General features: G+C 38.1%; 8 protein-coding genes and 1 long non-coding RNA gene across 18 annotated transcripts; 4 read left to right on the top strand and 5 right to left on the bottom strand.

Annotated features, from left to right (window-relative positions):
* Positions 1 to 17937: 17937 nt before the first annotated feature.
* vegfd (vascular endothelial growth factor D) lies at positions 17938 to 36133 on the bottom strand. Of its 2 annotated transcripts, none has more exons than XM_060859750.1 (7): positions 35346 to 36133; positions 28966 to 29185; positions 28038 to 28228; positions 25591 to 25718; positions 25092 to 25198; positions 18925 to 19072; positions 17938 to 18711 (listed from the first exon to the last, which is right to left on the bottom strand). In XM_060859750.1, exons 1-7 carry the CDS (start codon positions 35436 to 35438, stop codon positions 18696 to 18698), a joined length of 903 nt encoding a protein of 300 aa, XP_060715733.1. In that variant the 5' UTR covers positions 35439 to 36133; the 3' UTR covers positions 17938 to 18695. The 2 variants fall into 2 exon arrangements, with proteins under 2 accessions (XP_060715733.1, XP_060715734.1); XM_060859751.1 differs by having other exon boundaries at positions 18925 to 19069; positions 35346 to 36131.
* Positions 36134 to 36300: 167 nt separating this feature from the next.
* On the bottom strand, positions 36301 to 49662 carry pir (pirin). The gene is made up of 9 exons (XM_060859129.1): positions 49287 to 49662; positions 49097 to 49189; positions 45682 to 45762; positions 44619 to 44825; positions 43851 to 43935; positions 39122 to 39166; positions 37803 to 37885; positions 37601 to 37667; positions 36301 to 36786 (listed from the first exon to the last, which is right to left on the bottom strand). The coding sequence occupies exons 1-9, from the start codon at positions 49380 to 49382 to the stop codon at positions 36668 to 36670; spliced, it is 876 nt and encodes a 291-aa protein (XP_060715112.1). The 5' UTR covers positions 49383 to 49662; the 3' UTR covers positions 36301 to 36667.
* Positions 49663 to 50006: 344 nt separating this feature from the next.
* zgc:113276 (uncharacterized protein LOC553748 homolog) lies at positions 50007 to 57288 on the bottom strand. Of its 3 annotated transcripts, none has more exons than XM_060859788.1 (10): positions 57156 to 57288; positions 56663 to 56834; positions 55826 to 55998; positions 55189 to 55404; positions 54549 to 54843; positions 54317 to 54450; positions 52468 to 52707; positions 51783 to 51947; positions 50693 to 50782; positions 50007 to 50592 (listed from the first exon to the last, which is right to left on the bottom strand). In XM_060859788.1, the coding sequence occupies exons 2-10, from the start codon at positions 56832 to 56834 to the stop codon at positions 50422 to 50424; spliced, it is 1656 nt and encodes a 551-aa protein (XP_060715771.1). In that variant the 5' UTR covers positions 57156 to 57288; the 3' UTR covers positions 50007 to 50421. The 3 variants fall into 3 exon arrangements, with proteins under 3 accessions (XP_060715771.1, XP_060715772.1, XP_060715773.1); XM_060859789.1 differs by having other exon boundaries at positions 52561 to 52707; XM_060859790.1 differs by lacking the exon at positions 57156 to 57288 and having other exon boundaries at positions 56667 to 56787.
* Positions 57289 to 60666: 3378 nt separating this feature from the next.
* On the top strand, positions 60667 to 71976 carry LOC132838477 (cytoplasmic tyrosine-protein kinase BMX-like). 6 transcript variants are annotated; one of them, XM_060858800.1, is made up of 19 exons: positions 60667 to 60732; positions 61513 to 61675; positions 61930 to 62049; positions 62453 to 62534; positions 62639 to 62758; positions 63018 to 63049; positions 63133 to 63314; positions 63991 to 64044; positions 64769 to 64807; positions 65008 to 65062; positions 65659 to 65738; positions 65856 to 65983; positions 66244 to 66306; positions 67537 to 67708; positions 68698 to 68914; positions 69532 to 69596; positions 69716 to 69834; positions 71007 to 71164; positions 71427 to 71976. In XM_060858800.1, the coding sequence occupies exons 2-19, from the start codon at positions 61535 to 61537 to the stop codon at positions 71490 to 71492; spliced, it is 1893 nt and encodes a 630-aa protein (XP_060714783.1). In that variant the 5' UTR covers positions 60667 to 60732; positions 61513 to 61534; the 3' UTR covers positions 71493 to 71976. The 6 variants fall into 6 exon arrangements, 5 of the variants coding, with proteins under 5 accessions (XP_060714783.1, XP_060714786.1, XP_060714784.1 ...); XM_060858803.1 differs by lacking the exon at positions 60667 to 60732 and having other exon boundaries at positions 61511 to 61675; positions 61945 to 62049; XR_009647644.1 differs by lacking the exon at positions 60667 to 60732 and having other exon boundaries at positions 61512 to 61675; positions 69716 to 69823.
* Positions 71977 to 72135: 159 nt separating this feature from the next.
* LOC132838478 (uncharacterized) lies at positions 72136 to 79178 on the top strand. Of its 2 annotated transcripts, none has more exons than XM_060858805.1 (7): positions 72136 to 72280; positions 72499 to 72605; positions 72702 to 72798; positions 76069 to 76246; positions 76981 to 77100; positions 77591 to 77730; positions 78539 to 79178. In XM_060858805.1, the coding sequence occupies exons 1-7, from the start codon at positions 72272 to 72274 to the stop codon at positions 78761 to 78763; spliced, it is 876 nt and encodes a 291-aa protein (XP_060714788.1). In that variant the 5' UTR covers positions 72136 to 72271; the 3' UTR covers positions 78764 to 79178. The 2 variants fall into 2 exon arrangements, with proteins under 2 accessions (XP_060714788.1, XP_060714787.1); XM_060858804.1 differs by having other exon boundaries at positions 76069 to 76432.
* Positions 79179 to 84119: 4941 nt separating this feature from the next.
* LOC132838480 (uncharacterized) lies at positions 84120 to 89060 on the top strand. Its single transcript, XM_060858806.1, has 5 exons — positions 84120 to 84327; positions 85312 to 85555; positions 87350 to 87439; positions 88414 to 88547; positions 88663 to 89060. Exons 1-5 carry the CDS (start codon positions 84319 to 84321, stop codon positions 88876 to 88878), a joined length of 693 nt encoding a protein of 230 aa, XP_060714789.1. The 5' UTR covers positions 84120 to 84318; the 3' UTR covers positions 88879 to 89060.
* A 9569-nt stretch (positions 89061 to 98629) lies between these two features.
* Positions 98630 to 106998, top strand: LOC132838481 (uncharacterized). Its single transcript, XM_060858807.1, has 5 exons — positions 98630 to 98674; positions 100685 to 100844; positions 101468 to 101593; positions 106332 to 106468; positions 106742 to 106998. Exons 1-5 carry the CDS (start codon positions 98666 to 98668, stop codon positions 106982 to 106984), a joined length of 675 nt encoding a protein of 224 aa, XP_060714790.1. The 5' UTR covers positions 98630 to 98665; the 3' UTR covers positions 106985 to 106998.
* On the bottom strand, positions 100823 to 106998 carry LOC132838482 (uncharacterized). The gene is made up of 3 exons (XR_009647645.1): positions 106792 to 106998; positions 101269 to 101319; positions 100823 to 101184 (listed from the first exon to the last, which is right to left on the bottom strand). It is a non-coding gene; the product is annotated as an uncharacterized LOC132838482 (long non-coding RNA).
* Positions 106999 to 107856: 858 nt separating this feature from the next.
* Positions 107857 to 122268, bottom strand: ace2 (angiotensin I converting enzyme 2). Its single transcript, XM_060859283.1, has 18 exons — positions 122032 to 122268; positions 121530 to 121688; positions 121209 to 121302; positions 119799 to 119942; positions 119500 to 119612; positions 119219 to 119324; positions 118005 to 118102; positions 117695 to 117867; positions 117198 to 117424; positions 115835 to 115979; positions 112792 to 112890; positions 112491 to 112613; positions 111708 to 111886; positions 110192 to 110250; positions 109303 to 109403; positions 109090 to 109206; positions 108595 to 108789; positions 107857 to 108225 (listed from the first exon to the last, which is right to left on the bottom strand). The coding sequence occupies exons 1-18, from the start codon at positions 122215 to 122217 to the stop codon at positions 108123 to 108125; spliced, it is 2421 nt and encodes an 806-aa protein (XP_060715266.1). The 5' UTR covers positions 122218 to 122268; the 3' UTR covers positions 107857 to 108122.
* Positions 122269 to 123251: the final 983 nt, after the last annotated feature.

Here is a 123251-nt window from a genome sequence, read left to right as displayed (position 1 = left end):
TTATCCTTTTAGTGGCCCTTTTGCAGCAATTACCGATGTGGGTTAGTCTCGAATGAGTCTATATGAGCTTTCCATATATTAATTTTTCAATTTCTTCCATTCCTCAATACCAATTTCCTCCAACCCTCCAAATTAGATGGAGAAATTCGGCAGACGGCAATTTCCCGGTTCTTGATTATAAATGGGATTTAAGTCCCAGCTTTGACAAGGCCATTTCAATCCTTTTTTTTTCTTTAAGCCATTTCTTTGTAGATTCTGTCCTGTGCTTTTCTCTTTCAATAAAACAGGACTGAACTGCCATTTTAACGGAGACATTCCAAAATAAGATATATTTATTATGCAAGCTTATAGTTAAATGCTAGAGGATTTTAAATGAAGCCAGGTGTAGCATGTTTAACATATTCACATGTTAAATTCTAATAAATTAAAAGCCTAATTTGAATTGCTAAAAGACAGAGAGTGAATATCAATTGATTACAATTACAACTGCAATTATTTTGCCTCATCTGGAAGGTATGATCAAAAAATCAACTTGAGCAGCTGCATAATTCATCACTGAGTCAAGAAAACACCCCCAGTGTAAATAATCATGTACTCGTCCTACGTCACCAACTACTTCAAATCAGGAATTAAACATATTACTCTCGGTGCCTTCATGCCCCATCACCTTCAGTTTCTCGCCTACTTTATGTTCTCATGAGATATTACCTTAATCTACTCCTTCACCTTCAACCTTCATAATATAACTTCCTCATCACCGTCAGGTTCTCATGACCTTTGTGCCCCTATCGCCTTCATGTCCCCATCACTTTCATGCTCCAGTGCCTTCATCCCCTTATCAGCTTCTAACATGTTCCCATAATCTTCATTACCTTTCAACTGATTCACTCTTACTTTAATGTTCTCATCTCCTACAAGCTGCATAACCTTCTTGTCCTCATCTCCTTCATGTACTTACATCCTTCATACTCTCATCATCTTCATGTTCTTATTTTCTTCATGTATTCAACACCTTCATGCCCACATCACCTTTATGCCTCTATCGCCTTCATACCCCTTCATATCTTGTATTTAGACATAATGAATTTAGTGTGAGGAACTCTTATCATCCATTATCAGTGCCCAAATTCATTCCCACAGACACTCTCCAATGTCTTCCCACAAGCATGGAAGCTGTTACAGAAGCTTGTTAAGCTGTTACATAAGACGTTCAGGCCAACTATACTGTATACGAACGGCTATTGTTTTTCAATAAGACTAAAGATGGATATGAAGTAGGCTACAGTGTTAAGAGAGTTATAATTTTATGTTAAAATTTAAGCAGCCATGTATTTCTGTTCTTCTGTCTGTCTTTTTTCTGTTCTTCTGTCTGTTTTTTTTTTTTTTTTTTTTTTTAGTAAAGCAGTATTTCCTTCAGACCCATGCTTCCCTGGGTATGAGAAATGAGTTGTGCATTTCCTGTAAAATATCACACTAACATCAAAGTATCATGGGAACATTAAAAAGCAGCTGAAACAGAGCATAAACAATATGTACATATCCAAAGACTGTATGTTTCCTTTTATACATTTGGTATTTTACCTGGACATTTCAAATACATAAATACTCTAGTCTTCTAAACACTGTGTGACTGAGAATGTGATCATAATGATCATAATGGCTATGTAAAGAACCAATCTTCAGCAAATTGCTTTTAACAAAGGAATGAAAAGAACTATAATTTACAAACATAAGAACAGTTTGGGGATCTCATATAATCTTCATAAAAGCTCTATTAAAGTATTTTTCTAATTCAACAGAGATTACAGTCAAAGCTTTAATGTAAATGTTTCATTTCATTGCTTGATGTTATCAGTACAATAATTACATACAAGTACTGAAAACCATTTGCTTTCTCAGTCTCAAGCACGGAGCATAACATAATATGTAAAAAATGCTCCTCTGCTGTTTTTATATGTGCTTAGCTTGAGTAAGGTGGACTGCTTGAGATGTATTAAGTTTATTTTGCCAAAGTACTGTATATGTTTCAAAAGCAACACTCCAGCAACTTTACTTCAGAAGTTGCTAAGGAGACTTTGCAATTGTATACATAACCAATATTACCCAAAGATGAGTGCTGTTGGAGTGGTGCTATTGTTGGCTTTATGGTTGTGGGTTGAATTTGCACCAGTGCCTTGTGTGCCCAAAGGTTGCATGTTCTCTATGTGCTTCAGGGTTTTTTTTCTGGATATTTTGGTTTCCTCCACAGTCCAAAGGCAAATGTGGTAAACTGTCATTGCTGTAAGTGTGTGTGCACATGGTTGTATCCATGTCCAAGGTTTCCCTTGGGATAGACTCCCCATAAAACTGTGTAGTTTAAGCAGTTCAGAAAATGGTTACAGTAGATGGATGAATGGATGATTAGGTGGATGAATGGATGAATAAATTAATGAATTTCAGACATGACCAATTTTTTTTGCATTTTAAATTAAATTAGTTTCCAAAGAAGCCACAGATCAGACTTACCAATAGCCCATAATACATTTAGCAACAGTCTTAATGTCTCAAGGTCTCAACAACTTTAATTTAATTCTGTAAGACGGGATATCACAATAATCCAGCAGCCTTTGTTGAGCTCTTTCTTGAGCAGCAATTGGTCAGTTGTAGCAGTTGTATCTGGTTTTCTCCTCACTCCTCATATCTATCCTTCTCCCTTCTTCTCTTTCTTTCCCTCCTTTTCCATGGGTCAGTCCCCCCAAGCCTGAGTGTAGGCATAAGTCCATTGAGGGGGTGGGAGCATTGGTCTGGGTCCCTGATGCTGAGCAGGAATCCCCTGGTCACCTGAACAGAGACATATCAAATACTCAAGCATCCAAGTAATTAAGCAACTATCAAAGGGAGTACAAATCAGTCCATGGTGGATTTAGGCTGTAATCAGACTTTAATCAACCAATATCTAATTCAAGGTGGGTTACATCTCGCAGCTGTGTGCATTGGCATGTTCATGAACGCTGGTTCCTCTTCAATTATTTGGCCAGAATTTCAGATGTTGTTAGGGAAATGTGGTGGCTCAAATGGTTAAGCTTGTTGATTGGAAAGTTAGGACTGGCAAGCTGCTACTTACTGTTAAGCAAGAACCTTAACGCTGTATCATGACAGACGATACGCACTGAACCCAATTTTCTGACCTGTAAAGAAAAGCATTTTACTGTAATGTAATATATATGTGACAAAAATATTGCATTTTACTGTAATGCAATATATATGTGACAAAAATAAAGGTTTCTTCTTCTTCTGAGCTTTAAAAGAATTGATATAGACCTAATTGGGCCAGAATGAACAGAATGTACAGAAGCATTGCTTTGTAATAGTTCTATCTGGATAATACAACATAAGCAGTGCCTCTTCACAACCTCTCACAATGACATGAAATTCCAATATGTTCTTGAACTGATAGAAAAACACTACACATAGACATAGACTATGGAGTCAAGTGACAAAAACAGGGTTTGTAAATATATCACTATCATCTCCTAAACTCATGGATATAGGTGGCCCCTTTAGATTTCAAAGAAATAAGCTTAGTTTCACAAGTCAAAAATCTGAAACATGTGGCTTAGGCATCTGAGGCCCATGGTGGAGACCAAAGACTGTCCCAAAGAGCAAAGATGCAGACAGTTTTCTGATGTGTTTTTGCCTCTATCTGGTCTCCCCAGATAGACTCCCCTGGGGGTGATTGTGTACAGCCAATCCTAAAGTTTGCCAAAACATAAAAAAAACAGATGGTTCATGAGAAACTCCAGACCATACTCGATATGGGCATCAAAGGAGCTCCACAGTGACTGGTCCATCCCCATAAGCCTGGCTCCCAAGAAAGGATGGTTGGTCCAGTTCTTTTTGAACTAGAAATGTCAACACTGTCTATCCAACATGCATGATGATTGCAAATGGTTGTATTATTGGATTATTGAATGAAAGAGATAAAAGTGGTGAGTGGTATTTGAAAGCTTCTTGTGGGGTAGGCAGACATTGAAAATGCATTGGTTTTGCCTTTCTACACAGTCAAATCAGACATCAATTCTGCAAAGAATGCAACAGAATAGGGTTTACTCAAATGTCTCAAGTATCAACTGTTTCCATAGAAATAATCTGAAAAAATGTAGATATGGTTTATGTGTGTAGTTTGCTGTACCTATGGAAAATATATTACAGACACATGTATAGTATGCTATTGGAATGTACTTTACAGCTGGTTCATTTTTACTTTTACTATTTTCAAGCATTTTTACCTTTAGCCTATTATTCTTTCAAGATAAATGTTAAATTATGAGCAAGTGTAACAAATTGTAATTGTTTATCTAATGAATTAAATTCTTATGTATATTGCTTAGAATCGCTATACTATTTTATTCAAATAAAATTGTTATTTATTTGAATAACAATGTCTGAAAATATTAAAACAATTTGTCAAAACCTACAAATGTAAATCAGATCGTTAATTACATACTACACCATGTATGAGCACATGACATATGCTTTCATGCAAAAAAAACAAAAACAAAAAAATCTTCTCTATTCTAAAGATCTCTATTCATTTTCCTGGAAGGACAATCATGAAAAACAATCTTCAAGGAGCTATTCAAACTGGAGTAATCTCAGCAGTTCAAGTTAATATATGCAGGATTATTCAAATTCACTTGAGGCTCCTAACAAAATCCAGTACTGATTGTTAAGAGTGTTGAGTGCTGGATAGATATGTGGATCCTTTATTAGGAAAGGAGTAAGAAAAATCTAAAATGACATGGTAAACAAAAACAAAATCCTTTTTAAGTGTGTACCTTCTTATATGGTAAAGTTTCCTCTGAATTCATTTGTTTTTGCTGTGGACCGAAGATGTTTGGGTTTGAGATCAAAACGTGAACATAAAAAATTTAGCTTATATTCCTAAGCTTAAGTGAAGAGGTGAAAGAAACTGCATTAAAATCTGTAGTTCATAGATTTAAAACCGGGAACAGCGTTAACAATATTAAAAAAAAGGAGTTGATTAAATATCTGTTTATGGCATTTATATTAAATCCAAGGAGTAAACGAGGAGTTGAGCTAATTCATCTGACAAGATCCTCGTGAAACGGAATTTCCATTTCCATAGATTTAAATAGATGATGCTGTGATTTATACTTCCTGTAAATATGTTGAAAAATGTGAATAAAGTGCTTCAAAGGTGTTCATGTGAGTTCGTTAACTTCGAGTTTAATGTGTATAAAGTAGCTCACGTGAGTGTTCAACTAACCTGAGGTATCGTCTGCTACAAGCTATAAGCTAATCGAGACCATATTCATCAAATGAGGAAGTTATTCTTTATTATAATAGTTATCATATTATCCTATTATAGTTAAGAGCTTTATTTTGTTAAATGGTTATTTGAAATATTAAACTAATAGTAATTAATTGTGATTTTTGCCTTCTTATTGCAAGGCTGTTTCTTTTCTCCTCCTTTCCTATTTTGTTTTGTTTGCTGTCCCATGATACTGTATCTCCCTTTGAATCTTGGACGTGGAGTTTTCTTTAAAGAGTCCTGAATAAGCTGTTTCTGGGTTTCCCTGAACTTGGACAACAATTCAGAAATCATTGAAGTGGTAGGACCATACATATGCATTTTTTCCTGGATATTGTTGCAGTAGTGAATGAGAACTATGTACTTTTCCCCTTCTCATAGTTGTGGATCTGCATTTTTTAATAAAAGTGTTGAAACAGGAGTATAACGGATACTGAACTGAGTTATATTCCTGTTTACTTTGTGGTGTTTTCTTTTTCTTTCTTTTCATTATCTCTCTGTCTCTCTCTCTCGTTCTTTTTTTTTTTTTTTTGGTTGAAAGTGTCCCGAAAGGAAATAATACAAAGGTTATTGGATTCAATTACTGTAATTTTGGTAATGAATGTAAATTGGGTATGCAATCTATGTGATAAATAAAAGGAAACAATGCCAAAAGTTAAAAGTAAATAACTATATACTAAACCAAACTAGAAACTAATGTTTGTCACTCTTGTCACTAATTGCTCTGCACCTTGCTCCCTCAGATCTACCAACACTGCTCGACTGGTCCCACCATCTCTCGGGGTAAGAGGTAGGTACAGTATGCATCTAGACTCTTTTCTGTTCTTGCACCGAGGTGGTGGAATGAACTTCCCCTAGATGTCCGAACAGCTGAGTCACTGGCTATCTTCAAACCATGGGTGAAGACCTACCTCTTCCTGAGACACGTAAACTAGCACACCCCCACACCAAAAGATCAAAGCATATTCATGTGTTAGAATGGCCCAGTCAAAGTCCAGACTTAATCCAATTGAAGAAAATAGGGAAGAATTTCATCATGTTGCAAAACAATGGACCAAAACATAGTGCCGACTCAAAATGAATGTCAGGTCTCAGCCCGGACGTGTGGCCATGTGCTTTTGTTTATGTTGTGTTCACGTGACTGCCCCGCCCTTGTTTACTCCTCCCCGCCTTTGCACACCTGTTCCCGATTGTTAATTGTCTTAATTGTGTTAATTGTGTGTTTAACCGGTCGCGTTGCTGATGGTGGTGCGGAATCCTTGTCTCGTGTCAAGTCTGGTCATTTCTATGTCGTCTTGTGTCTAGTCTGTGTTCCTGTTTTGTGTTTTTTAGTCATCAAACCTGTTTATTTTTTACGCTATCCTGCATTTGGGTCTGTTTTTATCCCCGCGCCCCTGACAGAAGGATTCCGCAAGACCAAGACCCAGCAGGATAGCGTGAACCTGGGCCGGCTCTGTGGGAGAATTTTTTTTTTCGGACTGTTTTTTTCCCCTGGACTTTTTTTTTTGTGTGTGTGTGTGTTGGACCCTTCAGCTCGGCTGTGGACGTTGCTCGGCCCTTCAGGTCGGCTGTGGACATTAATCGCCCCTTCTGCTCGGCTGTGGATGTCACTCAGCACTCTCTGGCTGCACTGCTATGTGCCTTGTTCCCCCCACCTGCCTCGCCATGTGCCTTGTTCCCCCACCTGCCTCGTCATGTGCCTTGCTCCCCCCACCTGCCTCACCATGTTACCTTGCTCTTCCCCACCTGCCTCACCATGTGCCTTACTCCCCCCACCTGCCTAGTCGTGTGCCTCGCTCCCCCTCCTGGACATCATCGGGATTGTCATTAAGACAGGATTGGCGCGTCTCGAGGGGGGTACTGTCAGGTCTCAGCCCGGACATGTGGCCGTGTGCTTTTGTTTATGTTGTGTTCACGTGTCTGCCCCGCCCTTGTTTACTCCTCCCCGCCTCGGCACACCTGTTCCCTATTGCCTTGTGTATTTAACCGTGCCACGTTGCCGATGGCGGCGTGGAATCCTTGTCTCGTGTCAAGTCTGGTCATGGCGTCCTATGTCGTCTTGTGTCTAATCTGTGTTCCTTTTTTGTGTTTTTTAGTCATTATACCTGTTTATTTTTATGCTAAACTGGATTTGGGTCTGTTTTTATCCCAACGTCCCTGACAGTGAAAGATAGTTTAAACTGTTAATCAAACAGTGAAGAGGAGACTGAACGGGGAAAACACACAAATACTTAAAGTGACTGCGGTAAAAACCTGTTAAAACATCACATATAAAGAACCTAACAGTTTGATATCAGACAGTCATAAGCTTAATGCAGTTATTGCAAGCATTGAATGAATAGCTTTAATTTACCTTAAGTCTTATTTGTTTATACACTATTGCTCACCTAACAATTGAGTAGTTTAGTTGTTAAAAGAACTGAAGATTTAAATAATCTTGATTAAAAGAAATAATAGTTGAAATCCTTTTTAACCCAAACCCTAATGTATTTGCAGTATAGCAAAAAAAATGAATTTGTCTTATTTTTCCAGTAGTTTAAGAGGGGACTGTATAAGTTACTAGTCATTATATTTAACAGCAGAGAATACCATGGGTGAAATTTCCATCTTTGTGCCCTATTCAGCTGAAACCATGGCAACTCCATGCAAGCATGTCTGCCTGTATTATTTTTGCATGTGTGAAGCTAAGACTCTAAGCTTCTAAAACTCTGAAGCTAAGTGTCTGTCCCAATGGTATTCTATGACACTTATACCCAGTTCTTATACTATAAATAAAAATCCTCAACACTTGTGATTATATGACTTACCAGGAAATCAGATACAGAGGAAGAAAAGAAAAGGACCCAGCATTAAACCTTATGGGACACCACTTCAAATCATGTGGATCCTGATTTGTCACCTGATTTGATTTAATTCCGAGCCTCACAAGGATGAATAGGAAAGTCTTGTTATTAACTGTGGTCAAAGCTGCTGAAAGGTCAAGGAGAATGAGCATTGATGACACTTTGGTTGATCAAGCAACATTAAGCTTCTAAGTAAAGGGCAACAAGGGCTGTTTCTGTGGAGTGTGCCACTTTAAAGCCATAAGGGAGCTTGGAAAAGATTCTGGGTAAGACAGAGAAACAACTGATAAAAAAAGTGATACTAGTCAATTGTTGTTGATGACTGAGGTATCTAGTGTGGACTGTACTGAAGGCAGTTGGTACATGACCACATAAAGGAAGTAGTGGAGCATTGTTGCAGTGCATCCTTGTATAAATGTAAGCCGCATTTTAAGCCTTCAAAACTAGCTAGAAAATGCATTTGTGATAGAATTTTTAGAATTTTATACTGTATATATCCAGCTGAGATACTCATTCTTGCAAACCGATATCTCACAATATCTTGAGTACAAGTGTTACTAGGATTTATATGGACTTATCATTGTAACCAACAAATATTACTGATTCAATTTTGGAATTGATCCAAAAAGGGTCAAGGTCAAAGCAAGGTCAAATGTCTCAAAGGACCTTTGATGTAACTGTTGTTCATGTTCTTCTAGATTCTGGTGTCTCTTTGAACAGTGTAATCCATCCATAGCTTTTCACTAATCACATACATTTGATAGTTCTTATCTCACCACCTAAATGGTTTAATGTTGTAATTGACAGAGACTTTTCTGGGAAATTTTCTCTCTGCCCTTTTCTCGAAAAGCCCTCTATTAATGGCAGCATCTACTGAATGTGGAACTGAGTATAGTAAAATATTTAGATATCTTCAGAATTATTTGAAAAATAAAAAATATTTATAACTTTTCCCAACTATTCACCCCTTTTCATTTAGCTGTAATAACAGAGCTCTTAGCTGTTTTTAAAGAGCTCATTGGCTAAAATAGAAGAACCCATGCAGACCTCAACCTTATCATCAGATCTTTACAAATCTGATTTGATAGGAAAGCAGCCAGAAGGAGGCCACTTCTAAGAAAGTCTAGCTATTTGGTCCCAAAAGGCAAAGCATAATGTTTGGTTCACATTCAAATACAACGCTCAGATTACTTTAACCCCATTACTTTTTATCCTCTTTGGTGGTAGCATCATGTTGTATGGTTGCTGTAACAGCATCAGTGACTATGCCCACTACATGCCGTCAGAAGAAGCGGTCACTATAATTCTGAACACTTCTGGGCCCCATGCAAAGTACTGTATTGTTATTTGTTACTATTTACCATGCCATTCTATTGTTTTATTTGTTTTCCTGTGTGTGGATTGTTTTCTGCTTCTCTGGATTATCTTTGTTTGGATCTGTGATTTAGATTGGTTTGCTCTGCAAACTGTTATTTCTGTGTTTTGATTTACTCTGCCTGTTTTCTGAGCACAATTTTTTATGTGGTTCGTAAATTACTATCAGAGATTTATCAGGAACTACAGCTCAGTGGCTGCTCCCTTAACATCACTATTATGAGATAAACCTAAGAAACCATCCTTCCCAACTTGTTATCACTCCCATTTGATGGGAATTAATGGAGGAATTCCAAAGACAACTTGCCACAATTTCAAATTCCAAATACAACTTGCCATAATTATGGGTACCTGAAGTTTTGGTGGACCTTCTTCAAACACCTGGAGGTCGATGGGAATTTAGCATCAGGATATCACACCCATATAGGGGTCAGGTGGAAAGTTTCACCCAAGATCTGGGACATTACTTGAGAACATACTGTAGTAGGGAACAACTTAGATTTCAAGTGAGTTCCTCTGTGGATTATGGCCAAAATTCTTTAACCCCCTAATCTACAGGCCTTGCGCAGATTCAGTGCATGCTGGGGTTCCAGTCACCATTTGTTTCCATGATCCGGGTGACCACAGGTGTACCTGCAGTGGACGAGTATTTCCAATGTATTGGAGCAGTATGGGAAGAAACAGTATGTAAGAAACTTAGTCCACGTTTCATCGGTCTTTTCATGGTGATCTGGCATATCAATCCCATCACATACTACCTCCAATTTCTCTGCCTACTGAAACTAGCGCACACCCCACAAACCTCAGTAAGCACTCACTGAACTCAAACCACCACTGATAGAAGTCGACAGCACCCAGTACCTCTTAGTCAATTGGAAGGGCTGCGGAACTGAGAAGAGATCTTTTGTCCCCATTAACGACACATTGGACCCCTCTCTAATTGAAGAATTTAATCGGACTGGCACTGTAGGAGAACACCAGGTGGTGAACAATATGGAAACTTCTGAATTTAAAGCAATGATCAGAATCATTTTATTCATTATATATATTTACACAAGTCACTATCCTAATATGCAAATATGGCACCTTATGGAGAAATTCACAGATGCATTTGTAGTTTTACATGTTCATTTAATGTGTGATTTTTTTTTTTTATATTTTTATGTTTGGTAGTTCTAGGATAAAGAAATTGAAGCTGCCTGAATACTGTTTGTCTTTCTCACTCAAACAAACCTGTACAGATTTTCACGGGTATTTGACACATCTGTTGTTCTTGTGCACTCTAATCACATCATTTCAAGTAATACAGAAAAATATAGCACAAAGGCTCTTTTGTTTCTGGATGAATGCCACTTATACTTCAAATAACAACTTGTGAAAAAAAGGCTTTCTGGTTCACTTAACATTTGACATAAAGGAAGAACAAAAAGAAAGCTATTGTTTGTGACATGAGCTTGTGTGCATTTGATCTGTTTGAGACTGCGTGATGAGTCACAATACGTGGCATGATGCATGAATACAGCAGAATAAAATAAAAATAAGTTTCAAATCATTCACAATACTGAACACAGGTTGAACTAAAATCTCCGAAGGTCCAGATAAGCAGCTTAAAATGCGCAAATATAGTCTACAAAATAGAATAACAAGACAATTTCAAGCTTGAAAGAAATTTCTTCTCCTTTCAAATGTTTTCCAATATGTTTATTAGATTTCACAGAATCTTATAAAACTGTAGCCTTAGAAAATACTATACAAATTTCGCTATATTCACGATAACTTCACCTGATATAATTTTTGCAGTGCACAGGTTTTGTACAGGACACAACCTACTGTATAAATAAATGCTTTGTGATTTATCATCATCATGAACCATTCTGCTTTTGTTATCAATTTTGATTTTGTTCTATGTTGTTGTTGATGTTGGCATTGTGAGGAGCCAATGTCACCTCACTAATCAGAACAGAGAGGATAAATGAATTGAATTGAGCATGTGATTGCTTTTGGGGATCAACTATTCAAATTCAATTCAGTTTTGTTTGTATCGCACGTTAAACCAACGGACATGTTCGCAACGCCGACTTGGGGAAAAATATCAATTCAGGATTAAACTGTATACTTTAAATTATAATGTGTTTCTTTTGACAAGCAGGAAGAAGGAAAAAACCTTGAGAGAATCCAGACTCAAACAGAAACAGCACTATTTTACATTTGTTTTTTTATTTATTCATTGGTTTGTCTACAATAATTTTCATTCTTGGTTTAGTCCTGTGACATACTTTGTTGGGACCTCTTTGTTAATGACCTCTGCAAGATTGCATTTAATTTTTAGGTTGCATTATTATTTATTTTCATACATTTCTTCCTCCATACATTGGTACCTCACCAGACATGCAAATTGTCAATATACCATAAATAAAATAATAATAATAAACTTCAGTTTATTTGTATAGCACTTTAAACAATGGACATTTTCTCAAAGCAGCTTTACAGTAATATAGAAACATAGAATAAAATTATAAAGTTTAAAAATAATAAATATTTATCCCTAACATGTATCTCTAATGAGCAAGCCTGGGGTGTCAGTGACCAGGAAATCTCCCTGAGAAGATATATGGAAGAAACCTTGAGAGGAACCAGACTCGACGGTAATTTGTCCTTATTTGGGTGACACTAAACAGTAAATAACTTAAACATACAGTAAGTCCTTTCTACAACTGTTTATAGCCAAGTGTAATTGTGCATCCATGAGCTCCTGAGCAACTAATAGGTCAGCGTAATTTCTAAATTCATTATAGACTTAACACTAATTCCTTCCTGCAGGAGTCTTGCTTTAGACACAAATGATTTAGACTCTTATCAAACATTAATTCCCCTCTTAAAGACTACTTAAAGGAACTCCAGGATGTAATGCAGGTAAATTCCTAAGTGAAAGCACAAAACCTAACCATCACCCTAACAATAACCATTCACGACATAAGATCCAAGTCATTATGTGACACACTCACACATCCTGAAGTTTGGGAAGTGCACTGAAGCAGACTGAAGAATAAAAGGACGGTGGAGCCAGGCACTTGGGCAGACACAGAGGGTCTGACCTTTTCTCTTTTGGTTTGCTGATTCGAGCTGAAGAGTGTACAAAATATCAGCAAGTGCTGCCTAAAGTCACACACACACACACACACACACACACACACACACACACACACACATATGTGCAAGAGTGTGTTGCTATCCTCTGCCTCTACCCTCTGTTCCCAGCAGACAAGTAAATTGACTCAAATAAAAAACCTCTAAGGGAGAAAACATTCAAGGAGAAATAACAAGATGCTGGCAGAAATAAAATAAAATAAATGTTTCGACAATTCTGTCTCTCTAACATTTCTAACAAAGGATAAAGGCAAACCGAGCGGCCTTGACTAATCTTTATCCGTGTTCTGTTTATACTCTGACAGCAAAGAATAGGTAACAACACAGCACAGACAAAGTCGAGCAGAGTGTAGTTCTGCTCCAACCAACGAGGTGCAGCCAAGTTTGAGAGTAATTCGTGGATGCAAACTATAAATTTAAAATTTATCTCTAATGAGCAAGCCAGAGTCGACCATGGTTAGAAAAATCTCCGAGATGCGATACCTTGATAGGAAACAGACTCGAAAGGGAACTCATCTCATGATAATATATTATTTTCCCTTCTATAACTGTGTTAGTTGTATTAGTATTTTATTAGGTATTGATTGAGATTTAGTGAATAACAAGAAAAATCTGCTAGAAATATCGGAGGATGTCACACAATAATAAGATTCTGTCTTTGTAGCTCTATGTATTATAATTATGGAGTTATGAGTTGTTTTAAATTTGCAAATAAATAGATTATGTTTCACAAATATACATTAGGAGTTTCATGAAATTAATTCAATTCAAGATATAAATGAGATTTTAAAATGTTTTTATGCCACAAATACAGCTCATGGCATTCATGTGGATTTTAATATTTCTATTGTCAAGAAGTGCACTCAAGTCCACAAATAGCTGGACTCCACCCACTGTTCACTCCAGCCAATCAGATAACGGCCACATTGTGCTGACCAATCAGGTTTTGATTTACAGTTTACAGAATTTACTAGACTCGTATATTCTTAGATCTCATTTTATTTGTTTGCAGATTGTGGATCTACTTATTTGGAAATATTCAATTCAGTTCAATTTAATTTTATTTGTATAGCAGTTTATTTTATATTTGCTGTTTAACAATAGACACTGTCGCAATTGAAAGAAAAATAACATGAATGAAAAACTTATTCTGCGTTCTGTTCTGCATTGTAATATTTTACTAATATACATTAATGTAAGTTTTTGAACTGCAAATTTTTTAGAAGTTTTAAATCTTTGATATCATATAACACTGAGCATCTTTTCAGCCAGATAGAACATTCTAATGGGGATTAACGAATATCTAAAATATAGAAATAAAAGAGAAGTCAAACTCTATATCTGCCAAGGAGCATAAGTATCGTCATACTGTATCTCCCCTATTTGCTGGAATAATTCAGTCTCACTACTAGTTACATTGACGAGTAAATGTCATGATGTCATGGTCTCATGGTATCTCCCGATGGATTCAATCGACAGCGATGGTGCACCAATCCTTTGGACAATGTCTTCTAAAAAGCAAAGAGCTCCAAGATGAAGCAATGATGAGCAACTCGGTCTCATCAGAGAAAGGTCAGCCCCTGCATGATAGCTGATTTCCAATCACAGCAGAAGAATAAAAGAAAGCCCTGGCAGGGAACAAGCTCACCTGAACATGTCACACAACAATCAGAATCAATTCAGTCACAAAAGGAAGAAACAAAGCACTTGATTGACCTGAGCGATTCGGAAAAAAAAAAAGAAAAGGGGAGGGGGGGGGGAATCAGGCAGATTGTTTGGTGAATGCAAAAATGAGTATGGTTGAATTAAATTTAATGCATTTTTTTTTTTTTGGTTTTTCAAATAGTAAGGAGATTATAACTCTTAATCTACATCCCCAAAGTTGATATGTGTCCCACAATTCATCCAGAAGCCAGAAGTAAAAAAAGTAAAAACAAAAACAAAAAAAAAAACCTTGGGGTTGTGTAGCAGCTTGTTCAAATGGAATAACTCACATACTGTATATTCTATCATTTCCTCAAGATATAAATGTGACACAGATGTATACAGCCAGTGTCACAAAAAAGGGGGGGGTTAGGTTTTTTGTCTTCATCTTCCCTGAGAGACAATCAATCAAGTCTTGGGATAGTGATGGATCTAATACAACGCTTCCTTTATCCAAAAACATGTCGAGTGTTAACCTTAATATAGTCATTTTCAGACACTTTTTTTTCCCTGACTGTCAGAACAACTATAAAGATACCTTGAGACGAACCAGACTCAAAAGAGAATCTTCATTTCTAGACTCCAGGAATCCTCATCCTCGTCTGGGTGACACTGGAGAGTGTGATTAATTTAATGTCTACAACTGTATATAGTTAAGCGGAGTTGTGTGACCAGTAGCTTTTAAAAAATAACTAAGCCTGTTAGAAAACTTGAGTTTTTTTATTTTATTTGTATGTAAGGAATGACTCCTAAGGTGCCCTCCTGGTTGGCCAGCAGCAGGATTCTGTGCTCTCTTTGCCATGGCCCAGGGAGTTAACCAGCTAACTCTCAGTGCTGGTCCAAAGCCTGAAAAAAATGAGATGGTTTTGTCAGGAAAGGCATTCCTGTGTAAAAGATATGTCAATTCAAATATGTGGTGGTGACACTGTGGTGACCCTGAACGTAGAGCAGCTGAAAGAACAACAACCAGAAGTACTTTTGAGATAATGCTGTCTGGAACATCATTTTCTAACTCAAAAAACTTTATCAGGTTTGTGGTAATTTCCAAAATCTGAAATCTATTAACAACTGATGCCTGGTAGTGCTGTCTTAGTGAGGCAAAAGGTCCGTTTCCAGAACATTTGAACTGACTGTCCAGCAAGTGTTGAAATGTACATCCTCAATTTGTACAGCAGAATCTCCTCTAGCGCTCAGTTAAGAATCTTATGGTAGCATAACTTGCATTGTCCTGAGCTTTACTTGTATTTCCTCTTTTGTAAGTCACTATAAATTGAAATATAAAGTGTCTGCTATATGAATAATTACCACAAACTTCACATTGCTAGAACAGACACTGATTAATGCTGTATATGTGAAGCACAGAGATTATGTTCTCTAAAATAGCAGGTGCAAATCTTACGCCTTTCTGCCTCTAAGAACATGTTTATGTTGCTTTTTACAGGGAAATTGTTAAGCAATATACTTTATTTGGTCTAAAACAGGAAATTAAAGCATTCTACCTGAGCATATATCTGAGGACTGAGTCCTCAGGATCAAGGTGCTATGTTCTAATAGTGAATCTTCAGTTCACGAGACGGAAACTTCACTCTTTGGGTCAGACAATATTGAGAGGTAAACTGCACTCTGATCAGACAGTATTGGAGACCAGAATGCTGTTGTTGCCATGACAGTAGGATGAGCTGGCGGGCTTTAAGTAAATCTGACTATAATGGAAGAAATGGAGGTATGTCCTAACAATATGAACTGATTAATTCAAAGATGGGATTAACAATTACTTTTGGAGGGGGATCTGGGTTAAGAAATACCAGAAGAAGCTTGGTTGGAAGTTTTGTAACAGTATTGTACTAAAGCAAGGCTTTCTAAGACTTATGGCGATGTTTCCCCAACATGTGATAGGTGTCAACAGTCTCTTGTAGACCTCTTAGAAATGTTCTGGCTATGTTTATGTTTTTGATGGGAGTCTTTGACACCTTATCATAACTAATTAGGGGAAGATAGAATTACCTTTCTTATTGAATTGTTTGGGGTCTTTTCCTTATTGACCTTTTGCTGTTCTACTTGCTAGAAGTCTAATAATCATAAATTGGTAATCAACAAGATCACCCTCTCTTTCACATTGAATTGGAGATACAATTTTTTTACATATAAAAAGATTAGATATACAATAAGCGGTTCTTCTAATGCATTTGGGAAAAAACATTCTAACATCTCATTCCCATCATAATCATTCTTTGTATTGCATCACATTTAAATGCATACATTTAGATTGTCCCACATGTTATTTTGTCCCACATGCTAATAGAAAAAGGTCGCTTGTGATTCTGATTTTGTGATGTTTTATTTTAATATATATTACATGCATAATTGGTGTGTTTGTATACTGTATGTACTTCATTTTCCGTGTGGCGTATTCCAGTCTCTTGCTGCAAAATAATTTCATAATTTAAAAATTCAAATAAAATAATTTAAAGTTCATGTAAAATAAAAAAATAGAAAAACAACTTTTATTAGAGGAGGAGGTTAATTGAGTATAGTGTATTACACATCAGCAGTTTTTGTGCAATCTTATTTTCAGCCCAAACACTGAGGATTGACCACAAATTGTCAATGGGATTAAGGCCTGGGGAGATTCCTGGCCCTGGACCCAAAATTCTGATGTTTTGTTTCCCAAATCAGTTAGTTATTATGTATTATGGTAACTCTGACCTTCTCTTCTCCAGACAAGACTTTAGCCCAGCAATCAGAAGTCCAGTCCCTCTACCTTTTGCAGAATATCATTCTGTCCCTGATGTTTTTCATGGAGAGAAGTGATTTCTTTGCTGCCCTTCTTGACACCAGGCCACCCTGCAAATTTCTTTACCTCACTGTGTATGCAGATGTACTCACAGCTGCCTGCTGCCACTCCTGAGCAAGCTCTGCACTGGTGGTGTCCCTGATGCTTTCTGGACTTTCTTGGGTGCCCTGAAGACTTCTTCACAACAATTGAACCACCTTGAAGTTCTTGATGATCCGATAAAAGGGTGATTTAGGTTCAATCTTACTGGCAGCAATATCCTTGCCTGTGAATCCCCTTTTTGTGCGAAGCAATGATGAGCAATACATTTCATTAAGGATGAATAATAATTTCAAGCACCACCCTCCTTTTAAAGCTTTTAATGTGTTATTCTAACTTAATCAGCATGACAGGGCGATCTCCATCCTTGTCCTTGTCAACACTCTCACCTGTTTTAACGATAGAATCACTGACATGATGTCAGCTGGTGCTTTGTTAGTATGGCTGAAATACAGTGGAAGTAATATATATATATATTATATAAAATAATATAAATATATATATGTGTGTGTGGGGTGTGTGTGTGTGGGTGTGTATATTTGGTATTAAGTTTATTTTTTATGGCAAAGAGGGACTTCAGATAATTCTTCAAAATGATTCATCTGAACCTTTGGCCACGGATGTAGATATATTTAACTTTAAGTAGCTGTAAGGTATACTACTGAATACTGAAGCCTACTGCTACTTCAGTGCTGGATTCTTTGGGTAAGTAAACACCAGTGTCACTTTTCTAGCTTTATTAATTGAATTAAAAGTTGGGCTAAAAATACAGAGTGAACTATGTAAGCAGAAACAGTAAAATATATGTACATGAAGATCTTTATTATTCTGAAAAATCCACCAAGAAACATCAACATTAAACATAAAACCTCTACACATCTGTCACCGACAAATGCCGGTCCGTAACTCCCGAATCTTTCAGTCATAAATACGTCATTAAAAACAGATCAATAAAAATATTTTAATTTCATTGGGCTAGGGTGATACATTGTTGTGTATTCTATGGTCATTTAATAATACAATATTCCATTTAGGTCTTTAATTACACTGAATAACATTTTCTGAATCGCATTCAATACATAAATGTATTAAATATACAAAATAAGCATCACATTTTGTGCGACTCGATATGAAAATGCTCACTGGTTACAGTACTGAAAAGGTCAATAGTGTAATGAATGATTTTTAAATATCATATACTGCACCACAAGTCCAGAGTTTGCTTCTCATGCATGGAACGAACCAATTTCAATCAATTTCAATATATTCAGTGCTCAGAAAACCAGTATATTATTTATATATTGTAACTGGAATTGCTCTGATTTAACACAGACGTGTGAAAAGTGAGGTTAAATGTTCCACTCGTGTGTATAAAGCTGTGTTATAAATAAAGATGTAAATAAATTATTGTGCATCTTCGACCGCAGCTACGGCAGAAGCAGGTTGTCCGAGGCTTCGTGCCTGCTTTGAGTGAATGCATTTACTTTCTCTTGCAGCTGGAAAGAGGAAAATCGATTAAAGGCTACATTCATTTGTCAGTTACTTAAAGAAATCAATATTTCGAGCAGTTAATAAACCTAAATGATGTCCTTTGGACATGGTTTGTTACAGCAATTATTAGCAGTCTCTTCACTTTGAGGTTTACATGAATGTACAGCTTTTTCTTCATGAATAGAAAAATAGACATGAGGAAATGACTGCCACAGTACCTGCATGACGTATGGTTGAATTGCCTCCTCCTGGTTGAGCAGGGGCATGAAGGATATTTCCGGGTGGATGTCACCTCTTTGGGAATACATTCACATTTCTCAACATCAATCTCACAATCCTGTGCCTTGGTTTTGGAAGGAAATTCTGCTAAAAGAGAAGTGGAACAGAGTGTTAAATCTTCAACTAGGTCCCTTTGACATTGACCACCTCCTACTGATGTTAAAAAGAAAACAGGAGCACTTTAAAAAAAAAAAACTTTCATACCTTCTATCGCCATTGAGAGTTTAGTGTATTTCATTTAAAAGAAAATGCATTAAAAAAAAAACACTTGAATCCTAGCTGTGGGGCTCCATGTTATGAGCTTTCTTGAAGGATTTACAAAGAATGAATCAAATAAGGTCTCAAACTACTGTATATGCGCATAATCAAAAGCAATAGTAAAAACCAGAGACAAGGATTGGTTTGAAAAACCAAAACCTAATCGTAACAATGATCACCAAATAAATGCTCCTTCAAGATTTTCCCCTAATTTATAATTCACTATTTTTCATTTGCATCTTAAATGGTGTCTATAATACTGAAATTTACTTCAAGTCAAGTCAAGTCAAGAAGCTTTTATTGTCACTTCAACCATATATAGCTGTTGCAGTACATAGTGAAATGAGACAACGTTTCTCCAGGATCATGGTGCTACATAAAACTAGGTTTTATACAGTAAATACGGTCACTTATTTAACTCCATTGTCATATTTACATGATCGTTATTTGCACTTCTGTTCAGAAGTTAAGTGCATTTCCCTGCAGAATGATAATGAAGTAAAGCGTTAACCATCATAATGAGTAAACAAAAGTTCAATAAGTACACAACACTTTCACTTGCCCTTAAGTTTAGAGTCACACATAATCCATATTGCTCAAAAGCTCCTGGCTTTTTACATAACTCAACTATATACAGTTGTAGAAACAACATTATTTCCTTCTCAAGGTTTCTTCATCATGTTGTCTCAGAAATGTTTTCTCACCACGGCAGAATTGTATTGGCACCACGGAAATTGTTAAAATGCACTATACGAATAAAATAGAATTGAACTGAATGTAGAATAAGTCAAGCTTACAAAGTTTATCTTCTGTGCTTTTGAAACCTCCAATGAAATGATAGATGGATTAATGGATGGACTGATGATTTCAAAGCCTTGAGCTGAGCATGGTATGCATAACTAATTGCAACCTGCAATAGGAAACATTCTTGTTGCTTTACCTTGACAAATTGATTGCTGAAATCCGATTTGAGTGGCTGAGTGCATTGGACTGTTGTGTCCATTGAGCAGGTCTGTAGGTAGATAAGAAGCCAAACCATGGAGAGAACAGAGTGTGGGGAGTGTCTGTGGTTACTATCGACACAAGTTTGTCTGGTCAGTGAGGCTTATAAATAGACAGTCCGAACATGTGCATCATTCTAAAACTGCCGTAACAAACAGGAACTCATTTTTTCCAAGATTTCCTTTTTTAGAGTGCTCCCTATGACCATATGGCTCCGACGCAATTCTCTGAAGCATATACAGCCACTATACATGGTAATGAGGCGTACAGGGGTTTTTGAACGAGGGCCCACGAGGGTAAATTGCTTCCTGAAGAGGCAGAAAGTGCTCTTTGCTTATTTGTTACACTTCAAGACTTTAGATTTGCCCCAGTAACAGAGAGTTGAGTGAGAAATCTGTAAAGTGAAAAATGAAACTGGATCAGTAATTCAAAACCCAGCTCTGTGCATGATTTATGGATGCAGTGGTTAGAATGGAGCTGAAGAAGGTTATGGGTTAGGTTTAAGGCTCAGGAAAAGTTAAGATCTGACCTGAGAAAGATGATTTGTTGCCTTGCTATGAAGCTAGTATGGTTCATATAGGACCACAGTGTAGGCTAAAATGAAGCACATTTCCCTCAAAAGCTGCAACTAGTTTGATTCCCACCTCCGTCTTATATGGCCCATGTGTGCGTGGAGTTTTCTCAGGTAACCCCAGTGTCCTCCCCAGTCCAAAGACATGCACTGTAGGCTGACTGGCATCTCTAGATTGTCTGTAGTGTGTGAACGGTATGTGTGTGTGTGTGTGTGTGTGTGATAGTGTCCTGCAATAGACTGGCATCCTGTCCAGGGTCTACACTGCTTTGTGCTCCGAGTCACTTGGGTTAGACGCCAGGTTGCCTGCAACATAGTAAAAGCAGTGTAGAGGATGGATGGAAAGTAAGCTGTGGCTGCTATTTGCATAACACATGAGGTGTCTGTGAGTGTACACAGCATGTGATATTAGGCACAGACTTATAAATATCTGACTGGAAGTCTGATGCAAAGTATCTAGCCGTGCCATTCTAACACAGAATCGTTACACACTGGAGACATCTGGCGAACTGCAAAAGCACTGTTAACCCTGCTTCTAAATTACAAGCGTAAAACATTCCTCTACCCAGGATTAAAAGAAGGGTTTAAAGAGTAAAGGGGGCTTAATACAGATTCTCGATACTATAATTAGTCGTCTCAATCCTAGAGCGTTGTAAAACGTGCTTTATTCCAGCTTTAGGAATAAACAGATTTCTTCTGTGTTGAGGTCATTATAGTGCCCTGGCCATAGTCCACCCTGGTTTTATTTTTATATGTTTTTATATGTTTTCTATATTATTTATTTTTCTATATGTTGAACAAATACACTGCCTGGCCAAAAAAATCACACACATATGTTGCTAAACCGCCTTTTTTGCACTGAAGCAGTCCCAGATATTATTGCCATCACAGGCTTGTTCGGTAGGCACTAGGTGCATGATTTTATCTGCCTCGTTTGTTACCCTGATGCACACATCACTGGAACAGTGTAAATTTGGACTCAACAGACCATAAAGCCTTTTTCTATTGCTCCAGAGTCCAATCTTTATGCTTTTTAGCAAACTGAAGCCTTTTCCCCAATAAGTCTTCCTGATAAGTGGTTTTCTTAAGTCTACACAGATAGATAGATAGATAGATAGATAGATAGATAGATAGATAGATAGATAGATAGATAGATAGATAGATAGATAGATAGTCAGACAGACATGCAGACAGACATGCAGACAGACATGCAGACAGACAGACAGACAGACAGACAGACAGACAGTGGTTTAGTCCGAATCCCTTGGGGTCTCTTCACATTGTGTGTGGAAATGCTTTAACTTTGATTATTAAACAGAGCTGTGAGTTTTAATGTTGATTTGAGCTCAAGTGATCTAAACCCATGATCGTTCAATATCATCAAAGATGATGGTTCACAACGATCCTTCCATGTTTTGCTAATGCTGCAGTTCTACCTAATTTTAGTAGTTTCAGCGATCTCCTTAGCTGATTTCTTTGCTTCCCTGCATCAGTTAGGGTTAAATAACTTGCTGCCAGCTGAAACATATTGATTAATGTAGTAATTACTACAAAATGCATAGAAGGTATAAGGGTCCAATATGTTGAGTGCATAGAAGGTATAAAGGTCTCAAATGCAAAATCTAAAATGCATAGAAGGTATAAGGGTCTAAAATGTTGAGCATACATCATGTTATAAATTGTAAAACAAAATGCATAGAACGTATAATGGTCTTACATGTTGAGTGCATAGAAGGCATAAGGGTCTAAAATGTTGCACATATCATGTTATAAATAGTAACACAGAATGAGGTACATGTAGTTTTACTCTAATGGCTTCCTGGCTGTTCAGACACCCTGTGAATTCCCGTGGTGAGCAACATTATTTTATATTCAATGACTTGAGGTCATTAAGCGCTGCTGCCATAGACTATAGTCTTTTTTCCCCTTTCTATAAAAAATAAAAAAAATAAATAAAAAGCAGAAGATGGCTATAAAGTACCCTGACTAGCAGTGCTTCATTTTTCTATTTCCCCAGTGGATAATATCTTGCAATCAGTACACCAATCAATATAGTGTTCTGTATTTAAGATCAGATTAGATCCAGATATCTAGATTCCTTTGTTGCCAGCCTTTTCTGAGCGAGACAGAGGGAAGTGGTGTGGAACGGCACGGGGCATAATCCTACTTCTGATGAGAATATAACTCTGCAGATTTGGCTGCATTAAATACCTCAGCATGGTTATCATGAACAGATGATTTTTTAATTATCAGGAATGTGACTAGTTAGTGTGACATTGATGGCTTATGTACATTTTTGTAATGCTTTACGAAATACTGGGGGTTATTGTGGGGTTCACCGTGGAAGACCTACATGATCGGGGGTATGATGTATGATCGGGGGATTGTGTTACTAGAACAAAGACTGATTTTTTAGGTAGCACAAATGTGTCATGTTCAGTGAATTGGTGTTTTCTGATGAGTGGTGTTGGAGGAATTTTTATTTGCTTTGCCAATTTCTTAGCCAGGTGATCAATGGCCAGAAACTGATGAAGCATCAGCTGCAATCAATGGAGTTAATAAGAGCTGGAAAACAGAAGGACAAAGACAAAAAGATGGCCACAGCATGTTAATTTTCAACAAGGGTCTGGATGCCATCTTGTTCTACATGTGACATAATCTGTTGGATAAATGAGAAATTAAAGGAAAGTAATTCGACAAATCTCAGAAACATTCTCCTTGCTGTGATTCAGAGAGGTGGTCATTTTTGTCAGACAGATCATAAGAGCGGGTTCATTTCATCTGAGCTCCAGTCTGGTGTGGTAATTGGCTTGTTTTACAATTTGACATGATATATTTGGCTGTTATGTTGGACTCATGTTCAAGCTGAAATTGCTCAGCAGCCGGCTTACTCAGGATAAACAAGGTCAGACTGAGCGTTTTAGTTTAGCAGTTAATTAAATCATATTTGTAGGAAGATCACTGCACAAATATTTTATCAGTGTTTCTGGGGATTGTTGAAAAGTAGATTCGAAAAGAACTTAATTACATTTTACATTGCAATTTTTTTCTTTGAGGAAACTAAAGGTAACTGTTTATAATTGTATTAAAATGCACATTTGAACTTGAACTGAATATAAATGAGTAATTAAATTTGCATTATGACACCCTTACATTACGTTAAGACACTTACATTACTCTAACCCCATCTAGCTATTCTAATCTAGAATGATCATGACGAGTAAATATGCGGAATTTGTTTTGGATTTGTTTAGGGTATTAAATGTATGATGTCAAGGAACAAATCTCTACAGTAATAGGAATGATGTAGATGCATGATCAAATACATCACTTCATGTACCTAAAGGAAGGTTGCTGAATAATCACCGTCATGTGATGTCAGGTGAGAGACATAAAAAGAGATAAGTGCAGGAGAAACAATAAATAAAACTCATATTTTTTTGGGTAGTGCTAGCCAATTGGTTCCATTCAGATGTCTTAGACACAGTCCCATAATCTCCCATTAGGAAGCTGTATTTATTATTTAGGATGATGTATATTCCACATGGTTTTGGTAAGGGGTCATGTGGCATCAGATTTACACCGGTTTCATAGTCCAGAGAGAAAAAAACAGAACTTCCCCAGTACTACTGGAAATGCATATAAAGCAACTGAAACCTTCTATAACTTCTATAAATGGTGATCATTAATTTTACAAAGAGACAGAATGATTTCATAGTTGGTACATAAACGTTGGTCGCAGATAAATAAAGAAGGGATAATGACGATGGTAATGGAAAAGCAAAGAATCAGCAAAAAATGGCAACCAATAACATTATTAAAACATTTCTGCTGAGGAAATAGTTTAGAACATATTGAAACCTCTGTAAAAATGTATCAGAAAGGTGTATACTAGATAACTAGGTGTGACATGGACATGCAAATTTCTCTATTTGGATTAAAATGATCTGAACACATTCATTCATTCATTTATTGTCAGTCACCGAACTCTGGATGAGATTTCAGTCTATCACAGAGCATCATACACACCCCTATTCACAGCCAGTCTGCCTACAGGTACAGTATGTTTTCAGATGGTGGCACAGAACATAATCTTTATAATAAATACTAATTTATTAATTGTATTAATTAAAAAAAATTGCATTTTCTAACCCAAAAGTGAGTGAGAGTATTTACTAAAGCAAGCTATAAACTGAATGTCTTTTAACCAACACCTAGTGAAATTCCTGCTGAATATAAAAACGCAAATAAAAATAAGCTGGATGTTTTTCTGACCTTGTTTGCTAGAGGGATACGGTACACACCGATCCTCCATACAGTCCCATATGAGCCCTCGGTCACACAGTCGTCTGGAGTCTTCTGACTGGCGTATTGGAAAACACCTGTAGGTTGATTTGTGCACACACACCACATACACATACACACACAAATGAGTTCAGTGAGTGATGAAGCTTGGCAGACCACACATGTGACTTTGCTGACGATAAAGGGCTGGGTTGTGGATGTTCACAGCCTTTATTGGTCTAGGAGACATTTAGAAGATGTCTTCCAGAAACAGACTGTCTTTATGAGATTACTCTATCCATTTACTATTACTTTGGCATGTGTATTTGTCAAATTAAGATATGAATGTTAGGCCAAATATCAGACCATAGACCTATGTAAAATCTCTAGAATCTCTTGTTGGACATTTATAATAAAAATCAAACTCAAACAATGACACCACTGATATAATGTGACACTGTTAATTTGAGATAATGAAGCCGGCACTAACCCGCTCTTCCTGTGGGTCAGAGCATGTCTGCGAATCATCTGCGGTTCCTGGCATTTGCACTCTGTATGGTTAGCTACTTTGATCAGCATCGGCTCAGGACCGTATTTAAACGGAACCACACTCAAAAGCTAAAAGGAACAAATTCAGCAACAATTATACAATCATACAATTATCCAATTAATTACCAATGACAACAGTACTATTGCTTAAAATGCCAAGCTGGTCATAACATAAGAACGTTTTATCAGTTTGAAAAATCTAAATATGCTGGTCACGAAGGATTTTCTCCGTTCACACCTTATGAGAAATTTAGAATGGCCAATTCATCTACTGGCAGGTGTCAGGGAGGAAATCGAGGAACCACAAGGGAACGTATAGCCGAAAAAGAACATGAAAAAACTCCACACAGGCAGTTACCATAGCTCAGGCTCACAACAGGGACCCAGGTGGCAAAGCTGACCCATCATACCTTTCATCATCCTTACAAATACAGACTTGCTATTTATGATCTACAGTAATGTGCAGAATACTGAATGCAAAATGGTTTCTGCAACAATGAGAAAACATTTTTGATTTCCAAACATTACTTTTCCATTGAAAAAAATCCAGATGTTACAGAAAAAGGCTTGTGTGACAATAGGAAAACAATATAGTACATTATACACTTTGTATTATGTAAAAAGTGAAGCAGGGGCAAAAAGCAAAGCACGTGTGATTTCCAATTTTCTTATAAAACTGTACAAAGTGTAAATGAGTCTACTGATGAATTTGTTAAAAGCAATTTTTCACACCAAATATTGACATTTATGTTTATTACTGTCTACTGATCTTTATAGTATTTTTATGAAGATGTAGGTAGATGATGTAGATGGTAGTAGGTAGTGTTTAATTTTAGTAATTAAACTAATGAAGAATTTTGTGAATGAAAAAATGAAAAATTAATTCATTAATGAAGAATTTTGTATCCATTAAAATTGAAAAATTAGTTTTGTACAAAATCTTATACATTTATTAATTAGGTATATGAAAAAACCTGATCTTGGACTTTAAAGTATGCAATTCAAATTCAGTTTACTGTATTTGTATAGCGCTTAAAACAATTCCCATTGTCTCAAAGTAGCTTTACGGAAGCATGGAAACAGAAGAGAGAGAAAAAAAGAAAGATATATATAATAATTAAGTTTAAAATTTATTTAAAAATACTATATATCTATCCCTATCGCTAATGAACACGCCAAAAGCGACGGCGGCAAGGAAAAACTTCCTGAGATGATATGAGGAAGAAACCTTCAGAGGAATTCAACACGGACTTGATTCTTTCTATACTGTGCATACAAAGATTATCTCCATGTCTATAGTCTTTAGGCCTAGGGAGGCTAGACACAAAACATCAAAGTTGTTGTTCATGCATGATCAAATACTCCACTTCATGCACCTAATGGAAGGTTGCTGAATAAACCCTAGCCAATTGCTAGCCAATTGGTTCCATTCAGATGTCTTAGACACTATCCCATAATCCCCCATTAGGAAGCTGTATTTATGATTTAGGATGATGTATATTTCACATGGTTTTTGTGTAAGGGGTCATGTGGCATCAGATTTACACCTGTTTCATAGTTCCCCTTTCTCCTGGGAAAAAAGTCCATCTAAATCACCCCTAAACCATTTGCCTTATGGTCTAAAGACCAAGCTCAGATTTTTGGGCATAATGCCAAAAGATATGTTAGGCACAAAAATGATCCTGCCCATGTCCACAGTGAAGCGTGGTGGTGGGAGCATCATGATATGTGGCTGCTGCTCTTAAGACACAAAAATATTTAGGCCTCTTTTAGACATCTGAAGATAAAGAAACTGTTCACCTTTTAGTATGAATATTACCCAAAACACAAGTCCAAGTCACCAAGAATGATTTCGGACAAAGAAGATTTTGAAAATGTTCAATCAGAGATCCAAATATCTAGAACCCGTGTAATGAATTGAAGAGAGCTCTTCACGGGATTTATCTCCCCTCACAATCTGATTTTTGCAAGAGAGATCGGAATAAAATTGCCAAACCATAATGTTTAGTTGAATCATGTTAGTAGACTCTTAGAGTGCTGTATTACAAGCAGAAGGTGCTTCAACAAAGCGTAGTTTAGAAATGTGCTTGTCTTGTTTTTCACTGAAATATGTATTTGTTTTCCAGCTTAATTTTTATGATTGCTATATTATTACTTTTTTATTCTTGCATAAAACAGGTGGGAAAAAATTATCTTGGTTTCTTTCTTTATTTATTTATTTTACATTAAAAAACATTCCACAATTTCACCAGGGGAATGTGGACTTTTTAATATTCACTGTATATGCTGTTGATATAATCAAGGCTGTAACCCCATTGCAGAACAATGACTTATTTGACAAAAGCCACAAAACTTTAGAAGTGTTAAGAGAGAAATAGAGAGCAGTACTATTTTATCAACATAGGTGGTGCTAGTGTTGCGGCACGTGACCCCTTCTTTGTTGCAGCAGCCACTACATCTGAAGACTGAGACGCATGGAGGTTTGAAGAACATGTCATTGCTAGTGCTGAGCTCCTGAGCCACATCCACACAGGTCTCCCGGGGCATGCACTGCGTTTTCTGCCACTCTTCATCAATGGCTAGAACAAAGCACATAATACTTTATTAGTAATGATACAGATTCTTTAAATAAAGCTAGGACACAGAGGGTTTTTCTCTATTTGGAAGGGTTTCCAGTGTTAAAGCTAAACATACAGCCTACATTGTTAAAATGAATATTACCCAATGTAAAGTGTATATAAATGTATAATATGTATAATAAATGATTTGTAATAAAAATAAAATACATTGATTTATTTTCTTTTTGTTTTCTTTTGATAAAAAGAAAACAAAAATAAAATACATTGATTTATTTTCTTTTTGTTTTCTTTTGATAAAAGTTGGTTTCTTTTTTCTTCCTGTGTTCTGAAAGTGTGGAGAAATTGTTGACTGATGCTATTTTTAACATCACTTTGGGGTGTTTTTCATCTTGCTGACTTCGCAAAGTCATTTCTTTCTTTTCATGTGGCTAAGTATGGTGCTCTGACAATTTCTTAACAGCACAGACTTAAATAAAATCAATAAATTACTGTGACAGCTTTATTGATGATTCAATTAACTAATTTTTATTTCTTCTTAGGTCCTTCAGTTAGTCTACTGACTCCCTTCCCAGTACATTCATAACATATGTGTGTTTTTTTTTTAATTCCCTTTAATATGTAACTATACATACAAGTAATTACAGACAAATGTTTTTTGTTTAATCTGCGTTTGTGTGTGTGGCCTCACTTATGGTGTGCATGTGTTTGTGGTTATATCTGTATATTTGTACTGCTACCTTTGAGTACCTCCAGGCTGTAGGAGTTAGCAGCAAAGCGTGTGAATCTGTGCGATCCGAGTGAGGCCGAACGGATTTCTGGGAAGGAGGCCGAGTCAACATGCTTCAGCTTTAGACGACACCTCCACAGCTTCCAGTCTGGGAAGTCAGTCAACATGAGCAGCTCATCCAGGCTTGCTGCTGACCTGATGTCCTTCTCCCACTTCTCCTGGTTTATATCCTGCATAAAGATGATTACTGTATAATAACTAAGAAGAAGAACTAAGGGAAATCAGGCTTTAAAACTTATTACCACCAAATTCAAGAGGCGCATGCTCATTCTTACCACAAGAGGTCAGGAGAAGCAAATAGAATTGCTGTTATGTTGCTTTATCTTTTTTTGCAGCAGTAGGTTTGGAATGAAAAGATTATTATTATTTTAATAGACCAAAAATCATGTTTAATGTATTCAAAAAGGAGAACAAGCACAATTTCACCCACATATGTTTTATAAATACATACATTAAAAAGATGGCCTTTATTGTGACTAATGCAAGTAGGTTATGACAAATTAACATACTTAAAATAATTCTTTTTGCTAATATTTCTGGAGAATACTTGTATGATTGTGTAATATATACATTATATATATGTATATATATATGTATATATATATATATATATATATATATATATATATATATATATGTATATATATATGTATATTTCCCCCACAATTCCAAAAAAGCATGGGCATTTAATATTGTATATGCAACAATAAACTTTGATTTCTTTCACCAGCATTCATATCTCCTAGTGTTCCTGGGAGTGGCTTGGGATCCACCGCAACCCTGACCAAGATGAGTGAGTGAGTCAGCATTCAGATGCTAGACACTAATAGTAGACTAATGCTCTTTTCCAGTTTGGGTTTGCAAACAAGATCTAAAATATTGTATATGAAATACTTCAGTATCTACAACCTGAGACCATCTGCCTGGCCCTTAAAAAAATACATTATTTTATTTTCAATCACAAGTCACATCTATATTGCAGCAAGCAGTGAACTTTTTCTGCATCTATTTTGTCATCAGTCATTAGTTAGACTTGCTCAAAACAGTTGTCTCCTTCTCTTTCCTATACAAACCAGCATCTGGAACAAGACACAAACACACAGATCATCCTTTGAGAGCAGCCCACCCTAAACAGCTGGAACATGAATCCATTAGCTCAGTGTGTGGAACAGATTTCCCTTCCCCTTGGACCTGTACAGATGTGCAGGGAAAAGTAATGGACTAACTCACTGACCAGCAGTTAAGAAATTAGCCAAACATTTAAGTAATAATTGAGTCGCAAAATCACAACAGACCACTTGCTGACAAATGCAGATATTCAAGAGCCAGAAAACAAATAGCAACAGATTTTAAACATCCCAGTCAGACAATCATGATTTCACATCTTTAGATCAAATCAGCAACTTAATTAATGTAGGTTTAAGGGTCTTAAACAGGCATGTTTAAGCTTTTTAAAACTGAATGACGCATGCAGGAGCAGACCTGTGGTCATTTGGAATATTGAATGAAAGCCCAAGGGAAAAAAGTATAATTGAAAACAGCTGATGCACAATTCAAATTTAGAGGATAAGGGTTGAAGAATGGATGGGCTGGCTGCAGATCATGGTGTCAAAAACACTGCAGCCATACTGGCACTCCACAACATGACAAAATGTTACAGAAACTCTTACTAAAGAAGAAATAAGTTGCAAGGTTGGAATTAAAAAGGTCAACAACAAGAGTAAACCTCAGCACAAAGCTACACTTAGCTTCCAATTAAAGTCTTGAAATGTGAGTGCACCAGTGGCATGCCAAAAACAAAACACAGCACAATGACTGCCAAAGCCAAACTGACAGCCGTGTCTAAAATACCATCAAGACCTCTACTGAATCTGACACCACCTGCAAAATCCATATCCTGCAAATGAAATAGCTTCAAAGCAAATAGCAATAATGGCCTGGCGTCCAGCGTGTTTACTATATGCTGGGTGGATCTGACTTGGACGAGAACATCAAGCACAGAATCTTGTCATGCATCTGTGAGATCGGAAAGTCATGGGTGAAGCAGCTGTGTTTTGAGGGGTGGGAAAGAATAGAAGAGAAGGAAACAAATTGATAAAGAACAAAGCATAAACAAAGAGAAGAAAAGAAAAAAGAAAAGGGTGATATTCATATAATTCAATTTAGGTGGAGACCTGGCATTATCATATGGGAGTGTTTCAAACATTTCTGGTAGTTCTCCATGGCATCTGTATTACATACATACACCTCACTGACAGAGCAGAGACATTAAATAGATATGACATCTGGCTATATGTTACAGATTATACACATAACTCTACAGTTTGGTTCAACACACATACATCTGCTTAATACATTTGTAAACATGCTAGCAAGCATTAAAACCATCTGGTTGCATAGTAGCGACATGAAAGTAAAGGTCTCATACAGTATAGACAGATCAGCCGTAATATTTTCAGCTGGTTTTAATGCTGTGTGCTCAGAATAACTCTGACCCAACAAGGTATGAACTTCACAAGACCACCGAAGGTGTGCTGTGATATCTGGCACAGAAGATCGTTTAAGTCCTATAATGCGTGAGGTGGAGCCTCCATGGATATGATATGTTTGTCCAGCGCATCCCACATATTTACTCGGCCAGATCCAGATTAGGGGAATTAGAATTATATGTCATGTTGCTCAAAGCATGAACGATTTCGTTCAGTGTGTCAAGGCACATTATCCTGCTGGAAGAGGACACTACCTTTAGGTAATATTGTTGCCATGACAGGGTATACTTGGTCTGCACCAATGTAATGCCAGGAAGTAAGGTTTGCCCAGGGCATACACTGGTTCACTCGCTTGTCTTCTTCCCATAGTCCATTCTGGTGCAATCTCTAGCCCACTTAAATGACCCACATTCACCTGGGATTCCACATGATGTAAAAAAATATGATCATCAAACCAGGTCACCTACTTCCATTGCTCCTTAGTACAGATCTAACTCTCACATGCTCATTATAAGCTCTTCTATAAGACAGACATGGGCACGCTGACCAGTTTGCAGCCACACATCCCTATACGCGAGGCATTGTATGTTCTGATACAACTTTCCTAGCCTAGCTCTTTTGTGGTATTGGAACAGACTGGGTATCCTTTGCTCCCCACATGCATCAGTGAACCTTGGGCACCCATGACCCAGGTTTACTGGTTGTACGTCCTTGGACCACTTTTGGGAGGTACTAACAACAGCATACCGGAAACTCCCAACAAGACCTAATGCTTTGGAATCAAATTAAAAATAGGAGAGTGCACACAAGGAGAGTGCTGAAAAATAAATCACTAAAATTGATTTAAGAACTGTCCAATGCATTATTAAAAATAAGGTCAGCTGACTGATGTGGAATGGCCAGGTTTTTCCATCAATGGATTTTATTAATCCCTGATGGCACATGCATATTCCAAGTGGGCAATGCCAGGATTCATTTTGTGAAGGAGTGGGACAGAGAAGATAATTTTCTATATTCTAAATCTAGAAAGGCTTCTCACCCTGCATTGATTGTGTAAATTAGGCAGAATTAAGTGCAGCAGAGAGAAGAATTGATATTCATACTGGTCTCTCCTGTCCAATTTCCCAGCTGCTAACACCTCTTTATACAAGCTTAAGCATATTATCCTAGCTATACTGTAGGATTTATCTATCTGAAATTAGCAACTGTTCAACAATTGAAGCTTGAGTGTAAACTGTTCTTAGGAACTGCGGTCTATAGGCTATCCAAGGAAGAACATTCACATGTCCATGTGGTACTATCCATAGTAATCCCTTGGTCATTTTTAGGCTAGGGCACCAAGTAGGACATCAGATCAGGCAGGTATGATCCTCTTCTCTGTGCACTCTCAACTGGTGTGCCACAAGCTACAGTGTTGGGTGCTCTCCCAATTCATGCCCTTTTGTGAGGTCACATTATCACATGAGCTTATTTTTTGTTCCATCATTGTTACTCCAGTTTCTAGGGACATCATGTCTGATGACATCTCATATATAAGAGCTATAAGCTGAAATTTAAACTTTGCAAGACTAAGCTACTATACAGTACATCCCTGGAGATGCATTTCCATGCCAAGATCTTGTGATCTTGTGATGTCACTGCACTCAAACTTGGGGTAATCGTGGACAACCAACAGCCCTTCTTGCCTTATAACACATAACAGACACACTCTTGCAAGTTTCTTCTTTACAATGTCAGTAGCATCTAACCATTTCTGTCCAAATAAAGTATAGAGGATTTCATAAATTCAATCTTATAAGGGGTTGTTTCAAAGAAGAGTGAAGACCATTACTTTTGATTTTTCACTTTTAATTGCCCACAGGCCCAAACTAATTTGGACCATTTACTACCAGTGAAAGGTGCTATGTCATACAAAGACATTCCAGACACTTGTGTGGTCATTCACATTTATTAACAGATAAGTAGTGAATAAAGTAGTGAGTGACCTTAGCTACACTACACTATATGTAGCTTTATGTAATGTCTAGCTTCAATTTACTTACTTTACTTCTGGAGATATAAAATATGAAGCCGATGGGCAAAATCAAGACAAATATATTATACAAATGGAGTACGTTCTGACAGGTAGTAAGCCCATCAATATGGCCTGTGGCTGGTGGTACGATTTTTTATCTTAAGGTGTTTTGTGAACCTGATTTGTTTTGGCACCTGTTTGCCGGGAGATGGTTTGCATAGATAACAGCATCCGTTAAAGAACACCCATTGCTCTGTGATAGCTACAGAAACTCTGTTATGCAGACTACGGTAGTGGTGGTGGTGGTGGTGGGGATAGTGGTTTAGGTGACCCTCAACCCAATTCTTGAGCCTTATCCTCCTTGCTGGTGGCTACAGTATTAAACTAAAATAAAACAAAGCCTGAATGTAGAAGGTGCAGATATAAGTGTTGTTAAGTAACATTTCTATTTTAGAAACTCAAAGTACTGTCAAAATACTCCTATTGAACTACTGAAAGTTTGCTTAGCTAATATAAGTAAACCATGAAGAAAAACTAGAGTTTATACAATGTTCCGATCTGGATGGCATCAGAGCACTTTGTTTTACAAATTGGTGTAAAAAACACAGAAATGCTACCCACCAAAATGTTTACTGTGAGCATGAGGCAGTATGATTCCTTCCCCAATGGGCCTCTATTAGGGCTTATTGCACAAATAGGTGCAGTTTTTATTTTATGACTATAAATGCACCTTTGCTAAGCCTCCTAGTGGTCCAGCGGCAGAATCCTGTGCTCATTGCCATGGTCCAAGTTCGACTGCCGGGCAGAGGCCTAATTCAGCCAATGAAGAGCTAAGTCTGAGTGACTCTACCAAGCCCGGATAAAATTAGGAGGATTGCGTCAGGAAAGGCATCCGTCGTAAAACCTGCGCCAAATCAAATATGTGGGCCAGATGATCCGCTGTGGCGACCCAGAACAAGGAGAAACCGAAAGACCAACTACAAATGCACCTTTGTTAGTGTGTATTTGCATATTCAAAGTGTATTTGCTTCGTTCATGGACATCTACTGCAGGTGTGAATGGGCAATTTTGTTTGGATTTTTGGATTTTATCTGGTGTTGTGGTTGTTTGAAATACTACCACTAACCGTATCGTGAATCGTCCATATTGTTCCAAATTTCCTGAGAACTCCACAGCCAAATCCCCTGGAAGGTTCTATGACAAGGTCTAAGGACTATTACTAAAAATCTTCTCTTTTGATTACCATATGTCTCGGCACTTATATTAGCATTAAACACTTAATTAGGCTATTTATATCTTTTAACTTTCACACAAATGAAAATAGTCAATAATCTTAAATTAATGAGATTTGACATACTGAGCAGTCTATTGTCAGACTCTGAGCCCCTGTAGACCACATGTGGCTAAAATGAATGAATTCTGTCTATTCTCTATCTGAGTAGCAGTGAATTATCCTGAGAGATTTTCAGCACTCTTCAGTATGATTAGGCTATTATAAAACAAAATCCTACAAATGATCTGGGTCTGAAATGCATAAATAAATAAGCCTTTTTTATGTATGTAAGTGTATGTATTACTTTTTCTCCTGCTATGCACTAATCATGTTTTTACGGATCATGAGATCAATCGTCAGTTTTAATTTTGAGCTCAAATTGTCTGCATATACAAATATACTAATAATAAATCTATGAGAACTACTACTACTAATATTTCTAACAAGATAAAAGAAAAGAGCCACTAAGTATTAATCGTCCATGCTGAGTGTAGGTATTAATTGTACACAATAGTTGGCTTAAGGCAAGAGTAAGAATTATAAACGTTACTCACTCTGATTGAAGCCAGGACATCCGTCGCTAGCAGCAGTAGTCTGACATGTGCAAGCAGCAGCACGTGAAGCCAAATGGAAAGCAGAGTCTGCATGTTGTATGTCTCTTGGTCTCTGGAGTCCAATCTACAGATAGCTTACTACAAAGTGCCAGTCCTTATACACATATAAACGGAACGCGGGATGTTCTTTAAGTTTTCCAAGGCCACACACAGAGGAAGAAAGAGAGAGATACACATACACACACACACACACACACACACACACACACACACACTCAAGGTCACTCTGTTTTACACAGACAAGTCAGATGGTTCCACTGTTCAGAAGAGGAGAGTTGTTACAGAGAGGGCAGACTCCTCACGAGCCAAATGGAGTTTCCTCTCAAGTCAAAAAACAAGCCACACTCATCTGGGAGAGCTTTGAATTTTCCTCCAGTCGTAGGAGAAATCCCTTTCTTTCCTCTTTTGCTTCAATGACTCAAGAACAATCTGGATATGGCATGGGTGTTCAGAGATGGCACCCCCGCCTTCTTCCGGATATGTGTGCGTGTGCAGAAGACAGAACGATCAAGTATGGAGCTCAGATCTTCCAGTCTACAGCCATGTGCACACTGGTGGCAGACAGGCAAGGCTGGCATATCTGTCCTGTCCCGTCCCACTCGAGCTGCTGCTGCGCAAAGCTTCTCATTCGCTCCTCATGCACACACATGCAGCAACATGTGGTTTTAAATGTGAACCAGACCATCAGGCAGGGTGTGCAGACAGAGGGAGGGGATGGGGTGATGGGGTGGAAGAGAGAAGAGAGGCTGGAGCTTGTATCCCATCCTAACAGCAATACTACGCAATAAGAGGCAGGGCAAAGCTGACTCACTTCTTCACATGATGTTCATGCGTGTCAACGTCATTCTACGGAAGTCCTGAAAATGAGTCTGAAACATGAGACGACAGCTGGAGGTGCTTTCAGTACTCTTTAATGGTTTGTAAAAATTCAAGCAATTTGTGTCTACACAGCTGGTGAAGACCCCAAACCTTCATTCTAAACACTTTTACATGAACATTTACAGCATTTGGCAGACACCCTTATCCAGAGCGACGTACATAAGTGCTTAAATCTCTAACATTGGATACATTAATTCTGGCTCACTGGGTTACATACTTAAGATACCATGAGTTTAAAACATTGTTCAAAGTTACAATGAAAATTTTTAATGCTTTTATTTCTTAGCACTTTTATAAATGCAGCTTATATTGTGTTATATTTGAAGCTAATAGTGCTTTTGCAGTAGTGTGTAAAAATTCAACACATCTTTTTACACCAATGTTTACATCAGTCCACGTATTTTTGATTGCCAGTGTTTTGCTCTCTCAAATCCATTTGTGCATGTTCGGTAGTCTGTAATGGCTTGCTCTATCTCCTCATCAGTGTTCATGACAAATGGGCCTATAAAGGAAAGGCACAGATACACAATATATCACATTTGTCTATTAACAGGGCCAACAACAGCACACTGTATTTGAAATATAATGACTGAGGATAAGCAACTTTAACTTTCAACAAACCATTCAGGAGCCAACGCTATTTGTGTACAGCTCCTTTAGGGAACTTGGTGTGTTCATGTACATAGCTGTCAATCTTTTGTGAGCCATTACACATATTTAATTAATCCACAACATTGTAATTGTTGATGAAAAGTGTAGTTTTGCCTTTATTCTCTTTATTTCTTTTGTTCTCTATTCCTCTGAAAGACTTATCCCCTCTGTAGTGTCTTTAGCATGCTTTAATTATTCATGACGCAAATGTTTACTGTGGTCTTTCTGCTTGGTTGTGCCAGTTCTATGTCCGTGTATGTGTTGTTTGTTTGTGTGACTCAGAGAGCGACTGGAAAGCCGGAGTTGAATTCCGAATTGAATTGTGTGTCCACGGCAAATTAAAACTCACTCTGATTTTAGCATTAATGTCAAATTCTTTTGGTAAAATGTTAACTTTTTTGCTATTCACAGGTTCTGCAGGACATGAACTAAAAACATAATGACACACAATGTAATTAACTGTTGGTTATATAGAAACAATGTGGTGTTAGAACGTTACAGCTAGGTGCTTAACAGGCTCCCAATCAGTGCCTGATATCCTAGACGTAGCAACACTGAACAAAAACTTTTCAATAACTGTTAAATTGATTAAGGTGATTTTGACTTGACAAAACCACAGCTTATATGTTTAATGGTTTATTGTTACTTTAACTAAAAGACTGTACCATGCTTCACCACATGTTCCTTGATAGGTTCTCCAGCAATCAGCACAAAGTGTGCGTTCTCAACAGCCTGGCAACAACATGAAAAAGACAAAGAAATATATAAACAAATCAGATGTAAAAAAAAAAAAATCTATTTTATTATTTATGAACATGATGTGAACAACAGTGTAGAGATAATGATATTTTTTTATTGCATTTGTACCTTGTTTTCCACTTTGATACAGTCTCCATCCTCAAAAACCACAGTGTGGTGAGGTTCAATTTTCTTCTGATCGTCTTGTGGCCCTAATAAACAGAAGAATAACATTGAAACCATGCATTTAAACAAACAGCTTTGTATTACATAACTCGTCTCCATTAACTGGCACTGATGACCAGCAATTCCTTCGGAAATGTGTCTTCCATGAACAACACTGTGAATTAGAAGAAAGTCTGGGCTGGAAAAATAGTGTGCCTTGTCCTCTCTTTGATTCATGCCTTTGTTCATTTTTTAGATGCTGAATGGTTATGCTGGATGCCTTTATCGAACACAGCTGCTCAACTTGTTTGCACTGAATGGGAATGTGGTGGTTTCGTGAAACAACCTCAAACCTCATGTCAAAGCAGCTTTTTTTCCCAGTCCAAATCTTCTGTTAACAATTATGTCAATTATACAGTCAACAATGTATACTCAAAGGACCAGACATATAATCTTATTTTTTATATCAGTCAAAGCTGACCTACCAGATTTGATAAGAATGGTATAAAACACTTGAAATTTGATATTTGTTATCAGATTGTTTTTAACTGGAAGACCTCCTGTGCTTGTCAGTGATCCAATAGAATGTTTTTATACTTTGTTTTTAAACCCAAGCTGATAATAGAAGCATAAACACATCCTCACTGTAGTCAAAACTGAGCTCAGGATACATCTAATCAAGATTCATCTCAGAGATTAAAAGAATACAGGGTTTTTTCCCTCTATAGATTTCATCTGTTATACATATACCAGTACAACCAGTTCTTTCAACCAGTTGATTAAAGGCTGACAATGAGATCGTTAGAATAAAATAGTTATTTTAGGACAAATGGAAACTGAACAATAAAGAAGAAATTCATTATGCTATATAAAACGTGCTACAAACCCTGGCCTGAGCTCAAGTGAACAGTTGTTTTTACAAACGTCTCCACATACTAGCCAGGTTGGAAAATTCATCAACTAATGACTAAATATCCAGCTGCAACCTGGAAATCATCAGAACCACCTCAATAAATCAACACTTCAATCAGTGTTACTGTTCCTCAGGCCAGGGGTGTGCGCTGTTGCGGTTGGAGTGAGATCACAGAGACAACCTCATGGGTCAGTGTCACATCCAAGACCGGAGAGAAAGTGGAAATCGAGATGTACTCAAAACCCGAAGGGAAAACAAGAAGACCCTGATACCGGAATTGAGGGAGGCAAAAAAAGCATTGACTCTTTATATTAAGGATTTTGCACAAAAGCTTTTTTGTGTCTGCATGAAAAAGGAAGTTTGTACTTACCAGCATGCACAACTCCTGAGATTGTGTAGATAAAAGCAGTCCAGTCTATTCAGCAGAAAAAAAAACATTCTTACTACATTTCATACATTATATGAATGATATGAATAAAAAAAAGACCCCAGACCCTGTGGCTGGGGTCATGAGTGTGAAAAAGCAAGTCAAGTCATGAAGCTTTTATTGTCATTTTAAACTTAACATATAGCTGTTGCAGTACACACTGACCATGGTGCTATATAAAACAAATACAGAGCTAAGGACTTAATAAGTATTCCTAGCCACATAAAGTGCATCTGTGCAACCTGGTGCAAACAGTGCAAGACAAAAGACAAAAAGACAGTACAGGACAAAAGACAGTGCAAACAAAAAATACAAGACATTAGACAAAAGACAATACACAAAAACAGAGTCGACCAGTGTAAATACTGTATGTTCAAACAATACTGCGTGTGCAGAAATACTCGAATGAACACAGTATTAAAGCAGCAGTTACATGAGGTATTGTAAAGTATTGTGCAAAACAGCAATCAACTGAAATGTAAGACAGCATGTGCAAAGAGCAAAAACAGTGTGCAAAACAGCATGTAAACAGTTTGATGGATATATATTGGAAGAGTGTGTATTTGGTGTAGGTTTGTGCAGTCCATACAGTTGAGTGTGCATGTGTGTGTTGTGCTCAGTAAAGTTCAGTTCAGTTATTAAGGAGTCTGATGCCTTGTGAAAAGAAACTGTTACACAGTCTGGTGGTGAGGGCCCAAATGCTTCGGTACCTTTTTCCAGACAGCAGGAGGGTAAAGAGTGTGTGTGAGGGGTGTGTGGGTTCATCCACAATGCTGTTGGCTTTGCGGATGCAGTGTGTGGTGTAAATGTCAATAATAGAGGGAGGAGAGACTCCAAGGATATTCTCAGCTGTCCTCACTATCCCCTGCAGGGTCTTGCGATCCGAGATGGTAATGCAGTTGCTCAGAATGCTCTCAATGGTCCCTCTGTAGAACGTAGTCAGGATGGGGGGAGGGAGATGGGCTTTTCTCAGCCTTTATAAGAAGTAAGACGCTGTTGAGCTTTCTTGGTGATGGAGCTGTTGTTGAGTGACCAGGTGAAGTTCTCCGGTAGATGAACACCAAGAAATTTGGTGCTCTTGACGATCTCTACAGATGATGTTCAGCGGAGAGTGGTCTCTCTGTGCTCTCCTGAAGTTAACCATCTCTTTAGTTTTATCAACATTCAGAGACAGGTTGGATCTACACCAGGCAGTTAGCTGTTGCACTTCCTCTTTGTATGCTGACTCATGGTTCTTGCTGAAGAGACCCACCACGGTTGTGTCATCGGCAAACTTAATGATATGGTTAGACCTGTGCATTGCTGCATAGTCGTGAGTCAGCAAAGTGAACAGCAGTAAGCTAAGCATGCAGCCCTGAGGGGCTCCAGTGCTCAGTGTGTTGGTACTGGAGATGCTGTTCCCGATCCGGACTGACTGAAGTCTCCCAGTCAGGAAATTCAGGATCCAGTTGGAGAGTGAGGTGTTCAGTCCCAGCAGGCTCAGCTTCTCAATCAGGCACTGAGGGATGATTGTGCTGAATGCTGAACTAAAGTCTATGAACAGCATTTGTACGTACGGTGGAGAGACAGAGTACCTGATAGTTGGGGGAGGAATGGTCTTCCTTACCGCTACGTTGTTCTGCACCTCAAATCGAGTGTGGAAGTCATTCAGTGAATCTGGGAGGAAGGCATCGCTATTACGGGCAGGTGAAGCTGTCTTGTAGTTTGTGATTCCCTGTACTGTATGCCCTGCCACATGTGTCGGGTGTCTCCGCTGTCCTGGAAGTGGCTGTGGATTGTCTGGGCATGTGCGCGCTTTGCTTTTCTGATGGCTCGGGATAGTTTGGTCCTTGCTGTTCTTAGGGCTGCCCTGTCCCGTTCTGAAGGAAAAGTCTCTAGTTTTCAGCAGCGCACGCACTTTAGCAGTCATCCATGGCTTATGGTTGGAGCTTGGGGTGATGTCATGGAGATGGTCACATCATCAGCGCACTTGCCAATGGTAGCTGGTGACTGATGCCATGTACTCCTCCAAGTTGACAGAGTCATTGTTGGTTGCAGCCTCCCTGAAATGTTTAGAGCATCTGATGAGTGGTCTGTATGCTGGAATTAGCATAACAGAGATGTAATCTGAGTGGCTGAGGTGGGGGCGGGGCTCTGCAGGATACGCGCCGGGAATATTTGTGTAAACAAGATCCAGCGTGTTTTCCCCTCTTGTTACAAAGTCCACATACTGAAGGAATTTAGGGAGCACTGACTTGAGAGTTGCATGATTGAAATCTCCAGTGATGATAAACAGTTTGTCGGGGTGAACACTGCAGCTTGCTAATAGCCCCATAGAGTTCACACGGAGCCTCTTTACCATTAGCGCTGAGGAGAATGTACACTTCGACAATGAAAACCGTGGTGAATTCCCATGGTAAATAGAATGGCTGCATCTTACAGTCACAAACTCACTAGCGGTGAACAGTAACTAGAAATAAGTTCTTGCACCATTCTGAGTTTATGCAAACACACACACCACCATCGTGAGCCTTCCCGCACAGAGCTGCATTTCTGTCTGCGCGAAACAAAGTGAGCCAATCTAGCTGATGAATGGCGCGTCCAGAACTCTGTTACTGAGCCTCGTCTCTGTGAAAACAAAGACGCAGCAGTTTCTAAACTCTCGCCGTGTAGTGCGTTCGAGTCGGATCTAGTCCAGTTTATTGTACACGGAGCAAACATTGGAAAGTAGTATGTACGGGAGAGCCGGCCAGCTAGTGTTTGTTTTTAGCCTAGCTCGGACACCCTCTCCTGGTCCGAGGACCGGAAAAACCGGAGACAGGCGACACCGAGGACTGGAGGCCTGGTCCCCGCAGGAAGCCGAGGTCGCAAAGCCTTTCCAAAAAGCCGAGGTCGCAAAGCCTTTCCACAGTTTAACTGTGAATGTGTGCTTAAAATTGACATGACATGAATACTTCTAAATGACATCATGAAAACAAGCTTGGAAGCTGTAAAATCGTTCTCTTTCTACATAATTGCCAGCTCTGTCTATTGTCTGAGGAATTATCCTGTAGGCTGTAGGTGTTTGGATAATAAGGGTAGTGACAGGATAGTAAAAGCACAGCAACATTAACATGACAGAAGCTCGCAGGCAAATAAGTGAAAGTCTTCTGCGGTCGTTCTCTAAAGACTGAGAAGCGTTAACTTCTGGCATGATCTTGCATATACAGTAGGTATAAAGTTCTTCTGAGGTCTCTTTGTGCAGACCAGCCAAATGTCCTCCTTTAAGGTCAAAGCAATCCTATTCAGGTGGGGCACACACACTCAAAAGTCGGTAAATTCACGCACACACACAAAAACACTCACCGGCCACTTTATTAGCAACACTTATGCAGTTTTCCATTTAGCAAATCATGTGGCAGCAGCACAATCCATAAAACCATGCAGTTCAAGAGCTTCAGGAAATGTTTTCATCGAATATCACATTGAGGAATAATTGTGATCTCTGTGACTTGAACTGTTGCATGGTGGTTGGTAGAAGTTTTTACAGTTTATAGAGAATGATGTAAAAAACTGCAACATTTAATGAGTGTCAGTACTGTGGGTGTCAACACCTTGTCAGTAAGAGAGGAAGGACATAGTAACTCAAATAATCACACTTTTAACCATGGTAAGCTGAAAAGCATCTCAGTATGTACAAGAATCAAACCTTGAGGTGGATGGACTCCATTAGTAGTAGCAGTCCACATTGTGAACTCCTGAAAGCCAAAAACAGGAATTTGAGGCTATTGTGAGCACAAACTCACTCTAACTCGACAGTTTAAGATTAGAAAAAGAACCGTGGTTTCATTTCATCTCCTCAGATTTCTCTTCTTTGACGACAGGAGTGGAACCTGATATGGGCACCAACAACAAGATTAAAATCAGAGAGATTTTCTCCATTCTTTGATATCTGATCAACTAAATCTATTGACCTGCATCTGATATTTTACATTGTGTTACAGCCACGTGATTGATAACTGCATGAATATCCAGGTGTTCCTAATAAAATGGACTGTGTGTGTTTGCATTTGTGTGTTGAGGATCTGTACATGAAGCATTTACCAGATTTTCATGAACACTCCCTTTAGAATGAGCTTGAGGATGGAGAGTGAGTACTCTGGAACTTCCAAAAAGAAAAGAAAAGAAAACCACAACATAAGACAACCGCTCATTTCCCCTACATCTGTTTTTGTCTAAATGTAGATGTTGTCGTGCAGAACAGTAGTTTTTGGGAAGAAGGTCTGTCCAGAGGTATAGCCAGTAAGCGAGCTGACCTAAACACTGGAAAACAGTCGCATAACTGAGTCATAACTCAGAGTCATACAGTAACTGTAAGCTGCATTATGAAATAAAGGGCTCTGTTTGAGGAAATGCTATTTTGACAGCGTCCATGATATTGGACAGATGTTTATGTGGCCTATTCACAGAGAAAGTTTAAGTGTATGAGGCATGTTGGACACCAGGGTTTATGTGGTTACGATGTTCATTAAGTACGAGAGTGAGTAAGACTTTAAGGTGTTTTGAGAGCTTCCTTGTGTCTATATTTTCATCCTATTGCTCTGAATAGACATCTGTGAACAGCTGGACAGACCTGGATTTAGCACCAGGGCATGATGGGTATATTAGGCCACAGTTGCTATTCACTGAATTCCATTAATACACTGATTCTTACCCACAGGAATAGGCTGCACGTGCTTTGCCCCCTCACTTAGGTGGAAGTCGAGATAAATCGTTGGAGTTCTGGTGTAGATTTTTGACTAAGAATAAGAGAAAACAGTAAGATTTTATTCAGTCGTAGAATAAGTCTAAAAAAATCCTATCCATTACTTTGATTTTATTCCAAATTCTATTCATTTTTTAATTAGCATGGTATAATTATACTTCAGTATGTTCCTAATCATTTTAATACAATAATTTTAGGTGTGTTATAATAATTTTCATGCAGATTGTTAGAAACCTTTTATGGTATGATTATGTTCTTTTCATAATAATAGTAATATTAACATAACACTGCCTTACTTACTTACTTACTGCCATACAAATTCTTTTCATGCCCTCTGCTTTTTTTTTTAACAGATATGATAACAGAGTAGAAGACTAATAGCCTGCGTCTGGTTTCAGGCACCACTTGGCTGCTAATTTAGCTTGAGTCCTGGGTCACTTGCACTTGTGTCTGCCCAGAGGGAACCCAGACTGAGCCACAATTTACATTTACAACATAAAAAACTTTTTTCCACCTCCCCTAAAATCCGTTCCAGATTTCCTGCTTTTGTCTGATAAAAGGGAGGGGCTGACATCCTTGCGTCTGCGATTTCTAGTTAAACCTAATGAAAATGAGACATTATTGAGATTGCGCTTTTCATCCTGACCCTACATTAGGTCTAGTAAGTAGTCACATGGTTGAAGGGACAAGAGTTTTTTTTTCTTATCTTATCTTCACCTTCACCCCGAGGGCTTCGCCAGAAATCACGGCGACAGTCACGCCGTCTTTGCTAGGCTTGGGAACCTCGCTGCTCTTCAGTTCCTGGTACTGAGGCTCCACCATTTTATCTGCTTTTTGCAAGTTCACCCAAAGCTGAAGGCCCTGCATAGGTTCATCTGATAGAGGCATCTCTGCGTGAACCACACCTCGTCCTGCAGTCATCCACTGCCACCACAGACAAAAAGAAAACAACTTTCTTGATGTTGAAAATGAAAATGATTCATCTTTTTGGTTCATTCCTGAATTGGTTTAGGATGAACTTTGTTTCACTTGACCAGGTCCCAAAAAAAACAACCAGTTTCTTACGGTATACCACAAAGTTCTGTACTGCAGCCAGTTCTTTTCTGTTTAATGCTAGAGTCAAGCTCCAAAGTGAGTGATTTTGTCTAATGATCACATAGAAAATAAATTATACTGACAGATAAAAAGCAGTGGTTAAATATTAATTCATCGTGTGTGACAAGACTGTGACCAAAAGTCCTAGGAGTGCTAATACTCTTAAAGTTATCTCCAATAAAAGGCTGTCTGCTTTGACCTTTTTGTTTCTATGAAGCAGAGAATGTAATCTTTACGCCAAACGAAGTGCGGGAAACTTGATTCGCTGTAAAACAAACCACTACATTTTGTACAGGAGGAGCTTAACGCACCCTTTGGAGGTCTGCCTCTCTGATATTCTCTTATGTTTTCATTATGGAAATTTCCATCCTTGCTTTCAGATGTAAAGTTTTACCCTGTGGTTTGAGTTATGAAGTGAAACGCTATCAGCAGCTTTCAGAACTCTCTGGTCGTGCAATCGGCCGGAGTGCTGCTGCTAAGCTGATGAATGAGTACATTCGCTCTGTGAGCTATAGATACTTCACAAGTCTATTTCCTCTCTAATCCCTGAAACAGAAATACAGCTTTACAACAATAGAATTGTTGGAACTGCTCCACAGGGTCTGATCTCAGTGTATGTGTCAGTGGATTTTATATCCATTGACGACTGTGTAGATCTTAAACCAGGCCCTGTTGTGTGGTCTACCTGCAGATCCCCAGCCTCCAGTTTTCCAGAATGTCCACAAAAATCCTCATGAGCTGATGCACCACTTAGAAGGTATGTTACCTGTGGAGACAACAAATGCAGGTAAACTAAAACAGAATCTGAATTGCCCACAAGGAGGGAAAAATGTTCTATTGTTGAGCTTCTAAATAAAGGGGCTTGTGTTATAAATACTGGAAATTGAGAATAAACATGACAGTTTCTTGTTTCCTGAGGAACAAGCCAAGTCATTTTGTTTCAGACACAATTTTACACAATTTAATTTTTAATAGTTTTTTCCATAATAAAGTATGAGCACGGATCAATCTATATTAAGAAACTTTTAAACTTTGTTAAATAAAGAAATAATAGGGATATAAAATATAAAGCCTGTGTTGCAGGAAGAAATCAGCAAAACTTGTGGGAGGCAGGAACAAAGATCAAGGTCTCTTCCCCTTGGACGCCTGCTGGCCGAAAGGCTCAGCCTGTGATCTCTGAACACAGCTGTGAGTTAGTCTTCCTGTGTCTGCTCTGCTTGTGAGAAAACACACCTGTTCTACTGAGGCATTATGGGAATGTTGCCAAATAACTGGCTTATCGAGCCTCAACGAATTAAGCTTGTCCTCCTGAAAAGTTTTTGCAGAATCCTACACCCTACTCTCATTTACAAAACTAAAAACTGTCAATGACCCTTAAAAAAATGTAGCAAAATTTAGAACAAACAAAACCTCACAGATTAAGGAAAAAAATGAATAAAATTATAAATAAAAAAAAATTAACAAATCCGAAAACAAATTAACAAATCCGAAAACACATTAACAGATCCGAAAACACATTTTTTTAATTTGTTAATTTGTTTTCGGATTTGTTAATTTGTTTTGCACTTCTCGGCCACCGTAGAAAACTATATCGGAACCATTAATCTTAGCGTTCCAAGCACCCTTTATTGTTATAGGTTCCTTATCTTATCGGAAGAAGGGAGAAGGTGACTGCACCTGATAGCCTTGTGACAAAAGCCAACAAGGAACAGTTTCTCTCTTGATTTCATGTCCAGCACCAAGACATCAACAAGACTAGATTTCACTTGACCAAAACTTGTTCATCTTTAAGCTCTTATTTGGATCACGTAAGCTGACTAACATGACACTTTATGATGTGTGCAAGCAGGCTTTACTCAACACGAAACTGAGCATCTGGACTTTATTATCTCTAGGAAATTTAGTTGCTGAAAGAGTGTAGCAGATGGGGTACACACTTTCATGACAGCAGTATTCTCTAGGCTAGTGAGTCGATTCTTCTCTCACCATGATAATGCTCCCAGACTCGCTGACCGAAACTGTTCAAGTCTGAGGAACATGAATTCAATTTGACTTGGTCTCTAAATTCCTCAGATCTGTATCTGAACAAGTGTCAGTCCGATGTGCTGGACAAACAAGACTGATCCATGGAAACTCCAACTCACAACTTACAGGTCATAAAGGATCTGCTGGTGCCAGATGCCACAGCATACATAGAAAATATCAGGCAGGTGCTTTTAACATTAAGGCTACTCGGTGTATAATGAAGAGACCTGATTCCTTTGGTTTACTGAATATCTGTACATTCTATCTTGCGGATATTTAAACTAGAATTAGACAGAAGGAGCATCCCAATGAGAACCAATAAAACAGCTACAAACAAAACTAGTAAAAAAAACTCAGTGCGTGTTGGTTATGCGTATAAATATTAATATAATAAGATTTCATTATGCAGTTATTACAAAATTATAATAAACTCAAGTCTGCTTTGCAGTCAGATGATGCACGTGATTCCTGCTTGGTCTGAGTACAACCATAGATTTTGGCACCAAAACCTTCATACCAGCCATATTCTATAATAATTACAGTACAAGCCACAGCATGGAAGATGGAAAGCTTGCTGCGCTCAGTCTCACCGGAAACCGTACAAGGTGAGTGAGGCCTTAAACATGTGCAGAAAATTATATCGGTGTTGTGCAGTCTGACAAATCTAAAATACAAAAAACATCCTATTGTTGCATTCCTTTCACTGGAGTTACTGCATCCGATTTAAAACACCGACACCTTATGAAGCCAGACACAGCATCCCTCACAATGCACCAGGAAGACGTGTTTCAAGACTGTTGAGGTGGTCTAACGGTTGTCTGAAGAGCTAAGACATCTAAAGATCTACTGCTTCACCAAACAATTGAACTTAAATCGATTTTAAAACCCCTTGTCTTGTCATGCTGTACTAACTCCACAGCAGGGTTTTAGCCGGTCACCTAGCAAACCAGAATGAGGATGTGTTGCTCTGTATGAGAGAATCTACTAAATGCTGTAGATGTAATTGTTAAAAAATGAACAGAAAAGAGTACAAGATAGAATGAAAATAACAAGGGGCTATAAATAAAACCTTTGGAGAATTGAACACTTTATTAGGGCGAGACAAGGAAAAGAGGAATGATTCATCTTATTGTGGATACTGTTTCATACATAATAGTGGTTTTTAGTGGTTAGACATTGCCACTGGTGGGTAAGAAATATTAAATTGTTTAAACAAATATTTTTTTTCCAAGTGATAGATGATGATGATGATGATGATGATACACCTGTAGCAGTTACCATGTTGTTATCATGTCCTCGTGCTGTGGCAGATATGCCTGATAAAGTGGCTACTTAGGATGTTTTCACATGTAGAATAGGAACCTTTAGCACTGATGAGATGTTATATACTAATTATTATTTCTGTCAATAAAAGAGTACTAATATTACTGCAGCCTGTAGCATAATTGGTGGTACTGCACTGACTTTATTAGTTTACTGTTGGCCTTATTGTGAGTTTTCACCACCTCACGGAAAGAAATTTAACTCTGAAGTCTGAGGCGCACAAAAATGATGAGTCATGGATCTTAGACCACTTTAAAACACCCTAATAAAACGTTGTGTAAGACTGACCTCTAGTGGCCACACAAAGACGCGCACGCTGTGTCAATGCTGAGTCACGGTGAGAAATTAAAAACTCCACCTCTTGGTTGTTTTTAACATGTTAAAACGAATATATTGACATTTGTCCAGAGCTATTGATTGACACATGTCAATCAGCACATTGATTGTCATGTGTAGTAAAATATATGGCATGGTCTTGTGCGATATTTGTTAGCTTTACAGTTTACATGACTCCTGAATATGTGATACGTATTATAACATGCACTTGTGTGTCAGAGAATGATGGTTTAATTATAAAAAAAATTAAATAAACACTGATTATGTGACTTATTATGGGAAGCTCTACCTTCCCTGTGCACAGGTAACACCTGCACCTGCAGGATCCCAGGTATTTCCATGACTATGTCCTTAGAATGAATAGAATATTGATGAATAAGAATTTGTGTAATGAAACGAATAGAATATTGTGTTACTGTCTCAAAGCCTCGGTGAGGATGATCAGGAAAACCAGCAGGCTTCCTCACACAGAACTCATCCAACATCAGAAACGGATCCAGGTTACTTAGCTAAGAAGAGCACACACAGATCATTTCAGTTTTACACACTAAATATCATCATGGTTTTAAATGATCACCTTCTTCACTGAAGTCTGAATAAACCTACTTCATTTCTGCCGATGCTTCTGCGCACTCTTGCACCGACTCCCTCCGACTGCTCGACACTTAAAACAACTTTACTCACTTTTCTTGGTTTCGTCATGTTTAATCCGTAGTCTTTCTAAAATAAGTTCAACAACCCTGTGCCAAATGACGCAATGCTCCAAATTCTGTGCCAATCAGCTGTAATAGCATCAAGTGCTCCAGCGGTGGAACATGTAACACGTCAAGGTGTGACGATCTAACAGGTGTTAAGATTCGATTCAGAGTCGATTCCACACCTTGATACTGATTCTTTTGACAGCTTATAGAATGTTTGTACTTGAAGGAGTACAAATTATGTCTAACAGCCAGCCATATTGTTTACATTCCACAGATGAGTCTCTGTTTTTGCACATGCGTACACCGGATAGGCTGCTGAAAACGTCACGTGAGAAGCATTCCTTAAATAGATATAGCATATTTCCGGTTTTTCAAGTATGTTATTGATTTGGAATTTGATTCAAAAGAATCTCAAACCCTTTAGAAAATTTTAGTGGTAGTTTAGTTAAACAATTATTGATAAAGATATAATCTGTAGTTATGAAACCAACCATAAAACTTTCTGAAACTGGGAAAATTCATATCATATATTTGTTTATGAAATTTGTATTATTATGTGTATGTATATGTAATATGTAAGACCTTTGATTTGCCTATACCATGAAATATAATATACACAGGGATTTCTTATGCTTTATTAAGTAATACACAGCATTACTTCTTGTTATCATGCATTTAATACTTCAATAGATAATCCTTTATCCCTTTGACCACCAGGTGCCACTAGTGCACAATGTGTTTAAATGAACCTTTTTCTGATGCATTTGGGAGGAAAGCTTCATTTTGCTATCATTACACATAGCTCGATATATATTTGCATAACATTATGCATTGTGATGCTGCGATATGAGTGGCTGAAAGTTAATTCCATTATGCTCATTAAATGCATGTAAATACCATCAAAATATGAATATTGGCACAGTGTCCAAACATGGCCATGGTAGCTTCATTCTGGCCAGATATTACAATCATGTACAATGCAAACGCCTTGAAATGAAATGCCAGCATGTTTTCTGCGGCAAAAACATGTGAAAGAAGCATCATAGCCACATAAGGCCATGCATGTGGGAAATGTACTCCTCAGTTTGTGTCTTTTCCACTTTGTTGTTTTCTGTGTTCTTTTTTTTCCTGCTATGTTCATCTATGATATCCTTGGCAATGCGGAAAGCTGCTGCCTGACCCCCTGCAAGGTTCACAGCATGGGGACCGACCTGGCCAAATAAAATATTGAAGTTATAATACATAAATATTTTCTTCAAGATCAGCTTGACAAGTTTTCAAAGAGGAAAATATTTCCACACTATCTATTACCTGAAGTGCTGCATACTGCCCCATCAGATAAACTGGACATGCAGGAGCCCACTGGAGAGTCTCTGAGATACATGGCCATCCTTCAAGCACCTGCAAAACAAACAGGACCATTAACTTCAGTAGGACACAGTCATAATATATTACTACTCAAAAGCATTTGGTTACAGGATAGAGTTATGTCTAAAGCGAGTTGGTTCAGTTTTTTTTAACTTAGAAGAGAACTTTTTATTGAGTTAGAAGAAAACTTCTAATTATTTGTTTTCAAAGCTCTCTAGCCATACAGAGTATTTATTAAATTCCTCCACCAAGAGTTTTAGCTAATTCATCAGTGAATTAAATGGTAACAAATACATTTATACAAAAACAAAATACAAATACTGATTAATAATGCGGGTAGAGAATTCAAGCAAAATACCACAAAATTGAAGGCAGTCTAGTCAAATTCTTGTTCTAATGCCAAGTCAGTGCTTCAATTGTGAGATCTTTAAAATAAACTTTGTAGGACATCTAACAAAACATTTTTGATAGAAAAGTAAAGCAGAATACTACAAACTGTGGTACTTTAGAGATAAAGAAACCAGTATATCAGAAGAGCTGATGAGAAAGAACATATATTTCATATATATTTGCCAGTAATTGTAAATTATGGAAGTGAATCTGCTGTAGCACATCATTTCAAATATTGATGTAGTGGGGAAAACAATGAAATGATGAATACAGGGGAATAGAAACAAATAAACTGATAAAAAGATACGGAAAGCATGACTCAGGTTCATGTTGTAATGGAAGACTGATGGTATTAACTGTAATCATGTCACAAATGATTAGCAGAATATTTAAATGGAAGTTGTTGTTTTTTCTGAAGTATTGGCTCTTAGCTAACCTAATAATGTTACTATTGTAGCTCCAATGCAATGGTCATGACGCAAACTTCTAAAGTCAAACTGAATACACAGAAAACCTAAGGCTTTAAACAAAACTTTCTTGAGTGGCCTACGATGCTGTCTGTTCTGTGTGTAAAGATTGGTCCTTTTGTCAACAGTTACAGAGAAAAAACTCTTTTAGTAGCCTAAGTTAAAGTATGGTTAACCTGAACTGGGAAATGCTTCTTGATGTCTGAGAGTAAGGGGTCTTGATTAACATCTAGCTTGCAGCCAGTTGCAAGCCAAATCCTGTCACCAGTCCATTTTTCACCATTATCATCCAGGAAAACCTTCCACTTCTGAGTTTCATAGCACCAAACTGCTTCAGTCACCTACACACAGAAATTCAAAAATGTTCTGCTGATAATAAATAATAACAAAGCTCAGCAGTATTCCTCGTATTAGGCAATAACATTAAAATTGTTTTCCATCTAGCTATTCATACCACTTATCCTATACAGGGTCACAGGAAACCTGTTCCTATTCCAAAGTACTTGGGCACAAAGCAGAATTGGGGTGCCAACTTTTTGCAGATAACCCATCACATTCACCCATTTGAACAATTTAGAAATTCCAATCATCCCTTAACACAGTTGTAGGACAATTTAAACATAGGACAATTTGATGATTATGCTTTCTAGACTGTTTGGAATAGGGGAGGAAACCAAAGTACCCAAAGTACCTCCAATCCACAAGGTGCAAGGCAAATGTACTAACCAATAAGGTGCCTTACCCCAAAAAAGGTTTTGTCAATAATTGCTTTGTAATAGGAATATTTAATTAATCTAAGGCTTAAATAAATAAATGAAAACAATAAGCATTAAAAACAGCAAATGGGGTAAATGGGGATACCTGGCAATATGCCTTGACAAGCAGCTGCCCTGACTGAATGAAAGGCTGCAGCTGTGCATAAGCCTCTGGAGTCACAGCTCCCCCTTTACGTGCCTGTTTAATCATTGCTAGCCTCCTGTGTAGGCTCCTTTCTCCATAGAACTGCCGCAGGTAGGCCAGGCCATCCAGCTTGATGCCATGCTCAATGTGTGAGTAACGGCCAATCAGACTCTCAACATCTCCAACATCAAACTGCTTAAGCTGCATTGACAGATAATGTCATTTATAATGTCAATAATATCATTATCAGTACCTTTTAGGAAACATTGGAAGTACACTCAGAGGTTTCTATAATAGGAATACATGTACTCCTCAGTTTAATGCAATTACCCAATCAGCTAGTCATGTGGCAGTAGCAGAGTTCATACAGATACTTGTCAAGAGCTTCAGTTAACATTCTTTAGAGCTAGGGTGTACAATCTTCTTTGCAGAGGGCCAGTATAGGTGCTGGTTTCATTCCAATCAAGCAGGACCCACACCTGATTTCAGCTGTTTCAGTAGGCTCAGGTGAGTAATCAGTAGACTCAGGTGAGGTTTCTGTTTGGTTAAAATGAAAAACAGCACACACACTAGGACTTTCCGGATAAGATTGGACACCCCTGCTCTAGAGTTTACACAGAGTTGTGCAAACAAATGAGCTAGTTCCACAGAGGCTTGCTGATGAGGAAGGTCATAAAAGAAAGGTGAGAGGCTGGATTGAGCTATAGAAACACTTTACATCCATGATAACCAGAAAATCATCCCAGAAGGCATAATGTGTCACAGAAACAGATGGGCTACAATAGCAGAAAACCACATTGGTTTTTACTCGTCTCAGCCAAATTGAGGAACTGAGGTCGTGCTGGGGATGGGCTCATTGAAACTGCTTAGCTAAAGATTAGGAAAACATCATCTGGTCTTTAGGTGATATTTACTTATCATAAATCTATGTATCTGGGGTTGTGCGATTTTTGTTTAGTAGGGTCTAGCCCATTGTCTTTAAGGGAAACCAGTCTGCTTAGCACCTGACACCCCCACACCAAATTACCCCAAGAATAAATTGTGCAAAAAAAAAAAAAAAAAGAGAAATGATGAAGTATGTTATCTTTAACACAATACTGCACCTTTTCACTATGTATGCATATCATGCCCTGAGAATTCACATGTGGGTGAAGACACTCCATTTAACTAATTAACAAACCTTGAAAAAACAGAAATTATTTACATTCCAGGAAGCTAGAAATTTCCCTTGCTTGCACAGCATTACTGGCATTTGTATCTACTATGTGTAACAACAGGATTGAGATTAGCCAGCCAAGCAAAAATATGTAGAGCAGACCTGTGGTTATATGATTCCTGAATTAGGTCTAAAATTTAACACAAAACTAACAGCATTACAGATTGCACAAGCAAGGCAGATGTGTCTACAGATGTTGCCAATATTGACAAATTGCAACACTTACTAACATCGAAGCAACTAACATTGATTATGTGGTGTGAAGGATTCAGCACCCAAATATCACCTGTGCCTACAGTGGTCCTTTATTACTAATGGATAGCTAAATGCCCATAGTGTCCTTACAGCCTAACCCTTTTTAGACTATCATGGGCATGAAGACAGCACAAAATGGAACCTGTGGTCTTAATTCTCCACATTCACTGCTCTGTTCCAGCTCATTACAGTAGAAGATGGTATTAATGATAGTTGTGGATATTTACATGTTGCTCTATGACAAAATTTCTGAGGTCTGTGATTGGTGAAAAGGATATATCATGAAAATAGGTTTGCCCTTTTATATCAAACATCTTCCTGTAGCTCTAATCAGATTACCTGTACATGTTTCCGCAAGACCCAGGTCACTTCATTTGCACCTTGTTGCAGAGCCATAGAGATAATGTGGGCACTGCTCAGACCTCCACCAATCACCATGACCCTCTGGTTCCTGTGGCATACAGCAGGTGGACCTGGGATAGTACAGAATTGAATCCAGAATGGCACTTTATACAGTGCCAAAGGAAATGATGACGCCAAGTCAATGAGGAAATGTTGAAACCAGGCTTACCTGTAAAGCGACTGCCTTCAGATTTATGTTGAGCGAGGTGGTGCATCAGTTCCACTGTGTGCTGCAACCTCTCTTCAGGGTAACTCTCTGTGATTGCTCTCACCCATGGAGGGATATTTGCCATCTGTTCTCTGGTGGGTCCTGTGGCTAATACCACTCTTTTGGCCTCAATAGTGTCCCCGGTGTCCAGAGTCACTTGAAAGAATTCTACCTTCTTTTCTTTTCCAGAAAGTAATGGAGTAATTCTGTCCACAGTGCCTTTGATAAGGACATGGTCCAGGTTGTAACTGCGCACCTGTTTGAGGCAGTTCTGTACAATGTTTCACTGGATAACCTTAAAGAATTGCTAGATGCTGCCATGTGCAGAATCTATACCAGTATTCTAATACAAGCTTAGCCATATTAAAATGTCAACTGATGCCATAGAAACTTTCTTCCAGATGCAATGGTACTTACCAGCAATATTTGATTAATTGTTTAAATATTATGGTTTAATTCCATGCTTTATGTGTACTTTTATTAGTCATTAGTCATTCAGCAAGTTAGTGAAACCATATATCTCCCTATGCCACACATGTCTGTTTAGTATCATAAGTACATCCATGGTTTTGATCCATGCTACAGTACACTGACCCCAGACCTGATCCTTGAAGAAGTCCACACTGAGCTGAGTCCCCGGCAAACTAAAATATAAGTTTTTCTGCAGGCCTTTAGCAGCACTGAGAAGCTTGCTGTTTTGCTTTCCAAGGCGTCCATCGTTAAAGAATGCATTCTTGTCCTGAATGTAGACCTTCTCAGGGAGCGAGTGAAGCTCAGCTAGACGATCCTCTGCCAGCACAAACTCTTGTAAGGCTTTCTGGGATTAACAAAAATAATATTGTTAGGATTTTTAATTTTAAAGCAACACCAGAACCTAGTATTAGAGCTGTTTTATGAATGACATTTCAAATTAAAATTTCATTTGTTACATACATAACCATACACAATATGACATGTAGCGAAATGCTTGTACGACTGTCTTCCCATCAGAGAGAGTAAAAGAGGAATTAAATTCTAGCACAGAGTTACAGAAATGTATTAATGGTAGAGTTGGAAGTAAATAAAATAAATAAAGTACGGTAAAATATGCAAGAATAACTAAAATTATATAAGGATTACACAAGCGAGTTGTATGTATCAAGATGGCGTCGCTGAAACTGGTTGCCTTCACGACTGCGCTGACATTTATAACGTTTCTATTGCATTTAACCAGTCAGATGATTCACTTTGCTTTTTACCTTATTAAGAGGGTTAGTGTGCACCAGCATGTGTGAGCGAAGGTGAGGGATATTGAGTGTTGTGAACTGGCTCTCCCATAGGGAAGCCCATTCTCCATAAGAATCCACCACCTTGAAAATCAAAGGAGGACATGGTGGACATTTTGGGTCTTTGTGTAGTTCAGACAGTGTATCTGTGGAAACACAATGTCTTGTTAACACAGAAGTGTCACTCTCTCACATGGTGAAGTTTTCAGGAATCTCTTTGGAGTACTGATCAGCCATAACATTAAAACCACCTGCCTAACATTGGTAGGTCCTCCTAATGCTGTAACACTGTGTGTTCTGCCACCTTGTTATCGGAGCTAGCTTTTTCTTTTTCATCAGTTTATGTTACAGTAGCTCTTACAGTATGTTAGATCAGACCAGAGGGGCTTTCCTTCATTTTGTTTCCATGTGTGGGCCTTGAATGCCCATAACCCTGATGTCAGTTCACCAGTTTTCCTTCCCTGAACCTGTTTTTGAGGATACTAACCACTGCATACTAGAAACACTTCATAAGATTTGCTGTTTTAGAGATGCTCTGACCCAGTCTAGTCATCACAATTTGGCCAATGGTCAATGTCAATCATATCCCCACGCCATTATTCCAGCTTCCAATATGTCAGCTTCAAACTGTGTTAACTTGCTGCGTAATACATTCCACCCACTGACAGGTGTCACTGTAACAAGATAATCAATGTTATTCACTTCAGCCCTCAGTGCTTTTAATGTTGTGATTGATCCCTGAATAAACAATGCATTGCAAACAATAGCAATGCATTATATTGCTATAAAAGTGTTTAGGATTAAACATGCCAACAGATCTATTCTTGCTCTTGGTCTGTCCGTTCTTGGGATTTGTCTTGCTCAGCTGTACCCCCTGGAGGATTTCTGGACTGGAGGAGTTGACATGTTGATTGGGGTTCATAAGCAGGGTAGCCAATATGAGAGCATGAGGTCCTGCTCCAACTATCAGCACATCCAACATCTCAGAAAGACAGACAGAGACATATATACAGAGAATTACCTAGAATGTACGATACGTTTTTAATTAGAAATTAACATTATCATAAACTGTAGAGTGTAAAATATTCCAATGACTCTATTTTAAATTAGGAATCATATACAGTACAAGAGAACATCTATGCAATTTCAAGTAAATTAGCTGTTACCGCTAGCCAGCTGTACAGCCAGAGAAAATGCATCTATACCTTCTAACTAATCAAATCGGGAAATTCAACACTACTGTGGTATTAAATAGTATAAACTGAACCATCATGTGTGAAATGAATTAGTAGGAGGAATCTACCTGATGAAGCGTTTTCAAGGTCAGAAACAGACAAACAGAGAGAAAGAAAAACAGAAAGAGAGCTGCTGAGTAAAGTTTGCAGACAGTCTGTGTGAGACTCCTGTAACTTTAGCCGTTGTTTCTTTAGATAAACTGGACTCTGATTGGTTTTAAGTGTTGAGTGGCAGAAGTAAAAATAACTGTGCCATACAACAGAGTCAAAATTTGGCAGACACAATTTGCTGTTAACTCTTAACTAACCGGAAGTCCAAGACTATTTTATTTTGTATTTAAGAATATGTAAAAAAAAAAAAAAATTGTCTAGAACATAATGTTTAGCAGATAATGTTACAAAACTAAGAAGCTCATACTGTACATTGATCATGGTAGCCAGTAACTTAAAGAATGTGAATCATGCAGTAAGCCAGATGACGTCTAGGAAAGCAAACAGAAAGCACTAATTTTACTGTATGTCCCAATGTTGAGCGTTTTATTTCTCTTATACCACAGCTATTTGCCAACCATCTTCCATGATATCCATTGATAGTTCACTTTAAGGTTGTTAAACATATTATATAACTCACGTTAGAGTTGTGCTTAAAAGTTTGCATACCCTTAAACATTACCATTCATTTGGAAAATATGAGTTTTTTTCTTTTTTAAGGATAGTAGTCACATGAAGTCATTAATTATCATATAGTTGTTTGACTCCTTTTTCAAACCTAATGAGAACTGAAATTGCCTAAGCAACACTGATCAAAAGTTTACATATCCTTTTTATTAGTGTCTATGCATAAATAATCAGTGTGTTTCATGCCATTCTGTTATGCCTTACATATTAACTTGAGTCCTATGAGAAATAAAATACATTTGTATATGCTACAGTATATACAACTGTATATGCTGCCTACACGAAAATATACCTCATACTGTACCTTATAGTCAAATCTATCTACTGTAGTGTTTCTTACAATAAGATTACAATAAGACAAATAATTTGGATTATTACTATTTTTAAACAATTTTACTCAAGCTTGAACTGATTTGAGATTTCTCATTTTAAGATTTTTTTTTTTTGAGGGATTCAAAATAGAATGAGAGACTTGTAAATATTAGATACATTTGGCCATATTGGAAACAACAGAAACCTTAACTTCCCAGACTGCAGCGTGGCATACAAACTAGGGATGCACCGATACCACTTTTTCTCTTCCGATCCGATACCGATACCAGAGTTTGCCAGTATCAGCCGATACCAATCCGATATCGGTGTTCTTTTCTACTTTTAAAACTAAAGAATGTAAACAACTCGCTTAATTATTAAGATTTATTTGTTTCTGGTAAAGAAATACAAAAATGTGCATTACTGGATGAAAAATGAAAACACAAGAAACCTTAAAAAAGTATTAATGCAGTAGCAAACAGTACTTTTAACAGTCAGTGGTATAACAATCTAAACCATATATACTGCAATTATTAAATAAAATTATTTTCTGAAGAAAAGGCAATATTTTAAAGTGAATCTTCTATTAGACCTCTTGAAACACAATGCAAAATGTATTAAACAGTAAACCTTGCACTCATCAAAAAAAGTGCAATGCAACATTGCAACAACCAACGGAACAACCATGTCTAAGTATATAGACGTCACCAATGACATAAACCTGTTTCAGGATTCGCCCCGACTTTGTGCCGCTTACCTTCCGGGGCCGTGGGCGACACTCACCTCCGCGCCCTCTCCCCATCCCCCTTTGTCCTGCACCCGGTTCTCCCCCTCATCCTTTTTTCCGCTTAACTTGCGCCAACTCCATGTGTTCTTTTGCATAATGCTTCTGAAGATGCTTGATTAAATTTGTCGTATTGTAATTCGAAATACTACATCCACCTCTTGAAACTTTAACTTTACAGACATTACAATTTGCAGTGCTACTCTCTGCTGAATCAAGCGTAAAATATTTCCAAATGAGCGACATGTTTAACGCGCTGAGGTAAATGGAAAGGGTGTCTGCTAAACTTGCCTGTCTGTCGCAGGCGGTTGTGCAACATATTTCCTATAAAATGTATTATATTTTTTTTCTTTAATGCAATTTAATATGTAAGTGTATTTTTCTTATAAGTTCAAGCAATAGTCTATGGTGTTTGCTGTTCATTAATCAGCCACCACGGATATTGGATTTGGATCGGTCACACACCGCAGATACCTGATCTACTCTTGGATCTAAATGCTTGGATCTGCGTCGAAACCGATCCAAAATATCTCACCAGTATGTTTGGACTTGCCTGAATACTGGTGAATCTCATCTGTTCCCAATCACACACACTAACCCTGTATAAACAAAGGACTCTTTTGGAAGAAGTGCTCACTGTCTAACCAAGCCTTTTTTCACATATGCATTGATATTCATTTCACTTTGCTTCCTGTTTTTTTTTTGTTTTTTTTTTTTAGGATTTTGCCTGTGATTCACTGTCTGCTGATTGCCTCACTTTCTGCCCATCCCTGTTAATGATATTGCTATATGTTTTTACACTTGTTTTCCAGTTTCATTGCATTGCATTGAAACTGCATTTGCATCAGCCTCTAATCGCAACATGAAACAGTTGTAAGTAAAAAAGTAAATAATATGAAAAAGTACTGCAGATTTATACGACCAAGAACCTCATAACACTGAGGACGTTCCTGTGTTGGAGAACTTCCAGAAATGACGAATATGGAGACCTGAGGCAAAACAGGGTGATGTTATCTCCATTCACAGGGTGATGTTTGAAGTAGATAATTATCTTTCATTCATTAATCAGTGACATATAACACATTCAGGGTTTTTTTTTTTTTTGGAATGTTCATGAGACAAGTTAGTTCTTGTCATACCATACAAACAGTTCTCTCACCAGCCTCCCCTCTATTTTGTGTCAATTACACAAAACAATCATCTCAGCTCATCAGTTTACAGAGAAACTACAGAGAACACACTGCAGAGAACAATGTATTTCTCTGTCCTGAGGATTGTCCCATGCTGGGAAAATTTACAAAGAATCATGAGTGGTACAAAGCACTGACACATGAGACGTCTTCCATAAATGTTAAGACTTCATAAGCTCTCCTTTGTTAACACTCTATAACAATAATTATTATTAGTCTTAGAATAATATGGAGCGTGGTCCATAAAAGTGTCTGTGTATAAGCTGTTTCTCTAGAAACAATCTATTAGAGTGAACCAATTATCTTTATAATGTGAAAAAATTCATATCTTAATAATGTGAAATCTGTAATGAGTTGAAAAACAGACAGCATGCAAGGTTTGCTTTTTTGTTGTTGCTCGTGAAAGCCTCATCTTACTGATTTACCTGAATCGACATTGGCGTGCCACCAATGTCGGATGTTCAACTACTGTGAAACAGGTAGGTATGAGCTTCAGACAAAGCCCAGTCTGTTTCCTTTGAGAGGTGTCAGGGCCATGCAAATAGGTTAGGCAAACAGTAGCCTTAAGCCACACGGAAGCCTTTGTGACCCTGCACCATCTCTGAGCAGTTATCAGTAAAACTAATCCACATTGAATTCACTGCTGAGAAGCCAGACGGGTCATTCTTTCCACCTGTAAAGGTAGCACTATATATATATATATATATATATATATATATATAATTTTTTATTAATAATAACTGTTATGATATTAAATTGGTAGGATTTACAGTAAATAGTGTGGGCTAAGCAGTGTTAGATGCTCTAGGTCAATATAAGCACTTTAAAAGAGGATATAAAATATCTAAAAATGCTAAATATCTAAATCTTGTCCAGTTTTACTGTCTAGTCGACTTTTTCCTGATAATGAGGTTATGATAAACAAATTATATGAGTATACGTGATGTTGGAAAAAAAAAAATAATCAGCTTGAAATTGTCTTCTTTTGTTGTGTGTGTTTATGGCAGAATTTTATATATATTTTTTATTTTTCTGTAATTAAATATTTCAATTACTCTAAAGAAATCAGCCAAAGACAGAAAAACAAATACTACCAGCTTGAATAAATATATAAATAAGAATAAAAAGTCTAATAATCTTATACAGAAAATGTAAAATATTAGATATATAAATGTGGTTTTTATATTGTAAATTAAATAATTGATATTTTTCTTTAAATAAAGTTTTGGTTAATAGTGATATACAATATAAAGTTATGTGTTATGTAATTACTATTGCATCTTGTTAAGTCATGATTCTTTTTATGGTAATGAAAATTGGATGATTAAAATAGATTTTTAATTATATGTGGGGTTTGCGTTTGAGTGTTCCATGCAGCAGACATCATTCCCTTATCTGTTTAAAGCTGTGTGTGTGTGTGTGTGTGTGTGTGTGTGTGTGTGTGTGTGTGTGTGTGTGTAGTGCCTGTGCCAAAGTGGCTCAGATGAGTGAAGCCAAAATCATTAAGGAAGGCATCCTACTGAAGATGTCCCAGCAGAAAAAGAAAATATTTCCTAGGAACTATAAAGAGCGCCTCTTTGTCCTGACCAGCCAGACCCTGGTTTACTATGAACAGGAAAAAGGGGTAGGCCTTTTCCCCTGCAGGTTTACATACAAGACACTAATTTCCATTCAGCGTTTACTGTTTGATGATATTCAATATTGTCTGTAAATTATTCAGTGTAGAATTTTTTTGTATGGTAACAGTAAACCATTACTTCTTAATTAATCATTAGTAATTATTAATAGTGACGTTTGTTTATGTTAACTAAAGCAGTAAATAGTGTTAGTTTATGGAAAGTTTCCTTTGTTAAAGTTGTTGTTTTGTATACATTCTAGTTTTATTTTTCTCAGAAGAAAAAGAGAAAAAAAGGATCAATTCTGACAGAAAGAATCTGCTGCGTGGAAAAAGTTGAGCCGGAGCAGAACGCGCCTGAAGAAAAAAAGTTCCCCTTTCAGGTTCCATTCAACACACACACACACACACACACAGGAGAGAAATGAAATAAGAGTAGGTTGTTTACTTCAAATTTTGACTAGAGTTCTTGCAAGTGACCGTAAGTGATTACATCCTGACGTCTTTTGCACATGTTCAGCATTTTCAGTTCCTTTTATTAACAACACACATGCACACAAGGACACATACTACATATCAGCTGCAACTACATGTCAGCCTGGGAAAACCCTTCATCACTGTAGTGAAATTTCTGTAAAATACTCTGGCATGTTGTTTTAATAAACCCTAAATATATGCACTATTTCACCAAAACAACCTGAAAGCAAGTTTATTACAGATTAATGGTATCTAGACTGGATACATTAAAGTTATTAAAGGGAGCAGTAACTAATCCTTTTCCATTAGGTTGTGTATGATGAAAGCATCCTGTATATGTTCGCAAAGGATGATGCGGATAGGATGGACTGGTTAGAGTCTGTGATGAAAGGCAAGATGTTATTATATTATTTTTGCTTATGTTACATGCGACTATGAACATACTCAGATTTATCATACTGTATACATATGAAGTGTGTGTGTGTTTATACACAGCAATTCAGGGTAACTATAAGCTCTCTGCAAAGTACCACAAAGGATTGTGGGTAGACGGAGTATTCCTGTGCTGTGGCCAGGCCATAAAAAATGCTCCAGGCTGCTGTAACTGGCACCAAGGTGTGTGTTTTTTTGTTTTTGTTTGTTTTTTGTTTAGTTTTTTTGCCATTAGGTGTGTGGCAATTGATATTGTTGTAAATAAGGCTCAGTGTCCTCAGCTTTCAGGTGTTTCTTTCTAGGAAAATAAAACTCATGTCAAAAGGTCAGATAAAATATGTATACGGTCAGATAAAAATAAATTAAAATAAAAATAAATTAATTTTGTTTTAACTCACTGAATAAAAAGCAAAGTAGTTGATGCTGAATTGGTGAATTGCAGAATCACTGGAACTAAGAGCATCGTCTCGAAAGGTAAGCAGAAAATTTATATGATATGATGATGATGATGATGATAATTATGGGTTTGGATCAGCGTAACAGTGCTTTTTTTACAGCTCAGAGACAGAACTCATCTTCCTCCCATACCAGAAGATGAAGGCAGTGCTTGTGTGGAGGTTGTAGCTCTGTATGACTACACTGCCAGGAAGACTGGTGAGCTAAGTGTGGTAAAGGGGAACCGATATGTCTGTCTGGAAAAGAGGTCGGGTGACTGGTGGAAAATCAGAGACACTGCTGGGTAAAGGATTGCAATTCTCTCAGTTGGTAATAAGAAGAGAATCATATATTATGTAATGCTGTGAAATGATACTGCACAAACAAACATCAAACATAGTTCACTCAGCATAGGAAAAAATATATACAGTATAGGATGGGATGGAATTTTTTCTCATCTCAAATATCTGGTTTAGCCAAACTGAATGAGTTAGGCTGATAGCATAGAAAATATAAGCAAGAGTTCAATTAAAACAACATAATCTAAAGAAGCAATTTTACAAAGAAGCAATTTTAGTCTTATAGCTGGTTCGTTCTTCTAACTGGTATGTTTTTCTAAAAACTGCTAAAAGCTTAAAACCTGTATGAGGAGCTTGTCTTTAAGCTAGCTAGTTAGCAAACGTTAGCCAGCTACCTTGCTAGCTCCAGTTTTTTGTAGTGAAGGGAAAACTCACAGCAGTATGATTACTCCATTCTGGAGAAAGGCAGTAATTCTAATCATGATAATGTTTCTTTTGACCTGATTAAGAGGATAAGATATAAGTGGGAAGAGTCCTAAAAATCTATATATATATATATATATATATATATATATATATATATATATATATATATATATATATATATATATATATGTGTGTGTGTGTGTGTGTGTGTGTGTGTGTTTTATTTATTTTTTTTTAATTATCCGGTCTGTCTAGATCAGAAGGACTCGTCCCTTCTAATTTCATAGAGGAAGTGGATACAGACAACAGGTAAAGCAATTACACCAATCATGTTTTTATAAACGCCTCACAAAAATGTGATGTGTTTCTGCTAATGCAAGAAATTGTATATATTTCATGCTCGTAATTTACTTAAACTGTTTGGATTTATAAAACATGTTATTGTTGTTATTGCCGCATATCAAAACCTTTATTTGCAGTCATCTATCCCTGTCAGTCTGCTCTGATAATGCAATAGTAAAATCATTGATTTTTGTTTTACATCATGTTAGAATTTACTCCTGAAATGAGGCGTAAAATAAAATAAAAAAAAAATACATAAAATAAAACCAAGGAATATATATGTCCCAAATGATCAAACAAGGCAGTCAGTTTTGAAAAACCCTTTTTTTCTACAAAATGTGTTTCATTTTACAAGGGGTAAAATTAAAAATATTGTGCCTTGTTCTATAAAATATTATACATGTATAAAATATTACAGAGAGAAGCATGCAACAGTAAAAGCTTCCAAGAAGGAGAGGTCCAGCACATTAAAATTGAAGTGAATCCTTGAGAATTTTTTTGTCCATGTTTTTATTATCTTGTCCACCGGAGGGAGACAAATTTGGTTTGTTAAGTTTTTTATTTTTTTTAAGAACGCTACATAGGTATTCAGAAATAACAGTTTCATTTGGACATGGTTTTTTTTATTAATTAAAGAAAGCTGAGATAAACAAGATGAAAAACACACCTTTTTTTTTTTTAATATTTCTAGTTTGAGAGACTCTGTTGAAAACGACATAGAGATCTATACGTGAGTTTCATTTCCTGTTTTATTCACTGATTTTGAATATTCACTCAATATTGCATGTAAAATGAGAAATTGTACTTCTAGTACAGATTTCTCCATCTATTACTATACTGCACTCTGACACTCAGGGGAAAATGCATGAAAGAAAATGTTCTTTCAGCTAATTTGCCTTTCACTTGTTTTATTGACTTGAACTCATCCAGCTGGTATGTGGGCAACATGTCCAGAGTGAAGACTGAGCAGCTGCTACGGGAGAAGGTGCGTCAAAGGGTTCATATCTTTTCTTACCTTTATCATGTGTCTCTCATGAGCACTTACCAGCCAATATAATAGGAACAAGGGTTAAGGTGCTAGATTACCAAATGGAAGGTTGTGAGTTTGATTCCCATGTCCAACAGGCTGCCACTGCTAGGCCCCTGAGCAAGGCCCTTAACCCACAATTGCTCAGTTGATAAAATGAGATAAAAATGTAAGGCCCTGGATAAGGGTGTCTGCTAAATCCTGGAAATATAAACAGAAATGTGACAGATGAGCGGATTTTAGTTAATGCTATAGAGGTCAGAGAAGACTAGACTGGTTTGAGGTTACATGATGGTAACTGTAGCACTTTTCGCAGCCATGGAAAGCATCTTAGAACACACAACAATTCAACAGCAGGAGAACACTTCAGTTTCCACTCCCATGAAAATTATTACCATTGTAAAAAAAAAAAAAAAAAAAGGCACTTGTTCCATTCTGCATGATTTTATCAAAGCAGAAGTACACAGTATGTTTCTATTAAAGTGGCCAGTAAGTACACAATCATTTCATGGTCTTTTCACTGCTTCTTTTCATCTCATGTTCTTTTCTTAAAGGGTAAAGAAGGTTCCTTTGTGGTCAGAGATTCCAGTCAAAAAGGAGTATACACAGTGTCGCTGTTTAGTCGAGCACTAGAGTGGGTACAAATGACTTTTTTATTTTAGCTCCTACTTACCTGGGAGCTACAAACCCCCACATGTACACATAAACCACATCCTGTCATCATACCTGCAAATGTTTGTTGTTTTTACAGTGAGGTGAATGGGACTGTACGCCATTATCTCATTAACGTCAGCACAGAAGGGCTATATTACTTAGCAGAAAACCACCTTTTTGAGTCCATCCCCCAGATGATAGAGTATCATCAACACAATGGAGCAGGTGTGGGACGTTTCTTGTATTATTACCTCAGATATCCACTACGGAAATTTCATGTAACTTTATGGTCACACAAGGTTTCACTACTTCACATTATTCATTGTAAACTGAATCATGTTAGATGAGTAAATTCTTTACAATTGTTTAAATGTCTTTTGTGTTTGTTCTGCAAACTGTTGCGTAGTCGATATTTCATGTCACTCACTCACACAGGCAAGTCTTGATTGTGCTTTGGTGTGTGAGTATGTATGTGCTTTTTTTAGGTCTGCTGACAAGACTGCGGCTTCCTGCTACAGAAACCGATCTCACACCACAGACTGCACAGGGTGAGGCAAGCACATGAGACACACATAAGTTATAGTCCAGGATTTTATCACACATCATTATAAAGACAACCATAGGGCCGATGAACCAGGATCATGGCTCAGCTTTTACACCAAGTCTGCATCTTGGTTGTGATACTGTTTTTTTTTATACAGCATGTCTGTGTGTGATGTTGTGAAACCCAGCTAATTAAAACAGTATATTCCCAAATTCTCTTTCTTTACTGGATGACATCACCGGCATGCTGTAGATTTGAGCTGCTGCTGAAATCATAAATATCATATTCAGGGTTTCCCGCAGAAAATTTGTTAGGTAAGGAAGGTCGTAAGGTGGTAAGGTGGGCGGGGCTTCTTTGTGAGATAGACCACAGACTCTGTACTACGTTTAACAACTATTAAAAACAGGCAGGTGCAACCTAGCTAGCAGGTGAAGAACTCAAACAACAAAATCACCAGCTAAGTTACTTTAAATTTGCAAGAACTAGGGACTAATACAATAGCAGGCTTAAATAAACCCAAAACATAAGTCCACTTACAGTTCTCACGCACACGCGTTTTATCAACTGGCTAGTTATCGTCCAGACAGTGACGGACCACGTCTTTCTCTCATTTCGCCCGTGTGGTGCGCGTGCCCGCTCGCGGTGTGAAGCGCGTCCGCGCTATTCTCCGAGATGCACTTGTCGGCCAGCGGATTTTTTATTTTTTTTTGGACGACCTAGTTAAGGCGGTAGGGTTTCCCAGCTTAGGTGGGCCGCCCGAACTGCAAAGTGCTGCGGGAAACCCTGATATTCATGTTCAGTGCTTATCTCAGGAACAATGTGAAATGTTGAACAAATATGGAGCGACTCAATGCAGCCAACTTGGGAGTGACAGTAGAGCGCACACAGCTTCACATATACAGTATGATGCAGATATACACTGCTGAATTTAACACACAAACACCAAATGCCCCTCTAGAATGCTTCATTTTAGCAGCAAGGCTGAAATGCACCACCCAATGACAAACATTATTTCTATAGCAAACAGTAATAGGAGCTCTATACAGTAGTATAGCAAGTAACAATGAATTGAATTAAAAGAAGCTGCACATGTATTTCTAACGCTAATTGACAGAATAAAAGAGGAATATTATTAAAATGCAAAAACATCCCTCTTTACAATTAGCAAAAGAGCTGTTTCATTTCATGTGTGTGTGTGTGTGTGTGTGTGTGTGTGTGTTCTGATTGCATACAGGCGTGTGGGAGCTGAGTCGAAAAGACGTGCGTTTGGTAAAAGAGCTCGGCAGCGGCCAGTTCGGCGTGGTCCAGCTCGGTGTGTGGAAGGATGAACACCGAGTAGCTATTAAGATGGTGAAAGAGGGCTGCATGTCTTCTGATGAATTTATAGAAGAAGCCCAGATTATGATGTAGGTTTCTCTCATGTTTGTTCTTCTTCGTTCACTTCCCTTTTTAAATGCTGACTGACATTAAGGCAGCTTAGTTAGTATGTGTGATTGTGGTTCAGGAAATGTTCTTAATCAACATTAAATATCGTTTTCTTAGATATTTGGGGATTTCATTGTTAAAAAACAAAAACACACAATGATTTACTAAAACTTTATAGCTCTTGTTTCACAGCGGTTACTGTCAGGTTTCATTTACAGGAAATCTTTCACAAATCTTTGTTGCTTACACTGCAAAGCGATATAGAAGTCATAAAGTCATCAAATCAGGCACTGTAGCAACAGAAATAGGGAACATGTCTAAAAATAACACCTTCATTTGATTTCACCTTCACTAGTGTTTCATAAATTCCAGGAAAATATGAAATTTATGGTGTGATTTAAGGCCCTTTTTTTTATCTCAACCACCAACCCACGTGTGGGAAACAGATGCAAGCAGGCAGAACATGACCCTGAAAAAAGGTTACTGTTAAAAGGTTATTTTGAATGAAAACAGTCAAGGATTTTCTTTTTTTTTAACCTCCAGTCCAGATCACATGTTGTGTGAGAAAAACAAAAAATGACAGACAGAGTGATGGTTTGTCTTGTGAGTAAATAAAAAAAAAAAAATCAAGAGATTTACGACATGATGAAAATATTTCACTGCTTCTATTCCAATATTGCAATATAACTTACTGTAAAAACCCAACATGACTGTTGTTGGGACATTTGCTTGTGCATGACGCGATGTCCTAGATGAGTGACGTAGCTGCCACCGGTCAAGTCACGCAAACTGCTTCTTTGTGTTTATTCTATAATGTAGTAAGTGACAGGCATATATTAGTGAAATTAAAGCTCAAAATGTGAAAGGTTAAGTCATGTTAATAATCGGACATTCCTTCTGAATATAATAATAACACATTGTGTGTGTCTGTGTCTGAATGTGTGTGTGTGTGATTCACTCTGCTCTCAAGGAAACTCAGGCATCCTAAGCTTGTGAGGCTCTACGGTGTGTGTACCGAGTGCTTTCCCATCTACATTGTGACAGAGTTCATGAGTAACGGCTGCCTGCTGGAATACCTGAGGCATCATGGGAAAGAGCTGCAGCCTCAGCGTCACCTCAGCATGTGCCTGGATGTGTGCGAAGCTATGGCATACTTGGAGGATCAACAGTTCATTCACAGAGATCTAGTAAGAGCACAAAGGACAACCTAATGCAAGTCCCTACTGTCGTTTTAAATCTACGGCTACAGACATTTCTCTCTTTTCTCACCATTCAGTGAAACAACGATATTAAACAAAAATGGCGATTGTAGCTGCCGTAGCATGAATGATAAAAGGGAGCTAACTTGTTGAAGATCTACAGCAATAAATGCAACCATAATTACAACCTGACATTCGTCATACCACCCTGTGATCATTTGATTATTTTGTGTATAATAGCACACCACTTGTCCTATCTAGGGCCTCAGCCTCTCAGGTGACTTTGGGGATACCATGTACAGTATGTCAGTCTGTCACAGGTCACACTTACACACATTCACAGGCTACAGGCAATTTAGAGATTCCTGCAGGAGGAAACCGGAGTATAAAGAGGAAGCCTCCGAAGCACAGGAACCACCTGTGGGTGTTGAGGCACCCTGAGGGTGTGAGGCAAACCTGCTAACCTCCAAGTCTCCAAGCCCCCTTTTTATTTAATGTTAATACATTTTTTAAACCTTGCAGTTAAAGCTATGTTGTTGTTATAGAAATACAACCATCATGTTCAGAAGGAAGATCTTTTACGAAGTTTCACTTTTTTATTATAGGCTGCAAGGAACTGTTTGGTAGACAAAGACCTATCTGTCAAAGTGTCTGACTTTGGAATGGCAAGGTGACAATTGCATACAGAACACACACCACCACACGTTAACAGACACAAACTCAGCTTTGTATGTATATTTGTGTGCTTTAATGTATTTCATGTGTTTTCTTCCTCCTTGCATGCTGTAGATATGTCCTGGATGATCAGTACACCAGTTCTGTAGGTACAAAATTTCCAGTCAAGTGGTCCGCCCCTGAGGTTCTGAACTACAACAGGTTTAGCAGCAAGTCTGATGTGTGGGCATTTGGTTTGTTTTTCACCCTACTTTTTTGCATTAAAATGTTTTTTCTTGTGCCTCACCAAGAATATACCACAGGGTTGCACCCACGTAAACCACAAATGTCACTGTTAATATTAGGAATGATTATCTAAACCGCTATATTATTGCTAAAATTAGAGGGAAAAGTAGAATAGTTTCAGCCAGGGCTATTTCTGAAACTTTAAGTGACTTGGTGACGGCTCAGGTTTTTTAATGTATGGAAGCTTGAGAACTTTTAAATCCAGAAATGTTTTCATTTTTGTCTTACCCTTTAGGATTCCTTTTATAATGTATAATGTCCTTTTTATGTTTTTCTAGGCTCATTCATTAATAATTTATTGAGTAATTTCTTGTTATAATTATAGAAATTATAATCATGCAAAAATAGAAAACATTACAATACACAATACAATTTTTTTATTTATGTATTTATTTATTTATTTATTGCTAATTACAGAATTATTGTATTATTACAGCACATAATAATTCGAATACATACATAAAGTAACATTTAGCTCAAAGATATCTTTAGCCCAAAAGGGTTCTTTCTTGTCAGTATAGATTTTTTGTGGTTAAGCATTCTTTGGAGCTTATTAAAGAACCCTATGTTTTAATATAGAACCCCAATGAACCTTTTGTCTCAGAATATAACACAGCCCCACAGTTTAAATTCTAGTTCCCCCAAAACTGAAAAAAATCGCATGTACTGTAAACAAAAGTAGGAAATGACTTCTCATCAGCCTGAGTTAGTCAAATGTTAAACACATTAACATACCCAAAGCAGAGCAAACTTTTACAACTATCCCAGGATAGTTGAAAAAAGAGATAGTGTGAGACTAACAAACAGTCTGCAGTGCTACACCTTTAGTGGTGAAACAGGATCTCTGTTTGTGGATGAAACTCTATGAGGTTACAACATAACCTAAATGTAGAAGTTGTGCGATGAATGCAGAAGTTCTTCCACAGATAAACGGCTGAAGCCCATGCCTTTTTTCTTACAGGTGCTTTTATACTTTCATGACGTTTTTTAAGTGACTCTTTATATACAAATTAGAGCTAGAAACACTTTATATGCAAATGTTTTCTGCACTGCATTGATATTCAGTGATGATGATGATAAAGATAATGAGGATGATAACAAAGCTGATTTTCTTGTGTAGGGGTGCTGATGTGGGAGGTGTACAGTCTGGGCAAGCAGCCTTATGAGCACTATGATAACGCACGTGTAGCTGAGAGAGTGATGCAGGGTCATCGCCTGTATAGACCCCAACTGGCTACAGATCAGATCTACCAAGTTATGAAATCATGCTGGCATGAGGTAAAAAATTTTTGCACATTACATCTTTCTCTTTTTCTTTCTCTCTAAAAACATTCTAAAAACACTCAAACAAAAGATATTGCTCATTTATGACATTATGACAGCTCTTATCTCCTACTTTCACTTTCCTAATTCTTTTTTCCTCAATGCTTGGTATTCTCTCTGTCTCACTTTCTCTCCAAATAAGAATGACCTTTAACTGAAAAAATCATGCAAACCTAAATGCCATAACACGTGTCATTCTCTCATTCTCTTTTGACAGCTTCCAGAGGAGAGGCCCAACTTTCAGCAGCTTTTTAACGACATCACTGCTTATTGTAGAGGATGAACAATGATGTAATTAAATAAATTCTGCTCTGCTGACACTGCTGTAATGTAACTGGTATTTGTATATTTGTATATTGTTGTTATTCACACACTCACAATGAGAAGTAGAGAAGAGTTAATAGTTAATATTGTAAGAGTTACAGACTTAATTATAGTACATTACACCTTCATATCCTCAACCTAAAGGGTAGCATTTTTTCTAGAACCCACAGACTAATGGGGTCAATGACAGCAACATATTCTTTCCTGTTTTCACAGAACAACGTACCTGCTCTGTTCACCAGAATTTCTGACTAAAATTAGCTTGTGTCGCATTTCACGTACACGTTCTCTGGTAAAAGCGAAAGCAGTGTTTCCGTTCGTAAAAATGATTATTCATATCATTTATGTGATTTAATTAAAAAAAGGAACTGTAAACTCTGCATAAATTCAGAATAAAATCCTAATTTAAAAAGTTAAAATAAATTTTAATCGTTATACCCTTATTTTGCGTGTCTCCTTTTTTATTAAAGCCTTTAACCCTCTTATTTAAGCCTTTAACCCTCTCCCCGAGCTTGGATTCTTCCTTGTATGTGACTTAACATATTGTTTCATGGCTGCTTCTTCCCCATGTGGCTTTGTGTTACTTCCTTCTTTTGTTATTGAGTGTAAGCTCTATCCAGTGAGATCATACATTACAATTAGTGAGTCATCACTGATGCCCAACCTTCCATCCATGCTTTATAAATCAACAAAACACCTTACTTGCTGCCAGAGTCGTAACCGTCTGGAGATAACAACATGGAACAGGTATATATCTCTGTCTATTTAACTATAGTATCTAGCTCACTATGATGATCAAAGGTTATTCCTATGGATCAAGACTTTGGGTTGATGTCAATCATTTTAAAAAGATATTTCAGTCTGATTAAATTGATAAATGTTATTCCAATGGTTTATTTTTTTTTAAAAAAAGACTTTGTCTCACTGAAGTTGGCTTGTTATCTAATTTAAAAAGTGTTTTCTAGGGGAGTTTTCTGTCTGGTGGCGTTTCCTTTCTTCACACTGTAGTCGATGGCAAGCACTCTTATGAAGTGGATAAGGTTTTGACCAGTAAGCCAAGCGATTTTGGAAGGTAATAAAGACCATTTTATTGTCTTTTTTAATGCAATTATGGCATGTCAAGCAAACACAGTGTGTCTTCAGTTTTTCTTGTCATTTTTTTCTTTAGAAAAGGAGACAAGCTGCTGAAGATAAACAATGTTGAAACTCAGCATTTGATTCCGAAGAAGGTTGCCAGGATGCTAAGCTCAGGGTCGCCAATGCTGGTGACTAGCTTCTCTCTTACACACACACACACACACACACACACACACACACACACACACAGCCCTAAGGCTGTAACGTTTCACACAGGTACACACACCCAGTCACACCCACTCATACACCCACACACTCCTAACAATCTGATTCGTTCAATTATTGTATGACGTCAAAATAAAGCCGTGATTCAAGCCAATTTTATGAATCAGCTCTCCTTCCACTAATCCATATTTACACATCATTTTGATTCAGTGCCAAGTTAATGCGGTCCATTTTTTTTCTGATAAAGCTGCTGTTTATAGTCAAAGTAAGGTAGAAATGAACACATTCTACCTTTTTCCATCGGTCTTTTTAGAAGTGAACACTAAAAGAGAATGACTCAAAATAAGACTTCAAATAATGACTCAAAATAACTCTCCAGATCAGAGCCTCATTGTATTTATTAATACTCTATTTCCTGTGCAATGTTTTCTTGTTGTGCATTTGTTATTATTAGCATTATATTATTTTTAATGTTTTATTTATACTAATTCCTGGAAACACCTCAGCATACACTCAGATGAGGAAATGCACTTTTTTATTTGCTTGACTTGAGTCAATGCATGAAGTAATCACTAGGAAATTACTATTAAAACTAAAGAGACCTGGGCTAAATCTTAGCTTACTCGTTAAAACAATAATTTAAGTGCAATCAAGAATTTTTACAGCCTCTTTGGGAGAGGACAGAGGAAATGAAAGATGCATTTGTTTGTGGTAGCGGTAGCAAAATGTGGACTTTGTGTCAGTTAAAAACAAGAAGTGGGCCTGACTGATGAGATTTGTTTCCTCTAATTTGTCCCCATACGTCTCCCTGTTTGTGCTTGCGCTGACGATGATTTGAGACTGTTCTATTTAATTTTTGAATGATATTTTTACAATATGACTTGTCTCTTGAATATGAATATGTCTCTTGGGCTTCTGAGGTGAGGAGTTTGACATAGGCAGTATGATGGGGATGATTGTGATCAAGTCATTGGTTTCTGTGCTACAGTACTATTGTTCCTGTTGCTTTAGGGGACATCCTTTCAGGTTAATCATGTAACTACTGCATTCTCTCATCCTTCCTTATTCAATTCAAGTTCAATTCAAGTTTATTTGTATAGCGCTTTTTACAATGGACATTGTCTCAAAGCAGCTTTACAGAACATAAACATAGAGCAGAAGGTAAGCATAAGGAGAAGTATAAAGAATTAATATAATAAAAAATTCAACATATATATAGTTCACTGTATGTATGTATGTATGTATGTATGTATATGTATTTATCCCCAATGAGCAAGTCTGAGGTGACTCAGGCAGGGGGGGGGCATCCTCATATGGGTGACACTAGAGGGTGTGATTACAAATACAGGGAGTGCAGAATTATTAGGGAAGTTGTATTTTTGAGGATTAATTTTATTATTGAACAACAACCATGTTCTCAATGAACCCAAAAAACTCATTAATAGCAAAGCTGAATATTTTTGGAAGTAGTTTTTAGTTTGTTTGTAGTTTTAGCTATTTTAGGAGGATATCTGTGTGTGCAGGTGACTATTACTGTGCATAATTATTAGGCAACTTAACAAAAAACAAATATATACCCATTTCAATGATTTATTTTCACCAGTGAAACCAATATTACATCTCAACATTCACTAATATACATTTCTGACATTCAAAAACAAAACAAAAACAAATCAGTGACCAATATAGCCACCTTTCTTTGCAAGGACACTCAAAAGCCTGCCATCCATGGATTCTGTCAGTGTTTTGATCTGTTCACCGTCAACATTGCGTGCAGCAGCAACCACAGCCTCCCAGACACTCTTCAGAGAGGTGTACTGTTTTCCCTCCTTGTAAATCTCACATTTGATGATGGACCACAGGTTCTCTATGGGGTTCAGATCAGGTGAACAAGGAGGCCATGTCATTAGTTTTTCTTCTTTTAGACCCTTTCTTGCCAGCCACGCTGTGGAGTACTTGGACGCGTGTGATGGAGCATTGTCCTGCATGAAAATCATGTTTTTCTTGAAGGATGCAGACTTCTTCCTGTACCACTGCTTGAAGAAGGTGTCTTCCAGAAACTGGCAGTAGGACTGGGAGTTGAGCTTGACCCCATCCTCAACCCGAAAAGGCCCCACAAGCTCATCTTTGATGATACCAGCCCAAACCAGTACTCCACCTCCACCTTGCTGGCGTCTCAGTCGGACTGGAGCTCTCTGCCCTTTACCGATCCAGCCACGAGCCCATCCATCTGGCCCATCAAGACTCACTCTCATTTCATCAGTCCATAAAACCTTAGAAAAATCAGTCTTCAGATATTTCTTGGCCCAGTCTTGACGTTTCAGCTTGTGTGTCTTGTTCAGTGGTGGTCGTTTTTCAGCCTTTCTTACCTTGGCCATGTCTCTGAGTATTGCACACCTTGTGCTTTTGGGCACTCCAGTGATGTTGCAGCTCTGAAATATGGCAAAACTGGTGGCAAGTGGCATCTTGGCAGCTGCACGCTTGACTTTTCTCAGTTCATGGGCAGTTATTTTGCGCCTTGGTTTTTCCACACGCTTCTTGCGACCCTGTTGACTATTTTGAATGAAACGCTTGATTGTTCGATGATCACGCTTCAGAAGCTTGGCAATTTTAAGAGTGCTGCATCCCTCTGCAAGATATCTCACTATTTTTGACTTTTCGGAGCCTGTCAAGTCCTTCTTTTGACCCATTTTGCCAAAGGAAAGGAAGTTGCCTAATAATTATGCACACCTGATATAGGGTGTAGATGTCATTAGACCACACCCCTTCTCATTACAGAGATGCACATCACCTAATATGCTTAATTGGTTGTAGGCTTTCGAGCCTATACAGCTTGGAGTAAGACAACATGCATAAAGAGGATGATGTGGTCAAAATACTCATTTGCCTAATAATTCTGCACTCCCTGTATACAGTTAAACAAATGCTGTATTGGTGTAAGGATCACATGGAGTTATCTGAGAGAATGTTGTGAGGTCTTGTGAGTACACTTGTCTAGAGACAATTAGTGAACTTTCTTTGAACTGCTTTGTAGCTTTTTCCATTCGAGTGTTGTTTCATAATGTTGTTTCTGAGAATTTTAGGGAGAAAGCTTTCACTTATACCATGATTGATAGTACATTATAATTGTGAAATGGCATCTTTATATCCTTAATGACTGCATTTTTGAAAATGATTTATTCCCATGTAAACTTATTTATGCAGTCATTGTATATATAACCTGATTTGTGCAGATGATGCACCAGGCGAGTATTGATGGTGATGAAAAGAAGAAATACCCAGGGTTTGATAGCATGAGACCCTTCCACAAGGAAATTAGCACTTTAAACTTCACTCTGGCCATGGTTCGCGAAACATGTCTGAATGAAGAAGAAGAAAATCCACAGGTGCCAGAAGATTCTGAATTAAAGAGTAAGGAGAACAAATCCGATACTTTCTCTGACAAAGAAATGCTGCTTGTGTCTATGACTAACACAAGTGTAGCAATTGTGCAAGCAAGAGGATGCAATGAGCAAGACCCCTGCAGCAGTTGTGGTGGTAAAGGGTGCACCTTCAATGACGTTGTCATTGCTAGTGCACAGAGCACGGTCTCATCTGGTGAGGACTAAAGAAAGTTTTAGTAAAATGATTCAGTGATTCATTTAGTTCTGTTTAGGATGTGTATTGGAGGGGACGTGGTAGCCTAGTGGTTAAAGTGTTGGACTACTGATTGGAAAGGTCATGAGTTCAAATTCCAGGTCCACCAAGCTGCCACTGCTGGGTCCCTGAGCAAGGCCCTTAACCCTCAATTGCTCAGTTGTATAAACTGAAATAAAATGTAAGTCACTCTGTATAAGGGTGTCTGCTAAATGCCAGAAATGTAAATGTATTACACCAGTTTCCTTTTAACTATTACTACTAAAACAAGAATAACCAACAACAGCAAGACTAGACTGTATCACATAGGCACAGCCATTCCACACTTCTGTAAAAGTACTTTAAAATATTCAACAAAACCTTAACACATCTACACTTTTGTAAATTTGCCAAAGCAATTCTGCAACCGTATGCTGTACTAACACAGTTCATATCCCAGTCAGTATCCCTCTCAGACTAGTCCTCTAGTGTATGTATGCATGGTGCTCATCCATCTTCTTTTTCTTCAGTTTGCACAGAATATGTAAAAAAAAATTTTGATTGTCAAGTGTTGATCCAGAGTTTACTGCAGAAAAACATCTGTCCAGAAAATATTCGTTCAGGAAAAGCAATGAGTAATTCCACCAAAGGTGAGTACAGGATCAAGTTCCAAATAACATTATTGCATGGCTAATAAGTAAATAAAAATGCGCCATACTGCAAAAAAGTATCGGGAACTCCACTCTTCTGTGGGAAATCCACTCATTTTATTCATCGTTATTCCAATCATCGTTATTGAGCTTGCTTTGTATACAGTAACATTGTCATATCTGGATGTATTTCCAGTAAAGCGCAACTCTTAATGCTACAGCATACAAAGACTTTCTTATGTGCTATTTGGCAACACTTTGGCAAAGGCCCACAAAAGGGTGCATTGGCCAGGTGTCCACATACATTTGGTCATATATGAAAATGTGTTATATTCAAGGCTTCACTGTAGAAGAGAAACTGCCAGGACTACCATGGAAAAATCATGCCAAGCTAGTTTAAATCTATTCTTATTAATTAGCTATTAACTGTTGTGGTTATATTTTCTATAGTGTATATAGTCAAATTTAAAGCATGTGTATTTTCTCACAGCAAACATCACAATCTACTACTATTTGTCTAATGCACAAGATGATTTCGATAAAGGTGTTCCTGTTGTTTTGAACTTCAGCGACTCAGCAACCTTTCTTAAATGCATATGCAAGAATGGCAGACCAGTTTTGACTTTGGAGGTAAGAAAGAATCGAATCCAAAATGTAGTGATGTAGCAAGGAAATTCATAAATCATGTCTTATAAGTATAATATCAAATGTGTAAAATACACAGGGAGTTGGGGATTACAAATACAGAGGTGATCTTGAGAGCAGTGGACTATCATTGTTTAAGATTTGCACTACATCTTGGAAGTTCAATAATGTCTGTGAAAATGGGAGAAACTGTTTAAAAGTGTCTGAGGAAGGTTGGGCATGAGTGTTTGCAGGAGTGGGTGAGATTGGTCAAGTGTCTGCACAAGTGGGCGGATTAGTCAGGATTGTCTTCAGCATTATGCAGAATTGGTCATATGAAACCAGCATATAGACACCTAGGAGACTATTAAAATTGTTTAAGAGTGGGCAGGATTGATCATAAGTGTCTACTAGAATGGGTGAGATTGGTCAAAAGTGTCTGCAGAGGGTGGTGGGATTAGTCAAGGGGGTCTGTAGCAAATGGCAGAATTTACCATATACAGTCAACATACTGTATGGACACCAAAGAGACAACAATAATCGATCAAGGTCCCCAAACAGGGCAAGATTAGTCCAGAGTGTCTCTGAGAGTGGGCAGTACTGGCCATGAGTATCCATAGAGGGTGGGGGATTAGTTAAAAGTGCCTGCAAGAATGAGCGTAATTTATGCTGCATGTACTGCAATGGGCAGGATTGGTCATTAGTCTGTAGAGTTGGGAAGAATTTAATCAAATGTGACTTGTTCAACATTAACACAAGATTGAGATTGAACCAATGGACTACAAAATTCGGTTGTGTTGGTTGTCTGTTTCAGTGCTGTGAGAATAGCAAGCTGCAGTCTATCTATAAGAATGACCCGAGCACATGGCCTTTTGTCTTCTACCTGAAAACTACAAAGGAAAATCATCGTCGCTTTGAGTCAGCCGCATACTGTGGTTGGTTCATCCACACAAAACCTTCTGGCATGGTGAACATGGACACAGGAACAAATTACAGCGAAAGTAACTTCTATGTCATCATACACTTAGGAAATGAATAAAAACATTTAAAAAAATTTAACCCATACATTTCATCTTCAGCATAAATATAGACTTACCATCTTTCCTATCACATTATCAACTGAGTTATCCTTGCTTTTGTAATTATTAGTCATATGAAGCATTTTTTTTTATCAAAAGTAAATGGCTATTTTTACTTCAAGCTGATGTGCAACTTTTAACTGTGTTTGCAGTATCAAGTAAATATGCATCATATCACAATTTCTGATTTTTCATGTTTTTTTTTTTTTGTGAGATTCTTTGCTATACCATCAGCAACAAATGTATCCAAGAATGTTTTATATAAAGTTTTGAAATGTTGCTTTTGTGCTAATGTGCTAATAATTGTCTTTTTTTTAGATAATGTTTTTATACCATTATGTATAATAGTACGGAATATTTACATCTGAATCTTATTTCATTTAGCCTATTCTATACGTTGTTGATACGTTGTTAATGACTTCCACAATAAAAAAATGCATATTTTTGTTTGCAGTTTTGTTTGGTTATCATTTCTATTACACTTTTGTCCTTTTTTGTTGGAGGATTTTCAGTGTTTTTCCACTTGAATCAAAAAATTCAATTCAAGTTTATTTGTATAGCGCTTTTTCCAGTTGGCATTGTCTCAAAGCAGCTTTACACAACATAAATATAGAACAAAAGGTTAATATAAAGAATAATATAAAGATTAATAGAGTGCAAAATTGAAGATTAATTTTAGATATATTTAGTTCACAATGTGTATATATTTATTCCCAATGAGGAAGTCTGAGGTGAGTCAGGCAGCAGTGGCAAGGAAAAACTTCCCTTAGATTAGATTAGATTAGATTAGATTAGATTAGATTAGACTCAACTTTATTGTCATTACACATGTACAGTACAAGTACAAGGCAACAAAATGCAGTTTACAGTAAGTCTAACCAGAGTGCAATAGCAGCAAGTGCAGGATATACAGTTTTTACAAGACTTAGATAAGTTAAGTTAAATAAAATGGTAATATGAAGTGATTTACAGATGTGTGTGTACTATGAACATAATATACAGATGGCTATAATTATAACTGAAATTTACAGAAGGATGCAACAAAATATATGGCTATTGCTATAAACAGTAATTTACAGATGTGTATGTACTATGAGTATAACATACAGGTGAATATATATGTACTATGAACATAATATACAGATAAATATATATGTACTATGAATATAATATGCAGATGGCTATTAGTATAAACTGAAATTTACAGAATGGTATGTGCTATAAACAAAATATATGGCTATTAGTATAATATATTGCTGTTACTATAAACAGAAATCAGGTGGGTATATACAATGATAAGGCAATGGTGAGCAGCAATGCAAAAAAGAGAGCAAGTGTGTAAGTGAGCATAGTTTGTGTAATAGTCCATTATTGCAATAACGTCCATTTGTGTAAACAGTCCATTAGCGCAATAACGAAGTGTGAGGGGGGAGATGTAACAATGTATGAAGGACAGTAGGATCAGCAAGGGGCAGAGTTCAATAAAGAGACAGCTATAGGAAAAAAGCTGTTCTTTAGTCGGCGGGTCCTGCTCCAGAGGCACCTGAAACGCCTGCTGGAGGGCAGAAGTGAAAATGGTCTATGGGCGGGATGAGAGGAATCCTTAAGAATGCTGCGAGCTCGACGCAGACAGCGTTTCTTCTGGATGTCCTCCATGGCTGGAAGTTGAGTCCCTGTGATGCGCTGGGCGGTTTTCACCACCCGCAGCAATGCCCTGCGCTCTGCAACAGAGCAGCTTCTATACCAGACTGTGACACAGCTGGTCAGGATGCTTTCTATTGCACAGCGGTAGAAGTTCACCAGGATTTCCGAGGAAAGCTGATTTTTCTTTAGTGTCCTCAGGAAAAAGAGCCGCTGATGAGCCTTCTTGTCCAGGCTGGACGTGTTGGTAGTCCAGGACAGGTCCACCTAGATTTGGATCCCCAGGAACTTGAAACTGGAAACGCACTCAACAGCCATCCCATTGATGTGGATGTTGTCATGTGTGCCTCTTGTCTCGTTCCTGAAGTCCACAATGAGCTCCTTTGTCTTGGAGGTGTTAATGAGCAAGTTATTGTCATTGCACCATGTGGCTAGGTGCTGGATCTCCTCCCTGTAGGCAGTCTCATCATTGTTGGTGATGAGACCGATCACTGTAGTGTCATCTGCAAACTTGATGATGGAGTTAGATCCATACACAGGCCTGCAGTCGGAGGTGATGAGGGAGTAGAGGAAGGGGCTCAACACACAGCCTTGTGGTACACCAGTGTTGAGTGTGATGGTGTTTGAGCAGATGGAGCCTGATCGAACCTGCTGGGGTCTGTTGGTCAGAAAGTCCATAATCCGGTAAAGGTAAAGTTCCATAGACGGTAAAGGAAGAAACCTTGAGAAGAACCAGACACAAAGGGGAACCCATCCTCATATGGGTGACACTGGAGGGTGTGATTATAAATATACAGTCAAACAAATGTATTGATGTAAAAGATCACATGGAGTTCACATCTCCTCTTTAGTATCACAGAGTCTAATCTCTAGATGCCTCAGGATTCTCACAGAATCGGCCTCATCTCAGTGGAGGTCCAAAATCTTCATCGCACGGACGACGATCGGAGCTGGTACAATTTCTGGATGCCTCGGGATGGGTAGAAAGAGAAGCAGTGGAGAGGGATTAACATATCTGCTGTTCATAAAATGTGCAAGTCTGATGTAATAGTGCACAATATTATGGGATGTATTATGGGTATGCCTGACTAAAGAGATGAGAATTTAATCTACATTTAAACTGGGAAAGTGTGTCTGAGCCCTGAACACAATCAGGAAGACTATTCCAAAGTTTGGGAGCTAAATATAAAAATGCTCTACCGCCTTTAGTAGACTTAGATATTCTGGGAACTACCAGAAGTCCAGAGTTTTGTGATCTCAGGGAGCGTGAAGGATTGTAGCATGTTAGAAGACTAGTTAGATACATGGGAGCTAAACCATTAAGAGCCTTGTATGTGAGTAGCAGCAGTTTGTAATCAATTCTAAACTTAACAGGTAGCAAATGTAGAGATGATAAATTTGGGGTTATATGATCATACTTTCTTGTCCTGTTGAGAACTCTGGCAGCAGCATTTTGGACTAACTGTAGCCTATTTATTAAAGATGCAGGACAACCACCTAGTAATGCATTACAATAGTCCAGTCTAGAGGTCATGAAAGCATGAACTAGCTTTTCCGCATCAGATTCAGACAGGATGTTTCTCAGCTTGGCAATATTTCTAAGGTGGAAGAAGGCTGTTTTTTGTAGTATAGGTGTTATGAGTTTCAAAAGACAAGTTTCTGTCTAATATAACACCCAGGTCTTTCACTGTCAAGCTACTAGTAACAGTACATCCCTCTAAATGGAAGTTGAATTTAGCTTCTGTGTACTGGCTTTTGGACCAATAAGTAGTATTTCTGTCTTATCAGAGTTTAACAACAGAAAATTACAGCTCATCCAATCTTTTATCTCTCTAACGCACTGAATTAATTTGGACAATTTAGCTATTTTATTTGGTTTTGATGAGATATATAACTGTGTATCGTCAGCATAACAGTGGAAATTAAAAAAGGTCCTAGGACTGATCCTTGATGGACCCCATAATTAACTGGCAACAAACTGGAGGATTCACCATTTAATTCTACAAAATGGTATCAATCAGACAGGTAGGATCTAAACCAACTTAAAGCCTGTCCATGAATACCTGTGTAATTTTGTAAGCGATCTAGGAGAATGTTGTGATCTATAGTGTCAAATACAGCACTAAGGTCAAGTAGAACTAATAGGGACATACAGTCTTGGTCCGAAGCGAGGAACAAGTCATGTGTACTGTAACTTTCACAAGTGCAGTGAAACCTGACTGAAACTCTTCAAAGATATTGTTCTCCTGTAAGAAGGAGCTCAGTTGAACAGACACAACCTTTTCTAGTATTTTAGACATAAACGGAAGATGTGAAATAGGTCTGTAATTTGATAGTTCATTAGGTTAGGGTTTCTTAATGAGGGGCCTAATAACTGCCAACTTGAAAGATTGAGGGACATAACCTAAAGATAGTGAGGAGTTATTAATATTAAGAAGAGGCTCACCAGCTTTATGTAACACTTCTTTCAGTAATTTAGTTGGAATGGGGTCTAGTGAACAAGTTGTTGATTTAGCTGAAGTAATAAGCTTATCTAACTCTTCCTGTCCTGTACTTGTAAAGCACTGTAGTTGTGAGTGTAGCACTTTAGGTGAGACTAGGTCACAAGATGCTCTCACATGTTGATGTTCAACATCACCTTTTTTTTCCTTATGCTTTCAATTTTATCAGTAAAGAATTTCATAAAATCCTCTCTACTATATCATTAGTTTATTTTTCTCCTTAAGAACTGTGAAGAACTTTATGGCAGCTAAACTAGAGCAGAATTTGTTGTGATAGACTTAATGTTTATGAGCTCATACCATAATAAGGCTAACTGGAAAATTTCATCCAAATAAACCCACAAAGGAAAAAAAACAAATCTTACATGTGTAACTTGCATACTTTCAGTTTTCCATGTAACTTTCACTTCCCTTGTTTCCCTTTACATTCCTCACTGAGACGTGTAGGCACATTGTCACTGAAGTATTACTACTTACATTTCTAGTTTCTATACAAGCTTCTGTGAAAACGTGATTACTGAACCATCAAAAATTATTAACACTGAATAAAAACATCTTAATGGGCTGTGCTAAGAGCACAGAAGAGAAAAAAAAGAGCAACTCTCTATCAACTATCTCTCTTCTTAATAATCTGTGGTTGACAGTTACATGTTTATATAATTGACCCCAAATGTTCCTTTAACTATGTGTTTTACATTCTGGCTTCTTTAAATTCAATTCAATTTATTTGTATGGCGCTTTTAACAATTTCCCATTGTCTCAAAGAAGCTTTACAGAAATATGGAAACAGAAGAGAGAGAAAAAGAAATAAATATATAATAAGAAGAAGAAAAAATAAGAATAAAAATAAATAAGTGAATATATACAATTAAAGTTTAAAATTAATAAAAATAAATAAATAAATAACTTAAAATTTAAAATACTATATATCTATCCCTATCCCTAAAGAGCAAGCCGGAGGCAAAAAACTCCCTGAGATGATAAGAGGAAGAAACCTTGAGAGAAACCAGGCTCAGGAGGGAACCCATCCTCATTTGACACTCTACAGTAAATAGTGTATATATAAATAATATCCTTGCTACAACAGTTTATAATTGTGCAACCGAGAGCTCCTGAGGAACTAACGGGTCATTGTAAACTCTGAATTCAGCACAGACCTGATTGCTGATAAAGACCAGACCATACAGCTGACTGACACAACATTGGATCAAAAGTAGGCATGACAGTCTCCAGGCGGCTTCATTCAATAAAGACTTCCTTTTTTTAATAGTAAGCACAACTCTGAAAAGAAATCGTATCACATGATATCACCCTATAAAACCAGAACACTCTGAACTTTTGGCATAGCTTTTACAGTCTGCCTGAAGAACAACATGGAACAGGTAGAGTGCTGACTATCAGGGTCTATCTGACTGTCTGTCTATCTATGTCTATCTGTCTGTTGAGGTTAATCAAATGGTTTAAGGAAATGCTTACTTTATTTACTTTAATTAATTGAACATTAGCAACAGCAAGGTTGTTATTAATTATTCGATTTTGTGTCTTTGAATTTTAGGAAAGTTTTGTAATTCTGTAAGATGATAGAACTGCACCTGATGATAGATGGTGTTGTAGAAATTACATTATTTTCATTTACTTTATTTACCGTCCAGTGTCACCCAAATGAGGATTCCCTTCTAAGTCTGGTTTCTCTCAAGGTTTCTATTTCATATCATCTCAGGGAGTTTTTCCTGACCATCACCTCATAAATGTTAGAGATATTACTAGAGATAGTATTTTAAAATTAATAATTTTATTCTTTTTCTACACTTTTGTAAAGCTGCTTTTAGACAATGTGTACTGTTAAAAGCTGAATTGAATTGAATGGAACACAAACAGAACACAAATTTGTTGAAAGCTAAGCTTAGGATCTCTAATGTTTTTAGCATTCAGATCCATTTAACACTTTGGATCACTAAAACAATTGAATTTAGTATAATCCCTGCACATATAATTCAGGTACACATATAATTTGTTTTTAATTTGGTAACATTTGGAAATGAGAGCATGGTTTGTCTGGAGTCTAAGGGGTAATTTGGTACCTTTGAGGCGGGAGTGTGACATGACCTGATATTTGTGGTTTCGATCAGATTTACTCATTCTGATTCTGAAATCACCAAAACTAGTTGAAATGTGATCTGTTACAATAGAAATGACCTACAATTTTTTAAGATTTATCTTTATGATTTCCATTTATATGTACAATTATTCACTACGACAAGATTTCAGTACTAGATGTGCTAAAGAATATGACTTATAACTGCGATTGCAGATTGAACCTGATATCAGCCTAAATCGGTGAATTTCTTTTTCATGTTTTTTTGCAGATTATGCAGAAGAGTATGAATGAAAAAAATAATGAATGTCTGGAGTCATACAAAAAGGAGAACATCTTTTTAGACTTCTGCGTGTTCATGGATAGAGACGAAAAAGTAGAATATCCACTGAAACCAGAAGAATCTGAATGTAGTACAGAAGGCAGCAGAGATGGTGAATGTTCTGTGGAAAGAGTGTGGTGTAAGAGCGAGAACTATAGCATGACTTACACCATACAGTGTGGGATTACATCAGGTGAGGCCTGAAGCTAAGAAAACCATACATTTTTTTTGTTTGCTTAACCAGCAGTACAGTGTTACCATTGTTGTACAAATAAATGAGGCTAAGAACCATTGGGAGAACTAATTGCAGAACGAAGCTTTATACTAAATACATCTGAAATGACAAAAACGTATGAACATACATAACCACCAAAATACATTCTGCCCAAGGTCTGGAGGAGCTTTGTCTAATATTTAACTACCTACACTAACTAACTAACTACCTATCTACTACAACAGAACGTACCTTCATTAACATGATAACAGTTAGAATTATACGACTAGTTTCTGATTTCACCTTGTGTTAGGTATTTTATATATGTCATACCTGTTATCTGGACATTATCATCAACCCATGTGATCAAAGTTATCTTCTTTCTCAAACCAAAAAATGGAAATAGTATAAATGTGACATGTAACTTAAAAAAAACAATATTGTTCTCTATTCTACTGAATTTCCTTTATTCTACTGAATATATCTGTCAGTCAGACTCATCTTAGGACATTTAGTCTATAAATTCTTGTGGTCATAGAAACCTTTATTGTTGCCACATATACACAGATTAAAAAACATATATGTCACAATTCTTGTCTTTGCATATCCCAACTGAGGAGGTTAGGGTCGGAGCACAGGAAGGGAGGGTTATAGGGAGGGTTATAGGGCCTTGCTCAATCGCGAGAGCTTGGCTGTGCTGGGGATTAGAACCCCAACTTTCCGTTCAACAACCCAGAGCCTTAACCACTGCCCCACCTTTTCACTGTTCAGTAGGGGAACAAAGGGTGAAGGGTGACTTCTTGTTTTTCTAAAGAATGAGCATGGGATTTACACAGCTCTCTCAGCGTTCCAGCATAGCAAAGACACTCACTCATCTTCTTCTGCTGGTGCCAGGCAGCAAAGCACTTTTCCTTGCCTTTTGGAGCATTCGGCAACTTCAGCTTCTGCAACCACACAGTGTCAGTGAAAGGATAATGAATAGACAGCACAAACCGTATAGTCAGCGAGCTTCACTTATACAGTGTGCTGCAGTCACCAATAAAATTTGGGCACTCATCATTGTGTGTCATCCGACATCCAAGACTGAAAATTAATTCTGCATAGAAATTCTAATTTAAATATTATTTGTCACATTCGCAACAAATGATGAATTTAACTGATCAAGAATTTGATTCATTCATAAGAACTTTCTGTGATATGAGGACTTTCACACTTTCTTTCTCATGGGGAACTACATTTTATTTTTTTATTTGTGACACTTCCTCAACTTCTCAGAAAAAAAACAATGGGGAATTATTCTAATGTATTCTTTTTTTAGGCTTCCCACATTAGGGGTTAGGATCATATGATTACGCCTCCACATATACATGGTGAGAATAGAGTACACAGAAATTCCCCAACTGGCTACAATAAATAAAAAAGCTTATCCCTTATTCCTAGTCAGATATGGTAGATCTCATACGGTCAAAACATCACACAAAAAAAATATATTTCTGGGACTATTTAGGTTATTAGCTCTTTAGATTATTTCGGTATTTTCTGAGCTGGTTGCAAGCAATACCATTTTCTAAAGTGGTTTAAGAAGACTACATTACTATGATACTTTCTAAAATCTGAACCTTTAGAATACAATACATTTTATTCAAGGAAGATATCTGTGTTAAATACAGTATTCATGTTGAATTACCCAGCTAATCACTGCTTGAATGAGTTTACATTGCAAGTGAATATGTGTGCTGTGACATTTTTTGATGGGATTTTTTTTCCTTCCAGTTGATAAACGTCAGGTTCTGATCCAGAGTTTAGGCCAGACAATCATCAGTTCTGATTTTTTCCACGCTTGCATGAATAATTCCAAATCTGGTAAGTAGTAAATCTTCTTCTTCCTCTACTTTCGGCTTTTCCCATTAGGGGTCGCCACTGTGAATCATCTGTTTCCACCTAACTCTATGCTCAGCATCCTCTACTCTCGCACCAATAACCTTCATATCCTCATTTAACACATCCATATATCTCCTCTTTTGCCTTCCTCTTGACCTCTTACTGTACCTGCAGATCCATCTCCAACATCCTTCTACCAATATAACCATCTCCCTCCTCTGTACATACATGTCCAAACCATGTCAATCTAGCCTCTCTGACCTTGTCCCCAAACAGCCAACCTGAGCTGTCCCTCTGATGTGCTTGTTCAAAATTCTTTCCATCCTCATCACTCCTAAAAAGAACCTTAACATCCTCATCTCTGCTGAGGCAGAGATGGAGGTAGCAGAGATGAGGATGTTAAGGTTCTTTTTAGGAGTGATGAGGATGGAAAGAATTTTGAACAAGCACATCAGAGGGACATCCCCGTCACACTGGATGTTTTACCCCAAATATTTAATCTTCTGCACCTTCTTGACCTCAACTACCTGGAACCTCACTGTTCTACTTCCCTCCCTGTTCATAGTAGTAGTAAATCGTTCTCAAATTTTTGACTGACACATGGCCAGATGTACTATGTTGTTTGCGCGTTAATTTTTAAACTTAAGCGCAGCGCATATGTAAGCGTTATGTCACTATGACACCAGTAAATAATAGAAGTCACAGCTGACGACAAGAAAAATGTAATACATTGATATAAAGTATTCTGTACACAGGCATCTTTTCATTTATATCAGTGAGAAATTAATAGACATACAGTACATCTATCTGGTCTTCAGGTTTGTCTTAATAGTGCCACAAAATGATTTGGTATTGAACTGAATAGAACTCCTATATTTAATGTGCATTGTCCTTTGCTATTGTGTTTTTCCTGTTATTTATAATGCAATAAGTTTTGCATGTTGTCTGTGTTTTAGAGAGGATGACAATATTCTACTACAAGTCACAGATAGAAGGTCTGAACGGCCTGCCTGTCGTGTTACAATTTAGCGACTCAAATCATTTTTTTAAGTGCACAGAGAAGAATGGCAAAGCAGTGCTCACCATCGAGGTACGGTTTAAGGGGTTTTCTTGGGGTACACTGGTTTCCTTTCTCTAACTGTTTACAAAAATCATAAGTTGCAGGCCAACCAAACTCACCTATTGTGTTGAATATTATGTTTCAGTGCTTGGAGCATGACAAACTGAAGACTATCTGTAAGAGTGACAAAACCACATGGCCTTTTGTCTTCCTATTTTCAACTACGAAGGAGAACTATTGTCGCTTTGAGTCAGCTGCCTGCAGTGGCTGGTTCATTCATACAAGGTTAAATAGGGTGTATGCAGGTTCTAGCCTAGAAAAAAAATATGAAGAAAATACTTATCAAATTATCAATGTATAATAAGTCTTCAACCCTAGTAAATAGACTTTACTACTCAATGTTCATGTGAAGAGCTGTGTTGAAAACAGTATGAGATCAGTATGTATACGTCCTTATACCTCAGCTTCTTAATTCTCAGTATATTGTTATTTCATTCTCATGAGTGTATCTTCACTTTTGCTTCACCAAATCTGAGGTGTGTTTTCAGAATTATTTTTTCTGTGTTATCATTTTTGCTACAGAAACTGATATGTTTTGAAACTATTAAAATATAATTTTTTTCAGATATTAATATCTATTCAATTTACAATAATTTATATAATTCTAAAATAATGTAGTGCTTCTAGTTATGAACCTAATTAAACCTTGCTAAGATTGCTTTATGGCCTATTTTAAACTCTACGTAAATAAATGTTTAAATACAGCAATCACAGAGTAGCTAGTGTTGATGTCACTAGGGCAATATGTTCATGATAATGAAAAGAATATTAAGATCTGCTTTATTAACCTCTAAAGGTGAAAGGTCATGGCAGCTATCATAAATTTTAAGGTCATAAAAGTGTATATTTATTATTTGTTTGTACAAGTGTACATTAAACGTTGTATGTGTATTGGTCATAAAAAGTAATGTTGTTCATTTTTTACACAGGTGTAAGTTCTTAAGGAATAATGTTCTAGATGTTTAATAGTCTTATGTGACACAAACACGAAGTCTCAGGTAATAAATGTTAATAAGACTACACGTTAATTACTTTCTCTACATACACATAGACAGAGGTTCATTAAGAGCAGTGTTCTCTTTTTTGAGTCCTACATGTTTAGGTTAAGTTGCATACGGGAGGGTTATTAAACGTTTTATTCTCATTTGTTTATACAGGTGTATGTTAAAAGTTAAATAATGTTCTAGATGTTTAACATTTCTTATGTGACAAACACACACTCTACGGAAATAAATGGAAATAAAACACAGATAAGCAAATTCTTGTCTGGTAATATGAAACAATTCCTTATTCAACATTGTTCCTGGGGCTTAAATATTACACAATCATTGCAAATTGAAAGAACAAAAATTCCATACCTTGTTTATGTCTGTTTTCTTTGAAAATCACTTAATTTAAGATACCTATTTTGTAAACCCCCCATATAACTAAGACAACCCAACTAGATGAAATAATAAAGAGATTTAATTTTTGTTTCTTTTGAACAGATTAATAGCACTCCCCCATTTTCCCTGCCTGGCTTTTATAATCTCAATCAAATATAATATAATATAATCAAATATAGAGTTTTGTATACATGTCGGTAATGTATGGTGAGTAAAAATCTCCTAATTACCAGAGATGGGGGACTCGAGTCAGACTTAAGTCGTAAATTTGAGACTTGAGACTTGCTTGACAAATATTAAAAAAAGACTCGACTTGACTTTGACTTGACATTCATGACTTGAGACTTACTTGTGACTTGCACATGTGTGACTTACTCCCACCTCTGCTAATTACCCTGAATATTATTCAGCTTTCCTTTATAAACACTGGGTTCTGGAGGTGTCTCTCGGTTATCACATTCAGATCAATTTCAATCTCAAAATCAAGCCCTCTCAAAGCTGCAGAATGATTCTCACACGGTACATGTGATATACAATACTTATTATATGATTATGTTCTATATCTATGCCACTATTATGAAACTATCACTATCAGTCATTTATGTATTTTCTAACTATATGTTGATCTAATTTAGGAGATTTTTTTGTCCTATGCATCTGAAATATTGCTGATATCCTATAAGGAGAAAGTGATGACAAAGATTCAAAGAGCCACAGACATGCAGGAAACAGTCCTACTGTATTTTCATACCTGCCACTAAAATAAAGCTCTCACTTCTTACTACTGAAGTGAACCAAGGGCCCACCCCATCCGTGGGCTACTTTGCATTTGTCGTGGCTAAAGGTAATAAATAAAACTAAATGAGTAAAGATAATAATTAAACATACCCCAAAAATTCCATCAATTTAATATAACAAATATAATGGAAATTTTATATCCTGAATATGTTTATCTTTAATTGAGTAACTAAAAATAATTAAAATTGTAATAACACTTCCAGTAACTGATTTAAATCTAATTTCATATGACAATGCAATTAAATATGATAAATGGTGGGATTGTGTTCATACAGATGAAGATGAGTGTTCTGTTTTGAGTTGAGGAGATCATCCCTGCACTCAGATCTGCTTCAACACCATGATGGGCTAAAACCTTAGTGAATGCCTTCATGGCTTCAAGCTTGGATGCTGAACACGTGTTTGTGAGTTTTACGCTGAACAAGATTTTAAAACAAGTGATCCTGGTCATGACACGACATCTTTTAATAATTCTATATTCATCCTGACTTTCCCGCATGATGATTACACATATAACACTCTCTCTCTCTAAGCAAAATGACTTGTTGCTTTCACTGAACAAAATTACACATGCTTCACTAAGTGTAAAGATTTAATTAGAAGTTAATTATATAAAATCATTTCTTTCAAAAAAACAAACAAACTAATTAATAACAAAAAACCTTAATAAAAATACTCTGTACATATAAATGGCACTTTTATTATTGTCCAAAATACTAGCTTTATTGTTGTCTAAAGTTTCCTGTTCTGTTCTTTTCCTAAATATTTTAATCTCTGGCAAACTGGAATTGCCAGTCTGCCATAAGGAAAGCTGGTTTTATCTTGCTTTTAACCTCCCACTACTCCTTTGGTTTTCTGGCTCTAACTGAGACTGGATATCCACACAGAACACTGCTACACCGGCTGCTCTGTCTTCTGCCTAGACTTTCTCTCACTCACCACAAGAAACAGATAGGGGTGGTGGTACAGGTCTATTGTCAAACTTTGTCCATCCTGGGTATCATCCACATGGGGCAGAGGATGATAGTCCTTCACAGTCACATTGTTCAAATGTTTGTTCTCAATACAGAAATGCCGGGCTCCACAATTATTTTTTCACTTAAACTACTGGTGATGCCCAGGGGCTACAGCTCTTTTCAATGATGCCATCTGCTAGCAGGCCAGCTCTTGCCTTTCTATTTTTAAGTTCAAGTTCAAGTTAGCTTTATTGTCATTCCGCTACATGGTGAGACATGCAGTGGAACGAGATGTTGTGTCTCACAGGTCAACGGTGCTACATACATGCAGACATAAAACATAAAACAACAACGAAGCAAAAGGCAGGTACGGACTATGCCATCAGTACAAAAAATACACTCAAGAAATATATATAAATATGTAGACTATACAATGCTTCCCTTGATATTGTACATGTGCAACAGGAGGCATTGAAAGTCAAGAAGCTGGTAGTGGGCTAGTGTAAGATGCAATGTGCAACACGAGCATGTAAACATGTGTATTGTCTGTGGGTTTTGTACAACGTTTTAGTTTTTGATGTGCCAGTGTGCTAATGCTGTGGTGAGTGCCGCTGGTGGGGGTCAGGTGGGTCACGTCACAGGAGGCCTGTGTATTTTCAGGGGTGGCAGTGGAGGTTTGAGTTCAGGGCTCTCAAACCTTGGGAGAAGAAACTGTTCCGCAATCTGGCAGAGCGTGCTCTGATGCTTGTTTTTCAGGCACTTTACGATATGTATATTATTTGATAGGGGTTTGCTCACCTGTTCTAATGTGATGTTTAACTAATTTACATTTCCCCGCATTCTGCTCAGAGAAGCTGAAGATTTCATTGTATTCCAACAGCAACACTGAGAGCATCTGATCCTGAAATAGGTGACTCATCCATCGACACAGGAGGTATTACTCTGAAAGTGGTTGCTGCAGCTATGTCAACAAACTTGATTCAATAAAATGTCCTGTCCAATAGGATTTAAAATCTGGGCATAGGATCCAAAGTTAATCCATTGTAAACTGTGGTTACCGTGTAAGCAACAAGTAGACCCTAAGAATCTGCCACATTATTTTCAAAATAGCCCATAAATTCATCCACTAACTGAGCCATTTGCGGTGAACCACAACATCCGTCTGTTTCCCGACTCATTGGGTCATCCCCTCTGCCAGAAGACATGAAACGCATCCCATGCTTTCTTGTGTATTCTTAATAGCTGATGGGTCTGTGAGGACCAGGGCTAGGGCTGCGCCTTGTCAATCCCTGAGAAGGGTATGAGTTATTATAATTTCAAAAATCCATACTCAATTTATGCAACAATTTACTCTCTGCCTCTCTGTGCTACACCAAAGACACATGACTGGCATCCCAGCCAAAGCAGACACACTGGCACATTCCACTGGACTGAGAGCGGCCTCCAACCCCCCCATCCATAGATTTAGAATTGTCTTTGGCTTTTAGTCTTTGATTCTTGTCACCCAAACACCTAAGCTCCATTCTCATCTCCCTAATTTCCTCAGCCATCCTATCCCCTACTCTGTAAATTCCTTCATCATTATTAGTGTGAGTAGCATTAACAGGCATGTAATATGTCTTTATTGCGTCCCTAGCATTCTTGCACCTTCCTGCAATTATCACCACCTCATCCAAATCTGTGGCTCCTAGTTAATGGCATTTTGCTCTGAGCACAGGATCCAGACCAGCCAAGAAACGATGAAACATTTTCTCCTTTTGGGCCTTATCACCGTACTCTGGAAAAGCCTCGTCCACCAACCTGCTGGTTGCCACGGCATACACCTCCAAACTTTATCACACAACATTAAGGTGGGCTGATAACCTTGCCATAAGGTGATCCATAACCTGCCTCTATCGGAAAGATATTCTCTATTGTAATTATACCCTGAACAGGCTATCGCACAGAAAAAACACTTGCTAGAATCCTCGCTAGCTCATAATTATGAGAAGCAGTGTGACTTCAAACTGCCAGGCCCAGCACGGAAGGCTCTGCTTTTGTCATGGTCCTGTCATGAATCGAAGTCCTCATCGTCTTCACAATACATGATGGCTTTCAAACTTTGAACACACTCAAGCTATCTACAAACTTTTGCCACTAAGATATCTGAGATGAGGGTGAATTTATCTGCATTTTTGCTAGTTTAGTCAGCTTCTGTGCACTTTCGCTTTTACCCCAGACAGAGTAGTGGTTAAAACGAGTATCAGGTTGCACCGAACTCGATTATTGGGGTGGATTCTTCTCATCCTTATTTTTTTATCCATACCTGCACAGTACTATTCTCCATTCTTCCCATCCCTCAACAGAAATAGCACTGGTTAAAGTACTACTGTAAATGAGCTCTGTCTGACCTTTCATCAAGGTTGTTTCTCTTTGTTTGTGTTCCTTGACCTTAGAGCAGCTTTTCACACTAGTGATCATATTATTCTCTGTGATGGACCAGAAAATGATGCAGCCCTCTTCTGGCTTAGTTCATAGGCTATTGCTTATGATCAGTAAGATAAGTTTGATATTTTGATATTGATAAGGTTCTGCTTTCAGCTCACCAATTTTTGTTTCTTTCTATATGTGTTAAATTATTCATAAACATTGTATTAGCTTAGCTTCCACTGTTATGCTGATGACACAGATCAAATCCAGTTGTGAGGCATCATAAAGAAATTACAGGATATCAGTCATTCTGAGTGGCCTTTAAATATCATGTGCTGCAAAACAAGCTCCAGTTACTGTAGTTCTGCAGCTTAGGTCCTTACTAGAACTAGAAGATATAACCACATCACCACTATCTTATCCATGATTTATTGGTCCCCACTAAAAAAGAAACTTCTATTACCAGTTCTTCTTCATTATATTTTTGTAGTACATTAATTGTATTTGACTTCATGCTTTCATAGCATCAAATGATTTAACTTGGTTGATTTAATTCATTTATTTAAACAGTACAAGCTACTTATTTGTAAATGCTTTTTATACACTTATACATTCTGTGAATTGTTCCATGTAAGCGTTTTCAGGAAAAGCAGCTGACTACTAACCACAGTTCGATGAGGGTTGATGGTAAGCTTGCGGCCTTGATTCTCTTTTACTGAACTATTTTTAGTTTCATATACGGACACTTATTGCACGTACAACACACTAAAATACTGTAAAGTCACATGTTTGTAATGTAAAAAGAACTACACTCATTTAAAATAAGTCTCTCTTCAAGTATTTGGGTTGTTAAATCATTAAGGACTGTCAGTAAAAATTGCTACTGCCCACAAAGCTGAAAAAAGTTGGAAATAATTAGAACAATGACTGTAAATGTTGTTCATGATCTGGCCAAAACATGTGAGTGTTTTTTTCTTCACCATGGAAATAATTCTTCTCTAATACATTGCAGGTGTCTTCCAGGACTTCTGTAGTGCCTGAGACTTTCTTTTTAAGAATGCACCAAATAGGTTTGTACATTTGGCCACAACTAATGGTTATGCTATTTCTCTAATGGAAATTTTTCAGCCATGTGATTTCTTACTACACTGGCAATTATGCTATTTTGACTTCATATGGAGAGTTAACAGCAAAATGTTTCACATATAAACTATAAACTTAAAATATAAACTTAAAATTAACTTAAAATTAAAAGTACTGAAGGAATAACACGCGCGCACACACACACACACACACACACAGCCATGGAACAACTGAGCAGCAACATACAAAAAATAAAATCTGGATGTGAATAACCTGAAATAAAGTTAAAAAACGTGCTGATGAAATGAAATGACGAAATCCGATACTTTTATTTTTCATTTAATGGGGTGTTTGTGTTCTTGAGCAGCTTCATACATTGACTCATGCAGACCTCGAGCGATGGTGACTCATGGAGTCATTATTTTTCTCATTGCTGCTTTTGTAATCATTGTTTTTGTTTGAACGCTTTTTTAGAAAGCTTTACCTCAATAATAAAATTGCATTAGAACTGGCATAGTAATGAGTTAAAAATCACTCTAAAGCTAATGGCAAAAAGACTGACTGGTCACCAACGATTCACTAAGACAGAGATCTAAAATGAGTCTAAAATGTTTGATTGGCTGTGAAAAATGGAGACAGTTTTTACAAGTTCAGAATTTGTTTTCCATACACTGTCTACACTTTCACTTTCCTCTCATTTTCCACAGATAATGGACTAGCAACTTTCTTTAAAAACAAGACCAATGTAGCATTGGAACAGTAGGTGAAATAATAATAATAAAAAATAAAAACAATAATAATAATAATAATAATAATAATAATAATAATGATTCTTATTATTATTATTAGGGTTCAAGCGCGAAGCCCTGGAAACCTATTGTTTTTGTTAGGATTTTTATTAGGGTTCAAGCGCGAAGCGCTGGAAACCTATTGTTTTTGTTAGGATTTTTATTATTATTATTATTATTATTATTATTATTATTATTATTATTATTATTATTCTGCTCTAGAAACGATCGTGCAGCCCAAACTGTAAGGCCTAGAGAGCTCAAACTTGGTCAGATGGTAGTACTGGTCACAGTTACTCAGGGCCAAGGTCTCAGCGGAATCGGACAATTTGGGGCGCTTCAGCGCCCCTCAATGCGTTTGTCCCCATAACCCCTAAACCCCTAAAACCCCTATGTCCAAATCTCAAGTGCTTTATATCATTGGAATCCTTGGCTCATGACTTAAAAAACGTATATCTCCGATTTCATTTCCGCCATTACATTTTTTCGTTATAGTGCATTTTGTCCGAAACCTACTTTTGCAAACTAGTCCTAGGTTTTTCGCCTGGTCGAGACCAATCCAGTGCAGTAATATTCTCTGGAGTCTCAATGTCAATAATCTTCGAAAAAAAGTCGAAATTTTGATTCAGGACTGTGAGGAGCCAGTTTTACTAAAATGTCAATAACTCAAGAACTACTGTAAATGAGCTATCAACAGCAAACCTGGGACACATGTGAAAGAGGTCAAACTGAGGTCACAGTTCAAAAACCGCAGCGATTGTTTGTTCTTGTTCTCTCTCTCTCTCTCTCTCTCTCTCTCTCTCTCTCTCTCTCTCTCTCTCTCTCTCTCTCTCTTTGCTCCACTATCTATCTTTTCAGATCCCTACCATTGCACATCTCCTGTCAATCTTCATTATCCTGTGTGACATCACAGTCCGAACACAGTTCTATAATCAGTGCTCTCAGTGTTCTAGAATTAGTGCTCTCCTCCAAGCACATTCAGCTTCAATTAGAGGGCTCTATTGTTGTTCATTCGGTTTTAGTATGTCAGACTGTTCATGTATCCCAATTTCTTAGTTATTTTGTGTATGTGACTTGCGGGTCACTTTGTGTATGTGACTTGCCAGTCACTTTGTGTATGTGACTTGAGGGTCACTTTGTGTATGTGACTTGCCGGTCACTTTGTGTATGTGACTTGCGGGTCACTCGTTCTGCATCTGGATGCTTGTGTTTCTTCGCTTTATGGATATGACTTTGTTTATTTTAGGGAAAACTGGACAGGTGAGTACTTCACATGACATATATTGTGCAACACGTTGGTAAGCTTTTCTGTATTAGAGACACTAGGTTAGGAGCGGGTGCCACCCTCTGTAACTTGTGGGTCACTTTGTGTATGTGAAAATCCTTTAAGGCCTTAAACTCCCTAAAGGCCTTAAACGCTTGAACCCGGGAAATGCTGCTTGCAGCTTTAATTATTATTATTATAAGTAGTAGCAGTAGTATTATAGAAATAATAATCTTTATTTATTTGTTTATTTATTTGTTTGTTTGTTTTTCCCTACCTAAACACTGGATAACAAAATGACTGGGGTCTCCGAATCAAATCATAAAATAATCAACTTTAGCGTTATTGTCACAACCAGGAAGGAAGGAGACGGACCCGTACACAGGATAGCTTCAAAGGAATGGGGTTTAATAAATGATAAAGACAAAGACAGTGAAAAAGGACGAGAACTAAAACAATACAGATGATGACACTTAACAATGACTAAACGTAACTAATGAATCCACGCTCACATTTATACACAAGACAATGATGACACAATGAGGAGCAGGTGTGGTGACAGGGAGGAGCAGACGAAGGCGGGGCAGACACGTGAAGAGGAACAACAACAAACACACATGGCTGAAAGTCCGGGCTGATCCCTGACAGTTATTGCATCATATTGGTTTCCATTGTGCTTGAATGAACCTCAAAAAGACATTGATTGCAAAAATCATGTGGACATGTAGCAAATCTCACAAGTGATATAAATTTTACTAGTATTATAATAATTGTATTATATTTTGAAACGTTGCTATAGCTGGCTTATTCAGTCACATTAAGTAAACAAAAAACTGTGGTTCACGACCACACCTGCTTCTGCTGTATATGCCAATCAGAATACTAGGAACACTAAATAAATACAGTAGATAGTGGCTTTGCATTGCTTTTAAACCCCTAGAACACACAATAGTGAAACACATCATTGTTCCACAAGTGCAAGTGAGCCGCAGACTGCCTGAACCTCACATCATGTTTTCAGATCATTACAGTGAACAAGCTAATCACTGCATACTACCTTCACACAGAAAAAGATCTGATCCTTACTCATGCAAGAGAAGTTGCTCTCAAGTTTATCAAGTGGATGAATATCATGTGTGGAAAAAATAGATGGAAACAAGTAGTAGTAAATAGGAGAGTGCACGTAGAAGGGCCCATTAGGGGATTTCCCACAAAAATCAGAAATGGTGAGGCAAAACTAGACGTATTTCCCATAACTGTGGCTTCCTTTTTGATGACACTTCTTCATTTTTTTTTTGATGAATAAAATGACCTCATAAAGTTGACTCTAGTCCAACCCACTCTTTAAAAATCAAGCCCTACGGTGCTATCACAGTCAAAAGTGGCTGACTTTCACGAGAGCAACATGGCACAGGTAGGGTCCTGTCATACTTTCTACTGAAACTGTCAGGCTCTATGTACAGGCATGTATTATTATGTGCTATTTGAAAGGGGCTCGGTTAGATGAAGTATGTTTTACTTCATCTAACCGAGCCCCTTTCAAATAGCACATAATAACAAAATAAGATTTGACGATATAAGTTGTTATATTTGTTTGTGTGCCTTTCAAATCGCAGCATGTGTTACATTCTTTTTTTACAATAGAGTAGAAGGTTTTGACTCGGGCTTAGCTTGGTTACTACTGCAGTATGCATTCTCTATCACACACTCACTCACATGATTTTGTGGTCTGTGGTCTTACTGTGCAGCAGTTACACAGAATCGAGCTGAACCCATTTTCTCTCATGCAACCTTTATTCATGCGAAATTATCTAGAAAGAATCTTCGACTGAAAGTACAACTGTACAAACCAGACTGGCCGTCTTCTGCCTTAAACAAAAACGTAGTATATAGTAGGCATTAAGTTATTTATTGCTGTGCTTATTATAATATTAAGATGAATGAATGACACAAGATTGGCACAGTTAACTAGCAGAACCTGAATTTCGTCTGCGATTGAATTTTCTCTCTTTCATACACTCATCTGCCTACACACTCATACAAGACAGATGACTCTCCTACTCACCCTTTTACTTTCCGTAAATCTACTGTACAAGGATCAGTGAAATGAAATTCTTTAATCTGCCATGAAAACAGGCTTCACAAAATGTGTAACTTTTTCTACTGCTCTATTTTGTTCAATGAAAATGTTCCAGCAAACTGCCATATTCCTCCAAAATATATAGTTTCGTCCTCTCTTGATTCATCCAGGAAATGTTTCCACCCTAATGCTTCTTTGGCTAGTCCAAAAATATCTGCACAGGATGTTGCACAAGTCATAATCTATTCGAATGAGGAAAAAGTGCTTTATTGCTGCATTTCAGGTTCGAAAAAATGTAGATACTATAGATCCTTGGAACCGCTCTGTACTCTATGTTCTGTGGTCTAACTCGCAATTTGCTCTTATTTCTCATTCATTCTCCTTGCCAACCAATCTCTCCCTTGGTGTTCAACTGAGTGATACTTCCTGTATCACAATTGAACAAGTGTGACTCATTTAACCCTTGTATGGTGTTCGTATTTCTGTTACTCAGCCAGTGTTCATGGGTCTGGTGGACTCGCTGCATTTTTGGGTTTTTAATTCAACACAATCAAAATTTTATGTTAAAATACTCTACAGACGTTTACTTCATCCCAATTACAAGCAATATAAACAGTATATATGGTTAATATTTGCCCTTTACCTTTATTACATCACATTTTTTTAATTAAAGTGCTACTCGTTTTTTGTTGTTTTTTAATAAAATGTAATAAAAAAAATAAAATTTAATGAAGTTATGAGTGGGAAAAAAAAAAATCGACAAATTTACAAGGAAGCAAAGTTTTTCAAAACTACTGATGTTTATGAATATGGGTCCCACAGACCCGAACATCATACACGGGTTAACTCAAATTTCTATGTGTAGCAAACCTTATATTTTCAGTTATATAAGTGATCAGACAAATAAAGGATAGCTGGCATGGTCGAGCATATTACTCTTGAACTTTTGAAAGCTGCATGACATTGGTGTTTATGGGAATTAAAACTAGGTCACTGTTGAACCTCAAGATTTCTAAAACCTAAAAATCTAAAAATTCTAAAAATATTTCACTTCAGGATAGACATTTTAATACTTAATTTTAAGACTGCAAGACTGAGGGAAAATTCTACTTTTAGCCTTTTAATCTTTGAATCTGTTTTTTCTTATTTTTGCATTCTGTTACTTGTAAAATATGACAGTATAATCTGGCTAAGTAGGAGAGTAAAGCATGAAAATATATGATTAGAGTTGACAAAACAGGACTGAAAACTGTGTGGAAAGGATCTGCGTCTAAGAAACAATTGTCTCTGTCAGAAAGTCAAAAAGTCTAAATAGATGCATTTTATTTGTATTTCATACTCCAGGGCAGCATCACCAAATACCTGTTGTCTGACAACAAAAACGATGTGATTTTATACCTGGAAATGGTTTTAGAGAATGCAGGAGAGTCAGAAGACTCAGACTCCGAGAACATCAATACCCACGGGGAATGTGACATCGATGGAGCACTTGATGAGCTGAGAGGTGAGAGGTCATTAAAGCCACTGTGGCCACAGTGATCACATACATCTCAGTGAACAAAGCTTTGAAATTTTGCTGAAAAACAAATGAAAAATGGCTTTGCAAAGTTCAAATCAAATTACCACCAAACTATGGGTCCTTAAGCAAAGCCCTAAACCCACAACTGATCAGTTGTGTACATTAAATGGAAGTCACTCTGGATAAGTGAAAATGTCATAAATAGAAATGCAAGTAATGAAACAAAAGAGAATTTGTAGACTGCAAGATAACACAGATATCCACAGCTGGCTGTCCAGGAGAGACAACATTGCTGCATCCTCTGGGTCTGGGCCACATGATGTCACTATATATAAAAATGCATTTACAATAATATAATATTTACATATTTACATATCAATGGCAGAGACCTTTATCCAGAGCGACTTACTTTATGGTAATGGGTCTTGCTCAGGAGCCCAGCAGTGGCAGCTCGGTGGACCTGGGATTCAAACTCACAACTTTACGATTGGATGGCCAACGCTTTAGCCATTAGACTTTCACAGCTATGCAAAATAACACTATACAATTAGTGATCTAGTTTGCTAGTAAATATTTGTGTAGTAACCATCCCATTTTATTTTTCTTAGGCTCAGGATCTTTAATAAAAGATAACGAAAATCAAGTGCTGATCCAAAGTTTACAGAACACAACTATCCGATCTGACAACATCAACCCGAAAAGAAGAGGAGCTTGCATGCATAATTCTACCTCAGGTCAGTATGGAAACCTTCAGCTCTAAGAACCTAAGAGTTTTCCACTTCCTGTACTTCAATGAATACAGAACTACACCAGGTTATGTATGTAACCTGGTTCCCTGAGAAGGGAACGAGACGCTGCGTCAGAGCTGACGCTATAGGAATGCTTCTTTGAGGAAGTTGTGTCTGAAGCTCTGTGTGCACACATGCCATTTTAATGGATTGGAAAGGACACGTGATGGAGTAATTACTCGCCAGTAAGTCCATATAAGGGCATCTACGTCACACTGCTCCAGCTTCTATTTGTCTGAAGGAAGTGCGAACAGACGCCCGGCTTGGCCAGCAACGCAGTGTCTAGTTCCCTTCTCAGGGAACCGGGTTACATGTTACCTGGTGTAGTTCCCTGTTGAGGGAACTCGATGCTGCATCAGAGCTGACGCTATGGGAACGCCAATACCCACGCCACCACGCACCAGTCGATGACTGTACCAGAGGCCGTGAAAGAGCACAAGCAGACTCGGAACAGAACATCACAGGCCCCGCAGTACCTGGGACCCTGGAGTGGGGTCCAAGTCCAGGTCATAGAATCTGATAAAGGTGTGCGGAGAGGACCATCCTGCCACAGCACAAATATCTTCAATGGGGACACCCCTGGCCAAGGCACTGGATGAGGCGATACCCCTAGTGGAGTGAGCCCTGATGCCGAGAGGTGAGGCATGACCACGCACCTCATAGGCCTGAGAAATGGCCTCCACCACCCAGTGCGCCAGGCGCTGTTTGGAAACCGGATTACCCCTATTCCGGCCCCCAAAACAGACAAAAAGGGTGGAGGAGTTACGCCACGAGCTAGAGCGGTGGACGTAAATCCTCAAAGCCCTTACCGGGCAAAGCAAGTGCAGCCTCCCCTGTTCCGCCGACTCATGGGGCGGGGGACAGTAGGCCTGCAGGATGATTGGACAACCCGCCATCCTGGGCAACTTAGGGACATATCTAGGCCTGGTGTGCAGGATAGCCTTGGACACGCCGAGGGAAAATTCCAGGCAGGCGGGGGCGACCGACAGAGCCTGCAAATCGCCGCCTCTCCTGAGAGAGGCCAAGGCTAGAAGCACAGCCAACTTCAGGGTCAGAAACTTCTCGTAGGCTGACTCCTTGGGCTCAAAGGGGGCTTCCAGCAGCCCCTCCAGGACCACAGAGAGGTCCCAGGAAGGAAGGCGTGGTCTAGTGGAAGGCCTCAGCCGCCTGACACCATGCAGAAAGCGAGAGAACAGAGGGTGCCTACCCAAGGAGGCCCCAAGGACAGGTTCGTGGTTCACGGCGACCGCGGCCACATACACCTTTAGAGTAGACAGGGACAGGCCCCGAGCGAAAGACTGCTGGAACTCCAGCACTGTACCAACCGGGCAGTGGACTGGATCCTGAGAGTGCTCGTCGTACCAGAGGCGAAAAAGCCTCCATTTCAGAGCATACAGCTTCCTAGTGGAGGGAGCCCTAGCATTCAGCAGAGTCTCTGTCACCTCAGTTGAGAGGCCTGCGTCTAGGAGCTGGTCCCCCTCAGGGGCCAGACCCAAAGCTTCCACATCTTGGGGTGGGGGTGAAGGATTGCCCCCTGTGCCTGAGAGAGGAGATCCCTCCTGACAGGAACCTCCCATGGAGTGCCGTTCAGGAGGGAGACTAGGTCTGTGAACCAAACTCAAGAGGGCCAACAAGGGGCAACTAGGAGAAGGTTGACCTGGTCGTGGTGCACTCTGGCTAGGACTTGCGGGAGCAGAGCTACCGGGGGAAAGGCGTACAGACAGAGCCTCGGCTACGTCCATACCAGGGCATCCAGGCCCAATGGGGCCGGATGAGAGAGGGAGAACCACAGCGGACAGTGGGTCGACTCCTCGGAGGCGAACAAATCCACTTCCGCCCGGCCGAAAATCTGCCAGATACGCTCCACCACATGGGGGTGAAGACGCCACTCCCCGGGCCTCAGCACCTGCCTCGACAGGAAGTCTGCATCCCGATTCACACGCCCTGGGATAAAAACCTCTCAGCAAAAGAAACCTGGTCTCTGCCCAGAGCAGAATCTGCCGTGCCAACCTGAACAGGGGGCGCGAACGCAGACCGCCCTGATGATTGATATAGGACACCACCGCGGTGCTGTCTGTCTGCACTAGGACATGGCAGCCTTGGAGGTGTGGGAGAAAGTGTTTCAACGCTAGAAACACAGCCCTCATCTCCAGGCAATTTATGTGCCACAAGAGACAGGGGCCCTCCCATAGGCCCTGGGCAGGGCGGCCATCCAAGAGCGAGGCGTCCGTCGACAGAGTCCTGTGACGGTAACACGCCCCTAGCATGGGACCCAAGGCCAAGAACTGGGGTCTTTTCCACATAAGAAGGGTACGAAGCCCACGGCAAGTAACCCGTATAACCCTGAGGGGATGTCTGCGAGGATGAAAGCCCGCATCCCTGAGCCAGAGCTGGAATGGCCTCATGTGAAGCAGACCCAAAGGGATAACGTTGGCTGCAGCTGACATGAGGCCGAGCACCCTCTGTGTCTCGGCGACAGAGAGGCTGCGGCCTAGCCGAATGGCTTTCACTGCTGACAGGATGGAGGCCACCCAAGTGGATGACAGATGTGCCCGCATCGTGGTGGAGTCCCAAACTACCCCCAGAAAGGTGGTCCTTTGAGAAGGAGAAAGCAAACACTTTCCTGGGTTCAGCCTGAGGCCTAAGGACCTCATGTGGGCAAGCACAAAATCTTGATGACTGGCTGCCATGAGCCAGTTGTCCAGGTAATTCAGTACACAGATGCCCTGGAGATGCAACAGTGCCAGGGCAGCATCCATGCACTTCATAAACGTGCGTGGTGAAAGGGCTAGGCCAAAAGGAATGACATGATACTGGTACGCTTCGCCCCCGAAAGCGAACCTGAGGAACTTCCGGTGCTCTGGCAGAATGCTTATGTGAAAATAAGCATCTTTGAGGTCGATCGTCACAAACCAGTCCTCGGATCTGATCTGGGACACGATCACCTTGAGCATGAGCATCTTGAACTTGTAAGTCTTCAGAGTACAATTCAGAGCCCGCAGGTCCAAAATCGGACGCAGCCCCCCGTCCTTCTTGGGAACAACAAAATATCGGCGGTAAAAGCCGGAGTCCCGCTCTGGGAGGGGAACATGCTCTATGGCCCCTTTCTCCAGAAGCAAGAGGAGTTCCCCTCGGAGGAACACCGCCTGGTCCCCGCCCACGATCGTGGGCAACACGCCCTGGAAGCGCAGGGGACGGGAGGAAAACGATCCTGTACCCTCTTTCTACAGTATCCAGGACCCACTGAGACACCCCTAGCAGAAGTTTCCACGCTGCCAGGCTGCCTGACAGTGGCGTCAACCTCGCGCAGACCTCCCGCACAAGAAAAAGGAGCCAACACAGGCCCCACTGCCCCCCGAAATGTCAAAGACGGCGGGGCAGGCAGTAGGGGGAGCGTCCCTGAATAGGACGCTTACAGGAGCCCCCGCCCCAGACATCAGGACTCCTTCGTGGCCCACTTGGCTGAGATGACAGACCTAAGGTCCCCGTCTGCTTCGTGGCACGGAGCGCGAGTTCAGAGGCTCGGCGGAGCTCAGACACTGCCTGAGGTCCAAGCCCTTCACCACCATCCAGCTCTGCCAGCAGGTCAGCCTGGTAGGCCTGCAAAACCGCCATGGTGTGCAGAGCCGCACCCGCTTGACTCGCAGCCTCATAGGCCTTACCCACAAGGGCCGAAGTGGTCCTACAAGGCTTGGGTGGAAGGGCAGGTTTCCTCCAAGCGGGCGATGCAGGTGAGAGATAGCTAGCCAGCGTCTCTTTAACCCTAGGCATCGCCCCATACCCATGGCCTTCAAGCCCCATAATGGCTGAATAATCAGACATGGCTGGAGAAAATATACGCGCCGAAAAGGGATTTCTCCAAGACCTCGATACCTCAGCATGGAAGTCTGGAAGAAACGGTAGCCGCCTTCATGGAGGTGGCTGACGGCCTGAGGTCAGAAAGCGGTCGTCCAGCTTAGAACGGACGACACTAACTTCCTCTTCAGGCCAATCTAAATTCAACCTCTCAACAGCGCGAGTTACCACTTCGAGGAGCCACTAATTGTGTTGGCCGTTCAGAGGCGGAAAGCCCCTCCCCTCCGACATCGAGCTCCTCAGAGCCGGACGCGGAAAGCAGCATGCTCTCTTCCGGTTCGGGAGAAATCACAGCGCATCCCTCACAATGCACGCAGCCGGCTCCCTCGAGAGCCAACCGGGCAGGCTCCTCTCCCAAACACATAACGCAAAGAGAATGCGAATCGTCCCCCGTGATAAAGCGGGGGCACGGATGCACGCATCTCTTAAAGTGCTTTGACTGTAACATATCGCCTAGCTTTCCGTCTTTTTTTTTTTTACTCTCCCTGCACTTGACAGACAGACAAACGACACACATACACAGAGCGCTTCCTGAAGACAAAGACAGCTGGAGCAGTGTGACGTAGATGCCCTTATATGGACTTACTGGCGAGTAATTACTCCGTCACGTGTCCTTTCCGAGCCATTAAAATGGCGTGTGTGCACACAGAGCTTCAGACAACTTCCTCAAAGAAGCATTCCCATAGCGTCAGCTCTGACACAGCATCGAGTTCCCTCGACAGGGAACTAAGTTTAAGTGTTGATTGTAATTCTTATTCATATATTTTTAGCACCACAACAAGATGAAGGGGTTCATGTTTGCTGTCTTTTTTTATTTTTATTTTTTTAGACATCACTATCTACTACTACAAATCAAACATCCTGGTAGATCTGAAAAAAGGTGTCCCTGTTGTATTGAACATCACCAACTCCAACCAGTTTCTGAAATGCACATTCGGAAAGGACAAGGCAGTTCTGAGTGTTGAGGTGAGTGTGAACAGCCTTTAAGCGCTATGCAGCATACTATACAGTATGCAGAGTCAAGAATATACAGTTTATGACTGGGCCTGTGATTTGATTGAGATTCTTTTAACTCATCTGGTTTCATTAGTTCTAAATGATGACTGATATTTAGGAAAAGACAAAAGACAAATCCAATTTACAACAAACATTTGTTTAGACTTAACACGTTGAAGAATATATTCACCTACAGATCAACCAACCCAAATGTTTATATTAATTTTTTATTTTATTTTTCAGTGCTCAGAAAAGGAAAAACTGGAATCTATCTATAAAAATGATCCGCTCACCTGGCCTTTTGTCTTCTACCTCTCGCGCACAAAGGACGACTGCCGTCGCTTCGAGTCAGCCGAGTGCAGCGGTTGGTTCATCCGCACCGAGTCTGACTCTGTGTGCGTGGATAAGAAAAAAGATAAAGATAAAGATTCTGAGAAATATTCCTTCCTCTTCATATGCAAACCAAATACAACAAAGTCAAAGTGAATTATTGAGAAAAATTTTTGTTATTGTTTTTATACAACTGAGCAATTGAGTGTTAAGGGCCTTGCTCAGGGGCCCAGGAGTGGCAGCTTGGTGGACGTAGAAATCAAACTCACAACCTTCCGATTGGTAGCCCAACACCTTAACCACTAGGCTACCACATCCCTACAATTACAGAAGTTGTGTTTATTTTAACACTTTTATGATAAAGCTAATGAAATGTTTTATATATATATATATATATATATATATATATATATATATATATATATATATATATGTATGCAACTGATGCACTTATAAATATAGCACTTATGCTGTTAATATACTTTGCTGCTATTATAATATTACTTAAAATATTAATAATATCACTCCTATTAATTGAAATATCATTGTATTCACTTTTTTGTTCAGAGGTGTATAGATGTTGTTGTGCATCCTTTAACTGCCATTGCAGTAGTCAGTAATATGCATCATATCACAATTTATTGATATTTTTAAATGTTTCTTTTTTTATTTGTGTGAATTAAAATGATTGTTTTCATTATTGTTCTAAATTCATCTTTCTCCATTCTTATAAGCATAGATGATGAGAAAAATTGAAGTAAAAAAGAAGAAAACGCTTATTGTGGGTAGATTTTGTTCATTGACATAGATATGGTCAATTCGGACTCTAAATACATGTCGAGTGGGCGTTGTCTATTCCAAGATGGCCACGCCGCCTTCTGCATGGACAGAAAAGATGACTGTTGTGTTTTAAACATTATGCTGTTTTTCCTTTTATTTGAAACTCATGTGAAACAATTTTGATGATTTTAATGTGGTTTCATTTAGATTTTAACATTAAAATAAATATTTAAATAGAAAAACAGTGCTTTTTTGTTTTATTTAATATTTATTTATTTATGTAATACTTTATAAATGTTTACATATCAGCAGAATATTTTAGCATGTTTCTCTCTTCTATTGTTATACTATACACAAAATTTCAATATCACATTACAGCAATGCAGATGCTCTAACATGTGAATAAAATGTTTGAGCACGTTAGCAAAAAACATTTCTCCAAAATTATCTCTCACGGTCGACCGTCTTAATTGTGAATCACTTCTTTGCTTTTGTCTTTATTAGAATTTGCAGATTAAAATCCTGTTTGTTCACTTTCGCTGTCATAAGCTTTGTTCACCATCCCGTTAGCAGGTTCCTCATACGGGTTCTCAGGACTGTCCATATTCTTGGCTTTCCTACAAATCAAAACAGATGATTTAAACATACAGGTTTTGATAAAGTGCTAAACTATTATGAATGAGGAAGGGAAACTATTCAGGCCTAAATGTCACCCCAAGATGTTGTCATCGGAAAGAAACAAAGGAATTATTTTGCCTTATGCTGCAAAAATTAATATCAGAATATTCCTAAAAGTTAGGTTAGAATTTGTGTCAGGTTTATGAGTCGGCTGGTTTTAAATTTGTGTTAACATTGAAGATGAAGCAGTTGTTTTCAGTTCAACTGACCTGGATTAGCAAGCCACCAGTTTTGTGAATATTATTTTTATCTCTTCCATGCTTTGCATGTTCTGTGGTGCTGGTGGGTGTTTTCCCTAATGGGGTTACCTCCTCCTGTTCAAGGCCCCTGTGACGATGATGTAAAGGCCTATGCAAACCACCAATCCCATCACCACTCCGAAAGCGATCAGCCATATTTGAACCGGTGGCTCTGTGAGAGGAGCCAGTGTAGCACGTAGGCCTAAAAACTCCAGTGTGTCATCCGTCAGCTGAAAAACCCCATTGATGCGATCTCTAGAAAGCCTAACATGGGGAGAAGGAGGGGGATTTCACACTTTTTAGGTCACACCAATGAATAAATTGTTATATTGTCATGCCGTCACCTTTTGGGGAGTACCTACATTTCTTCAGATTCATAAACAGAACTGAAGTCCTCGTTCAAAGACTTTAAAGTGCTAAAGAAATGTGACTCACTGAAGGCAGCTGTTTTGTTATCATGACTAAAGGAGTCTGCAGTGTCAGCTGTGTGTTACAGACATTTGGAAAATAATTTACACCACCCTGTTTTTTGTTATTTCCATATAACATATTTCATGCTCTCACCAGACAGCAGCCTCCACTTCTGTTTTGGGAATAATCCTAGTTGCATTAGTAGGATCGGTCACCAGAAAGTAAAAAGAGATCCTTGGTGTTTCTTTGTATGTGTAGATGTTGTCTACCCTGCAGATAGAGAAATAATATGAATTTGGAATTTGAACTCAATCCAAATACTTCGAACCACACAAAAGTGTTTCAGTCAAATTGTTTCATACTGACGTGAAACTGATAACTTCAGCCTTGGTTTGTAAATAGTATTGTCGCATGGCAAAGGCCACGGAGGCCTTAAAAAGGTACATCTCATTGTCATTCCACTGGTACTGAAAAAAAATGTAAAAATAAAAATTAAATAAAAATCAGTGCCTTATGTTTGGTGAATATGTTTATCTAAAATATACAGAAATACAAAGAACAAATAAAATATACTAGCTCTGTGTGGGGGTGTCCATTTAAAAATGCCTAAACACAGAGTTGACACTGTGTCTAGGCTGTGTGATGATCCTGGTTCCTGTGTGGGTGCAGCTTTTCATTCCAATCAGGCAGGATAAAAATATTTGTCCACACCGGGCCTCAATCTGTGCAAGGCTTTTCAGAATGTCAACGAACACCAATAGTCTACTTCAGCATCACATCTAGTACAGCTAGCTTCAGATCAGCATATCATCACAGGACCCTTAAAAAAATCCTAGAAATATAACTGAGAATTTGCCTACAGAAGCTACTTTTGTTAGGAAGGAGTGGAAATCCCAGGCTGAAGGGAACTCAAATTCTGATTCAACCAATGTGACGAACAAAGCCAGGGTTACAGTCCAACATCTCACTGATGTCTTGCCTTCTGAGATTACGGTTGAGAGCTGCATTGAACCACAACGGACCCCAGACGGGTCGGTTTAGTGTACATCTTGCACTGACATTTGAGATTTAGGTCCATAAACTCAAGAAAGGCTTTATATCAACCCTGCTGTCATGAATGTCTTGGACCATAATAATAATGTTCATAAAGAATAATGTCCTGTGCTATGTTTATTTTTATGAAGAAAAAACGCCTATTATTTGTTCACAAATTGCAATTAGAATATAAACGTATATTTAATAAAACAATACATACTGCATTATCTCCCAGGGCAGCCTTTAGACTCACTCTCACTTTAAGAGCATTTTCAGAATCTGTTTACAAGAAAGGTTTTTATTATTGATATAAAGTTTGCAATCCAGTAAAACCTGACAACATGAACAAAATCCAGGGAAGTATTCACACTTCTTCAAAATACCAAAAGAAGAAACAAGAGCAAGAGACAAAAAATAGAGACTAACTGCATTTAAACTAAAACAGGCTTGTCATCAGCTGATCAAAAGTTTAAGACCATAGACTTTAACTTTGTTTAGCTGCACGATCAATGGCTCTCGCAAACGTGCCATTGCTGCCAAGGTTGGACGCAGTAAGTCATAAAAAAAACTAAAAAATTCATGTGGTAGACCCAAAAACATTTCACCTGCACTGAGCCGGAGAATCCGACGGGCTGTCCGTGAGGACACAGGCCGATCCTCGTCCCAAATTAAGGATATTATCGATACTGACTGCAGCCCAATAACCATAAGATGGGAGAGATAATCTGTGAGAGAAAGGCTTAAAGAACAAAAAAGTCTTTGAAAGCCACATCTCCTCCCACACCACAAGCTTGCCCGTTTGGAATTTGCAAGGAAGCACCAAACATGCAACATTGAAAAATGGTAGAAAGTTTTATTCTTGGACGAGAAAAAATTTAACCTGGATGGCTTACAATGATACTAGCATAACAAGAAGATCCATCTGGAGATGTTTTCTACTCTGCACAGTACAGTAGGCTCCATCATGATCTGGGGTGCTTTTTCCTTCAATGGGAAAATGGAGCTTCACGTTGTGCAGGGCGTCAAATGGCGGCTGGCTATGAGGACATGTTGGTGGAGGCGTCCCTTTCGACTGAGGGCCCTCCCTGTGTGGTAATGACTGGGTCTTTTACAGGACAATGCTGCAATTCACAATGCCCGCCTGATCAAGGACTTCTTCCAGGACAATAACATTAAACTTCTGGAACATCCTGCATGTTTCCCAGATAAAATCCCCTTGAGAATGTTTGGGGATGGCTGGCAAGGATGTCAGTTCCAGACTGTGGATGCCCTTCGTGAATCCATCATCACCACATGGAACAACGTTCCCACCAGCCTCCTGGAAACAGTTGCATCAAACATGCAGAAGTGTTTGAAGTTATCAAGAAGAATGGTGGGGCTACTAACTACTGAGTCTTTTTTGACACTTTTAGTTCTGTTGTGGGTATTTTTGGATGATGGTTTTAAACTTTTGATCATCTGATGAACAGCCTGTTTGAGTTTAAATGCAGTTTTCAAAATATTGCCAAAATCTGTCTGTGGTCTCTTGTTTCTTTTTTGTCTTTTGACATTTTGAAGCATTTCTTACAACCTGGTTATGATCCACCAGTGTGAAATGCAAATACTTGGATTGTTTCCCCTGGTATTAAGGTTTTTTTAAGGTTCAGGAGTGTATTTATTATTAGCATTAACTTAACTTAATTAGCATTAACTTAACACTGAAGAGACTTTTTATTTTCTTGCCATTAAGCACTTACATGGATCTATAGCAGCATCCCAGCCTGGTTGTCTGTTGTTCATCTGGTTTTGCACCTTAAGCCATTCGTACAATGTACTGAAGTAGTTCAGCAGAGGTTTGGAGTCCATCCTGGTGTCACCTGAGATATCCTCCAAAGCCCGTGTCCAAGATTTTGATCGGCCCAACTCAAGCATTTGCCTGTCATTAGACACGTGATAAAATTTGATGTCATTCCTACTTTTCTATACTATTTTTTAAACAATTGGGTGGAATCTCGTCTCACACTGATGCTGAAATCTTCTGGAACATGTGCAGTTTTTCCAATAGTGGCAACTCAATAAGTGAAAAATTATACATTTGTCCAGGTGATATTTATTTTATTGTATTTAACTTGAACACTTGATCATTTTCTAACATTTTATTTAAATTTAACTTTACTTATTTATGTTTAGTTACACTTCTTAAAGCTCTTAACAGCCTTGTCAGCCTCTTTATTTCTAGCTTAAAATATTTTTTTTAAAATGCAGCTTGATATTTTAGTAAGAAACCATAAAGCCCTTCATCTGTCCATGTGTGATGACAATGAAGTTGAATCTAATCTAATCTAATCTAATCTAATCTAATCTACTCTACTCTACTCTAATCTAACTGTTATTAAGTGCTGATGCTTGAGACATAGAATTTCATATTGAAACAATAACATGTGTTTTCATATAAACCAGGGATTTGTCTCAGATAACTACTGTTATAGAAAACGACTCTTCTTCTGACTAATTAGATTCGAGAGTGTGACAGAGCGTACCTAAGTTTGTTGCCGGCACTGGTGGAGTTGGTGATGTCACATTTGTAAAGAGGGCCACTGTGGCCAGCTTCCTTGCAAAGGGCAGCCTGAAACTGGAACTGGTAGATAGTTCTTGTGAAGTATCTGCATAAGAGACAAACAGGAAGTGGCTGTGCTTCATCAGAAGGGCTGCCACTATGAACTAAATGGGTTCTTGTAGTCTATTTTTAATGATATTTTCCGGTGTTTTCCATTTGTAATGTCTTCTGAACTTAAAATCACTAACATGGTTCATGAATATGTTTAATTAACAAGCGATTACCGGATAAATGAATAATCCCCAGACACATGGAAAAGAGCAGGTGGGTCACAGTAGGTCTCATCTCTAGGTAAAGGTTCCACCACACCAACCAGCTCTCGCCTGTAATGGACAGAGCAATAAAAAGTGTTAGTCCTAGTGCACTCGTGTTAGAAGAATGAAATGCTTCTCCAAATTTACAGTTCCACTTTACACATTATTGGTAATTAAATAAGGAAAATGTGTGTGTTTGTGTGTGTGTGTGCGTGCGTGCGTGCGTGCATGCATGTGTGTGTGTGTGTGTGTGTGTGTGTGTGTGTGTGTGTGTGTGTGTTTGTCTTTGTAATTAAGGATTGTTAAATCCAATCTCAGACTGTATCATGACTTTATAGTCTATACCAGAGGTATTCAACTAAAATTTAAAGAGGTCCAGTAAGAGAACATTTCTTGAAGCAAAGGTCCGGAAGATCATAATGTCTCACTAGTTAGTATATATTTAAGCAGCCTAGTAGTTGTATTAGCATCTGCAGGCAATCAATACCTGACTGTCAAATCAAATAAATTCAGTACAATTCAAAAACCTTTTGACAATATTTATTGTCACATAACATAGAACTGAACTGAAAGTTCTCTCATTAAATAAATAAAAGTAGGGCTACATTTCAACATAAGAGAAAATAAATAAAATGTGAAAATTGTGTATGTTTAAATAAAGTGCTTAACTTTCCCTTTTATATCTCAGTGGGAGAACTGAGCTCTAGCTTGGCAGGATTTTAAACCTAGGCTTGAGTGGAGTCAGGGCCGTTCTCATACACATGTGGAGGTGCTCATTAGTGACCCTGGAACCATATTTAGTTTGGATTATGTTCATTGTAGAGAAAGCTGCCTCGCAGTTGTATGTAGAGCCAAACATGGTCAGGATGTATAGGGCTACTTCCCTCAGACCTGGGAAAGCTGTCTCAGGGACGCTGTCTTCAGATTTGAGTGGATATGTTTGTTCAAAACCTTTGTGTTTTGTCTCATAATGGCGTTTTTGACATTGCCACTTTTAATAAGTGCCATGGTTTCTGAACATATGAGACACACTGCTTTAGTGCTCCCAGTGTGAACATAAATGAGTCTGTCTATTCTGGATTAAATGCTCTATTTTCGCTGTCCACTTTTCTTTTTTTTGGAGAGCGCAATTTGTTCTTTATTCTCCCTTTCTCCTTATGTGAAGCCCTTTGTAAAAAAATTAGGTGTTGTTATGGACTGTGATTTTAAATTGGATAAACAGATTAATTTAGTAGTTAAATCATGTTTCTTGCAATTGAGACAACTCACCAAGGTGAAACCTTTCCTGTGCTCTAAGGACTTTCAGAGAGTTGTGCATATTTTTATCTCAAGTCGCCTTGATTACTGTAACAACCTTTATTTAGGTATTAATCAGGCCTCCCTCTCCAGACTGCAAATGGTCCAGAATGCGGCAGCTCGCCTATTGACGGGCACACGAAAGCGGGAACATATTTCTCCCATTCTCGCGTCTCTTCACTGGCTTCCTGTCCATTATAGGATTCATTTTAAAATATTGGTGCTTGTTTTTAAATCTCTTAATGGATCAGCGCCAAGTTGCTTATCAGATTTGATTAATCTGTACGCTCCGTCAAGCGCACTAAGGTCTGCTGACCACTTGCACTTAGCTGTTCCAAGAGTGAAACTGAAGAGCAGGGGGAACCGAGCCTTTGCAGGTGCGGCCCCAAAGCTCTGGAACAGTTTGCCTCTCTATATTAGACAGGCTCAAACACTTGAGGTCTTTAAATCTTCCCTAAAAACTTATTTTTACAGTCTGGCATATGATGCCATGTGAGAGCTGCTTGCTTTCTTTTATTGTTTTACTGTGTCTTAAGTATTTATTTATTTATTTATTTATTTTATTTGTGTGTTTGTATTAATAAACCATATGTACTTTCTGTTTCTACAGCACTTTGACAAACACTTGTGCTTTATAAATAAATAAAAAAAAGTGCTTTATAAATAAACTTGACTTGACGACTTTCTCCGTATTACTCATCTGTTTCTCTCTCTTTCTCCGTCTCACTCGTCTGTTTATCTCCCTTTCTCCGTATCACTCGTCTGTTTCTCTCTCTTCTCACTCGTCTGTTTCTCTCTTTCTCCGTCTCACTCGTCTGTTTCTCTCCCTTTCTCCGTATCACTTGTCTGTTTCTCTCTTTCTCCGTATCACTCGTCTGTTTCTCTCCCTTTCTCCGTCTCACTCGACTGTTTCTCTAACTTTCTTCGTCTCACTCGACTGTTTCTCTCCCTTTCTCCGTCTCACTCAACTGTTTCTCTCCCTTTCTCCATCTCACGCGACTGTTTCTCTCCCTTTCTCCGGCTCACTCGTCTGTTTCTCTCCTTTTCTCCGTCGTCTGTTTCTATCCCTTGTTTTCTACACGTATCGCTATCTTTCTTTCATGTGTAACTTTAATTCTCTCTGTCTTGCACTGTTGAGTCGCAGTAATGCACAGATTTGATTGGCTAAGTGGTATCACGTGGGATGGCTTAACTCGCATGCAATTGGTCTGTGCGTTTCCACTACCATAAAGATTGCAAAAACTGCGCCGGATAAAATAGAAGCGCCCCGTCAAGTTTTACATCATAACTTTTTGTTTTGGCTGTAGGTCCGGGTCCGGATTGGGCAGCTTCTGGGTCCGGACCCGGACCGCGGTCCGCCTGTTAGTGACCTATGGTCTATACCAATAGATAAATGACTGGATAGATCTACAATTTACACCCATTTCTTTAACATTCTTTTGAATACAGCATGTTTGTACAGAGGAACAATGCATCGACTTCATCAGTAGTTATTAACTATAAGTTGCACTCTTTCAGCTTAATTAAATGCAATAACACTCGCAGTTTTCAGGCTGTCCTAAACATTACATCAGACAGGAATCTCTAGCAATGTGACATTTATGCAATGTGCTCAATACACTCTGGAAATCATGATTCAGAGAGTTTCATCGTAAAGGAATAACATAAAAGGAAGTCTAATACATGATGAAATACCAGTGATGGTTTTGACACTTACTTCATCTCCCACCAGCGGAGCATCCACTGGTCTTTGGGGATAGTCCCCTGGAACACCTGCCAACGCCATTCCTCCAGCATGTAGGTGAACGGCAAAGTTGCCACAATGGTAAGGGCCTGTTTCAGCAGGAAGTTAATGTCTGTCTCTGAAAAAAGCAAAGTAAGCCATTTTAATCAGAGTTATTACTATTTCACTTAATCTCTGTTAACCAGAGGCCAAAAAATGTCTACGTTCAGCATTAAATGTCTTTGTCATGTCTCACTCCACAGTGGTGGTTAATATGAAGCTCAAATGAAAGTGGACACTCAGGAATTTAAAATAAAAACTAATTTGAATACATTTGAATCACTCAGGTTATTTGTGATTTTGTTTTTGTTATTATTGCCTGAGTATACAGTTAATAATACAATAAACACATTTGCTTAGAAATGTTGTTGAGGAGGGAAGGTGAACTATTGCTTCCTCATCATTACTGTAAACCCAGAAAATATGCACATGTCCGCTTTCTTTGTTTGAATGCAGCTGCGAGGAGCATAACAGGTAACAAAAGTGTTTTTTAAAACACTTTTTTAATTATAATGAAGTCATATAATGATGTGACTCATGTTCAATTGTTTACTTTTTTCCTTCTCTTTTTTTCTCTCACTTGTACAATAGACATGATCACGAAGCGGCTTTACAGAAATCTATTAAATACAATATTTCCCTTCTGTAACTGTATACACCTGCATGTGGTCAAAACATGCATTCGTGTAACCAGGACATTTGTTCTGGTTTACATCTTGTTGACGTTGTCAACTTTTTGCAGCAAAATTTATCTATAATAAATACACAGCATTAGTAACTATTTTGAACTATCTACTTATCAAATGTTGTAGACTGATTGATTTACATTTATATACAAGAGTGGATATGCATCATTCACATGGAAAAATAACGAGGAGAAGGTTGGTTATTACTGTCAATCATTCCTGATTATCTGAATTTTTTAATTCGCTTAATTCACTCAGGATCTGAAGACCAATGGTGCCAACACTGGACATGCAGGAACACACAGGAAAACAGAAACTAGTCCTACCCCAGATAAACATTCTCCAAGCTCCAAACATTCTCTAAGTACTCTGATTCACTGTAGTTGCTGAATAATATGCTCTAAGATTATTATCTGAAATAAATAAAAATCAATATTTCCACCACTAGGATTGCATTCACTAGCTTAGAAATGCCACAAATCAAAGCAAGCCATAGATCTCACCAAGATTAAGAATCTATTTGAATGACAATGTGCTGTATATTAAATTTCTAGTTTGCTTATTGATAAAAGTGTCAGACATTTTATGTGTTCCCAATGCAGTCTTCATACCTGTGTCTTCTATAAAGTCAGAGGGCAGGAGCCCGAGGGACTGCAGATGAGATGGGGTTGCGGCCGATAGGCTCATGATCTCGCCCACAGCTTCATGAAAGCCCTCGTTAGCTCCGTCTCGGAGAAGGTAAGGTAGGTTTCGATAAGCCATCTGGTACTGGTTATGTCCCATCTCATGATGCGCGGTAAGAAAATGGTCCATGCTCACTGTAGTGCACATCTTGATTCTGGACAAGAATGTAAGAATGTGGATGGAGGGATATTCAGTGCTTGCTGTAATTGTATAGCATTCCTTTAGATAAACTTACTTTCATTAGTTAACATTTACTTTAATTAATTTAATTACATTTTTATTGCTGAATTATGTATCCAGTGGTTATACCAAATAATGTAGTGAGGTTGATTTCTACAAACAAAACTACACCAAAATGCAAAAAATGTACTAAATAAAATGCCAGAGGAATAAAAACGGGTATGTGAAGTATTCTGTAGCGTACCTGTAGTCCTCTCGGTTGCCCATGTCCCACGCTGTGGCATGACACACCACTTTCCTGCCATCATCCGGCTTTACAAACATTGAGTTTGTCCAGAAGTTAGGAAACATGGCCGACATGTTCACCGATACAAAGAACTTTTCTGCTTCCTGGAACAGCCGAGGTGCTTTCCAGCCCTGAAATCAGCCATAAATTTTTTCGTAATCTTTAATACAGATAGTACATGAAATCTGATTTGAAATGGACCTTTGAACTGAGATAAAAATCAGCTTCTGATTGTTGATTACGTAGGCAGCCATTAAAAAAGTCTGACCTGTTCTATCATTGCCGAGGTCACGTCAATATCAGGCTTGTCTTGATAAGGAACACAAAGTGAGTAAAGGTTGGTCCAAAACCGTCCCCACATGTCACCTAAAGAAAAACAAGAAAGACAAGAGGAAAATTTTGTGACACATTTATTCTGTTTTCTGTTAAGCTGGATTTATGATTCTGCAGTAGACTATGTTTATGCAATGTGGGGGTTGTACTATTTCTACTTCATATTAATTACAGTAATAGCTAACACCAAGTGTAGCATTGCATTTTCCCTAGCATATACCAGTGAATGAAACTTCTAGATGAAAATCTATAGGGTTTTACATAAAATCACAAAAATAAAGAGCAGAATTTTGTAATGTTTGTGAGAATTATCTGCCCAAGTTTGTTAGTACATTGATTGATGGGTTCTGATACTTACAGCGAGAGATTATGCTGTCATTAAATTCAATTTGTGATAATTTGTGTACAAATTACCATTTTAAATTAATATAGTATTGGAACAATCATAATGTGTGATTGAATGAAAGTCATTAATTAATTCTATTAATAATATTTGCTAAAAAAAAAAAAACATTACTATGCAGCCAACGCATAATTAAAGCATGGCGCATTTTAACACTACAAATTAAGTTGTCCAGCATCCAAGTACATTCAAATAATGATATAAAGCTCACAGGCTAAATAAAGACCACACCTCTAAACAATTTCAAGCATTCATTCATTCATCCTGAGTATCTGCCTGGTCAGGGTCAGATTACCTCAAACTACTAGTTTCCACTTTGGCTTAAATTTTTTTATATTTAAAAGCAGGATCAGGTGCATTCAGTTCCTTTTGGAAAGTTTGCTTTTACAAGTGGTTTTACAAGTGGTCAGAATTATGACAAAAGATACAACTAAGTCACTTTGATGGAGATGAAGCTGGAGATTAACCTTCTCTTAATTAAAAAAAACACAGCAAGGTTTTATTTAACTCGTAATGTTTTTTACGTAACTTGTCATGACAACTTTGTGGTGGTTTCATGTACATTAGTACTAGTAAATATCATCTTTCCAAAATGTCTTGAAGGAAAAATGACCTCTGCTATTCTCTGCTTAATTTGTAGACTACAAATTGGTTCACTGTGAGCTTTATAGTATGATGTAATAAATAGATTTTCAATTCATACATGTGTTTTTTGTTTTTTTATTTTTTTTTTATTTTAGCCTTACCCAGCAAATGGGCTGGAAGACCTCCATTAGAGGTGACGTGGCCAGGATATGTATCCTGCAACTTGGCTCTCACATAAGCATGAAGCTCTTTGTACAAAGGCAGAATCTAAACATGAGTTCAATATCAGTTAGAAACACAACTACGACTAATCATTTTATTGAATTTCATTTGTATAGCCCTTTTAACAACTGTCACATCTGTGCAGAAATCCAAATGAGAATTAACTTGAAGTTCAGCTAGCTCTTTAACCCATGTGGCAGGCATAATAAAACAGACATACCTCAGTGTATATGCGTCTGACATCCGTCATCAATTCATCTCGGGTGTAGCTGTATTTTGGCTCATCAATTGTTTCATAATTAGCCCTCCAGTAGTCTCCATGGTCTTTATAATCTTTAATAAAAGCACAGAGAATTAGCACAAGCTAAGCTAAATTTCCACTCAAATGGTGGTTCTTGGCTTTTCACTGTGTCAGGTCTTAGTTTTTGCCCTTTAGCTATTTATGATACCGATAATTAGAAAACAAATGATTGAAAGCTTGCAGTGATTTGAGTTAATATTATTAGAGATTTGTCATACTGTTTAGCCTTGCAGCTTCGTTCTTCAAGTCCACGTAATCTTCATAGAGTCTCCTCATCTTCTTCCCCACCTGAACCCTCCAGCCTTCCCACACTTGCAGCCGCTCGTAGTAGTCCCTGCTGTCAGCCATTATTGCTTCCAGGCCTGAGAAGTCAAAAAACAGATTCTATTCTTATCAAAATGAAATGCCTCCAAAAATGTGTTTTATCCTAATCAGTGACTTCTTAAAGACTTGTTGAGGTAAACTGTATAAACCAGGGCAAAGAAAACACAAAAAAATGGAAATACACTAAATCTTTGCTTATGCCATGTGTTTGAAGTTCGTCTGTATGTCTGTACAGGCAAAAGTTTTTTCTATACATTAAAAAAGAAGTTCCTTCAAACCATTTAAATCTTAGTTCAATCTCAGCTTCTGATTTCTCATGCATGCTAAACTACGGTCACACATATAAGCCGCCAATCAGTGAACAATGAAGTCTTCTTAAGAAGAAAATACATTTTCTTTCTGTTTAAAGGAAACATTCAGGATGAACATTTGGTGTCTGTGTATAAAATTCAGCAGTGGGTATATGCTTCATATCGTACAAGATGAAGGAGGAGCTACTGTCTGCTGGCTTCAGTCCCATTGGTTGCACTGAGTTGCTCAATATTTGCATAAAGTTAAATTTTTCTCAACTTTGTTACATCACTGACAAGGACACGCCCACATCTAATCGCAAACCGCTGTTATTAAAAATGAATGGCCGTAGAATTAGTGTCAAGAGAATTAATAATTAGATGGGATCCAGGTTACATTTAGATGTAGTTACATTTTATAAAACATATCAAGATAGTTACTTCACCTGCTGAGAAAAAAGAAATGATTCACCTTCTGTCTTAAAAACGTAAGTCAACTCAGCTTGAACATAGCTTTTGCTTCAAAAGCTTAATTTTTGAAAACAGTTAAATATTGAAACCGTGAAGAAAGAGCTAAAGAGAAGAAAAACTTCGGACTATCAGGCTATCGTATGTTATAGTGTAAATTTACTCTGAAAAGACTAGAATAGTTAAAGAATAAAACAACGGAGGAAAATGGGAGTTAGATTATTGTTCTGCCGCAGCATGTCCTTTATAGAGATATGGAAATCTCTTTTCTATCTCTTTATGTCCCTCATTAAGCATTGTATAAATGTATCCTTACTAAAACATCATATCCACAATTCCATATTTTTCTTTATTGTAAATCATTGCTTATAATGATCCCTGATAATTTACTAGAATTGCTATCGACCTGTGATGTCAGTGCTGTTGTAGAAATTTAATCAACACCTTCTGACCAATCAGAATTCAACAGCACTGTGGGTTAAATAAAATGAAATAAAAATCAACCCCATTGGGTTATGACTTGTGTTATCTCTCCAATGTCAGTACCTGGTTCCAAAGTTTCACAGTTGAAGGGGTCATCGATTTTACACACGGTCCCCGTGCCATAAATTGTACTCATCTCATTCATGACTTTACCTAGCTGCAATACAAACAGACAGTTTTGAAGCAACACAACTATTAACCTAAGTCTGTCTGAAAGACTGCTAACATGGACTGTTTTTAATGACATGTTGAAATTAAAGATATTTAAATCATACATTTTTAAGTCATACAGAAAGGTTAACAAAAAAAAAAAGGTGCTTCATTTTCACAAGAAATTTCTAGAAATGATATTGATGCGGAACAGTGTTGATGTGCCATACTTACATGGCTTGCTTTATCGGGTGACAGCGCACCTGATCCTTTATCCTGGAGAGATCGGAGCTGGAGTTTAGTCTCTGGGTCAGAAATCTGATCGATAGGGAAAGCATTGGACTCCTCTGATGCTTTAGAGTAAAACTGGCCCCAGATTGCTCCCTGTGCTGCCTTTGGAAAGATTGGACAGTTTCCCAATTTAGCATCAAAACTCTTTGAATAAAATCAATAATATACTGTAGGTTGACACTACACACATGAAATAAATAAAGTGTATACAGTAATTAAGGTTGTTAGCTTTTGAGGACAAAGCTCATATTTTTTAAATTTGAACTCAGAGTCTATTACTAAAGCAGATCTTAGTAATAGGGGAGTAGCTATTGCATTCTAGGCTCATTTAATTGTTATTTTTTTTATTTTGTTTTCAGGAAGGAAAATAAAAAGAAGTCAGCTTTGAATCTAAAATATTTTGGTTACAATGAAAATGAGATAGAGACAGTTTGTTTTTGCTCACCAGTTTGTCAGAGTTCTCTGTGCTGATGTTCGTGTTGTAGTCCCAAGACGCGAGACTATGCTGATACATGATGCGGGATGCATCTTCATCAAATTTTTTCAGGAACTCTTTGGCTCTGTCCTCAACTGTCTGAGCCAGGACCGTAGAGGTCCCAAAGACCAAAACCAACATGCACAGGACAGCCATAATCCACGATCACTGACAGCATCTCAACAAAGTCAATGCCTTATCAAGAGTGTTCTCCAGGTGCAGCCTTTGAACTGAGCTATAAAAATCGAAATAAACACACATCATTTAGTGCTTATTCATTGCGCAAAGTACAAGTGAACACCAATGGTTTTAACTTCCATTTACAGCACAATGGGAGACATTTCAAGATATTTGGCTTTAAATGACAAGGAAGTCTACTGAAGATGACAATGTACACATTATGGTTGGGTTAAAGGTTGCTTTGTGTTTCTTTTATTGCAGAAGATACAACAATGTTTAAGGAGGTTTTGGAAAGTGGTTCTCTGAAGCAGAAAAATCTGAAGCAGTTCTTCAGGGACACTTCTACAGAATCCAGGTGAGATTATTCACTGAAGCAAGGGTGCAAATCTTATCCTAAAAGTTAAAATGTCTTTCTTAACACCTACTGTATACACACACACACACACACACACACACACACACACACACACACACACACACACACACACACACACACACATATATATATATATATATATATATATATATATAGATAGATAGATAGATATTGATATGTTGATTTATATATATATATATATATATACGTATATATATATATATATATATATATACGTATATATATATATATATATATATACGTATATATATATATATATATATACGTATATATATATATATATATATATATATATATACACACACACAGACCCTTGCTTCAGTGGATAATCTTCTGTAGAAGTGTCCCTGAAGAACTGCTTCAGATTTTTCTGCTTCAGATATACATATATATATATATATACATATACAGTATATATATAGTTTTGCCCTGCCAGGATAGGGCAATAAAAAAATCATAAGATATACCTTTATTCATCCCACAATGGGGAAATTTCTCTGTTACAGCAATATTACCCTGTAATATTGTAATATTTCTCTGTTACAGCTCTATTACTCTGTCCATCCAAATTTGGGTCTTGCTCGCCCAAAGTTTGATATTTTTATTTTAGAGA

Source organism: Tachysurus vachellii, chromosome 23, assembly GCF_030014155.1.
Source record: "Tachysurus vachellii isolate PV-2020 chromosome 23, HZAU_Pvac_v1, whole genome shotgun sequence".
Classification (NCBI taxonomy): Eukaryota; Metazoa; Chordata; class Actinopteri; order Siluriformes; family Bagridae; genus Tachysurus; species Tachysurus vachellii.
This window is presented reverse-complemented; position numbering and strand designations above follow the sequence as displayed.

What these genes read in the sequence shown, in the direction of transcription:
- LOC132838478 (XM_060858804.1), top strand. An exon ending in GCTCAGGGTCGCCAATGCTG is followed by an intron (nt 72,799 to 76,068) that starts GTGACTAGCTTC and finishes TGATTTGTGCAG; the next exon opens with ATGATGCACCAGGCGAGTAT. An exon ending in GACCAGTTTTGACTTTGGAG is followed by an intron (nt 77,731 to 78,538) that starts GTAAGAAAGAAT and finishes TGTCTGTTTCAG; the next exon opens with TGCTGTGAGAATAGCAAGCT.
- pir (XM_060859129.1), bottom strand. Translation starts at nt 49,382, where the DNA reads ATGACGAAACCAAGAAAAGTGAGTAAAGTTGTTTTAAGTGTCGAGCAG. An exon ending in GAAGCATCGGCAGAAATGAA is followed by an intron (nt 49,190 to 49,286) that starts GTAGGTTTATTC and finishes TGCTCTTCTTAG; the next exon opens with CTAAGTAACCTGGATCCGTT. An exon ending in GTATCAAAGTGGAAAACAAG is followed by an intron (nt 37,668 to 37,802) that starts GTACAAATGCAA and finishes TGTTGTTGCCAG; the next exon opens with GCTGTTGAGAACGCACACTT.
- LOC132838477 (XM_060858800.1), top strand. Translation starts at nt 61,535, where the DNA reads ATGAGTGAAGCCAAAATCATTAAGGAAGGCATCCTACTGAAGATGTCC. An exon ending in ACTATGAACAGGAAAAAGGG is followed by an intron (nt 61,676 to 61,929) that starts GTAGGCCTTTTC and finishes TATACATTCTAG; the next exon opens with TTTTATTTTTCTCAGAAGAA. An exon ending in AGTTCATTCACAGAGATCTA is followed by an intron (nt 68,915 to 69,531) that starts GTAAGAGCACAA and finishes TTTTTATTATAG; the next exon opens with GCTGCAAGGAACTGTTTGGT.
- LOC132838481 (XM_060858807.1), top strand. An exon ending in AGCACTTGATGAGCTGAGAG is followed by an intron (nt 100,845 to 101,467) that starts GTGAGAGGTCAT and finishes TATTTTTCTTAG; the next exon opens with GCTCAGGATCTTTAATAAAA. An exon ending in CATGCATAATTCTACCTCAG is followed by an intron (nt 101,594 to 106,331) that starts GTCAGTATGGAA and finishes TTATTTTTTTAG; the next exon opens with ACATCACTATCTACTACTAC.
- LOC132838480 (XM_060858806.1), top strand. An exon ending in ACAGTGTGGGATTACATCAG is followed by an intron (nt 85,556 to 87,349) that starts GTGAGGCCTGAA and finishes TTTTCCTTCCAG; the next exon opens with TTGATAAACGTCAGGTTCTG. An exon ending in AAGCAGTGCTCACCATCGAG is followed by an intron (nt 88,548 to 88,662) that starts GTACGGTTTAAG and finishes ATTATGTTTCAG; the next exon opens with TGCTTGGAGCATGACAAACT.
- ace2 (XM_060859283.1), bottom strand. Translation starts at nt 122,217, where the DNA reads ATGGCTGTCCTGTGCATGTTGGTTTTGGTCTTTGGGACCTCTACGGTC. An exon ending in CACCCGATAAAGCAAGCCAT is followed by an intron (nt 121,303 to 121,529) that starts GTAAGTATGGCA and finishes TTTGTATTGCAG; the next exon opens with CTAGGTAAAGTCATGAATGA. An exon ending in TGACTTTATAGAAGACACAG is followed by an intron (nt 115,980 to 117,197) that starts GTATGAAGACTG and finishes TGCTTTTTTCAG; the next exon opens with AGACAGACATTAACTTCCTG.
- zgc:113276 (XM_060859788.1), bottom strand. Translation starts at nt 56,834, where the DNA reads ATGTTGGATGTGCTGATAGTTGGAGCAGGACCTCATGCTCTCATATTG. An exon ending in TGAAGGCAGTCGCTTTACAG is followed by an intron (nt 54,451 to 54,548) that starts GTAAGCCTGGTT and finishes GTACTATCCCAG; the next exon opens with GTCCACCTGCTGTATGCCAC. An exon ending in AGAAGCATTTCCCAGTTCAG is followed by an intron (nt 50,783 to 51,782) that starts GTTAACCATACT and finishes TTTGTTTTGCAG; the next exon opens with GTGCTTGAAGGATGGCCATG.
- vegfd (XM_060859750.1), bottom strand. Translation starts at nt 35,438, where the DNA reads ATGCAGACTCTGCTTTCCATTTGGCTTCACGTGCTGCTGCTTGCACAT. An exon ending in CAGCCTGGAGGTACTCAAAG is followed by an intron (nt 28,229 to 28,965) that starts GTAGCAGTACAA and finishes GCTTTGTTCTAG; the next exon opens with CCATTGATGAAGAGTGGCAG. An exon ending in CTGACCCACAGGAAGAGCGG is followed by an intron (nt 25,199 to 25,590) that starts GTTAGTGCCGGC and finishes ATCAACCTACAG; the next exon opens with GTGTTTTCCAATACGCCAGT.